Source organism: Toxorhynchites rutilus, chromosome 3 (assembly GCF_029784135.1).
Source record: "Toxorhynchites rutilus septentrionalis strain SRP chromosome 3, ASM2978413v1, whole genome shotgun sequence".
NCBI classification, from domain to species: domain Eukaryota; kingdom Metazoa; phylum Arthropoda; class Insecta; order Diptera; family Culicidae; genus Toxorhynchites; species Toxorhynchites rutilus.
Window position 1 is genome coordinate 76558011 of NC_073746.1, and position 122573 is coordinate 76680583.

The 122573-nt window shown below is 39.2% G+C and overlaps 7 protein-coding genes across 11 annotated transcripts; 2 read left to right on the top strand and 5 right to left on the bottom strand.

Moving 5' to 3' along the window:
* Positions 1-8598: 8598 nt before the first annotated feature.
* Positions 8599-16892, bottom strand: LOC129779284 (WD repeat and FYVE domain-containing protein 2). Its single transcript, XM_055786684.1, has 5 exons — positions 16469-16892; positions 15740-16087; positions 15411-15650; positions 15012-15350; positions 8599-9787 (listed from the first exon to the last, which is right to left on the bottom strand). The coding sequence occupies exons 1-5, from the start codon at positions 16627-16629 to the stop codon at positions 9649-9651; spliced, it is 1227 nt and encodes a 408-aa protein (XP_055642659.1). The 5' UTR covers positions 16630-16892; the 3' UTR covers positions 8599-9648.
* A 3285-nt stretch (positions 16893-20177) lies between these two features.
* LOC129773245 (uncharacterized) lies at positions 20178-27859 on the bottom strand. Its single transcript, XM_055776839.1, has 2 exons — positions 27250-27859; positions 20178-22456 (listed from the first exon to the last, which is right to left on the bottom strand). Exons 1-2 carry the CDS (start codon positions 27857-27859, stop codon positions 20178-20180), a joined length of 2889 nt encoding a protein of 962 aa, XP_055632814.1.
* A 1608-nt stretch (positions 27860-29467) lies between these two features.
* On the bottom strand, positions 29468-32626 carry LOC129773247 (uncharacterized). Its single transcript, XM_055776840.1, has one exon. The coding sequence runs from the start codon at positions 32624-32626 to the stop codon at positions 29468-29470; it is 3159 nt and encodes a 1052-aa protein (XP_055632815.1).
* An 18061-nt stretch (positions 32627-50687) lies between these two features.
* On the top strand, positions 50688-85286 carry LOC129780037 (putative inorganic phosphate cotransporter). 4 transcript variants are annotated; one of them, XM_055787901.1, is made up of 5 exons: positions 50688-51148; positions 83251-83576; positions 83643-84518; positions 84582-84714; positions 84778-85286. In XM_055787901.1, exons 1-5 carry the CDS (start codon positions 51040-51042, stop codon positions 84822-84824), a joined length of 1491 nt encoding a protein of 496 aa, XP_055643876.1. In that variant the 5' UTR covers positions 50688-51039; the 3' UTR covers positions 84825-85286. The 4 variants fall into 4 exon arrangements, with proteins under 4 accessions (XP_055643876.1, XP_055643878.1, XP_055643880.1 ...); XM_055787903.1 differs by lacking the exon at positions 50688-51148 and adding an exon at positions 71307-71457; XM_055787905.1 differs by lacking the exon at positions 50688-51148 and adding an exon at positions 73237-73380.
* LOC129780038 (phosphatidylinositol-glycan biosynthesis class X protein) lies at positions 53702-93021 on the bottom strand. Of its 2 annotated transcripts, XM_055787906.1 has the most exons (6): positions 92786-93021; positions 92594-92723; positions 92388-92536; positions 85538-85718; positions 85345-85474; positions 53702-53802 (listed from the first exon to the last, which is right to left on the bottom strand). In XM_055787906.1, exons 1-6 carry the CDS (start codon positions 92887-92889, stop codon positions 53717-53719), a joined length of 780 nt encoding a protein of 259 aa, XP_055643881.1. In that variant the 5' UTR covers positions 92890-93021; the 3' UTR covers positions 53702-53716. The 2 variants fall into 2 exon arrangements, with proteins under 2 accessions (XP_055643881.1, XP_055643882.1); XM_055787907.1 differs by lacking the exon at positions 53702-53802 and having other exon boundaries at positions 85282-85474; positions 92786-93020.
* Positions 93022-93172: 151 nt separating this feature from the next.
* Positions 93173-104475, top strand: LOC129780034 (engulfment and cell motility protein 1). Its single transcript, XM_055787899.1, has one exon. It carries the CDS (start codon positions 93329-93331, stop codon positions 95489-95491), a length of 2163 nt encoding a protein of 720 aa, XP_055643874.1. The 5' UTR covers positions 93173-93328; the 3' UTR covers positions 95492-104475.
* LOC129780036 (uncharacterized) lies at positions 103951-113377 on the bottom strand. Its single transcript, XM_055787900.1, has 4 exons — positions 112801-113377; positions 111959-112742; positions 104996-105487; positions 103951-104929 (listed from the first exon to the last, which is right to left on the bottom strand). Exons 1-4 carry the CDS (start codon positions 112950-112952, stop codon positions 104738-104740), a joined length of 1620 nt encoding a protein of 539 aa, XP_055643875.1. The 5' UTR covers positions 112953-113377; the 3' UTR covers positions 103951-104737.
* Between the last annotated feature and the right edge of the window lie 9196 nt (positions 113378-122573).

Here is a 122573-nt window from a genome sequence, read left to right on the forward strand (position 1 = left end):
CTCCTTGGGAACAACCCTTTGTTGCAATCACAGATATCGACGACTCGCCCAACTCCGAGGTGATTTGACTATTTGTGAGCATTCCTTGGATCCATTCGACTGTACAGTCATCGAAATGCATTCTTCTCATAGACTATGTTATTGATAAATATGAAGCATTGTCGAAAGCACCTTCGATATCAAGAAACGCCCTAAATGCGGTTTCTTTTGACTAGAGTGATTTTTCAATTTTTGCCACAAGCCTGTGTAGTGCTGTGACCAGGGTTGCCAACTATAATTTGAAAAGATCAGGAAGAAAAGTTCGTGCCGATTTTTGGGCAAACATAAAGTTTTATAGACAGAATCACTTTTTTTCCAATTTATTCATACTTGTTTGTTTTCCCATCGAAAACAGTTCAATATATTTTTTTATGCTGACCATAGAGTTGATGTTTTTGCCATTGAGAGAATTTTGCAGGGATCTTTTGATCGTTTTTTTTTCCAAAAACTTACAGCATCACTACAGTGAATTGTGAGGAAATCATTATTCAGAATTTCTTTGAATTCATTTTCCATTCATTCGAAAGAATCTTTACGCACCAAATAAGGAAAATACAGTAGAATCCGTTTATTATGAATCCGTTTATATTGACCTACCGACTATTATTACGTTTTCACACAACGAAGTTTAGTTTCATATAAAATTCTTTGAAAAAGAAGTCGGATGATGAGTTGACTTTTTTACATGTATAAGTGCATATTTACATAATAAATGGGTTTTTTTCACCAAAGGCTTTGTATGACGTCCGCTTATTATGACCTACCTTCGATGTCATTGTAAACAAATTCCTCTGTATATCATAAATGTAATCGAATATATCATAAGTAAATCATTTGTTGAATGTTTCAATTTTAATGTTGTTTTATTCGATTACATATTTGTTTACTATAATTTTACATTAAATGATTCTACTTTGAATCTGACGAGCAAATGTTATATAAAGTCCTCTTATATTGACTTGGAATTCAAAAAGTTTCTATTGAGTAATATTACCCTATGAAGCGTACGCTATTCGTAAATACCAGGGGTATGACTAAAACGTCAAATCCCTCATATTGCCAATGTACCCAATATTGCTGCGGTTTACTGACATTTTGGTTCTGACAATTACTGTTGTTTACAACTCGGTCCGAGTATATAGTCAAATAGTGGCTAACTTTAAACTCCATGTTGAATGTGAACACCTCCATGTGAAACCGAAATATGAAAATCGCTTATGCAGTTAGAAATAAAGCAGCGCAATTTCCGTGATTTCAACGATTTCAATCCTCGCAAATGGTATGTTGGTAAACAAATGACGCCATATTGATTTTGATTTTGGGTAGCCTATATTCAATTGATGTCTAACCCCTGGTAAATACACATCGTACAAGGTAATGTTGTTCCTCAAGCATTATTTCGTTATCATGGCTTGGATTCGTCAGGTTAATAAAATTATCTACGAGGGTCGTTCAAAAAATAAGTTTCAGTACCTCAGAAATCGCGGAAAAATAAAGTTAGGACAAGAAACAAGGTGATTTTCGTAATCTACGTTTATTTTTTTATTTTTCTACATAATCACCGTAACGTTCGAGGCCAACTTTTTGAAGTACGATATAACTGCGTCACGAATTTCTTCAGTCTTATCGAATCGTTGACCGCCCAACGCCTGTTTCATCACCGTACTATTGTGAAGTTTTGGACCGATTAAAAACCGCGATTAAGAACAAAAGATCAGGTTTATTGACTAGAGGAGTCTTCCTCATCCACGATAATGCACGGCCCCATTCTGCTCGCGTAACTCAAGAGCAATTGAAAAAATTCAAATGGACTGTGTTCGAGCATCCTCCTTACTCCCCAGAGCTCGCCCGTAGCGACTATCACTTATTCCCGGGGTTGAAACAGGCGTTGGGCGGTCAACGATTCGATAACACTGACAAAAATTCGTGATGGGTGCACCCGTGGCCGAGTGGTTAGCGTCTCGCGTAACTCAACAGGGAACGTCGTTTAAACACATTGAAGACATAGTCCTAACCCTAACTTAACTTTTTTGTCTATAAACTTCCTGCATTTCCGCCAAAACTACATAACATCAAATCATCGTCAGACACAACTTTCGTTCAAGATTTATCCCTTATTTACAGGGAATGAGTCGCATTTTCACATCGAACACATTTTTTATATGTAGAATTAGCTTTCATTAAAAAAAATGGTTTAAAAGCGTGTTCATTCATCCCGAACATCCGTTCTGCATTTTTGCTTCACAGAAATGGAACACGGAGCTCAATGTTGTCTATGTTGAATTGCGTCGGAAGGTTGGCACATTTGCACAACTCAATTGGACTTGAGTCGAACGTATTTCAGAAAGCAAAATTGCAATCCATTCGGATAAATTTGACTCTGACGGCGTTGCTCATGATAGCGTTTCCCAAGTGAATGTATTCTTCCTTAAGCCACTCATGTTGATTAGGTCGTAGAAATCGCAGACGTTCGCTCTCTAATTTCGCGTACCTGTCGACCATGAATTGTTGGTACAGCTCACGACGTCATATAATGACATCATACGATACATATAAAATCCATCAAACGCACTCCTTTATTTTATTCTTCTGATATAGCTATTCATAAATATTATTTCAAAATAAGTAATGATATTCATAATGAATGGGGTACCTGTGGCAGAAACACGTTGTCTAATGTTAGTGCAACATTTATCTTGTTCTTTCAGAACGGGCATTTTTCGTAAAAGTTCTTTCTTCTGACTTGCATTGTGGCACACACATTCTAGAGCTTGCACTCAGAATACATTCAAGGCGTGTGGTTTGGTATGAAAATCTCAACTAAGTACTACTAGAAATGACGTAAGTAATACTACGATGAGAAAGCGAACGTTGGGAACGTTAGTGCTATTGAAGAAGAACATGGAGAGAGTCGATGAACGATGTGCATTAACGATGAGTTCCAGATTATTGTTTTTTCTTCGAATCACAATTTTTCGCGTCATTATGCAAACACCTTCTAACGCCCTTCGTAACGCTTCGTAATGCTTGTCAGGATATCTGGTAACATGCCAAAAAGTCTAGGAAATCCTGAAGAACCAGGAAGGTTGGTATCTCTGGCTGTGATTGTGGGTTTGCCTGTTTGGTAGGAAAACTGGTATTGAGATAAAGTGTTTTGCGACAGCTCATTACAAAATAATTGTAATTTGCATATTGTAAACCCTACTCACAATTAAAATAACATTGTGATACTAGATTACACTGCGAGAGAAATATTCGAAAAGTGAAATTTTACAACATAAGTTACTCTCACTACACGTTTACTCTCCCGAGATAAATCGCCGATTAAATTAGGAAAATTTATAAACCTCAAGGGAGATAATTCTTTGTATCCAGTACCTATTCAGCATCTAGTTCAATAAAGTTCTTCTTCGGAGTGAGACGTGTTTAGCGGAGTCAACCTTCTTTTATTTCAAACCTTTGAAGTTTTGCGTTCATCCAGAAAGATCCACTTTGGAGCAGAATCATCGCGATTTTCTCAAGTCCAACCATCGAGGACACTTGCCAGTTTTCTGTCTGCTTCAGGGTAATTCCCGCAGCTAAGATCCGGAACAATGGGCCATTAGATTTATAATGACTTATAATATAATGCCGTTTTGTTTCAAATTCCGAACACTTCATTTTTAAGTGTAAATTTACTGAACTTTAATGTAATAAATAATTGAATAATAAAAACCCTAAAATTCTGTGTGGTATAGGCTTCGTTTTGACATCATTTACAGGTATCGATACTGCTTATAACTTATAATACTATGCGTTTGCCAGGAAGTGAAAGTCAAAACCAGCGATAAAATGTTTGCGTTAGCAAATTCGGAATTCGAAGACGAAGAATCATGTTTCGAAGCTCAAAATCCAATTTTTTGGAAGTATAGTATTTTTCCAAAGAAGAATAGCTAATTGGCTTTGATATTGGTATATTAATCATCTGAATTGGTCTAGTAGCTCAAAAGTCATGATTTCTTTTGAAAAATTGCATTTTTGCTGTTCGGAATTCGAGACAAATGTAATCAGACATATTTTTAGTTTTTCACAATGAATATGTATTTATAGATCAATTTTATGGTAGACAAATGAAATAAAAGGCTCTATTGTATCCAAAAACCATGTTGATTTCGCAAAAAAAGTAACATTTCGAGTAAAGAGATGCCGTTTAATGGCCAACAAAGCTTAAGTGTTCGGAATTTGAGACAAAGCGGTACTTTTTTCATAGTTTTCAACAGTATTGATGATAAACTAATTGATCTGAATAATTTTGGGAGTGATTTATCACGTTTCCCAGCTTTTGGAATAAAAACGGTAACGTGAAAATTGACGTGAAATGTGAAAATTAGACGTGGAATCAGCTTTGATTCTCCATATCAAATCAGGAGTGGAAAAATCCCATCAGATTTGTAAAGTAGGAAAGATCTCACCGCGTTAACTACTCTGGCTCTCGTGAAAACCAATCCAACAGCAATGTTTGCGATCTCCTTTGCACTTTCAGGTCCTGTGAGACACCTTCGAGAGCATTTTTTGAACCCTGTAGATCCCGTAAAGTGAGTCTTCATCAGTAGGACTAATACTTCTGAGGGAGTTTTTGTGAACGAGCCCAAGCCCAAGCCCATTCGAGTGGTCTTTGGATAGAGTCTAATTGTGTCTTGCAACGATTTGGGTATTTCCGATGCATCTTCGCATTCACCCAGGTTTAGATCGAATTAGTTCTCTGCATTACTCAGTTAGGGCTCTCTTATATTGAGACTTGTCCGAAGCAACTTTTGCTCTATTGAACAGTTTCTGCGACATTTTGCGAAGTCGTTCGATCCTTTTATTCCACCAAGGAACGTTTCTAGTCTTTAACAACTTTTCTGAGTGTGCAATCAGGGTAACACGGGGTGAGTTGGACATACGGGGTGATTTGGACCACCCCTTTATCTCAAAAAGTACGGCTCAACTTGGATTTTCCATAATGTTTCTTTCTATTGTTGAACCGCATGTACCTAACGTAAAAAAAACTTTGGTAAAATTCGACAGCTAGAAGGAAACGATAGCATGAACACAGCAAGCACTTTGATTGTCAAAAAATGTGAGTTTTCCGATCGTGGTTTTAAGGTTTTTCCCGCTGATTAAACAAACTTTTCGAGTACTGTGCAGTAAAGTTTTGTTCGTCTACAGAAGAGGAACAATTTAATGTAGTGAAACTGTAAGTTTGATAACAATAAATGAAATTAATTGCATTTTAATTTCTGCATGTTGTGTGGAGCTCCCTGTGCTCCCTTGGCCGAGTGGTTAGCGTCATAACTAACATGCCGGGTGTTCGGGTTCGATTCCCGTTCTGGTCGGGGGAATTTTTCGTCAAAGAAATTTCCTCCGACTTGCACTGTGATCACGCGTATTCTAGAGCTTGCCACTCAGAATGCATTCAAGGCGTGTTATTTGGCATAGAAATCTCAACTAAGTACTAATAAAAATGACGCAAGTAATACTACGTTGAGACGGCGAAGTTCCTCTAGGAACGTTAGTGCCATTGAAGAAGAAGAAGAAGATGTTGTGTGGAGTGATATGGACACGTTTCTGTGGGTTGAATCGGTCCTACAAGTGTGAGGCTTTTCTTTGGTCTAATCGATTCCGGATACCGCTGAATTACAAGAAAGAGGATGGGCAGACAACGTTGGAAGAAGGAGGAGCTTGAAAAAGTAACGCGGGCCTTCAAGAACGGATTTTCTTCAACCAAGTGTTGAAAGTGTTTGAAAATGCTCGAACAACAGTGGAAAGATCCATGCAGAATTCGAGATGGTCTCAGTCCAATTTTTGATGATGGTCTGAGTCCAATTTTTCTGGTCTGGAATCTGGCCAAGACACCTGGTATCGATTCCAAAACATTGTTACTGATTGTAACATTATCGTAAAATACTTTACATAAACATAAGTATGTTTTTTTTTTCGATGAAGCACACACTGGACCAAATCACCCCACATCAAATTTTAATGTCCAAAAATCATCTTTTATTGTATGATATATTTGGTAGCTCGAAGCTTTATATTATGATTCAACACTATTGATTGAGAGAAAACAAGTGTTGCTCAGTGTTCAATATTACATTTTTTATTTAGACCGTATTGGTTTGGAAATTTTATGCGATTTGCTTAGGAGGTCCAAATTCCCCCTTTTACCCTACTGTTGTAGGCAGAGACTATCGTTTCGTTTAATTCTTTTGGAGCTGATTCAAGCTGCTGAATCGGCCTTATTCTTGTGTCGAGAGTTCTTGACTCGAGATCAAGGGGATATAGATCCCAGTTGGTTTTTTTCTGATCTCGATATTCTCTCTGAACTGTTAAGCCTGTCAGTTATGAATTTTATTTGAAATAATCGGACTGCACAGTTTTAGATCCAAGACTTTTTGTTTGATAACATTTGTGAACGTTGGTTCATTTGGTTTGTTAGCAATATCTATGTTGTTCAACGGGAGATATTCTAAATTCTCACCTCGGTTGTTAATGTCGGTAATTGCTCACATAGTGTGATGAGCGTTGGCATCACAGCCGATGATGATTATTTTGTTGATTTCACAGCAGTAGCTTATAAACGCCGCTATCTCTCGTGGGTGAACCTCAGGAACGTCGCCAGGAAGGTAAACCGACGCAATTGCGATGTCGTAGTTATTTGGCGGTTGAAACTTCCACTCTTGTAGTATTATCCTTAATCTTATATCCTATCTCACGCATGTTTCATCTCATTTCACACTTAGTGAAATTCAATTATCCAATTTCCCAAACCCTCGTTAAACCACAAGTCATAAAGTATTAGTCACCCGCTATACGCTTTACGACCGACGGAATAACATTCAAATACCATAAATGAACACGACACTTGTAGCCACATGTGTACGCTTAGCCACACAGCGCAAGTGTCCGATGTTATGTTTACGACCCACTTAAGCCACGCTTGCTCAGGCAAAGCGGAAGGCTAAAACCCACAACATCTTTTACCATTTTTGTCCGTCCTCAGTCTATCTCTTTCCATTTTTCTCTTCTGGTGAGATGCTCCGCCCAGTATTAGCAATAAGGGATGTTTGTGTAGAGTTTAAGTGAATGAATGTAAACTAGTATTGAAGAGACATGTTTGTACTGTTACATAGTCGTTGAATATACGTGATGCGTGCTAGCTGCACGCCGAAACAGCTATCGTTTTCGTGACCTTTTCCGAACGCCCAACCAAACAGTACACTCTGACCGCGACGATGTCCCTTTGAATGAACTCTGTAACAGGAAAGTATTTAATATTTGCATTAACTAAGACAGCGGGACAGCGGGGAGTCATGCTTGAGCAACTTACATGAACCTGTTTGAATACCTAGTACTCTTTCTTTGTGGACCCAAAGTTCTTGCGGTAGCCGTTGAGTTTGTACCGCTTGAGTTAGGAACAATCAGATTGTCAACCTCCATGGTTTTCGGAGGAGTTCTCGCCATTTTCATTATCAAAGAAGAGATTTTTTGTTTTGGTTCTCTATGAGTCTCTTGAGTCTCTCGTCGCTAAATGTTACGCTTTGTAGGAAAAAAGAATGAAGAATTTCTGGATGCGGTATATTTTTTGCGTCTAGAGCAACCACTTTCGTGTTATCTCCCAGGTTTATACTGGGAACCACTTTCTTCAACCAGTCCGAAGTTTGCTGGTCTTTGCAAGAAAGTAGCCATTTAGGCGTAAGAGTATTCCTTCAGTTCTTCCATTGTTCAGTTAGACCGGACAGCGGAAACAGTTGATATGATCAATGTTGTGTTATTAATAGCTGCGGCTACGACATACAGGACTAATGTGCTCGACTGTGCTAAGTGGACAGAAGGCTTCCAAAATGTCTATTTGAGTGCGTCCTGGTGTCCCTTCATCGACTAAGTTGTGGCTGAGGTGAATGCCGCTGGCTTGGGAGTTTGATACAAAGCAGAAGGTCTCCGAAATTTTTGACCCGAGTGATCTTCGAATTCACGGAAAACAAGCCCTTCCGGTCATGATGACGGGTCTAAGGCCATTCGTCTTCAAAGCTGGATCAAGACTGATTTTGAAGGAGATGACACGCAGGTTGCTGGTGTCAGTATCTTTGGCATCCAATTTGACGACTTCAAGCTCGGATTAGATTTCCAGGTTTGCTTTGACCATTGCAGATGTTTCATCGTTTGTCACATCTGGTCGGATGTAGGATAAATCGAGCAAGAACTTTATCTCCGGTTGTACACAGATAAGAACCGAAACAAACATTCTGACCTAACATTTTGAACCAGTCTGACACTCAGATGTTCTAGGCACCGGAGAGTCGAATCCCCGGAATAGATTTGAAACTTTGAACATCCAAAATAGGTTCTTACGATGTGAGGTGAAGTAACCCTTCAGGGCACGTGACACTCCGGAGCACTGCATGTGAAATGATTTGCCACAATATCCACAATAAACACGTTATAAAGCAAACAAAAACAACGGCTAGTTTACACAATATGCACAATGGTGGATTTAGATGTGCAGAGGAAAAAACCATCATTATTCAATATTATTAGTTATGTTTAAATAAACAAAAAATAATGATATATTTATTATCTTCTTTTATGATAACAATATTTAATTATGCTATCGGTTGCTACATGTCTAGTACGGTATATTCGTAGTTTTCATTAAACCACATCTTTTCTGTTGAATTCGATTTCGGTTCGCTATTTTTTTTCACGCGACAATTTTGTTTGGTTCACAATTTTTGATAAACATCAATTTCACGACGCCGCCTTCTGTAACTTCGCCTTTCTAAAACATTAAAAGCACCGATAATTGCATATTGTACAGTTTGAGGGGGGGGGGGGGATATATAATCTGATGAAAATGTGGACATACATAAATTATGAATCGCTGAAACCATCCAATTCAAACCTACAACGTTCACAACAAGCATTCAATAAAATCAAGCAATGTACCTGTTTTAACAATTAACTCTTTTGTTTCTGTAAATAATTAACATTCATTACCATACAAGTTAGGAACCATCTCAGTCTATTGAGAAAGATCCGAACAATTAGCAAACAAAAAAATAATAATGATGATAGAGTCCTGCTACCTCTATCCTGCTATGCTATCATCGTAGATTATTGTTATAGTTTACTTTTGGTATAATTACAGAACCCACCTTCTAACCTAATATTTATTTATTTCAGAAGGTTTATCTCTAGTGGAATAGCCAGATGTTAAATCGTTTATAATGTCTCTTAAAACATTGTTCCAAATGTATCCAATAATTTTTTTTCACGATATAGCGGTATACCTCCTAATTTCATACAAAATAAATTTTCTGTTGATTCTCACTTCTACTCGCAAGAGCTATCCGCGTAGATCCTGCGCATTTCAGTAGAAAAAAAAACACTTCTAATTCCTCTATACAATTTTGGAGCGGCGTAAATGTGAGTGTTAATAGTACAGTGGTTTTATGACTCTTTATCCAATTACTAGTGAATTATTCCCTCGATATATGCATCGAGTTCCAGTTACATATTCCCAGATATGCTTCTTCCTCTCTGTTTGATACGCGCTGTGTTCATTAACGCGGATGAAGCATATACACCTTAGGCCCAGATCGAGGAAAGATCCCATACTTTGATGATACGATCCTGTCCAACGGTCAACAGTCTTTTCCTCGATTCGTCCAGATCCATCGCCACGATGCTGTGCTTGGCGTCGTGGAATGTTGCCAGTGATGGTCGCCTAAAGTAGATGATAGATGGAAGCGATAAGTGATGGTAATGTGGCGGCAGTATATAAAATTGATGGAGATTCCAAACAAAAAAAAAGAGCTGAATAAGTTATCTCTCGGTCAACTACTTATGAAGATCAGAGATGCAACGGTTATCCGGTAACTATACGTTATTCAGCCTATCCGGCCATTGACAGAAGATAAATCATAACAAATCAGCTGGTTCTTCTTCTTCTTCTTCTTCAATGGCACTAACGTTCCTAGAGGAACTTCGCCGTCTCAACGTAGTATTACTTGCGTCATTTTTATTAGTACTTAGTTGACATTTCTATGCCAAATAACACGCCTTGAATGCAATCTGAGTGGCAAGCTCTAGAATACGCGTGACCACAGTGCAAGTCGGAGGCAATTTCTTTGACGAAAAATTCCCCCGACCAGAACGGGAATCGAACCCGAACACCCGGCATGTTAGTTGTGACGCTAACCACTCGGCCACGGGAGCACCAACATCATTCATACATAATTAAAAATAAGTGTTGATTACTGAAATGCAAGAATTTTGGTTCAAAATTAAAACTATATTAACTCATAACAAAAATTTATAAACAGTATTACTTTTGTTATTAGCTTATTAACAGTACTCAAATTTCACCATTGGTAAGTTATGATGGATACACAATCAGTTTTCAACAGTTAATAGTTGGAATTAGCTATTTTGGGTATTTTGACTTCTTAATACAGACCCAAAACTTGTTATTTCTGTTACTTCTTTTTAATTTGTAGTGAAGTAAGTGTACTCTCCTTCAGATTTTCATCTCTGAAGACAGTTTCTAGTTTTTTTTCTAATATTGAATGCAAATAATTAAATGATGTTCTTTGCATATTGAAATTTGTAGTCCTTATTGTTACTCGTCCAGTATTAATATTATTAAAAAAAATTATTTAAGATTTTTTGTAAAAAACCTTTATTATCTATTGAAAGATGTTAATCTAAAATGGAAATTTAACCATCGTTCATTATATTTATGTAAAAAAGTATTCATTCCTCCTCAAAACGTATTCTATTATTTGATTCATGCACACATTCAGTTTCTACCAGTTTCGTATTCGCAAAAAAAGAAGAGTCGAATATCTGACTGCCGGATATCCGGTATCTGTCCGGATAGTTGGTTCATCACAAATAAAGATGCTATGATGAATGATACATCAAAACAAACAAGCGAGATGAAACAAAACCGCCATATAACACGACCAACATCTTAGGGCAGAAGGGGTTAAGACGGACATGTTAAGGAAAACTTCAATCTTTGGAAACTCATGTTTTCGAAAATTTAAAAGCAGTTTATTACAGTTCAATATACTGGTTTTCGAAATAACTGGCCAAATGTTTTATAAAAATGTGTTTTTCCATGATTTTTACTGAAATTAAAACAAGCCGAAAGGTAGAACATTTTTATCGGTGCGGACATGTACATGGGTGGAATATGGACAGGTTCATAATATACGAAGCGTAGAGGTTTATCTCTCGCGAGAAGAATAATTTTACTCTCTCTGTGTTTGTGCGTCCGTGGCCGAGTGGTTAGCGTCATAACTAACATGCCGGGTGTTCGGGTTCGATTCCCGTTCTGGTCGGGGGAATTTTTCGTCAAAGAAATTTCCTCCGACTTGCACTGTGATCACGCGTATTCTAGAGCTTGCCATTCAGAATGCATTCAAGGCGTGTTATTCGGCATAGAAATCTCAACTAAGTACTAATAAAAATGACGCAAGTAATACTACGTTGAAACGGCGAAGTTCCTCTAGGAACGTTAGTGCCATTGAAGAAGAAGAAGAAGAAGTGTTTGTGCGTCCAGTAACTGAAATAGAACAAAAAGAGAAAGCATATATTGCTTTCAATATTCTTCCCTTCTTTTTCCATCATTATTCCATGATTATGGATGTGACTGTCCATTTCCAACTGAATTGCTAAATGAGCCTAATAAAAATATGAGATGAAAAAATAGGTGTTATTTTGGATAGAGAAAATCCAGTAGTCCTGAATTTATTAAATTTTTCGAAGGCTTTTAATACAATATCTCACGTGCTTTGTTCAAAGTCCTATGTGACTGGAAGTTATCAGAAGGTTTTCAACAATAATTGTTTTTCAAAACTACTTCCGGTTACGTCTGGAGTTCCTCAAGGATCTAAATAGTATCACCGACGGAAAAGCTATGTTGAGATCCAGAACTGTCAATATTCGTAGGGGAATATTCCAAGGTGACACATTCAGTCCTTTGTGCTTCCGCCTTGCAATGAACCCCTTGAGCAGAGCATTCAACCGAAGCAGCCATGGCTACCACCAGGGTTGCAAACTATAATTTCAAAAAATCAGGAAGAATGAAAATGAAAATCAGGATAAATCAGGATAGCTCATATTGGGTTGTCCGAAAAGTTAATGTCGATTCTTGGGAACACAAAAACATCATTTTCAATCAAAGCATTTTAATTTAATTCTATATCCATAGTTCTGTTTCACAATCTTTCGTCATCTTTCACACAGCTTCAATATTCTATCCTCCCAGAACATGTTTGCTTCCTCGTCGAAAACTACTGCGAGTCATACATGTGAGAAACAGGTAGTAGCTCATAATACAGAACCCATTCCAAGTCCCACCAGAAACAGAATATATCTTTCTTCGAGCGGAGACCGGATATGAAAAAGAGTTAATAAGCATGGTATAAATTCTCCCATAAGCAGAAGTGCTAGTGTTTCACCTGACCTTTCGATCGTTTATATTTTTTTACGAAAACCTACAGCATCACTACAGTCAATTGCAGAGAAATCAATATTCAAATTTTCACTGAATTCATCGTCCATGCTTTGAAATGAATCTTTACTCAACAAATGGGGGAAGCATATCAGCAGTAGAAGATTTTTAGTACGGTTATAGATATATTTACCATAGTCCAATCGTTAAAGTTGATTCTACTTTGAATCAGACGAACAGATTAAATATAAAATCTTTTTATATTGGCTTTGGAATTTTCTCCTGAGTAATTTTACACTCTGAAACGTATTCCTACATTAACAACTCTGGGAATACATCTACATACACATAATTCTCAATAAAGTAATGGTGTTCCTCAAATTGAATCTCGTAATTTCATAAATTCGTCAGACAATCTGGTTTCATGAAATTTTCTAGCACTGTTTGAAAAGCCACGAAACAATTGAGGGTAGAGACAAAAAAAGTTAAGTACAGTTTTGCGTCTAGAGAATTTAACTTAATGTAAGATATGTACAAGTGCTAACCGGAGACCTAGCGTGATAGAAAACTTTGGCATGGAAACCAGTATATTTATCACGAATAATGTACAAAAAGTACAAAAATCAGGAAAAATCAGAATCATTTCACAAAAATCAGGATAAATTGAGTGTTCGTCAGGATATCAGGGAGCGTGCTAAGAAGTCTGGGAAATCCTGAAAAATCAGGAAGGTTGGCACCACATAAATAGACATAAACGACGAAAATAAACCATACCTTCTATATGGACGACTTGAAACTGTTTGTGAAATCAACAGAACCTAGTCTAGTAAAGTACATTAGCGACTTTAGTTCCGGAGACGAATGAATCACTAGATTTCAAATCTCCGTAAACAAAGAAAAAGAAGAAGAAGTAGACTTCAGTTCCGATGTGCGGATGGAACTTGGAATTGAAAAGTGTACGGCAGTACAACTCCACCGTGGACGATTGATGGATACTGAGGATTGCGCATTAACGAGAGTGAAGCTATTCAAGATTTGGTGAAAGACAAATCCTATTAGTACCTGGAATGCTTGCAACTGAAAGGGATTTGTCAGACAAAAATCAAGAAGGAACTCCAGGAACAATTATTGATCAGAATCAACCAGGTTTTGAAAGCAAACCTCTTCGGCGGAAAATAGATTAAAGCCGTCAATACGTTTGCCGTTCCTTTACTCACGTACAGTTTCGGGGTGCTGAAACTGGTTTAACGAAAACTGGTTTAAAAGCAATCGAGAGAGCAATGAGAGATACGTTTACTAAGCACCGCATGCACAATCCAATGTCGTCCATAGAGAGATTCACCTTACCACGTGTTGCGCTTTGCGTTTCCCAGATCCAGCAATTGCGGAAATAATTCGTAGAAAGCCAGACCCGTCACAATATCTATCGCGCTGTTTGTGAGGCAGACCACGGATTCAGTGCCCTGCCTCTGGCGCAGGAGCAGTACGAGCTAAGCTGATTGATGAGGAGAAAATAATGACGTGAAAATAAAAAGAACTTAATGGGACGCACACCTATCTTTTAGAGCAAGCGCATATTAACAAAGCACTATCCAACACATGACTGGTGCGAGGTGAACTCTTTTCTGAAACAGAAGGGTTTATGGTAGCCTTTCAGGACCGGATAATAGCAGCCAGAAACTACGAGAAATGCATCTTGCACGAAAACGTTGACGATTGTTGCAGAAAGTGCAATAAAGTAGAAAAGACGATTGAACACGTCATAACTGGCTGTGGAACGCTAGCCGAATGAGCTTATCTCAATCGTCATAACTCGATTGCCCAGACTGTTCATCAAGAGCTAGCATCAAAGCGCACCTTCAGTAAATCAGTTGGTACCCTACTACAAGTATATTCCGATATACTATTACTACGGTATTATACACTACAAGTAATAGGAGTACCGGTAAGTTTCTTGGTTTTTTTTCAAAAATTAATGCTTTATTCTGTAGAAATTGTTACAAATTTAATATTCAAAGTATTGCCCATCGCTAGTCACAACTTTTTCCCATCTTTCTGGCAATTCACGGATCCTTTGCGGAAATAATCGGCCGGTTTATGGGTTGCCGTCTAGGCACACCCTATTAATTTCCCAGAGAGAGAATCACTCTATGTCGAGGAACGAAGAGAAGGAGAGAAACGACAATAGTCAGTTTTTTACCACGCGCGGTGTCGTTAACAACGGAATATATTTTCACCGAATAAAAGTTAGTTTTATTGTTAGTCTAACCGTGACTTTTCATTTCCCTCTGAATCCGTCCGCCACAGGTTTGTCGGCTTACCACGAATCGATCCAATTTTTGATGGATTGAAAAATAATTTTGCTCTTGCAATTGAAAATGGATGATCAATTGCGAGGGCAAAATTACGCATTTTTCCTATTTTTGAGATGAAACGACTCGTATGTGGACAAAAAATGAAAAAAAAACATTTTCAAAGCATAACTTACTCTTCACTCTTCAGCCGCTGAAAGCATCCCTCGCAGACACGCACATCGAACTCAAAACCCATTATGGGAATATTGATTCGATTGGTCGAGCACTTGTCACAGACCGCTTTACCACAGTAACGGCAATGGTGCTGGCGAATCCCGATCTGTTTCTGATCGATCATCGCTCGTAAATTCCAGAAGAAGGCCCTCGTGCACAACTGACACGTATCCGACTCAACCCACTCGGGAGCCACCTTTCGCATAGCATTCATCTCCCAGAACACGATAACCGAATCCTCGCCGGCCGATATGAGTTGCTGTGTGTTGCTGGCGTACGTCAGCGAGGAAACTTTATTACTGAAATAAAGTAACGTTAATGTTATGAAACAATAAAAAAGTAAAACCATCGCTGATTACTTATGTCCATGCAGCTCATATGTAGTTCCACGTTTGCCTCCGACGTCCCACACAATGACAGTCTGATCGTACGATCCACTGAACAACAGTTGGGGCCCTTCGGCCCAGTACAGTGCCCGTACAGATCCCGCGTGTCCTTTCATAGTGGTGACCACCGCTGCGCCTGTTGCGCTCAACTTCAGCATCGTTATTTGACCACTGTAATCAGCTATAAAGGCGTATTTCGAAAGGGAATCGTATCTATATCGAAAGTTAAGGATGCATCACAGTTTAGAAAGAACTGCCAAAATCCGAAGTGGTACACAAAACAATTATTTAAAAAAGGATACTGCATCGCAGTGCATATCGCTTCGAATGTGAAACAACCCAAGCGTTCCCCGGTTTCGGTGCTGTGGTAAGCAAAGAACTTGTCGCGTCCAGCAGACAGTACCCAGCCGGAATGTTTAGCGAAAATAACACTGGTAATGCGTGCCTGATGTGCCAGATACTCTCGAATCGGTGTCAACCTGTTGCAATCGTCTGACAGGGCGAATTGTGATATAGTGCCGTTTTCTTGGCCGATGAACAAAGTCCTTGTCTCTGGCGTGTAAAAGAGCGAGGTGCACCCCGATGGCATATACTGACATATCGACGGCCAGTACTGTCCCGAATCGCGTCTCAACCATACTCGAATAGTTCTGAAATAGAGAATGAAATCAATTTATGTGTCGCTCCAAATATGTAAAAAACAACACCGATCAAAAATTGCAGTGGTATCCATTCTCGACAATTCATTTTGAATACTGGTTCAGATTCAATCATGTTATGACTCATCCATTTTATCAAATGATCAGTCAGTCAATGCTACGCATTGATTAATACTATCAGTGGGTTGCATATCGCCCACCCCCTTTTAGGCGTAACGATAAAAAAACAATGGTTTGTAAGGTTCGTCATTATGCTAATTCATCCAGCCCCACAAAACATAAACATTACGAAACGACACAGAAAACAGGCAAAATGTAGCAAATTGGTCGCGAAAAAAAACCGATGGATATGGCAAAATTCAATTAACATACTTGTCATCACAAACACTGATAACACCTTCCTCTCCGGGGATAAGTATCGCTGCATTAACGTCATCATTGCAGCCTTCCAGCTTGCTCAGCAGTTCCGGCTTCTTGGTGGTACTGAAACGATCGTTAGCACTTCGCGGTGCAGGTTTTATTTCCGCGGCCATTCTGGACTTCAGATTAGGCTCAATTGTTCCGAAAACCAACTAAACGTAAAAAAAGAAAACAAAACTCACTCCCTCGACACGGTGTATTCTTTTTTTTCCTCTATGTTTTCACTCTATTGAAACGTATCGAGTTGGTTAAATACACCCTCTACACGAATGACTAAATAAAATTTTTCGTTACTTGAATAGTTCCTTCGTAGGCAAAAATACAGAATTTCGGAAACCTTCCTGGAACAAATTGTCAAATGTTTTAACAGCAGTATAGATATAGAATCGGTGTCATCGAACAATGTATAGCAAGCAGGTAGCAGCTAATCTTTCATGTGCTATCAGGGATGCCAGGTGATTTTTTCAAATATCTTTACTATCATATCGAAGGAAACTAAAATTCATAAGGGGCTGTCCACATACCACGTGGACAGAAAAAGCACGATTTTAAACTACCCCCCCCCCCTTCCTCCGTGGACAAGCGTAGCCATTTTCCCTGCTATTGAATCTGTGAAAATCAACGTTAAAAGACATTTCTACAGATCCGCGCACTTTTACAGACATTTAAACATTTGTAACAGACTTTTTTTTAAAATCATCTGGCAACTCTTCGTTCCACTTTTTATCGAATATTTTCTCTCAGGAGTAAACATTTACGTGACTCTAACTTCGTTTGTTTTTATTTCGTTCGGATAAATATTATATCAGGGGAAGTGGACATTAAAAATGCGTTATTCAGTAAGAGCAGCCGCACAGGTTCGAACCAAGATGGTGGAGTTAACAGGTGGCTCGTAATTTACACTATATAGAAAAGACGTATGAGGAATGGCAAGACGAAAAGTTTGGATTTGTTTATGTTATTACTTACGTTGGTATGGTTACACTTGATTTTGTCGAAGGTATTTGAAGCAGTATAATGAATAAACAGTTGTCGTTGAAAATAGTAACCTAGTAACCTTTATGCATATGCTTCCTCCAGCTGGCTCGGCTAATGTGATTCAGGGAGTGCTTTGATCGTGGAACCGCCACTGGCGCATAATTTGCAGCTTTGTTTTTTGTGCTGGTTCATAACGACAATCAACCGTGCCGGCGAAACTGTAGTCAATGTTTAGTGTTGTTTGGATACCATCTATGTAAACAAGTTCAAACTTACGGGATACGTCCGAACGGCAATTCTGACATTACGTTTTACCTTCCACTTCACTTTCCTTGGTTCGAACTAAATTCAAATTAGAGGGAAACTTACTCCTTATTTCTTATTTCAATCGTCGAAATGAAAGGCCTACTTGTTTTAACTAAAACAAATGTATTTTTGAAAATAACGTTCTAAAGAGGAAGCTAACGTTCTGCTAAAGAGGAAGCAGAAAGTTGTTAGCAGCTTTTAACCCTTTGCGGTCGTATTAAATTAGGACATAGGTGTCGTACTGGTCGGAATTATTTTTACTTGAAAGAGCAATAAACAAAATTTATTAAATTTTTTGTAACCTTTAGGTATATATTTACTGACAAATGTGTTAGTGTGTGCTGTTTTTATATTATAATAATATTCCATGATTCTTCTCCGCATGATATCTTTCGAAACAGTCCCCAACATGCAGTCCTGGTGTTTGACTACATGTAAATAGGTTCGCGTCTTCCGTTTTTGATCTTTCTGTTTGAACCTACAGAGCAACCCTGCACAATGCAGAAACGCTGTGTCTGTACCGACCTGTTTCACCGTTGTACATGGCTACAGTTTGTCAATTCCAACTGTGTGCAGCGTCATAGACGGGTAGTGGTGGGTTAGCTTGAACAATTTTGACAATACTGAATCAAAACACTTGGTAAACATTCTTTTCATTGATTTTCTCTTGAGTTAATAACTCAAATTGGAAACTTGTTTATTATGTTTGATAGTTTAGACGCTAAATGAAAACCTTTTTATTGAAATACGGGGGGAAACATGGTCAAATTTATTATGTTTGACATGCAGTGCAATGTACAACCAAAGTATGTGTGTCATGTTACGATGGTACCCGTACAACACGGAAATGTCCACGTTTGTCCACGGTCAGAGGGGTGGGGGTTTATATGATGTCCACGTGGACACGTCATTTTTGACGTAGGATTACGTCTTTCGGGAACATATTGGGGTACAAATTGAAAATCGAAAATCGAGCACATCGTGAAAATTGTCCAATTTCAAACGCTTATTGCTCAGTCATTTCATGATGGTTTGATGAAATTTTTGCGTCAATCGATTCCAGCACTCCATAACAATTTTTTACATTGAATAAAATAATATATGTCATGAAACTAACATCGAACAATTGAAAAATCTCAACCCCTATCCTAACGGAAATATCCACTTCTGATTGGTCGAAATTGACGACACATGCGGCATTCCCATCAAAACCGGCGAGACATCAAAACCTAGCTGCCTGGGGAAAATCGGCATTGAAAATACATGAAAGTAGGGGGAACTTTTGTTCCGACCGAAATGTGTCCCCTAACAGAGGCATCAAAACCAAGGTGCCCTGGGGAAATCGGCATTCCAAATATATGCAAGTCGGGGGCATTTTTATATTGCATGTAAGGTGAGTGATACGATTAATTTTAGCAAATGAAATTCAAATTTGGAACTTTAATATTGGTTGCTTCGTGAAAGTTCATATCAATGACCGATAGTGTATTGTGAAAAATTTAGCACAAGTGTATGTGTAAAATTGTATATAGTAGCAGTTGTGTTAAAAATAACTTGAAATTAGAAACGAGTCATTGAAATGTTCATAAATTAAAATCAAGGTGTGTTCCCAGTCGAGAACGGGTGGTTCGGTTTCAGCTGTCTGTTTTTTGTGTTCATTTCCACCCAAGGAATGTTCATACGGTGAGAAAAATTGGAAAAGTGAAGAAATATACGTGTTGTGACCTCCGAAAAATAGTGGTCTTTCCAATTCCCGACGCGTATTAGATTTCCGGGGTGAATAAATCGCGCTCTCCCTTTATTTGTTGCGTGGACTTTGATATAAAGCATCGAAGAAAGCTTCTTTCTATTCGAGCTTAATTATTGCACGCGATTACACACAACATTGTACAATATGGTACAACATTTAAAAACTTTATTACACGTTACATTTACACAAGACGAAATCTTTATTTGACAATTAACACTACATTTATTTTACTTAGCTACTTTAATTCTAATATTTTCTATGATGGCCGGCCGTGCGCCTTTTGTTAATTGGACATTCAAAAACTGAGAGCCGGTATCATGGATGCCGCGCCTTTTTATATTGTAACAATGTTACGACAGTAGAGTAATTTCGTACTGCTCGAAATGATCGGCACCTATCGGAAAATAGTGCAGTCGTGTATTCGCTACAGTGGAGCTTTTCGACTACGACTACCGTGAAGCTTTTTAGACTACCTACTACACTACTGCTATGACTACTATAGTCTTTTTCGTATCATACATAGCTGGCCACCTAAATTTGACAGCTCAAATTTACAAAAACAAAAGGCATGACATGCACGGAGCAACAATTTCACCGAGGAATGCAATTTTTGATCAAAATTACTAACTAATCTTCTCCCTTTTTAGCTATTTGTGTTCCTAGAGTGTCGTTCGGTTCGTTGTCATAAGGAAGTGGAAAAACTCGCGAAATAGGACGCTTGTAGGTTCCACTGGCAGTTCTCAATGTCGCGACTCGTACCACTCCGTCTGCTCCGGGATGAATTTGTTCGATGCGTGCAAGTGGCCAAGAAACGGACGATTTTCCGTCTTCCTGGACTAGGACCGTTTGTCCGACTCGGATATCCATCGGAAGTGAGGATTTCTCCCGCTGGTGGTTCAATTCGGTCAGATATTCCCTCCTCCATCGGTCCCAGTGTTGTTGGATGAGTTCCTGCAGCTGCTGATAGTGATTGAGTCGGTTGGTTGGTACGTGGGTGTAGTCCGGATCCGGCAGGCTGATAAGCGGCGACCCGATGAGAAAGTGCCCGGGAGTGAGGACATCCAGCTCTGTTGGATCGCTTGATAGGGACGTCAGAGGTCGGCTGTTCATATTCGCTTCAATCTGGGCCAGCACAGTCACATATTCTTCAAAGGAAAGCTGGGTGTTGCCGAGTGTTTTCACCAGAGATGTCTTCGCAGATTTTACAGCAGCCTCCCATAGGCCACCAAAGGACGGTGCTCTCGGCGGTATAAAGTGCCACTGGATCCGATGTTTGCTGCATTCGCTGACAATTGCTTCCCGGGTGCGTTTATTTTCGAAGAGACGGTACAGTTCGGCGAGTGTGTTGTTTGCCCCTTGGAAATTCGTACCGTTGTCCGAGTGAATCTCAGTTGGCATTCCGTGATGAGCGATGAAGCGACGTAGAGCTGCGATGAAGGCTTCCGTGGACAGATCACAGACCAGTTCGAGATGTACAGCCTTGGATGCAAAGCAGACAAACACGGCGATGTATGCCTTTCGTGGTGCTGCTCGTCGGTGTGCTGGTTTCGTGTACACGGGTCCACAGTAGTCCACTCCGACCACAGTGAAGGCTCTGCAAGGTGCTGTACGAGGCTGCGGTAGTTGACCAACGGGTTGCGTGACAGGGACAGGGTTTTGGCGGAAGCATTGCGGACACTTGCGACACACAAGATTGACGATGGCTTTACCGTTCACCGGCCAGAATTCTTGCCTCATCGTGGCTAAAGTCATGCGAGGACCAGAGTGCATGCAAAGTTCGTGATAGTGTTTGGTGATAAGGCGTGTGAGTGGGTGTATTTTAGGTAGGATCATAGGGTGCTTGGTCTGATAGTTCTCTGAAGAGTGTTCAAGTCTGCCACCGAGTCGGATGATACCTTTTTCGTCGAGGAATGGACCAACTAACCTCAACGATGATTTGTTGGAAACGGATCGAGTTTTAACGAGCTCCTTAAACTCTTCAGTGAACATCTCCTGCTGTGCAATCTTCGTAAGCGTTTCTTTGGCGTGCTCTAGCTCCCCGACTGATGCGAGTTGGTGAGGATAGGGGTTAGGTTTGCGACGACAACGTTTCAGAAAACGAAGAACTAATGCGATGATCCGAACCAAACGCCAGAAGGATGAGTACCGGTAAAATAGGAAAGAATGCTCCTGTGGTTGATGTATCACAAGTACCGTTTTTCGCCGTTCTAGTAGATCTTCCGGTGGAGTACCAGTTATGTGTTTAGGCCAATATTCATCCGATTTCGCTAGCCAGGAAGGACCGTGTCGCCAGATGGTGTTTGATACGAATTCCTGGGGAAGCATTCCGCGAGAAACGTGGTCCGCCGGGTTTTCTGTTCCCTTCACGTGATTCCAGCTATGGCCGTGAGTTAGCTGTTGAATTTCAGACGTTCGGTTCCCAACAAACGTTTGCCAAGTATTGGGTGGTGCCTGTATCCAGTGGAGTGTGACCGTTGAGTCCGACCAGAACCAGCAAGGAATACCCTCCATCCGCAGCGCTGCTGAAACCTTGGCGTATAGTTTCGCCCCCAAAAGTGCAGCACAGAGCTCGAGCCGCGGCAGACTAAGCCGTTTGAGAGGGGCAACCCGTGATTTTGCCGCGACGAGCTCGGTTTTAATTTGACCTTCCTTGCCGGTTGAACGTGTGTAAAGGCAGGCACCATACCATACTTCGGACGCATCGGTGAAGATGTGAAATTGTGTGGAGATCGAATCGGCCAGAAAGACGAACCGAGGAACCTTGTAGCCTTTCAGAAGGGTCAATTGGGCCGCGAACTCCTCCCATTTCCGGGCGATATCGTCAGATATAGGATCATCCCAGTCAAAAGTTGACAGCTGTGGAGGTTCAACCCGATGTAGTATACAATTTCTATCACTTTGGGGCACTTGTGATATATTTCGGAATGAAAGAACTCAGGCACATTCCACTAATATAAATATCACTATATTCTTAGTTCCGTCCTCGCGTGCATTCGACACTTGTTAACTTGATTGGTTGGAAATGTCAAAGACCTGTTGCTTGCATTCGACATGTACTTTTTATAATGCTTAAACTAAAACTCTACACAAGGTAGCTTCTATTCTAGAGGAGGAGGAGCCAGCAAGGAAATATGTGAGCGCGTTCGATTGGTTCGAACGGGTCAATACGGAGAACAAAAGGGTAGTGGTTGTTTCTGTGTGTTGTCATTTCACACTTGGTTGAAGTGGGTTAGTTCTGCATAATGTTACGCTGCAAGGGTGAGTGGTTGTTATTTAATATTATCGTATGCAGCTGTGAGCTTGTGACATAAAAATGCATTTGGCCTACAAACATGTATGACGATAATTTATGGCGTGGGAATGAATTTGTGGGAATAGGATCGTTGGGATTTTATGACAAGTGGGAAAGGATAATGGTAATAGGTTATCCCGCTACACCATCCCTCTTTGGGAGAATGATGTAACCGGGTGGAATCATTTATTATTATTATATTCATTATTATTGGGTGTTATAGCTTCTCCTCTTAAATATGGTTATCTAACTATATTTACAGGTTGTGATAAATTCGTAAATTTAATTATATAGTGTATTTAATTTATAATAGTTTTAATTTGTTCTGTGATGCTTATTGTATAATATTTGTATTTAATGATTGTCGATAATTATGATGATAATAACAGTGATGATTTTAATAATAATTATAATTGGGAAATAATTGAGTAAAAATGAACTTAATCTCTGATACGTACCAAATTTCTAATACCCCCTTCCCCCTAACGGAGGAGGGAATTATAAGTAATTAATCTATTTTTATGTACAGTATGAGTGTTTTGGGTTTTCTCATCTAATAATGTCGCGTTTGGGTGATTTATTGATATGACCTTGTATGGTCCTTGATATACCTTGTCTAGTTTTCTTCTGTTTTCGTTAGTCATCATAACTAAATCATTCTCATGTATTTGTATTGGGTTTGTATCTTTCTGCTGATCTTCACGACGCTTTTGTTTGATTCTGTCAATTATTTCTTTTGCTGATTTTGTTGCCGTTTTGAGTTTGAATTGTAATTCTTTATGATATTGCTCGATATTGTATACGGGTTCAATGTGTGATTTTAGGTTGTATGGCAGTGTTGCGTTTCTGCCGAAAACTAATTCAAAAGGTGTGTATGAAAAATCTGTATGCGGAGTGGTGTTGTAACAGAATGCGTAGTAAGGCAACCAATCATCCCAGTCGCTCTGCGATGGGTTGATGAATTGTCTCACGTATTCATTAAGACAACGATGGTTTCTTTCTAAACTTCCGATTGATTGCGGGTGATAGGGGGTAGAAAATTTTTGTTGAATTTGGAGTAATTTTGAAATATTGTCAAATAATTCATTCTTGTATTCGGTTCCTTGATCAGTTTGAACAATTGACGGAGTACCGTATACGAGAATGCAATTTTCTATAAATGCTCTCGCTATTGTGGATGCTTGTTTGTCTGGGGTTGGTTTTATTATTACGTATTTGGAGAGGTTACATTGGATAGTTAATGCATATCTATTTCCTGAATTAGATTTGTTAAAAGGTCCGATAGTGTCAATAGATACACAATCAAAAGGTTTTTCTGGGGTGGGTATTTTTATAAAGTTTTCCTTGGTCGGGGTTTTGTGTTTATTTTGTTTGCATTGTATACAATTTCTAACATATTCATAAATTTCTGATTTCATTTTGCTCCAGGAATAGAGTCTACTGAGCTTTTTATATAATCGATTGGCACCTATATGTCCTCCAATTGGTGCATCATGATAATTTTTCAGGATTTTTAATTTTTCTTCTTGGCTTTCTATCACACGCTTGGGTGTGTAGAGCACTATTTGCAAGTCTTTTAGCGAGTCGTTACAAGTCTTCTTGAAGAATTGAACGCTGCATAATTGGAATATCACGCTTGATAACGCTAGAGCTATCGCGCTTATTCTTAATTTTTTGGCCATATTTTCAACTTTCTGTAATAGATTCCCTAAGGTCTCTTTCGAGTTGCTTGCAATTTTTGTATTTGTCGACATTAATTCTTTGAATCCTGTTTTATTTTTAATTGCGCATTTCATATTATTAAATTCATTCTCGCTAGCGTTTTCATTATCTTCGAGTGCGCGTCCGCATTGAAGTTTGGGTAGTTTTTCCCATTCGGTTGGTTCAACTGCCTCGTATACTTTGAGTTGATCAGGCTCATTGACATCGAGTACAGTGTTATTATTCAAATGTTCGTATTCCGTCTGATTCATATTTTGTTCTTTTCTTGTCATTGCTCTCGTTTGAACGGCTAGGACGTTTATTGTTTTCAAAGTTTCAGAATCAATTGCTATTCGTGATAATGCGTCGGCAGTTACGTTTAGTTTTCCTTGTACATATTGTACGTCAAAATTAAATTCCTCTAAATCTAGTCTCATTCGTGTTAATTTGGAAGATGGATTCTTCATTGAAAAAAGGTAAACAAGCGGTCTGTGGTCTGTTTTTACCGTGAATTTTCTTCCGTATAAGTATGGTCTAAAGAATGTTATTGCCCAATGAATGGCAGTAAGTTCCTGTTCAATTGTTGATTTATTTGCTTCACCTTTGGTGAAGGCTTTACTTGCGTAAGCGATCGGTAATTCGATTCCATCGCAATCTTGGGCCAATACTGCGCCACAGGCAGTCTTTGATGCATCGGTTATTAGTGTGAATTCTTTTTTAAAATCGGGAAATTGTAAAATTGTGGGAGAAATCAGTGCTGATTTTAAAGAATTGAATGCTTGCTGACATTCAGAGCTCCAATCGAAGACTGCATTTTTTCGAAGGAGTTTGTTTAAGGGATGCGCAATTTGGGCAAAATTTTTAATAAATCTTCTATAATAGTTGCAAAAAGCAACGAATCGACGGACTTCATCCGATGTGTTTGGTGTAGGGTAATTTAATATGACTGAAAATTTTGATTTATCTGGTTGGATGCCAGATGCGGATATATTATGACCTAGGTATGTGACATCTGGTCTAAAGAATGAGCATTTTGCGGGGTTAAGTTTCAAATTATATTTTTGGAGTTGTTTAAAAACTTTTTCCAAATTACTTAAATGATGATTTATGGAACATCCGACTACTATAATGTCGTCAATGTAAAGGAAAGCACACTCTGGTGGTAAGCCGCTGAGTGCAATTGTCATCATTCTTTGGAAGCTGTTTGGGGAAATATTTAATCCGAAAGGTAGTCTATTGAATTCGAAATGACCGTTTGAAGTAGAGAATGCTGTTAGTTTTTTGGAATTTTCGTCAAGTTCTATTTGGTGGAAACCTGACATTAGGTCTAGAGTAGTAAAGTATTTGGCTCTTCCTAAATGATCGAGTATTTCATCTATTCTTGGAAGGGGAAATTTATCTGGTGTAATTTTTTTGTTGAGCTGGCGAAAGTCTACCACTAATCGCCACTTTTTATCTTGTGTATTAGATTTTTTTGGCACTAAAAGTATAGGGGAATTATATGGAGAGGTTGATGGTTGGATGATTCTATTTTCTAACATATTTGATATTTGTTTATTTATTTCTGTTATTTGGGCCTCTGGAGTTCGATAATTTTTTATGTAGACGGGGTTTTTGTCGTTGAGTTGAATGTTTTGTTTATAAAAGTTGTTGGTAGTTAAGAAGTCATCTTTTAAAGCGAATATTTCGTTATAGTTTCTGCAGAGATTTATCAGTTTGTGTTGGGCTTCACGGGGAGTGTTAGTTAGATTTAATTCTTCAGTTAATTTTGGTATACGATTAGGGTTGTTAGTTGTGTTGTGGTTGATTGTAAAATGTGTTAACGGTTGGGTTAGTGGTTTGAAATTTTTGGGTAGAAGTATTTCAGACGTATTGGTATTAATGATTTTAACGAATTGTGTTTTAGAGTTAACTATGGAATTTGCGCAAAATACTCCAGGTTTGATTTCTTGAGAAATTATGACAGTGTCTTCTTTTATATGTGGAATTTTTATTTCTTTGATAATCTGGCATCTGGGGGGGATGACTAGATGATCGTCCCATGTGTCATGGATCGGTACTTCTAGATTAGTCTCATTGAAGAAAAAGGATAGTAACCATGTCTTCAAACACAGATTACATTCATATTTTGTTAAAAAGTCTTTTCCTAGAATGCCGTCAGCTGTAATTGGGAATTGTTTATTCACCAAATGGAATTGGTGTGGAATTTTATTATTTTCTATAAGTAGACTAGTGTTGGTACTACCTATTGTTTCAAGTTTGCCTTCGGTCACGCCGTTTATTATGCATGTATTATTTTTGTTAATTTTCTGGGTACGTTTGATCAAATTTTCCTTTAGGATTGATATATCTGCCCCTGTATCAAGAATAAGAACGCATGGTTGTTCGCACATGCTTAATTTAACTATAATAAACATTGAACAAGTAATATTTAGGTTGAAAATATTTGATGTTGATTTCGGTTTTCCTCCTGTTCTTCGTCCGACAACGCGCGGAGGTTCGCAGCCGGGTTTTCGGAGTTTTCCGCAATTCTAATGAAATGTTGCGGTCTGTTGTAATAGTTTTGGCTGCCATTGCCCCTAAAGTTTCTGTTTTGGTTAGGGAAATTCTGTTGATGATATTGGCGATTTTGGTTAAAATTTTGGTTTTGTTGAGGTTGATTATTGAATCTACCACCTCTTCCTCTATAGTTATTAAAATTTCTACCACGATTGTTCTGGTTGAAACGGTTAGGATGCGGGTAGGGCGGTTGTCGCTGCCCGCGATTGTAAATAAGCACATTTGCTGGTTTGGTTGTCAGCGATTTATATTTATTGACCTTCTCCACTGCGTCAGCTATGCTGGTGAAGGCTCCCGCACGTAATATAGTTTTTAATTCTGGGTTATCAATGCCTTCGATGAGGGCATCGATTCCTGCTTGGCAAGCGAGTTTTGCTGCTCGTTGCGGTGGTGTCTCTTCCTTGATGTGTAAGTCGATGAGTTGTTCGGTCAGCTCTTCAACTTCCTTACATAATTCGTCTGCTGACTGTTTTTTTATAGACTTCAACTTCGCTAATATGCTGTCGGCGCTAGTCTTTGATATACATGTAGTTTTTAAATTTGTTAGCAGTGAAGGTATATCCACGCTATTATTAATTGCTCTTCGGGCCTTTTTGTCGAGTCTGGTCAGTAGGAATTGATATACCAACGCTTTGTTTGCGCTGGGGGAGATCTCATTTAGTAGTGTGGCTGCACTGATGAACATATCGAGTCCATCAGGTGAGCCGTCGTAGATTGGCACCATTGCGGCTGCCTCTTTGTAATCGAATTTGGACATTTTCGGTTTTTGTATTCCAACAACGAACAATATCGCAAGAGCTACTTCTTTGAAAGATTTTTGTTTAATGATAATGTTTATTTTATTTCTAATATCTTGATATATTAGATTAGCATTTTCGGCAAGCAATAACAATTCTTCAGCCTCTTTATTGTGTACGAGAGGGTCTACTATTGTTTTAATATCTTCAGCTAATTTTTCAGCTTCTGCGAGCTTGGTTCTCAATGTAGCTTTTCTTAACTTTTTAGTTTGCTCGGATCGCAGTGATTTTGCAATTACTTGTAATTTCTGTATTTTGTTTTCTATTAAACTTGCCATTAAATTAAAGGCGAAATTTTTTTTATTTCTGTTTTTGTTGATGTCTACAACAAGTAGTCTTACAGCTTAGCACATATTTTACATGAACATTTTGTGTTTTTTTTTTTTTTTCATTAACAATTTTTACTTCAAAAATTTTTTTTTTTTTTCATATTTTACATCTTATAATTGACTTACCATCTCTGTCGGCGGTATCCTACTACAGTATCAGTAAGGCTGAGCTTTGTGAAAGGTGTCACATAGATGGTTGCTCCATGGATGTCTTCAATTTTGATATTGAAACCTCTTTTCGGCTGCTTCGGGTGTTGCTTCCTATATTGCCGCCATCCGATTTTTTCCACTAATGCGATGTGTTCCGCTTGGGCCTCCGCCTGGGCCAAGATGTCCTTGATGTTCTCGTTCCACATGGGTGGTTAGCACAGTTCCGTTTATTAGTTCACTTTGGTCTAGTTGGCACGTCTTCGTTGATTAGTTCACTTTGTTCAAGTTTTGAAAAAAAAATAGTTCACTTCTGCCCTTTATACCTGGTTGAGCTGTGCCGCTCTCACTGCTCGGGAGGCTACTCTCTCCGAGTGATTCTTATAAAACGTGTGCATTAACCGCACAACACCGTAACCTAACGCAGCACCAGCAAGGATGCATAAAGCAATCGTTTGCGGTGAACTCGACACTGGGGCGCTCGACACTATCTCGTCTGCCGAGAAAAAGCCCATTTTTGAACGTTCACTGTTTCGTCAAAACAAAAAAAATTGTTTGGTTTCACTCATAGCCGAAGATTCAGGCTAAAGTCTCGGTCGCCATGTGGAGGTTCAACCCGATGTAGTATACAATTTCTATCACTTTGGGGCACTTGTGATATATTTCGGAATGAAAGAACTCAGGCACATTCCACTAATATAAATATCACTATATTCTTAGTTCCGTCCTCGCGTGCATTCGACACTTGTTAACTTGATTGGTTGGAAATGTCAAAGACCTGTTGCTTGCATTCGACATGTACTTTTTATAATGCTTAAACTAAAACTCTACACAAGGTAGCTTCTATTCTAGAGGAGGAGGAGCCAGCAAGGAAATATGTGAGCGCGTTCGATTGGTTCGAACGGGTCAATACGGAGAACAAAAGGGTAGTGGTTGTTTCTGTGTGTTGTCATTTCACACTTGGTTGAAGTGGGTTAGTTCTGCATAATGTTACGCTGCAAGGGTGAGTGGTTGTTATTTAATATTATCGTATGCAGCTGTGAGCTTGTGACATAAAAATGCATTTGGCCTACAAACATGTATGACGATAATTTATGGCGTGGGAATGAATTTGTGGGAATAGGATCGTTGGGATTTTATGACAAGTGGGAAAGGATAATGGTAATAGGTTATCCCGCTACACAGCCAAAGTTGTTGCATCTTTATCTTGGCCCATGCCACAACCGGTGAGACCAATCCGAGTGGGTCGTAGAGTTTCGCAATTGCCGAGAAAATTTTGCGTTTTGTCCAAATGCCTTCGTTCGTAGATGGTTGTACTTCGATGCAAAGCTGGTCTGATCCGGTTTCCCACCCCACTCCTAGCGTTTTAATTTTCTGGTCCGCTTCGAAGTGCAGCATTGTTTCTCCTCCAAGCGCTCCGATGGGTAAGTTCTCCAGGACTTCTGGACTATTGGAGCTCCATTTACGCAGCTCGAGGCCCCCTTCGGCCAGTAGTGATTGGACTTCCGTCTGCAGTTTTATGGCTTCTTCTACTGTGTTTGCTCCCGAGAGAAAGTCATCCATGTAAAAATCTTCTTGCACGGTCCGTGCTGCAAGTTCGTACTTCTGAGCGGAATCCAAAGCCAGTTGCTTCAGCACACGTGTGGCGAGAAATGACGATAGGGACAAGCCGTACGTGACGGTTAGCAGCTCGTACACCTGAATTGGTTCTGATGGATCACATCGCCACAGGATTCGTTGAAGGGGAATGTCGTCGACGTGGATAAAGATTTGCCGGTACATTTTCGTGACATCAGCGACCAAAGCGATAAGATGTTTCCGGACGCGGAGCATCAGATCCAAGAGTTCATCCTGAATCGTAGGGCCGGTGAGTAGAGCTTCGTTCAGCGAATGATTTGTGGACGTTTTCGCCGATCCATCGAAGACTACCCGTACCTTTGTGGTGGAACTAGATTCCTTAAATACCGGGTGGTGGGGAAGGTAGCAGACCGTTTTATCTTTATCCAAGCGAGAATCGTCTGCTTCACCGATGTATTTCATGTGGCCCAGCTTCATGTATTCCTTCATGAAATCCACGTACTGCGATCGTAGGTTTGGGTCTCGTTCCAATCGTTTCTCTGTCTGAAGCAATCGTCGCAGAGCCGTCTGCTTCGATTCGCCAACCATGCTGCTGAAGTTCATGCGTTTGGGATATTGCACGATATATCTGCCGGTGTCATCGCGTGTGAATGTGTTCACGAAGTGCGTCTCGCAGTCCTCCTCTTCCTGTGACCGTGGCGTTTTGATCGTCAACTCTTCAACCGTCCAGAATTTTTCGATTGCCTTGTCCAGAGATTCTACCTTGGCAACGTGACAGCTGACCCGTGTTGATTCATCCATGCGTTTTGCTTCGCCGGCTGCCACCCATCCGAACACCGTATTGACAAATACTGGAAGCGTATCGTCGACCTTGCGAATTTGCAACCGGCCACCATCGCGTACATGGAAATCGTAAAAGTACTGTGCACCCAATACCAAATCGATCGGACCAGAGATGTTGAATTCAGGATCGGCTAGAACCATATCGGGTGGAATTTTCCGTTGCGTTTGTGGAAGCGAGACAGATGGCTGGTCGTCGGTGACCTGCCCCAGAACCAGAAAGTCCAATGACGTCGAGAAATTCTGCACCCGAGAAGAAACTGTGGTGGAAACTTCGAAAGCCGTGCGGCTTCGTGATCGTCCTATTCCAGTTATTTCTACCATCCTATCCCGCCGTGATAATTGAAGCAGCTTGCAGAGATTTTCCGACATCAGGTTGACTTGGGAACCAGAATCCAAAAGTGCCCTTGCGTGGTGGGCCTTTCCCCATACGTCCTTCACGTTTAGCAAAACCGTGAGTAGAAATGAGTGTGACCTTGGCTGCCCCATCGCCATGTTGGTTGAAACTGATGCTACCGAACTAGAAACCAATTGACCAGAATTCGAAGCGCCGCCGGAAATTGATGGAGCAGAAGTGTTACCGTTGTCATTCGCTGGAGTGGGGATAGGAGCAGAACTAGATCCAGAACCAGGGAAACCAGGATGCAGCAACGAATGGTGTTTTTTGGAGCACGTTTTGCATCGAAATTTAGATGGACAATCTCTCGCTAAATGATTCCGACCCAGGCAGTTGCTGCAGAGCCGCTTGGAGTTTGTAAGCTGCAGCCGTTTATCCACCGGAAGACTAGCGAAAGTTGGGCACCGAGTAATCCAATGCTTCTCACTGCAGGCGAAGCAGCTTGGGAGCGAGTTCTCAGTCGCCGAGTTAACTGAAACTTTAGTTGGACGGAATTTGCTACCACTGGATGAAGACGAAGGCGTGGAGAACATCTGCTGATCGACAGAGACAGCATCCAGCACCCGAGTTTGCCTTTTGAGGAATTCGACCAATGAAGTGTACGACGGTTCTCTATCCGGTGTGACGTTTTCCTCCCAACGCTTCTGAATGACCTCGTCCAGCTTCGAGACCATTAGATGCACCAGCATCGCTCCCCATACATTCGTCTTCTCCCCTAGTTGATCCAGGATCTTCGTGTTACGTTCGAAACAGTCGATGAGTTCATGCAGGCCAGTCGCTGATTCCCTCCTGATTCTAGGATATTCGAACAAGGCGTTCAAATGACGTTTCTTGAGGAGGTATTTGTTGGAGAACCGATCAACCAGACTATCCCAAGCCACCCTGTAATTAGCCTCACTCATCGCATAAAAATCGATCATCTTCAAAGCATCGCCCTTCAGAGAAGCACGCAAATAATGGAACTTTTGTATGTCGGTTAGTTCCACCGAGGAGTCGATTAAAGCCACGTAAGTGTCGTGAAACGGAAGCCAATTTTGGAAATTGCCATCAAACTCTGGTAGGTTTATTTGAGGAAGTCGCACGGAAGCATGTACATGAGGGACGTTGTTTGTGTGTGTAGTCGCAGTATTTGGTGTCGCATGTTCTGTAGTTAATTTTTTCGCCAACCCTGCCCTTACCTCGAAATATTTATCCTCGAAATCGGCCCTCGACTGCTGGTAATCCAGTAAGCTTTCTTCGTTGTCCTCCATGCCTTCGATATCGCTCTGGAGATCCTCGAACTCCTGATATTTTTGATCGAGCTTCTCCAAACGAATCTTGACCGCTTGCTCATCGAATTCTTGTGTTGTTTTCAGGAAGTGGTCCATCCGTTCCACGAAGTTGATGACGCAGTCCCTGCTGCGTATCAAGGCCTTGTACTTCCTCGACGTTGACATGCTGCTGGCACCGGATAGAATTCACGAATAACAAGCAAGAACTGTGAAGCAAAGAAACCAGCAGAGTACCTCCCAGAAGAGAATATTGTTCGTTGGACAGGAACTCACCTGGTGAGCCTGTCAAATAGGCCTTGTATTAAATTAAAAAAGTTGTCTCTGCTTTTCCCTTCGTCGTCTGGTGTCCAAATTTGAATTTTGCACTCCCCAGTCAGTCCAGAAGCTCTCAAACACTCGATATCGTCTAACGTCCACCAAGCTGTATTAGAAGTGTCCTTACGAGTCCTCCATTAGTCCAATTAACGCGTAAGAACCGTTTTAGTATCCGGCCACCAAGAACTCCGTCGAAGTAGATTGAAATGAAGGACCAAGAAAACGACCAGGTAGAGATGAAAGCGGAATGTAAATAGTTGGACAGGTCCTCACCTTGAAGGCCTGTCTAATGAGCCTTGTATTATATTTCAATCTCTCCTTAATCCTGATTCCAAAATCCGTGATCGCAGCGCCCAGTGAATTCACATTGATCGTGATGGCGCCTCGTGATTGTGTAACGAGTGAAAATGGCGCCAATTCAATTGTCCAAAGACCCAATGGCGTCTCTGCGTCGGTACGTTTCCAAAGAACCACTACCTGGTCACGGCACCAATGTTGTGACCTCCGAAAAATAGTGGTCTTTCCAATTCCCGACGCGTATTAGATTTCCGGGGTGAATAAATCGCGCTCTCCCTTTATTTGTTGCGTGGACTTTGATATAAAGCATCGAAGAAAGCTTCTTTCTATTCGAGCTTAATTATTGCACGCGATTACACACAACATTGTACAATATGGTACAACATTTAAAAACTTTATTACACGTTACATTTACACAAGACGAAATCTTTATTTGACAATTAACACTACATTTATTTTACTTAGCTACTTTAATTCTAATATTTTCTATGATGGCCGGCCGTGCGCCTTTTGTTAATTGGACATTCAAAAACTGAGAGCCGGTATCATGGATGCCGCGCCTTTTTATATTGTAACAATGTTACGACAGTAGAGTAATTTCGTACTACTCGAAATGATCGGCACCTATCGGAAAATAGTGCAGTCGTGTATTCGCTACAGTGGAGCTTTTCGACTACGACTACCGTGAAGCTTTTTAGACTACCTACTACACTACTGCTATGACTACTATAGTCTTTTTCGTATCATACAATACGAAAAAGTGATTTCCCATATGCTCTACATTTAATATAAGGTGTTGTTAGTCCAATTCAAATTCGCATTGGGTTGAATAAAAGGTTGAATAAACACCCAGAAAATAAATATTATAAAAGAAAATTACCTTTTCTATTTCGAATATGTTTTCTCTATGCAGTAGAACCCCGATTATCCGCGGAATAGTCGGGCTAGCTCACCGCGGATTACGAAAATCGCGGATAACGCAATAAAGGGCTTAAAATTAGGTGCATACACAAAAAAAGAGATCTTTAAGCATGAAAACTATGTTTCCTTAATACAGAAATCATTAAACTATCCATCTGTAAGGTCGTTTACACCAATGATAAGATAATGTGAAGGACATGAACAAAACAAAAGAACAAGACCCTACCGCTCACTGGCAAATTCCGATAAGTTCTATAGAATTAAAAGTGAACTCACTTTCGCGGATAATCGAGTAACATGTTTTTACTGATGACAAAAATTGATAATTGTGTTCGGTATTGATAATTATCTTATATTACATTGGCGAGTTTTTTTGTTCTTTATTTCATCCATATATAACACAGGAGACATCTCGTCTAGGGTTACAGAGGCGGTTATCATCATGTCTCATTCGGCATCTTTTTCAGGGTCACCAAATCATTATCAAAGAGTTTAACGATGTAATTCTTCAAGCATATCCAAAATCAACAGATAGCCTAACGGAATCCTACGTCAACTATGCGATCGTGTCTCATACACAACATTCCTGTGACTTTTTTTTAAATAAAACATACACGTATATAATAAAAAATTAATGAAATCTGCTTTGTATTTTCAATAGTTTTCAAAGATTCAACTCACTCTGAGCACGCTGTGTTTATGAATAAAAGGTTGAGCTGTCTAATACTTATGACAGACATACAGCTGTACTACCGTTGTACTTCGAAAATTGTATGTCTGTCACCATGTACAGCGCTAGAACCATGCAAGCAACTCGGTACAATCGCTGTACCTGTACCGACCTATTTTACCGCTGTACATGGCTACAGTTGTACTGTGCGCAGCGCCACAAATGGTTAGTGGTGGGTAGCATGAACAAACTGAATCAAAACACTTGGTAAATATTCTTTTCATTGACTTTCTCTTGAGTTAATAACTCAGATTGGAAACTTGTTTGTTGTGTTTGATAGTTTAGACACTAAATAAAAACCTTTTTCATTGAAATATGTGGTGAAAATTGGAAAAATTTCTGATTGTCAGTTTGACATACGGTACAATGTACAACCAAAGTATGTCTGTCATGGTACGATAGTACCTGTACAACGCTGTACTCTTACAGCGCAAGTACAGCTGTATGTCTGTCCCTGGTATAAGAGTATTGTCTGGTCAAACACATAGTTTTTCATATGAGCTTCCTCTCCGAAATGTGTTTTCTGAAAGTACCGCTCATGAGATGAAAGCGATCAATTTGTTCCCATTGGTAGTAGAGAAACATGCATTCAGCCAGGATTAAGATAAATTGAAAAAATGTTAGTATTTTGTAATATTACCAAGCGCGACATTGTTCTTAGATGCAGAAACTGATCCATTTCTATTTTTCGAGAACTCCCACAGTTATGCGAAAACGGAAGATGAACAAAAAATTATTTCATGGCTACACCGGCCGTATCTCTGGAGATGAGCTTTTGGAAGCGATACTCTTCCATATTGAAATGAGGTTATTTTTGCAATACGCTTCCATTGGGTCGTTTGGAAAGCTCGTGCCCCCACTGACAATTCTAATTCATAAATAACCAGAATCTAATTGAGATCAAGAATAATCCTCGGTATCCGATACACCAATTAGCAGATTCACTACAGTTACCTAAAGCCACCCTTCATAAGCACTTGGCCAAGCTTGGTTACGTAACATGCTACAATATATGGCTAAAATATTATTTGACTGAAAAACATTCAATTCGCGTTGACGGCGGAATGGTGTCGATATCTGGATACGACATTAGTTTGTATGACGCCAACTGTCGGATTAGTCGGCCCTAAGGCAGTTTCAAATTGCTAAAATTTGTATAAAATGTTTTTCTTGGCGTTATTTACCTACTAGAAGTACGTTGTTCTGACCCTAACTTAAACTAGTTTTCTTTACACCATTACAGGTCGGACTCGATTATATACAAACTCGATTATACGATTCGATTATATACAGTTTGGAATTTTTTTTTTATATTTCAAATATGACTTATTTCAAGAAGAAATGTAGCCTTTCAACGTTAGATGTAATTCAAGTGGCTATTACATGTACAGTGGGGTAAAAATCGTGATTTTTGAAGATTTTGATTGAATTTTCACCAAGAATTGCTTATATCGATATTGCAGCCAAATTAAGAACGATAGTAGTTCGGTGTCAAAGAACAAATTGTAGAACGGTTAAAAAGCTTCAATTTAATTGATAAAAACAATCTAGTTTAATATAATTTTTTAGGATGAAATTAACAATAACACATTAAAAATAATTAACTTTTATGTTTTTCACTTCCAAAATGTTATCAAAATTCACTTATTTAGATGTTCCACTGCTATATCCTGTACTAAATTTTCTCATCTTTCAAATGAACGCAACAAAATCGTCTTCTGTAGTGTACTTTGTAATGTAGAGCCAGTTTGAGGCAACAGAGTCCGAAACAAAAAAAAAGTTCTATAACTCTGTTATTGTTGAAATTCGAACATATGCGTAGAAGGTTTTTTTTCATCAAATATGATCGTCTATCACCTTCTGAAAGAATCCGGATAAATTTATTTTTTTCATGTGAGAAAGGTGTTTTGTGACTTTAAGGGGTTGAATCAAAACCCAAATTCCTCTTTAATATCAAAAAAAAATACATGCAAAAAAAACGAATAACACAAAATTTTATTTTGACTCGATTATATACACGATTCGATTATATACAGTGAAAAGAAATCAAAAACTGTATATAATCGAGTCCGCGCTGTATAATATGAAATTACTTTTAGACACAATTTTTGTATGATATTTTTTCACTACTTGTCAGCAAAAGTGATTTTCATTTACATTGAGTACTAATTTGATTTGAGAAAAATAATTTTCATCCACAATTTTTATTTTAAATTGTGATCATTTCTTTTGGAAACCCATATTGTCATACCTACTCCCCCATTTCGTAATACGAAGCTCAATGCCGTCAACGCGGATAGAACGCATATCCATCTGCGATGCGCTTAACACTTTGATCGCCCCGTCACCCAGATCTGTTGACCGATTAATCTGAAATTTGGAACACGCATTTATCTCTGCTGTCGTTATAAAACTGCGTATTCCATGATCTTGAAAATCCAAGATGGCGGACTACATATTTTATCAAAACCCCAACAAAATGTGTATCAAGTGAAAGGGCTTGACTAGTAGAACACAGTTATATATGAAAATGCAAATTCAAAATGGCCGCCGTCACAAAATGGCGACATTTTTTTCGATTCATCTATATGGGTATCGAACGCAAAGCGTTTGACTAGTAGAACATACCTAGGTAGTGCGGACTGAATCAAAACGGCTGTCAAAAATGGAAAGCAGAGGATTATTTACCTAACATATCTCGATATCAGAGATGCTATAATTATCATTTTTAAGTTATAATTTTGTAAATTTAACATGATTCAAGTCTTCGATCAATATTCCTATATGACTAAACTGGACCTATGCGACTAGAATTCAATCTTCCCGCAACTGTGATATTTTTTCAAATTTTGCTTATTGGCTTCAATTTAACTCTTTGTGGTCGTTTGTCTGCTCTCAGCCACCATACCTTTTTTACCGTTTTGGTCGTGTGTCTGCTCACAGCTACCACAGCAAGAAACCATGCTAATCTTATTTTTCACTCAACCAAGTAACAGTTTATGCTTTTCCTAAACGTAGCTTGATGTCTGGTAAACCTTTTCACGAATCAATGCGGTACTCCTTTGAGTAATAGATAACGGTACGCAGTATCACCCACACAAGACAACGCACAGTGCATTGAATGCATAGGAATGCATTCACAATTTAGCCATCGTAACACTGGTGTGATGGAAGAGATTGTTGATAAGTATTAGAACTACTGTTTGCATAAATGTTTCATATTATTTGAATAATCGTAAAAGTGTCCCAAGCGACAAAATATTTATTTATACAAAGTAAAAAATTCTGAACATTTCAGATACGCAGAAATCATTATTTGAGTGACTTTTGGTGCAGAAGTAATTGTTTTTGAAGAGTAGAATAATTGTTTGCATAAGTGTGTTACGTATTCTGTATAATCTCATGTAAAAAAAGCTTTGTTAAAAGTGAAAAGTGCTGATCGTTTCGGGTTCGCTGGCATTAATTACACATTTATTGCATCAATAGCAAAAGTGTCTCATATTTACGGGTAATAAAAATAAAATTATGTATTGATGATACTTCATATGATTTACTCTTGGACACTGTTTCGAAAGATTTCACACGAAGATCAATCATAAAATATAATTTGATATATCGATCATCTAAATCGGTTCAGTAGTTCAAATGTTATGATTATTTGCAGAAAGTCATTTTGGGACAAAGGGGGAAAATGAATTTTTCGAACCAACTTTGAAAAATCATATCTAAAAAACGAACAGTAACCCATATTTCGTCATAAACAGACCCGAAAGCAAATATAAGTTGTTGAAAATAGAATGAATAATTTTATTCGATGTTGTTTAAATACATAGACATAGGCGTGACCCTAACTTAACTGTGTTTCTATAAATCTCCTTGCATTTCAGCAAAACAATCGTATCCAGAACAGGAAATAATTATCAGAGACAATTTTCGTTCAAGATTTTTCCCTACCTGCAGAGAATGCAATTTTTCATTAATTGTGAATAATCGTATCCTCTCTTTCGTCTGCAATGATGTCAGGGCAAAAGTACTTATGTGTATGAGTTCCAAACTTCATACACACCAGATGAACCAACCAGAAAGTCTGCCGGGCCGCAGATTGAGTAACTAAATATAATAACTTTTCTGTATTAAAACTATGGACAAATGTCATACGGTGAGTCAAATATCTTTGATGTGATGAATAGAGCCTTTTATTTTTCAAAAACCTGTTAAATATTGTTATATCCAAAAAGTCTGCAACAAAAATAAAAAGTTTTACAGATATGTCTGTAAATGTACAAACATATTTGTAAATCTGGCATCTCTGGTGGTCTGAGAATTTATTGCAAGAAATCGCTTGAAAACATGCATGAATTTGCTTGAAAATGAAGTGGATTGAGTCCGCACCACTGCAAATCCAAAATGGCGATATACGTCTTTATTCCAAAGCCCCATCAATATGGATATCAAATGAAAAGACCTGACTAGTGACATTAGATTATAAAAAATCCAAGTTCAAAATGGCCAATTACTTTTATTCATACAACTTCCGTATAGAGAGATTCCACCCCAAATCAGTCGGCTGCTGACCCGACCCTCTACAATTTTTTTTTTTGAAACTTGGTACAAATGATGAAAATTATCTAAAATTACAATTTTCATTATTATATGACAAATTTGAATTACGACTGATTTTTTGAAAGGGCATAATTAAAATCATTGATCTTTCTTTCAAAAATTGTAACTCAAAAACCAGATGTCTGATTAAAATATAATGTTTGACAAAGTTATTGGAAAACCAATAAACCTTTTTAAATGTACTGTTAGAAAATAGCTCTCAAAAATTAAACTTGATATTAAAATCTGTTATATCTTTATGTCATCTATAGTAAGTTCTTCTAACATACCGTCCAGGTCTTCACTTGCGTATCGTTCCTCAATATCCGATTCGGAGCTCGATGAGATAATTCTCGAAACTTTTCTTTTAGCGTTTCGCACAATTTTGTCATCACTACTTCCCGCGCTTTCAGATTTACTATTACGCCGTCCGGTGAACATTTTGTGGATGAAAAAAAACACATGGCGTCTAAGAAAAAACTTTTTGGAATAAACAGGGGCTTTTCCGAGTTGCGCAATTATTATTCTCATTTTCAGAAAAAAAAACTCTCGCCTCTTCTTTTAGCTTTTTAGCTACCAAGCACAAAGAACAATGAAAACGAATCACGTGGAAAGTCGGAGTTGCGATATAGTTTATGACGATTATTTTCCCAGAAAAGTGACATATGTTCTTGGTATGATATATTCACAGAATCTTCCCAATCGATTGAATAGAATACTCCAAATTCTCCAATAAGATTGTAGTTATTTATCGTCATCGAATATAGTATATAGAACAAGTACGGTTGAATTTCATTTTTTATTATCATTGGCAACACTGTACAACTTGCTGAAAAAAATATTTTTATAAGTTTTCTAATCAGTAGTCGGTTGATTTCATTCCGATTCAACGGAAAGGTAGTCCTGAATCGAACCCAAATTCATTATTATCGTTGCTCTCGTATAGGGTTGGGGAAAAAGAAATGTCGTATTTCTGATCGAAATTTGACGCTTTATTTAACATACTTAAAATTATCCAATTTAAGTCAAATATGCGCCGTTTTGTTCGCAAACTTGTTGCCATTTAGAAGGCAACTTCATTATCCCCCCCCTTTATAAAACCCCCTCTCCTTATTTGCAAAAAAAAACTCAGACAGTCAGTTTTCGCAAGCCTCTTTTGAGGCCAACTTAGTATCACCAAGAGCGTTTTGCATGGACCGGAAGAGATGATAATCACTTGGAGCCAGGTCCGGACTATACGGTGGGTGTAATAGGACATCCCATCCGAGCTCCTGTAGCTTCTGGCGGGTCATCAAAGATGTGTGAGGCCGAACGTTGTCCTGGTGGAAAATAACACCATTCCTATTGATCATTTCTGGCCGCTTCTGATCAATCGCCTGCTTCAAACGGTCAAGCTGCTCACAGTAGAAAACCGAGTTGAGGGTCTGGCCATAGTTGAGCAGCTCATAGTGGATGATTCCCTTCCAATCCCACCAAACACACAGCAAAACCTTCATGGTCATCAATCCGGGCTTGGTGATGGTTTGTGCCGCGCCTCTACCACGTCTTTTTTCGCTTTAGATTGTCGTACGTTATCCACTTTTCATCACCAGTCACCATCTTCTTCAAAAATGGGTCGAGTTCGTTCCGTTTCAGCAGTGCATCGCATGCGTTGATTCGGTCTAAAATATTTTTTTGCGTCAACTCGTGTAGCACCCATACATCCAGCTTTTTTTGGAATCCAATCTTCTGCAAATGGTTCCAAACGGTTTTATGGTCTATACCCAGTTCCTGGCCAATCGAGCGAGTGCTCACATGCCGGTCTACTTGGATGATTTCAACGATTTTATCGGTTTCCACGACGATTGGCCTACCGGTACGGGGTGTATCTTCGACAGCCACTACACCAGAACGAAATCGATCAAACCAACGCTGTGCTGTGCGAATCGTTACAGTATCGGATCCATAAACTACACGAATTTTTTCGGCCGCCTTCGTTGCAGTTTTACCTCGCAGGTAATAAAAACGTAAAATATGGCGAATTTCTTGTTTGGTGGACTCCATCTTTGACGCGCTATAACTTGAGACTGAGGACAATCACAACATGGTCAAAACGACACTTGTAGCACAGATTGTCGTCTTTAAAAAGCCGTATAGTATGACCCGATGCGATAAGTACAACACAAGATATGTTTAAGTGTTGCCATATATTGACAATATAGGATATTCTATAATATTTCTTTTTCCCCAACCCAATATTTTGCAAAAGTGAAGTATACTGATCTGAATGAGATGATGAATCTGCGGATCAGCTAAGTAAATGGCATCAGAAACTTAGCACTGCGTTGGTGTTTGAGTTGAACGTATCAACACTACAAAATACAACACAACATTTTTGTAGCTTCAATAGCGTAATGCTATCCATATAGATTTTTATTTATAGTACGGCTGTTCGGTTTGTTTCGAAATTCGCTTTTCCACGATAAATTCCAATAAATGTTCCTAAACGAAGACTTACATCATTATTTATACTTGTATTTTAATATTAATTTTAGGAAGAAACCATCAAAACAACGTAAATGGGATTTGCCACAAAATAAATCAATAAAGCTAACGTTTCCTTTGACGAAAGCATAGAAGGAAAATTATTCTCTTGATTTTCTTAAAAAAAAATCAGGAATGTCCACGTGGACAACAGGGGAAGGGGTATAAGGGTATAATGTCCACGCATATCCACGGAAGGGAAGGAGGGTGTTCAAAATCGTGCTTTCTCTGTCCACGTGGTATGTGGACAGACCCTAATTGGATTTTTTTTCTGTATTGTGACAATTGCAGAATTCCTCTGATTACCACCTCATGTATTTCGCCCCTCAATGATGACCAGTTTTCCTCATAGTTCTGCGGCCACCCAGCAGCAAGTGAGGCAAATGACGACAAGTTGTCTGAGGAACTGTGTTTCTGGTTTCATAGTTGATTATTAGACGACGTCCTGCCTTGCGGGTGTCACGTAGTGATGATTGCAATAAAACAATCCAGGTTGAATTGAAACACTGTTGAAGGGAATGTACATATTATGCAAATGGTGAATTAGTTGTAAGTGAACTAGTTTTAGATCAAATCGACTTTTGATAGTTACACCATAGGATACGCGTTCCTTGATCACCTCATACTGCAATTATTGTGGCATTTTTAGGTTTTCTCTTTTTCTCTTCATTTGCCCAAGTCTGCAATTATGTATATATCACGGAAACAGGGCGTCAGATGGAGTTGAATTCGAACGATGGAAGCATCCTGATTTGTCCTCAGTTCATAAAGAAAACAGTAAGAAGTTTTCACAGTATAGCACCTTTTAACATCTGAATGTTTATAAACAAACACATTATCAACATTGTTAAACTGGCTCAAAAATTTTCGTTGAGTCATGAATTAAACTCCTGTTTGTGAAACCATCTATTTCTTATCAAGATAAAACAAATGCCGAAAACAAGGCTTTATAATAATATTTTCAAACATGCAGCCACAATATGATAAGAACTTCTCTAGTGACAAAAACGCAATAGACAATTGTCAATATGTAATATCTAATTACTGACCGTGGTTTCAAATGTGAAATCAGATTCAAGCCGGAAGACAATGGAATGAATGCGGATCATATGTTATGTACCTACAGCGATAGAGTGAAATCAGCTGGGTCCCTCGTGAACTCGTATCGTGGACAGAATCTGCATAGTAATTGACACAATCAAATCGATTGATTTGTTACATGTGTTGGCAGATCTATCTATGCAAGTTGTTGCTTTCCCCGTGCTGTAATCTCTCCGTCGAAACTCGCGCGTGGCATTTGTATATCTCGGGTTGCCGTAACAGAGTTATAATACTAATTATAGGTAGCAATTTGGGTCATTCATGGAATGGAAGCCTAGCTATGGGGAAAAAGCACAACATACGCGATACAAAAATAGATAACTCGATTGTTAGGCTTTCGATTAGGCGAGAGACATAAGGTTAATACACGTTAGCCTATTTTGGGAACTGGCAAAACTGGACAAATTTGCTAAACATAGAATATAAAACATGGTAGCACTCTATATTATTTCTCTATCAAAATTATCTCGATTGATTCAATTGTGTCTATGAAGCCTGGACTCAAAATAATCTACAGATAAATTCATCAAAATTGAAGCCAACCTCATCTTACATTATCTTTGATGAACATTACTAACATTTAAATGATTTGTTTTCTGAATGCTCTGACAAGTAGATAATGATAACGAGATAACTGTTGGACAATTCAACACATTCCAGCGTAGCAATTTCAATTTTTTTATAAAGCTGGAACTAATTGAATGATCTGTGTAGAAATTTCCATGTAATGGTTGCAATCGCTTTTGAGGTAGATCGACACACCTGGATGGACGTCGTCATCCACATTATTCCCGCTTTAGTCCATGATTCAATTTAGGGCTTTCAAGAGTTTAGATTTCATTCATTTTTTTGAGATTTCTGAAACGTGCGGTCTAGCGTTGTTAAAAATAAAAATCGAATTATTGGAGCATTTCATCGAATAATGGAAAAATTCGAATTCTTTTTTACAATTTATTACTTATTCTATATAAGTGTTTGACATTTCTATTCAAACATTAAAGGCATTTTATTTTAATTCTCAGTATTAATAATTTAATAAAATAAATTAAATAAACAATATTATTAAAAACTCAACAACTAATATTCATCCAGAACTCCGCTGACAATAATCCCATAAAATCCAACCGTGCCATTAGTCCGGGATTCAGTCGAAATCTTGGTAGTAGTCCCAGTTCTAGAAAGGAGTGCTTCCGCTGGACGTTATGTCACCATAAATAAAACTTGTGGTGACCACTGTTTCTCCTAAATTTACGATCATTAAATCGACAACATTAGGTCATGTTTATGGAATTTATCAGGTGTTTTTGGTGAGACTAAAATCAATGTTCGCTAAAAACGAAAAAATTTTCTACGATAAAAAAGATAGGAAAGATCTATTTTAGCGATTTTTCGAAGACAAAGTGAGTTAAAATTTTGTCCAGAATTCCACCCAAACCTTTCTAATATTAACGTGAGGACTTTTATAGCATACCTGTCTAAGTTCGTTGGTTGGAGTTTACGGTGGGTGAACAATAAACCGGCCTTTAATGAAATAGCTACTTCTTAGCATCAGAAATCAAGTTTTAGCTTCTCTTTAAATGGACGTAAAAATAGGATTGTGTACGCGGGTAACGAGATTCGTGTCAGGGGGATTAGAAGTGTGGTTTGAAGTCAGGTTGTATGAAGAGGCAGATTTGTACTCATTAGCCATGTCAATTAGATTAACCATTTTCTAGATAGTTCATCAGTCATCCTCGCTCTCAACGCTCGTGAATTCGTTTTCTAGTCAATTCAAATCATGTTGACGGCGAATGCCGAAGTAGTCCTAATCGAAGCGAAGCTACTGAGAGGAGAGTCGATTTTCATTTTTCACCCTCGAAGATTTCGGGCCTTGATAGGAAGTACAACTAGGCTGCGGTTGATAAAATTCTTCTTAGACTAAAAACGTTCTGATAAGTGGTGGATCGCTCTGACAGAGGCATTAATCGCAAAACGATTACGATAGCGGAAACCAAGATCATGCGCGGAGTGAAGAAGAACCCGACGAAAATTATCCGCGAGTTCCAGGAAACCCTCCAGTTATCGGTTTCCGGTGGAACTGTTCGTCCCACACTCATAGCGCAGAGAGCATGCTGATGAACCTCAAGAGTTCTGGAGAAGGGTTCTCTGGACGGACGAATAAAAATTCGAGCTGTTTAACCAAAAGCGATGGGTTCGTGCGTGGCGCAGATCGGGTGAGGAACTTCAGGAGCGCTACATCCACAATACAGTGATGCATGGAAGAGGAAACGTTGAATTCGTGAATCCTCCAGGTTTTACCGCGAATGTTGATATAGGAATCTGCCATCATTACCCTGTCGATTTCCATGAGATTTCCCTCTATACCCACGGAAAACACCCCCAGACCATGATGTCATCAACATTCTCGGGAAAATCTGGAAAAATCGCTGATCCAGACGGGACTTGAAGAGAGGTTCGCATTTCAGCAAAACAACGACTCGAACATACTACCAAAAAGATCACATATTTCTTCCGGATTTCCGGAATTTTCTTGTCGGATCAAACCGCCGGAATGGTCGCTACAAAACCCGGACCTTAATCCCATCGAGAATTTGTGAGCGATTCCCGATAGCCAGGGCTGATAGATCTAGTGTTCTTCTGAACCACTGAAAAATTGCCGAAGCGCATACAGCATGTCCCGAAAGCTCCGCAACTATGCAAAATCTCACATGTTATTCCAATCCATAAAAAGGGCTCTCGTTCAGATGCTGAAAACTACTGGGGCGTCGCAATTCAATCTGCGATATCGAAACTGTTTGAGCAACTTGTTTAGTTCCACATTTACGAGCGCATTAATGACCGAGTTTCAAAAACATAGCATGGTTTCATAAAAGGAAAGTCTGTTGTGACGAACCTTTGTGAATTTTCCTCTACCGTCACTGATTATATATCAAAAGGGTGTCAAGTGGACTGTATTTATACAGACATGAGTAAAGCTTTCGACGTGATAGGAATAAACAGTATAATGCGTGCGGTTGCTGATTTTGGCATTCATGGAAAAATGTTCGAATGGATCAAAATGTACCTAGAGAGTAGAACACAATACGTAAAAGTGCATAACAACGCATCTAGGTCCTTTGGTGTCCATTCCGGAGTTCCGCAAGGTAGTCATTTGGGGCCTATTATATTCGTCATGGTTATGGATTAATTACCATCTTTCTTGACTAACGCAAAAGTCCTCATATACGCTGATGACGTGAAAATATTTCTTCTCGTGAAAGACATCTATGACTGCCATCTGCTTCAGCAGGATTTGCACAATTTTGGGAGGTTCGTCGAGAGCAACGGATTGAGTGTGAACCCCAACAAATGCTCCGTCATGATCTACACAAGAAGAGTTCAGCCGATAACATTCAACTATAGGCTAGGATGTTCGAACCTACAACATGTAGAGAATGTTCGCGATTTAGGTGTGACGATGGATCGATCCCTTTCTTTTAACTGTCACATAGAACGAATAGTAAAAGAAGCACTGAAATTATTTGCACTCACTCGTCGCTTCGGGCAAGAATTCTCCGATCCGTATGTTACTCTAAAAATTTACACCACTCTTGTACGGTATCTGATTACGCAATATGATTTTCACATCCAAAGACTTGAGAATGTCCAGGAAAGGTACCTGAAGTTTGCGCTGAGAAATCTAGGATGGAGAGGAGAACACCTGCCAGCATATGAAGATCGCGGATATAACATTCTTTTGCAATGTACTGAGCGGACGAATCAGAAGTCCGTGTCTTTACTACTGGATCTGCTTTAATAGCAGCCCCATTTCACTTCGTCGCCGGAGGGTGTTTAATCCACCCCTAAGACACAGGAACTACACACAGCACGAACCGACAACTAGATTCATACGTGAGTTTAACATGCTAGAAGATGTGATTTCTGTGAGTATGACAACGGAAGAGATTCGAAGGAAATTAAGATTATTTTTAAGAAGCCAACTCAATGTAAATGTGTTTTAAATGTGTATTTTATGTTTTCATGTTAATTTTAAGAAGGGTAACGGGTTTACAGCGTATAATCCAATAATAAACAAACAAACCAAAGCCGAAGGTAACATTAATTATTAAAATGAGTTTCTTTTACTTTGATTTTTTTCTGGGTCCAAAATGAAGTGGGTTCTTTTTATATAATTTGTTTGACATAGGACTATATCTAACCGGAAGATATTGGAGTAATCCCAAATGAAATTGTCCCAAAAATGCAGATTTTAAAAACATGTATTTTTGATTCGAATGAAAGCTTGTATTCCGTTTGGGTTGGAGGAATATGAGTTTTCCAAAATATTGAGCTTGTTACTTGTTACAAAAATGGATTTTATTTTCGTAATTATCGATTGTAGTCGTTTTTTATTGTTTTCATGGCTTGAAAGATGAGGATTTTGTAGATGCAATTTTTTCGTTTTTGAGATATGATTTTTCAAAATTAACCGGTAGTCCGAAAAATCTTTTTTTCCTTTTATCAAAAAATGGCTTTTTGCAAAAATTCATAATATATTGAATTATAATATCACACTTGCGGGAAGATTGGACTCTAGCCGCATAGGTCTAGTCTAGTCACATAGGAATATTGAGCGAAGGCTTAAAACATGTTAAATTTGCAAAATAAGAACTCAAAAACGAAAAATAACACATCTCTGATTTTCGGATATATTATGTTAAAAAAAAACTTCAGCTTTCCAGAAGAAATATAAAAAATATAGCGCCCTCTAGTCCAAAACCATGAAAACAATAAAAAACGACTACAATCAATAATTACGAAAATAGGACCCATTTTCTATGAAAGTTCGATATTTTTTAATTAAAGGCTCGTTAAAGGCTAGGCTCATTTGAAATCCCACAAATTCATAAAATTTCATGAATATGACGGTATAACACCACAAACAAATTAAAACGGCTTATTTACTATGAAAAGACAATAAATTAGAAATATTTTTTTGAAATATCTCGTGAATGGCTGCATTTAGAAGAAGATTGACAATGAGCTTGTTTTGTTTTAAATCACATCAGGATTCATAATTTGTGCCTAAAAATGATTGTCAACATACAAAAATTCAAAGTTTCAAGAATTCAGAAAAATTCAATGTTCCACAAATTGTGTCAAAAATAGTATTATCATCTTAAACTGATTTTTTGAAATTTTCGGCATGACTTAAGGACTCGGCATGGAATATATGAAAAAATAAAAAAAAAATAAAAAAATACATATTTTTGATACAGCTCGGACTCGATTATATACAGATTCGATTATATGTGATTCGATTATATACAATTTTGGACTCGATTATATACAGTTTGAAAATTTTTTTTTTCAAATACGACTTATTTCAAGAAAAAATATTATTTTTCAACGTTAAGGTGAAATTTAAGTGGCTTTTATATGTACAGTGTGGTAAAAACAATGATCAAATGAACAAATTGTAGAGCGATTTGAAAGCTTTAATTCAATTGATAGAAACAATCAAGTTCAATCTGAATTTTTAGGATAAAATTAATAATAAATAACACATTGAAAATTACTAACTTTGAAGTTTTTCACATTTAAATCCACTAATTTACATGTTTCACGACTATAGCATGTACTAAATTTTCTCATCTTTCAAATAAAAGCAACAATATCGTCTTCTGTAGCGTACTTTTTAAAGTAGAACAAGTCTGAGGCAACAGAGTCCAAAACAAACAAAAAGTTCTATAACACTGTTATTGTTGAAATTCGAACATACGCGTAAAAGATTTTTTTTCATCAAATAATATCCTCTGTCACCTCCTGAATGAATCCGGATTTTTATATGAGAAAGGTATTTTATGACTTTAAGGGGATGAATAAAAAATTTAAATCTTCTTTTATATTCAAAAAACGAAAAATATATGCACAAAAAACAATTAAAAAAATATTTTTTGACTCGATTATATACTTTTTGAAAGTTACACTTGAGTCAAAAAATTCCCAAATGCTGTGGGAAACTCATATTCCCTCCAAGTGGAAATACTTGTGAAAATCGACGGGGTAATAGCGACAGATTCCTATATCAATATTCTTCGGGAAAATCTGGAGGTTTCGCTGATCCAGGAGGGATTTGAAGAGAAGCTCGCATTTCACCAAGAAAACGATCTCCAGAAAATATTTTTTCTTTTATTTCATTTATTTTGAATAGCCTTCGAATTCAGGCTCCGAATTCAGGATTCTTGATCTGCGAGACCGTATGCTCGAGTAGAGGAGGGTTAGTTGGAAGAATAACGTAGGTCATACTTATAAATATTCAATGATAAATTACAATAAAAAATATTATCGTTACTGAATAATTGATAAGTAATGTTTTGTTTTCTGTAAAGTCTCATCAACTAATATCGATGTTTTTTTTCAAGGAAATTGCTATTAATGAACGTACAAAGGATTTATATTCCATAAAAAATCACCCAACACGATTATTATAATCCTCAATTACCTATATTGGTATAAGAACTATCTAACGGAAATATTGGCCCCTATTATGTAAATTGAATCGAACGGTCGATTCGATATAGTTACAAGGATCAACAACAAATTTTCGTATTTTTTCAATCGATGGAATCTTATCGAATCGAGTTCTCTCTCGAACGTCGGCGAATTGCATATTTAAAAACGGCGAATTGCATATTTAACTATTTTGAAGTCCTGGAGCACACTTGGGAAGAGCCTGGTGGAGAACATAGCAATGTACATGCAGCAGGTCCTGAAGGACAAAGAGCACAATAATGGTTTTCTTCCACATTAAAGTTTTTTGGGGAAACAAAAAAGCACTCCTACTTTTTTATTATTGTTTTTTCAAATGTTTGATTTTTTTAATATATTTTTTTAATATTCCATAAGTGAAACTCAAATAAAATTTAAAAATGAGATATAAAAAAACTGCAATGTGTTTACATTAATTTGAACCAAATAACTGGAATAAATTGGAAATGCTGAGCTTGGCACTTTATTTTGTCTATCAGTGTAGAAATCATGTCGAATTATGTCTAAAATCTCGTTGCCTATAACCCTAATAACACGATAGCTCCCAGAGCCCAAACTGTGGTATGAAAGTATTGAAGAGCTTCAACGAGCAGTTTTATCTGTTTTATCTTCTTACAATAGATTCCTAAAAAAGGTCAAGATCAAGATTTTAAACGAAATAAAATTTTCTATATTAAGGCGACCCTTTATGCGCATGAAAAATGCAGTATGTATCTTCCACTCTACTAAGACGGAAACGCTGAAACAGCGCGTGAGCATAAGTTTCTCAACCTTACACCGATCTCCTCGAGTTTACGAGGTAATGACTACCCAGTAGCTCTTGGTCTTGCTTTTCCATCATCAACATCATCAACGCATGTTTCCGTAATCAATAATTTATCTCTCATTATCAGATATCACTCAATTCCCTTTCATCGGGCTGCCGGACCTCTCGCGTGATACCAGCTGATGCCAGTCTGACCAAAACAGCGATCGGCCGCGAGGAACACTATAACGGTGACTGCTTTTTTGTTGCTTTCGTTCCTCCGAGACTGCACACAGGTCTCATTATCACACTGTATCGAACTTTGATGGCGATGCAGTCACACAGAGTAACGGCTGGAAGTGGAAAGCATTTGTGCTAGTAGTGGTTTCACTGAAACCACCAACAATGGTGGGACTCCATCGAGAGTTCGAGCTTCGCGCCAACGCTGGAGTTGAGCCGAGCGCGCATTCTAATTATTGCTTCCACTCAGGAACGAACAAAATCGCATCAGCTAAGCGCGCGCGAAACTTGCTGTTGTGGAGAACGTGAACCGCCGCGGTTACGATAAGATCGGCAATTGATTCCCACAATGCGTAGGTATCGCATTGCCAGCAGTTGGTGATTTTGATGTGTCCAACTCAGTGGAAGCTACCTGCTGTGACAACCATTGGCTCGAGCTGATCCAAAAGTGTCCATTCAGTTAAGTGAAAGTTGACGAACGCGATTTGCAAACTAAATTGATGAATGAGAAAAGCGGAGTAAGTGCGTGGTGTGAAAAATTGATTTACCTCTGCATTATTACGGTGTTACAACATGAGCGATAGTGAGAAGAAAGTCAATTCGAAGGGAATCGAAATGAGCAGCTACGGCAAAGACCCTGCGATGGAGAAGGCGAAGATCACCGAGCAGACACTGAAAGCACGTTAGTATCAGACAGATTTCAGGGCGAAACTGTTCGATTCAAGAACATACATTTGAACCCTTATTTGAACCCACGAAAGAATAAAAATTCCGGAAGCATTCAGGAATGTTGCCCCAAAATATATCGACACAGCAAACCTTCAAGCACTGATCGAGCGGAACTTAAGGATAACAGGTTTAACAAAAGTTGTTTCGTATTTCCTACACCCAATTGAAGCGCATTCACCGCAATGTTTTGCACGGTTCTCGTGTACAGGTGAAGGCCTGTCGTCGTTTTGCAGGTGAATTCGAGCAAAAGATTTATTGTTGGAATCCTTGCGCGGTACAGACTTTGGTCAATGCCAGGGTATTAAAATTCATAGCCTGTCGGTGGTTGATATGGGGATTTGCGAGGAAAACCAAAACACTCGTATCGCTAAACGTGTTTACAAGCAAATTAGGTTAGACGGATTATTTGAATTGATCTGCTATAAACAAAAAACAAGTACTATACGTCCATATTATTTAAAATCAATTCACTCATTCCTTACTCATTCCAATACTCACTCATGTAATGAACCTACGTTTTTTAAAGAAATGGAGCTTCGCCACATTATTTATTGACGTAGAACTACGGCTTTGATTTCTATATGGGGAGTCATTCTACGAATAATTAGGGATTTCAAATGCATATTACTCAAAATCTTTATTTCGATGTATGTTATAATATCTATTATTTGATGGGAAATTTATTTAGCATTTCGATTGAAACACACACAGTGAAGGTAGTGAAACAAGTAAACAATCAAACTAACAAAGAAAATAGGTATATTTTTGTCGGTTTCATTATATAAAATTGAATATAGGTTGAAATATTATACATAGTCATTCATGTAGAATCACATACGGATGCATTTTTTTCTATTGCTTTTCTTAGATGATCACTATTTCACAAAGTATTGAAATTTTGGCATTTACCAAAAATTAATAAATTCTATTTTGGTGAATCCGACACGGCACCACTATATAGAGGGTGTACCGTTTGAAATTCGCACAAACAAAATTCATCCTAGAAATTCGAGTTTTTATCCAATTATCATCAAATTAAAAAGAGGTAAAAAGAAACAATTAAAGTTAGTTTTGGCAGACTTCATTTAATTTATTTCGCCTTCATATCCATATGCGCATATCTTGGCCTTGACCCCAGCCATGAGTTGCTGCACGACCTCAGAATCGACAACTTTTTTGCATATTAACCCACTTTAGGTTGTTTTTCATAATAGTCCAGTATTTTTCTATTGGGCGCAGTTCTGGAGTGTTTGGAGGCTTCATGTAGTGGCATGATGCCAATTCCAGCCAAAAGATCGTCGGACCAACGTGAGCCTTCAGGAGAGAAAGAAGCTGCTATCGAGACACCCTTCCAAATACACCTGTCCATTAATGGTGCTTACGGTAACGAAGGTGTACTCCGCTTTCCGCAAGTACAAATCGCTTGCCAAATTAAAATCTTCTGACGAACTTCGACAGAAGAATGTGTCCGAAGGTTTTCGGGAACATCCAATTTATCCTTGGCAGTCACAGGTTATCCTGAAATCTAGTTGCCTTCACATACGTCTCGTCATCCATTACTCAGCAGTCTGGTTTCGTTTACTTTTGTTCGTACAACTTCCGGGCACGGCTTTCTGCGTCCGTTTCTCGTTTGGGGACCCAACCACGCATTTGTGGTCGTTCTCGTTGACCTGACGGCTTTTCTCCAAATCTTCCCTCCCGTTCAACAGTCAAACGTTCTTCGAACCGTTTTATGATACCAGACACCGTGGGACTCACGATTCTTTTTCCGACTTTTCCGATGACACGATGCGACAGATTTTCGCGCACGCACTGTTCTTTCATCGCCATTTCGAAAACTTTTGCGCACCTGATGAAATCAACTCACAAAGTGTAAACAGTACACATTAAACTATGTCTACGCAAAATTTCAATAAATTTTACCCAACGGATCAAAAGTTAGAGCAATTTGAGTGTGTGCGAATTTTAAACGGTACACCCGTTATCAATGTTCGTCATATTGAAAGGATTTACTAATATTTTTCATAGATATCGAAGGGAGGGTGTTTTAAGCTTCTGAGCTTCTGATAATAAATTCATTTTTGAGTAATGGTTTTTAACTGTGCATTCAAAAAATATTTTTCCTTTAAAGTTTATTGATTTCCCTACAGTTTTGCAATACATCCTATTTCAATCATACGTCTAGATTTCGCTTAAATTATTGTAAAAAGGTCAATAATTTTGAATATTCTATTATAAAAATTCAATCATAATCAAAATTGTATTGTAATTGTATTCTAGAGCTTGCCACTCAGAATGTACTCTAGGCGTATTATTTGCCACTGAAATATCAACTAAATACTAATAAAAATGACGCAAGTAATACTACGTTGAGACGGCGAAGTTTCTATAGGAATGTTAGTGCCATTCAAGAAAAAAAAGAAGAAGAAGAAGAAAAAAGGTGAACTTGCTCCATAAGGAGAGAACTAAAAAACATGGCGATATTTGATATGAGGCTTCCATTGTTGTGTTATTAATCGTGTCAATTACCGACGCAGTAAACCGTAATGGGAGTGTTAAAGGGCCTTGGATTACCGTCACATGTTGATTGTTGCGTGGACGTAGTCGCTAGAATAACACACAAAAATGGTCAGTTGAGGGCCTTGAGTTATGAGCTCATAATCGTTCGCTTAGTAGGGGACACGCAACCAATTAGGCTACGAAGACCCCGAAGATGTTGTTCTCGATACCGTTATTGATACCGCCGAACGGAAGAGCGAATGAACGGTTCAAAAGAATTGGTTTACTCAGGTAAACGGTTGACGAATGAGCCGTTCGTCAAATGCATCTGCTTTATCCATCTCTACTTCATAGTTTTCTTATTCGTTCTTACATGTTTTTCGTAACGGAAAAGGTGAGTCGATGCATGTTAAGGATTATTCTACATTTATCGATGGCAAGCACTTATCAGAATCGAAGGAGAGGAGATGACTTGAAAGATGGCGATAGGTGAAAGAGATTTCATTGGAAGTGTTGTTGCTTAATCATATCATACTAAATGTATGTCTATACCGTGTACGATATGATATTGACAATTGAGAAGTTGGAAAAGATACACTCACGCATATCAGTTTTTGATGTTTCATCAAGAAGTACAAATAGTTTTATTTAGCAAGCTACACTTTCCCAAATTCACTTGTTCATTCCCCTTTCCCATCCCTATAAACAAGCAGCATCCGTTGGGATCAGTTTACTACAAAATCACCATAAACTTCATCAGGGGCACTCACGGTCAGATACATAAAAACCAGAGAATGTCGAGTTACTCGCATTAATGTTGGAATATCTATCTATTTTTTCTTTACTTCTACAATTTACTATTAAAAATAGAGATTTGTAGTATTAAAAATTAATTTTCCTATCACCCGTTTGAAGTTTAGATCAGTTCAGATAACAGACGATTTTTGTAGGGTCTCCATTTAAAGTATTAAATGGGTTAAATTTACGGATTTCTGAACAGTTACAATAACTCAATTCAAACGTAACGTTCTACGTCATGTTCCCGTTCGTGCCTCTAGGCACAGACCCTTCTAGCTTTTTTCGCATATGAGCAATCGAATATGTTGAAATTTAATCAAATTGAAGTATCAGTGTTATCCAACCTTGATTTATTTTTTTGGTGACCCTTAATTTTCATTTCACTCCAGCCTCTGACAAAGCCATACAAATTGAATTCGTTGTAGCTTTTAATTCGATTGATTGAGGTTCGAACTTTTTCTTGAGATAAAAAGTACAACCCTTCATTCAATTGAAATAGAGCGGAGCTTTCATAAATAGTGATCTGCTATACAGAAAATGAAGAAAGAAACGTAGAAACTTGAATGATCACCTAGCTTTTAGAAGAACTTGTAATTAGGTAAATATGCCAATACAGTAGAACCCCGATTATCCGCGGAATAGTCTGGCAAAGCAACCGCGGACTAAAAATGAGGTACAAACACGGAATAAAAATATTTCAGCATGAAAACTATGTTTTATCTATACAGAAATCATTAAACTATCCATCTATAAGGTCGTGTACACTAGTGGTCAGATAATGTGAAAGCCATGACCAAAACAAAACAAAAAGTGCCTACCTTTAACTGAAAAATTCGCGGATAGTCGAGGTTCCACTGTATGTGCAGTAAAACAATATTATTTGGCTTCTCGTCTTGATCTGAAAACTTCAACGACAAAATTGCAGAAAAAATATACAGCACTTGAAATAATTTTGCCGCTGATGTAATCATCATTAGGTTCGGTTATATTTTTTTATTTCGAAAGAGTTACTCAAATTGACGTTTTTAATTCTATCGGTCGACATCCATTGAGAGTCGACATTTCGACCCAAAGTCGACCCTCTTTTACTTGTACCTATTACACATCTATTTCACTCTAGTCTTACGAGTAATGTCCTCCCGGATATCTGAGTAAAGTAAAAAGTTATAACAATTATCCTTACGACATGCACTGGCATACGTGTAATCTAGACCTTATTACTCAGAATGCATTCTAGGCGTATTATTTGACACAGAAATCTCAACTAAGTAGTAATAAAAATAAAAATGTAGCAAGTAAAACTGCGTTGAGACGGCGAAGTTCCTCTGGGAACGTTAGTGCCATTTAACAAGAAGAAGAGATATTAAATAAATTTAAATTTGGTTATCGCACAAAAAAACACAAAACACAGTACTAAAACAACAATGTTTAAAATTGTTGACGATATTGACTTTGCACCAAAAATGGCTGGTTGATCTTGTTTGTATACAAGAATTGCCTTCAGTTCACGCAGCGAATTCGTTTTTATATCTTCAATGTTTTCCAATTCGAAAAAAGGAAAATGTAACATGGGACCGTATCTGAAAAATAGGGTGCTTGTTCAATCATATTTGTGCCATTTTTAGTCAAAGATTCGTTCACAATGATCAATCGATGATCTGGTTTTACATTATCGTGTTAAGTGATTTTTTCTGCACTTTTGGCTGGTTCGTCCCTTTACTTCCATCTCGGAAGAAGAATGTCGGGAGTGAGAATTGAACTCGTGATCTTTAGCGTGAGAGGTACGGATGTTGTCACCACGCCAAATCGCCTCCTCAAAATTCAAGTGTTATCCTTCCACAAATCTGGCCGTTCGCTACGAATTTTCGCTCTCAAACGTCTCATAACGCCACGGTTTGACCGTTGAAAACCGTTGATATGAAAAATCTCAGAGCAAAAAAAAATACTTTGTTCTTAACGACACTGTAAACAAACTAAATGAAAGATCGCGCTCGAAATTGATACCACAGTACCACAGTAGCATCAACTGAAAAAATATATAAAACATGAACAATGTCCAGCGGGAAGATTTAAAATTTAAAATACCCGTTATATATTTGACAGAAGGTATAGCTGTTCGGATTTCTTCTACTAACTCTATGAAAATCAGCTATTTCTTTACACTGGTCAAACCAGTATTTTTTTCCATTTGTCAGTTCAAATTTAAATTATTTTCTTGTAAACTTACAAATTTAGTTTCTTAAGCCGTTCTGACACCTCATGCAGACATCATTTGCTTCTGCCGATAAAATTGTAACGTTTTCGCAATTGGAATTATACTTAATTCAGTTTACAGTTCTCTATAATTCTCCTAAATAAATCTCCTAATTTCCGTCAGTTTTACACTTCTAATCCTGACAATCTTCGCTTCGTTATGTTTTTATTTACCCGTTTTTCTCTATTCTCTCACCGTCTGTCATGATGGTATAAATGTCTGCTTCGCTTTACGATAGAGACATCATTATTAGCCTTGCGGTTTCGACCACAAAAATAGTAAAGCCTCTGTTGTTGATATATATAGATAAATTAATGATGATTTGAAGAGGATCATAAACTTGTGCTTACTTAAAATTTCACGCAGCTTTTGCATCAAATAAAACTTTGTATAATAAATTGAACTATTATTAGTCTCAGACTGTAACACAGTTGAATTCATCGATAACACGACCAGTTTGGATTTGCGCATTCAATCTCATTTTTCATGCGATAAAAAATATTTAAGTTCGTTATTGGTCGAATTGCACTACGAACTGCTGCCCCATCCACCGTATTCTCCAGATTTGGCCCATGTGACTTTTTTGTTTGTTCCCAAACTTGAAAAAGTCACTCGCCGGGCAGTCGAATGAAGAGGCCATCGCCGCCACGGAGGTCTTCTTTGCAGACCTCCAACAAACGTATTTTGGATGGATTAAAGAAGTTGGAGCATCGGTCAAGTGAATCGAGCTAAAAGGAAACTATGTTGAGAATAAATCGCCACTTTTCCAAAATTTTTGTTTTTTTTTTGTATTCTAAGTACTTATGGGACTGTCCTCGTACAAACATTTTAAAACTTTTGAAAAATTGTCTTTTAAAGGGTGTGTCACATCAAATTGCATCACGGAAAAAACGCTGTAGAAATTTAATTTTTAGGAATTATATCTTCAGCTTTCGCTTATAATCAGTTAAGAGTGTATAGATCACGTTGGCCATGCTTCACTGTAAATTTTTCGTAAATTTGTAAAAATGTCGTCGAACGAAAAAGAGCGTCGTGAATTAATCCTGTGCACTCATTTCGAGAATCCGGAGTTGTCTCATCGGGACATCGGTAAGATGCTGGGAATCGTCTAATTCACTGTCAGCAGAGTACTAAAACGATACTTCGAGAACCTAACCATCGACCGGAAGGTGAAGAACGGCAAAAATGGATGCTCCGTCAGTGAAAAAGATCACAAGCGCGTAGTTAAGCAGTTTAGACGTGATCCGAGAAGTTCCGGGATGTCGCCAATAAGCTGAATTTGTCAAGTTCATTCGTCCAGCGGACCAAGCAGCGGGAGGGCCTGCGTACATACAAGGTTCAGAAGGCTCCTAACCGCGACGAAAGGCAAAACATGGTAGGGAAGACGCGAGCCCGGAAGCTGTACACCGAAATGCTGAAGAAGCCGCATTGCCTGGTAATGGACGACGAAACCTACGTCAAAGCGGACTTTCGTCAGCTGCCGGGCCTGTTGTTCTTCTCCGGAGAGGACAAATTCAGCGTTCCGGAGGAGATTCGCAAGCAGAAACTATCCAAGTTTGCCAAAAAGTAAATGGTGTGGCAAGCGATCTGCTCTTGCGGAAAGCGGAGCGCCCCCTTCGTGATGACCGGCACGGTAAACGGGCAGGTTTACCTTAAGGAGTGCCTACAGAAGCGCTTACTACCACTATTGAAGCAGCACGAGGGCCCGACCATCTTCTGGCCGGATCTCGCTGCGTGCCACTATTCAAAGGACGTGTTGGAGTGGTACGAAGCCAACGGGATCACCTTCGTGCCAAAGGAAATGAACCCGCCCAACGCGCCGGAGCTTCGCCCAATAGAGAAATATTGGGCGATTATGAAGCAGCCCCTCCGGAAGAACCCAAAAGTTGTCAAATCGGAGGCGGACTTCAAGAGAAAATGGATTTCTGTTAAAAAAAAACTACAACCTGACGTTGTACAGAACCTTATGGACGGGGTGAAGAGGAAGGTGCGAGCATAAGGGCTTGGGCTCGAAGTATGAATAAAAAGAAAATACCAAAAGTTGTTTAATAGTTTTTATTTTACTGTCTAAAATTTTCAAAAGGATCGGTCTACTGGGTGAATTTCTACAGCGTTTTTTCCGTGATGCAATTTGATGTGACACACCCTTTATTTTTTCATTTCACCCTTCAGCACACGAAGAAGCATGATATGTTTTCTGGCAACGCTAGTTTCGTTGTATATTTATTCATTTTTTATCTGCACCGTATTATTCCATTATTCCGCCTTCATCGTAGTTTCTTCCAATATGTTTTACTAAAATTAAAGATTTGCACTGTCCGTCTCACACTGGCACTGTCCATTTCACCCCACTAGTATTGATAATAATTTGATTTTCCTACTGACAAATGAATTTACTTTTTGGTGCGTTTGATGTTAACCGCTGTATATCGAAACACTTTGTACAGCTGTATTCAGGAATTGCCTTCAGTTCAGCGAATTCATTTTTATGTCTTCGATGCTGTCCGAACGGGTCCCACGAAGAGGTAGTTTGAGGTTAGAAAAAAAAATTACAATAAATAGGAAAAAGTCACACCCATGTCTAGTCGCCAGTAATTATGCGTTAGATGAACGTGGGATCAGAATTTAATCGTTCACTTGATTGCGATGAAATATTTGATGAAAGTTGAGCTCTTTTGGCACTAGTCATGCTGCGACTTTTCTCATGCCCAAAACAATAACCAAAATATGACGAACGACCTAATCGGAGGTATTTGATTTACGGGATAGCTCCGGCCATCATTCCTTCTATTTTTTCGATGTCTCCATCAATCAAAGAGGTGGACGGTCGTCCTTGATGTGGCAAATCGTTCATCTTTTCTCGGCCGTCTTTGAATGCCTTATACCGTTCATACATCCGTGTATTAAGTATTCTTCAACATTTCCGCACAACAAATTTTGTTTGCTACACAGTATTTCACACAATATCTTTGATATCTTTGATGAACTTGTTAACTTGTTCTTAATTACGCTACCAAACTAAATGACAGATCGCGCTCAAATTTGACACTGACAGTAGTACCAACTTAAAAGAGAAATTGAAAAATGTTCAGCAGTTCACATTTAAAATTACAAATTCCCGATATATATTTGACAGAATGTATCATCGGAAATCAGAACATCATTCATAGTGCAATCCAAAATCAAAAACTATACTCCTGATTTTAATATTTTTTAATATAAATTTAATATATTAGGCTGTCAAAAAAGTCCTGCGGTATTTCCGCGAGGTGTCGTTGTAAGCGCGTAGTTCTAGTTGTATTCATTGTATCGAGTCATACTATAGCTTGTTGGAAAGTCATTTTTGCGCGCTATAATATAGTCCTTGACAGTGTTTTGTTTGGTTAAGTCGTTGAGTTATAGTGTCGCAAATATGGAGCAAAATAAAGAGAAAATCCGACATATTTTATAGCACTAATATGACAAAGGCAAAAATGCATCTCAAGCTTCCAATAAAATTTGTGCAGTTTATGGACCCGATACAGTTTCCATTTCCACCGCACAACGATGGTTTCAACGTTTTCGTTCTGGTGTAGAGATCGTCGAAGATGCGCCACGCTCCGGAAGGCCTGTCGTCGAAAATTGCGACAAAATCGCTGAATTAGCCGAGAAAGACCGGCATAGTAGCAGCCGTAGCATCGGCCAAGAGCTGGGGATAAGTCATCAAACCGTTATTAACCATTTGAAGAAGCTTGGATTCACAAAGAAGCTCGATGTATGGGTGCCACACACGTTGACGCAAAAAAACATCTTTGACCGTATCGACGCATGTAAATCGCTGCTGAATCGCAACAAAATCGACCCGTTTCTGAAGCGAATGGTGACTGGCGATGAAAAGTGGGTCACTTACGACAACGTGAAGCGCAAACGGTCGTGTCGAAGCCCGCTGAAGCGGCTCAGACGGTGGACAAGCCCTCATTAACGGTCAGGAAGGTTCTGCTGTGTGTTTGGTGGGATTGTCAAGGAATAATCTATTATGAGCTGCTTCCCTATGGCCAATACCTCAATTCGGACCTGTACTGCCAGCAACTGGACCGCTTGAAGGTAGCACTCATGAAGAAGAAGCCATCTTTGATAAACTGAGACCGCATTGTCTTCCATCAGGACAACGCCAGGCCACACACTTCTTTGGTGACGCGCCAGAAGCTCCGGGAGCTCGGATGGGAGGTTCTTTTGCATCCGCCGTATAGTCCGGACCTTGCACCAAGTGACTACCACCTGTTTTTGTCCATGGCGAACGAGCTAGGTAGTCAGAAGTTAGCCACAAAAGAGGCCTGTGAAAATTTGCTATCCGAGTTTTTTGCCAATAAGGAAGCGAGCTTCTATAACAGGGGTATTATGAAGTTGGCATCTCGTTGGGAACAAGTCATCGAACAAAACGGCGCATATTTGACTTAAAACAGATGAGTGTAACTAATTTTATGAACAAATGAAAATTCAAAAAAAATACCGCAGGACTTTTTTGACAGCCTAATATTTTAATATAACTAGTATATCTATTTTAATATTATTTAGTATTTTAATATTTTAATATTCCTTTCGCGTTCTGTTAAGAGTTGGGTTAAGCGTTGTCTCCAGCACTCCGCTTTGCTATAAAAATTTCAACTCATGTACTGCCAACAACCGAACGAATTACTGCTTCCGATCTCGTGTTAATGCTCGCCACAAATCAGTGAGTGGCAAGATAACGATTCCGGTTGTCAGGTAAACTCATGACAGTCGCGTTCACTACTAAAATAATGATCGCTCGTCATCGTCAGCAGTTACTATCGAACAGCTACTCTAACAGCGCAACACACAACAGGCGGAACTCGCTACTAGTATATTATTATGCTATTATTCTCTATTATTGTGCCACAGGGCTCCTGAAACTCCAGCGCCCAGCAGCGGCACATAGGCACACGTGCCCCCATTTGCATCGCGTTAAGGGTTTGTGCACGTTTATGTGACATTTGACATTTGAATGCAATGAAATATAGGGTAGATTTGAACAAGATAAATTGAGTTCTTACTATTAAGTATTACTATTAAGTAATTAAATGCCAAATCGGCTTAGCATTTGCAGCTTTTGATTAATGTTTCGTCAATTTTTTTGTTCGGGTACAACCAGATATATACTGATTTCATCTGCAACAAAACTAAAAACATTGCCTAGCTTAAATTAGGTTTAAATAGCAATCGAACAAAGCACAATACACAAATCCTATTTCCCAACATTATTCGCAACTCACCTACTCAAGTCCATCTGTTCCGACCAAGCTGAACTCGCCTAAAAATAATGCTTGAGGTGAAACAATTGGAAGATAGAATTAGCACAGATTCTTTTTTTCCCATGTGTGCCAAATCACGATTGCAGCTAAATATTTATTTATCAACCGGTTTCTGTACACTAAAATTCCCGGGGAATTTAAGCGTTCAACGGAAAAAAATGCGGTGGGTATTATCGCTCTCTGTCAACAATTGTTCAACTGACACGATTTAATGATTGAGATCGGAAGAAAAACAAGCCGTTCTGAAAGTCTACCTTTAAAACCCACGATATACAGGTTAGTAGTACAAAGTAGATGCAATCTAATCCAAAGCTAGATTAGACATGCAAGACTAATCACCTTAGTGTGCTGCATTTCGTTAAAATACATTCCCCTTTCACGCAACTCAGAAAAAGGTATTAATTCCTTTCTACCAGCAGATCTCTGTCAATCCCCATTGGTATCAGTGTTTGATTTAACGATCCCATCAGACTGATAAGCCATAACTTTTTCATTGTTGATAGTGGCTGTGGAATTTTTATTGAGCACTAGAAAATCACGTGGACCAGAGAACCTCTGTTTGAATAACCTCAAAACAAATCATTGACCACCGGTCGATCGATTGTTTGCATGATTACGGTTTACGGTCACAGTCGCTGACTTTAAAGTATCCTTGACCGCCTTTGACAGACCCGACAGGGCAGTGATACCCGAATTGAAGAGATTTTATCAATCCAACTCACGTCTCGCGCGTTAGCCCTTATTGAGGACCACCAGAACAACAAACGACTATCCAATAAATATGCCAAATTGAACCAACCCGCCCATTAAATAATGTGTGCTAACAGCTCTGCAAGCAACCGCCGTATAATATGGTGCTAATCAAAAGAATGAAATCAATCGCCGTACCGTCTATGCAGGTTCAATATCAAGGTTCGTCGCCCATAAGCGCGCATTGCTTATATTTGCCTACAAACCTGACGCGGTTGGAACATTTATACGCTGCGTTGAACGCGCTAAATATGTGCGTACTTTGGGAATACTTCGCTGAACTGTAACTAGTTAAAACCGATTCATCATACCCATCATATAAAGGGTGTGTCACATCAAATTGCATCACGGAAAAAACGCTGTAGAAATTCGCCCAGTAGACCGATCCTTTTGAAAATTTTAGACAGTAAAATAAAAACTATTAAACAACTTTTGGCATTTTCTTTTTATTCATACTTCGAGCCCAAGCCCGTATGCTCGCACCTTCCTCTTTACCCCGTCCATAAGGTTCTGTACAACGTCAGGTTGTAGTTTTTTTTGAACAGAAATTCATTTTCTCTTGAAGTCCGCCTCCGATTTGACAACTTTTGGGTTCTTCCGGAGGGCCTGCTTCATAATCGCCCAATATTTCTCTATTGGGCGAAGCTCCGGCGCGTTGGGCGGGTTCATTTCCTTTGGCACGAAGGTGACCCCGTTGGCTTCGTACCACTCCAACACGTCCTTTGAATAGTGGCACGAAGCAAGATCCGGCCAGAAGATGGTCGGGCCCTCGTGCTGCTTCAATAGTGGTAGTAAGCGCTTCTGTAGGCACTCGTTAAGGTAAACCTGCCCGTTTACCGTGCCGGTCATCACGAAGGGGGCGCTCCGCTTTCCGCAAGAGCAGATCGCTTGCCACACCATGTACTTTTTGGCAAACTTGGATAGTTCCTGCTTGCGAATCTCCTCCGGAACGCTGAATTTATCCTCTGCGGAGAAGAACAACAGGCCCGGCAGCTGACGAAATTCCGCTTTGACGTAGGTTTCGTCGTCCATTACCAAGCAATGCGGCTTCGTCAGCATTTCGGTGTACAGCTTCCGGGCTCGCGTCTTCCCCACCATGTTTTGCCTTTCGTCGCGGTTAGGAGCCTTCTGAACCTTGTATGTACGCAGGCCCTCCCGCTGCTTGGTCCGCTGGACGAATGAACTTGACAAATTCAGCTTATTGGCGACATCCCGGACCGAACTTCTCGGATCACGTCTAAACTGCTTAACTACGCGCTTGTGATCTTTTTCACTGACGGAGCGTCCATTTTTGCCGTTCTTCACCTTCCGGTCGATGGTTAGGTTCTCGAAGTATCGTTTTAGTACTCTGCTGACCGTGGATTGGACGATTCCCAGCATCTTACCGATGTCCCGATGTGACAACTCCGGATTCTCGAAATGAGTGTACAGGATTAATTCACGACACTCTTTTTCGTTCAACGACATTTTTCCAAATTTACGAAAAATTGACAGTGGAGCATGGCCAACGTGAGCTATACACTCTTATCTGATTATAAGCGAAAGCTGAAGATATAATTCCTAAAAATTAAATTTCTACAGCGTTTTTTCCGTGATGCAATTTGATGTGACACACCCTTTAGTCAACCTCCAATCGGTTGTTTTTGAACAAAAACGAACCGACCCAATGACAAGTAGCTTATAAACAGTAAAACAATGCATTTTTTCATTACCTTGATTCTATCGGTAGCGTTCAACACTGATAAGCATCAATAACATTAATTGAACAGTACTCATACTTAATCCGCACTTGAAACGCTTTTTTCAATAAATACTTCACTTCCAGTTGTGAACCCCAATCTTTCAGAACCGATGCGGTCAACAAATTGTAGCGTTGAGAAATGTCATAGCTCAATTTTTGAACAACGAACGAGACGCCCCTTTGTAGCTTTCTTCCAAGATGTCGGTCAAGAAGAACCGAGTGATGGCAGGTAGGTGAAGTGGGGGCATAGTGGTTACCCTAAGGAATATGTCCATTTCCAGCGTCCACATACCGCTACAATTCCCGTTTTTCTAAGATTATTATAGTTCAACTAATTAATGTTCAAGATAGCATACGGCTTTTACTATAAAAATTCAAAATAGTAGATTTTCCATCATTAGAAAAATAAAGGTGAAAAATCGAACGTTTTTTTTGCTTGAAGGTAAAGTGGTCACCTAGTGGGTGCAAAGTGGTCACTCATACATACTAAGCTAAATGGGATAGATTTATGCTTTCTTTTCGTCCAAATTTGTTCAAATCATATTCGATTTAGTAGGTAATGGTATGAAATAAGCTTGGTCTATTCACCTAGAGTCTCAATTCAAATTTTCTCATGCATACAAAAACGTTGTAAGAAACACATAACGTTCCGCATAATGAGGCATGGTTTAATTAGAGTGGCATATTTTGCCAGGGTCAAAGCCACAAAACGAACCTCTTCAAGAGAAGAATGTGATGAGGTATGTTAGCTTTAGTAAACAGAACATTGTAAGTCGTTATGCACCTATGACTACTTTGCCCCCAAACATCAAAGTAATTCCTATGCTAATTAATCACTGAGATTAAACACAATATCTGTTCACCTCTCCTAGAATATGTGAACAGTCGTCCAAACTGATGATTTGTCCAATATATCAGATTGAAAAAACTAAATTTCACGAGGAATTCCTTAGATACCACGCGCACAGACTTACGGCCAAATGGCTATCGAGAGAGCAATTTCTGTTTTTTATTTATATTTCGACAAGCGACAGCTCTACTGAAGTACAGAGTGACTGAAAATTAATTAAATTCTTCAAACATAAGGTGCCTATCAGTAGTCGGTGTCAGTAGTCAATAGTTATACTATTAAATAAGCAGGTGACCACCAGGGTTGCCATAAAAAAATCTGTGCTTTTGACCTCAAAAAATCTTTTTATCTGTGTTTTTTCTCAGAAAATCTGTATCGAAATCTGTATTAACTCTTTGTGGTCGTTTATCTGCTCTCAGTCACCACAGCTGAGAAGTATACTAATTTATGCAACAATGTATCAGTTCACACTTTTCTAAACGAATTTTAAATTTTAATCACGAACCAAAACGGTGCTACTATGAATGACAAATAACGGTACTCAGTATAAACAAAAGTTTTCATCTATGCTTGAGGAAAGAATTAATGGAAAACTCCATGTATTGCAACACTGTGTAATGAGCATTGTTTTATATGTTCGAACAGAAAAATAAAAGGCGAAAAAAGCCAAACTAATTATTTTTGTGTTACCTGCGAAAGATATCATACGCATTATAACGAATATTTTATAAACATAAAAATAAAATTATTATTTAGTAAATAATTATCAGAAGTTTTTAAAAAAATAGAAGGAATTTTGTTCATTCATCATAATCTCCCAAAATTATGCTTTTTCAAGAAAAAATGATTGCGATCAGTACGATACACATATCGAATTTTATTTTATATACCGCAGCGGGTTAAGGGTTTTGAAGCATAATCTGAGTTATAGTATCATTGATTGGCATAGTCATTATGAATTTGACAATGTTGGTTGTATCTACGTAAAAATTCGCATTCACTGTGCTTTAGTAGGAAAAAGATAAACAGTGTTATTTATTAATTGTAAAGCTAGCCGATGACGCAAACTTTTGATCTTTTCGCCTTAGACTGAACATGAGAAAGCAGTACTACACGCTGAACATGTATGCCAAAATTATTTTCATTCAAACTGATTCGAATGCTATATGAATAAAACTGGCGAGTTGGGAAAAAAATATTGAGATTAATTGAGATTATTTTGAAAAAAAAACATAACTTAATTCATTGTATAATTATTGACTAACGGATAGCACTTTGGTTATCTTATATCGATGTTCACTAATGTACATAAAAACACTATTAATGAAACCGTTTATAGAGAAAATCTAATCAATCAGTTGCCTTTTATATGTTTAATTTGGTCGACAAGGACAATAAGTCATCGTTTTTTAATGCACTTTTAAAATTAAGTTTACATAAATATAAACTGATTAGCGTGTAACTACAGAAATATGTCATAGATCAAGCAACAGTTTTTTCACCGTTATATAACCTCATTGCCAGTGAAGAGAAATATAAACTATACCGCGCAGAGACGAACCAGCCTACAGCTGAACGTCTCTTGAATAAAGACAAAAAAGCTATACCGCTAGGTGATGTAGATTAGGTATCTTATGGGCATGAGTACTAAAGGGTGTGTCACATCAAATTGCATCACGGAAAAAACGCTGTAGAAATTTAATTTTCAGGAATTATATCTTCAGCTTTCGCTTATAATCAGATAAGAGTGTATAGATCACGTTGGCCATGCTTCACTGTCAATTTTTCGTAAATTTGGAAAAATGTCGTCGAACGAAAAAGAGCGTCGTGAATTAATCCTGTACACTCATTTCGAGAATCCGGAGTTGTCACATCGGGACATCGGTAAGATGCTGGGAATCGTCCAATCCACGGTCAGCAGAGTACTAAAACGATACTTAGAGAACCTTACCATCGACCGGAAGGTGAAGAACGGCAAAAATGGATGCTCCGTCAGTGAAAAAGATCACAAGGGCGTAGTTAAGCAGTTTAGACGTGATCCGAGAAGTTCGGTCCGGGATGTCGCCAATAAGCTGAATTTGTCAAGTTCATTCGTCCAGCGGATCAAGCAGCGGGAGGGCCTGCGTACATACAAGGTTCAGAAGGCTCCTAACCGCGACGAAAGGCAAAACATGGTGGGGAAGACGCGAGCCCGGAAGCTGTACACCGAAATGCTGACGAAGCCGCATTGCCTGGTAATGGACGACGAAACCTACGTCAAAGCGGACTTTCGTCAGCTGCCGGGCCTGTTGTTCTTCTCCGCAGAGGACAAATTCAGCGTTCCGGAGGAGATTCGCAAGCAGAAACTATCCAAGTTTGCCAAAAAGTACATGGTGTGGCAAGCGATCTGCTCTTGCGGAAAGCGGAGCGCCCCCTTCGTGATGACCGTCACGGTAAACGGGCAGGTTTACCTTAAGGAGTGCCTACAGAAGCGCTTACTATTCAAAGGACGTGTTGGAGTGGTACGAAGCCAACGGGGTCACCTTCGTGCCAAAGGAAATGAACCCGCCCAACGCGCCGGAGCTTCGCCCAATAGAGAAATATTTCGAAAAAGAAATATTTATTATTTTATTCGGACATCCCTGACCGAAGCATTGTTCTTCTTCTTCTTCTTCTTCTTCTTCTTCTTCTTCTTCTTCTTCTTCTTCTTCTTCTTCTTCTTCTTTTTCTTCTTCTTCTTCTTCTTCTACTTCAAGGATCGTGATTGATAAAAGATAATAAACCTTGAAAATGTGAAAAAAAATAATAAGAAAACAATGTGCTTACGTATTAACGACACCGCAGCGCAACTATCATTATGAGTTTATTTTGTCGTAGTAAAATTTAGTCTGAGGTCAATGTAATCTAATGGGGTCCCCATCTAACGAGGATAAGGAAGCGAGGCAGCCCCAAGTCGCCAAGGTGACACAATCCGAGTCGGCCGTCGGAAGCCGCGACCATTCGCAGGCAAACCTGTGTCCCACCGATTGTTCGGTTAGTTTGAAACATAGGTGTTCAATCCCACGACTGAAGAAAAGAGGAACATACAAAGAAAAAGGAATAGGGAACAAACGCCCTCTTCCAGCAGCGCACGTGAAATGCAAAGCGCAATAACGACAACAATACAAGAAAACCATAGAATCGCAAACTATGCGTTTTAGTCAGCGTGAGTCTCTTATATCTAAAGTAGCTCGAGTTCTCATTAATTCTACATGTAATTCTTCTCACGGTTAATCCAAGTGTTTCATAATATAAATTAATCCGATCTATATTTCTAATGTAATCCAAAAGTGTAAATAAATTATATTATAAGCGACAATATTCCGTGTGCTGGTTTACACAGTGTTCAAGAGAGTTCATCTAGCAGCTGATTCAACAAGAGTAATCGCCAGCAGGGATCAGCAAGTGGATGGTTCCGCAGTTCGCCACTTTCTAGCCAGCTTTCCGACGATTGTGATGGCCGCACCATCGAACCATACAACAAGACTATCCTTTAGTTAGGTCCGATCGAGCGTTAGCAAGCATTGTAATATACGAGGCATGTCTATTAAAAAACGAAACTGGTTACGAAAAAGGGTTATATTTTAAAAATTACGGTACAACGATATCGAACCAGTGCTGAAACTCTTGTTTTGTGATGGCATTCAAAAGCGTTCAAATGGCGTTCAAAAGCCGCGTCGTATCGTTATTTAATAGCCATACCTCGTATGTTGCATTCGGGTAAATGTTCTATTCGGGTACCTGTCGCATTCGGGTATTTGTTATATTCGGGTGATTGGAATTCAGGTAACTGTCTCTTGGGTAAATATGACACAATCTTCCTGTACAACTTAGACTACAACAGCGTAAACACTTTAGAAAAAAGTAGAATAACTTATGAGATTTTCCGAAAACCCTGTAGATACAAACGAAGCTCAATTCCTTTGGGTATTCCTTAAGAACCTAATGAAAGCAACCTCTTCTACTCCTCATTCTATACGCTAGGGTATCGGCTTAAGGTCAAGAGAAAACAGCTAGGGGGTCTTCGAACGATCCACAATGGTTGATCGTTCGCTTACCAAACGATCGATAGTGAGATCAAAACTCAACGCCCCAAATTTGACCATCTTTGTGTGTTATTTTATAACAACCACGTCTACGAAACAATCATCGGTGATGGAGATCGATTTACTGTCGGAGTTCTGGCCTCTCTCCATCTATACAAGCACTGCTGCTTGCAACGAAAAACTTCTGGCTGTTGTGCTACACTGCGTTTCACAATGACGTTAATTTTGTCAAGGAGTGAGAAGGAAGGAAGGAAGGTATTGAATTAGAGAGACTTCAAACTCTGAGAGTTCATTCGTCTCTAGGAGTGAGAGTTTTTCCATCTGGTTCTATAGTTATGAAACACTGGAATTTTAGTTTTTTGAATGTTTCGCTCCTGAACACAACAATAGCGTTCAAATGGCCAGTCTTTTAAATGAGATAGTTATTATATCCTACATTATATACTTCAATTCAACTGACTTCTTACATATCTCTGGGAACTCAGAAAAAATGAGTGGTTCTATAGTTGTGAAACAGCCCTCGCTGTTCGGTCTTACTGAGCAAAGGCATACTCTTACGCCTAATTGGCTACTGTGTAATTTAAAATTTATAGATTCGATAAACATGTAACATGTACACGATTCTATCCGGCCCTGTGGCATCTAAAATACTAATGAGCTTTAATAAATAAACAAATAGGATAAAAAAAGAGATAAAACAGTTGTTGAGTCGATACAAATGTAACATACATACAGCCGATTCATTGGCAGGTCAGCAAGCAAATTGTTTTCAGCTATCAGGCACAATCACATTTGTGTCGACCCCATTATTTCATCCCCATAAATTGTAGTTTATTCACAAAAAAAATATTAGGCTGAAGTTATAGATGTATGGTACTCGTCAATGCGTATCGTGGTCTGTAATACTTAATGCAGCACTACAAAATTCACTTTGTCCTAAAGCTGGACCATTACTGTTTTTAAAATAAGCATATTAGTTTAACACTATTCCTACCAACTTCTGGGAACAAAATTTGAAATAATTTCGTATAAAATTTTTGCGTTGTTTGATAATTATTTCAACAGTATTTTTCACTAAAAAAATGTCAAAGGACAATTTTGTGGTATAAATAGCATTAAAATGTACCTTCCGACAGCTTTGCTAGAAATATTGTTAGTGGATCATCCACACAAACTGCCGAATGTCGAACATTACCTCCAAAACCGGATCGAAAAAATCCATACCACGCCAAGAGGTTACCACTGAAAAGAATCTACTTCACTGGGCAAAAACATCTGCATCTTGATACACATTTTGCATATACCCTGAATTCGTTTAGCCACCATTATGTTTTCTACACTGTATTCGAATAATCTCCTCTGAATTAACTTAAAATTTGCTTATCACCGAATCGTAAACTCCGAATTTTGAATCCCCTCATACTATGTGCTCGTCTTTTCGAACGCACCCGAAGTATAATCATTTGAATACCTTGCGAAGGGCTCCTCTATGAAATACCCTTTAAATCTTCAGTTTTCGAAATATCATCCATTCAGAGCAAAAGTCGAGAGAAAACTGCCATGGTACGAATTGCTAGGACCGAGTGGCGCTGATCGAATCGCAAATTTGTAGTATTGACAGGAGATAGGATCCGAAGGGCTTTTCTTGGAGTGCAGTGATAATAGTACTGGGTTAAACCACATTTATTCATCCAATGACATATCAACAGACGTCACAACTGCGATATCAGTGTCCTCTTCAAAATGTTGTTATCGCGGAAGCAAACAAAAATGCAACCGGTTTTCCTTTTCTCCGTCGTTGTCCTTAAGACCCACTTTGTATTTCAACTTTGATAAACCTTTTCAGTACTAAGCGAACATTCTAACGCGGATGGTGAAATGTGGTATTGCTGAAAATCCTTGTCTAAACATCCAACTAAGCATAGTGCGGCCGCACAAAAATATCCGTTCAAGCTGATACAAAATGAGTAAAACGTTTAAGAAAAAGCGAGATGTAGGTGAGATGATGGTGCCCCGTATCACAATTTTTGAAAAAAACAATTAAGTCTAATGTTATCATAGCATGACTAATCGAGCATTACCTTTCTGTTTGAGCTATTAAAAATATTTAGCATTGGGTGTGATGGGGACGGGGGACTTACTTCGACAAATAAACTGGGTTTATCTGGTAACTTCGCAGTTACCCGAAATCCTATTCTTCGAACCGGATGCAGGGAAAATGGTGATTTTCTTCACGAAAAATCCACCAGACGGGAATTGCAATAAACTGTTTCTTTTCCACTAAGACTAAACCATACTGAACGCGAGATTTATGCGCAACAAAAATTGATGGGAAAATTGTTAAGGAAAATTCGAGAATTTTCCACTTTCGGAGAACAATTAAAAAAAACCGTGCGTACTATTCCTTACGTTGTGTTTTAATGACCTATTTGAACAGATGGTATTACATTTCATAATTAAAGAAAATCAATTAGAACTAGATCGTGAGAGAAAAGGTTAATTGCACACAATTTCGTAACGGTTTTTCTAATTCATAATCAGCTCTAACAGGGTGTTCAATGGTGTTCTGAGAGATTCACAAAAATAGCATGTCGTGTCGAACTATATTCATGTGAAAGAGTCAATATTTTCCATTTTCAGAAGAAAAATGCAACTAATAGAATTCGATTTGTGAAACTTTTGTGAACATGCTCAATCGACAAAAATGTGAGTAGCCGTCTGAACACTTTGTGAGAAACGAAATAAAACGCCTTTGATTTTTGAATAGAATTGTGAAATGGTTATTCCATGCTTAACACTCTTATACTCGCGCACAAAATCGTAACTCATATACTCACAGACTTTGCGAGTCTCTGTAATATGGTATGGTATTCATTGAAAGGAAAATATATAATTGAATGAAAAAACTTCAGGAAATATTTTTTTCTTCAATTTCATTCAGTTTTAACAGTCAAAATCGATCTTTTTCTAAAAATCGTCCAATCCTAGTTCCAACCTAAATCATTTTCGCTTGATGTTGCCGAAAGTGATCCAATTTCCATCAGTTTCGCAGATGGAGATGATTCGATCCATGAAGATGTTCTACGTTAACTCGTATGGCAGTCATACATCGAGCTTCTTTTTGTACCCAACCTGCTTCATGTCATTCCAAACTCAGGCTAAGTGGTTATTTGCAATGTTTAGCTTCTGGACGATCACACTAGACGGTTTCCGTTATGTTATCGACATTTTCTACTGTTTTTGACAGATCACGCGTGATTCATATCATGTGTCAATTTTAAAGTTGTGTAGCTTTCATTACCATTTCATTGTGGACGAACAAACACAACGAACAACGCTTTACGTTCCCTGTCACAGTTTATGATTGCTAATTATGATTGCAACACACTAAATTTACATGAATATTGAAATATTTGGATAACTTATGAATAAGGTTTGATTTAATATTGATTGCATTCTCAATTCTAATGATTTCAGAACTTTCACCGCCATTTCATCGTGTCATTCCTCGAAATGCTTCGTCATGTTGGTCAACACCGAAGCGCCCCTTTGTTGTTTGGATCGGTGATAACGATCCTGTCTTGGCGTGGGGTAACAATGCTGATTGTTGAAACTGCAAATGTCCGTTCAATAATTTATCAATCTGTCCAAACACGACTGCAGGTATCCTCTTCAAAATGTGTATGTCTCGTATAAGCAAATAGAAATGAAACAGGTTTTCGTTTTCTACGATACCATCCTTCCGAGCCAGTTTGTGTGTGAACTTTGATAAGCTTTCTCAGTACCGACCAGCCGACATTGGCAATCGGTTGGTGAAATGTGGCACTACTGATAGTTTAAACCCAAACTTCAATCTAAGCATAGTGCGGTGACCAAGAAGTGTAAAATTAGTGAAATGGCGCAAAATCGACGGCACGAGGGTGAGATAATGAAGCCTCGCTTCGCAAGCTCAAGATTTACCCACCGAGAAAGCACGTGTGATCACTATAAAAGATATATAAATAACACCAATATTTAATTATTAGTTATACGAAACCTATGCCTTTGTGAGATAGACACAGGCTTCCCTGATATTGAGTTGATAGTTTTTGATGAAATTTTACAATATCAGATTGATGGATACGAAGCCAAAAAACGAGAGAAAAATGTTGACCTAGACCTAATCCGGCAACACGAGTTTGGTAAAACTTTGCATTGATATTCGTTAGTGACAAATTAGCTTGAATTTGCATAATCTTTGTGAAGCCTTTTCTTCACGTTTGTGTATATATTGGGATACAACCATACCATAAGAATCCATATATGTGTTATTTACTCCGGGTTAGTGATTTATGACATAGCGCTAGTGACTAGAAATAACATTAAACCAGTCTTCGGTCACTTCGAGCAATAATTGAGGTCATATATGTCAACGTCTGCGGATTGTTGACGTAGTTCAGATACTACACAAAAACGTCCAACCGTGTTAAATCGCATAATCCTGAAGGGCAATTTACGGATCCATTATGCGAAATTATTCGTTCTTTAAATGGTTCTTCGGATAATTCAATTGTGCAGGTGGTCCTGCTGCATGTTGCAACGTCTTGTTGAATCCAAAGCTCCGCAACATGATGAGACTCGATAATGGAAAAAATGGAAAAATTTCATAAGAAGTGATTCCTATAACTCTATACCTAGCAGTTGACCTAAAAGGATAGCTAAATTGAACATCACAGGGAAAACATAAGCGAAAAACAAATGAAAATAACAAAGGAAAATAACAATGCCTGCGTTATCAGTTAGGGAATCCACTAGAGGCACGAAGAAGTTTTCTAGTGTAGAGACACGAACTAGAACACTAGGGACAAGTTCAAATAGAACAAAAAATATTTTCACTATTCATTATTTTTCTTCTAAAAACTAAAAAAATATTCTAAATTGGAATAGTAATAAGGGATAAATTTTTCCATGGCGTACACGTCACCAGCTACCACCTTCACCACCTTCTGGTTATCCGAAACAAAAAAAAACAGAAAAAAAATCTTTTTTTTCAAATTTCTAGACGAGAATACCTCCTTAAACACCTTAAACAGGTGTTTAGTTATGCAGTTCGTTCAAGAACGAACTTTGCCTTTTCACTTAATTCCTCAAATAATCCGAGATCTACTGTATTTCGAAAACATTTTTCATGTGTTGTGTATGGAATTCAAAATTCAATTTGATTTAGATTCAATTCAGCGATATTTTGCTCCCACAGAATCATTGCCAAAACCCAGTGTTAGCTTCACGCCTAATCAAAAAGTTCTGAATCACGATTTAACAGCAACTATACAAAGGTATCGAACATCAAATTGCTACTCAGTCCGAGCATGAGTTGGGAGAAAAAAACGTGCTGAAGCGTCTAGCAGGAACTGGGTATTTAGAATAGCCATGTGGTCAACGTGTAAATCATTGCGGATATAATCATTTTCCACGCAACAATAGCATCTTAACCGCGACGCGTTACGTAATTAGAAGCTGCAACGCATCCAATGGAGTAAACAAATCATTTGATACCGGACGCATTCCAGCCCGTTCAGTTGTCCGCGGTAACTTGCACGCATTGGATTCATTTGATACTTTGGAATTGTGGCGGAGTTGTCTTGGTCTATCCTTTTTCAAAGTGATGTTGTTTCTGGTTTATTTGGAACCAAAGTTAGTATTGAACTATTATATATTGGACAAATTTAGTCTGTGCGTCATTATCTGTGGTGATAGGTACATATGGTCACGCACACACAGCATGCACAACATTATTTCATGTATCGGAAATAATAAACAGAGAATAAGTTGAGTGTAAGCTCGATCGCTTTACTCAGAAAGCAACAGGTGGAGAGGCGCATTGAGCATTGAACGTATCTACTGTTTGCGACTGAAATACAGAAAATATGATTATGTTGCAACCACGCGTTATCATATTCTCTGCTAGAAATGCGAACATGAAGCTTCTAAATATTGAACAAATTCGACCGTTTCCTAATCTGAAATCGCTGTTTAATTTACTAGTCTCAAACTTTTATGAAAAAGCTGAAGCAGTTCTCTCAGCTCCGCGATTCTGAAGGAAGAGCTTTCGCACACCAATACGAGCACACCTTACGCCCTACAATGTTGCCTTCTCGTGCAATGATATATTGTAAACAAGCTTCGCACACAGCCGAATCGAAGCCTGGCTAGTTGGCAAACCAACAAACCAGCGAGAGGTGCCATTCAGTTTGTAGTGAGAATTGCAATGCCTTTGTTTTGATAAGCCTCCGTCGGCCATTCGTGGAATGAAATTACCATTGCATTTTGTTCTGTGATCAATGTTTCGAATAAGTGACATCGCTCTGTGAATGAGCTAGTTCTGCATAAAATCATTAAATTATTACAGCAAGAGTGCAAACGAGTTCAATGCAAATACGTGGATCCCTGTAGCATATTGTAGTGACGAACCATCAGCTGATAGTCCGAACCATGACCTCTCACATTTTCTAAAGGTTTCAAACAATCTCATTGAGGAATAGTGTTCCCGGATCTAAGCTCGAATTGAACAAATGATAAGGATAGAGGGCGTCGTTCATTGTTGAGCCATATGGCAAAGTTTAGCGGCATCACAGTTAAACAGAGATAGTGTCGTACCCAAGTGCAATATGCTGCAACTGCCGCCATCGAGCGAACTTATCACCAGGTGCAACGTTATAGAAATCTAGATTGACGGAGAGCGATACCTGTGCGGTGAAAAGACGACGAGAGGGGAGAATAACGAAACACGGAGAGAAAAAAAATATGTTCAACTGTTTCGGTAGACGCTATGACTATCGGCCTATCGAACTTGCATTTCAGCGTAATTATCATAATTTAGTTTTATTCGTATATATGTTGGGGGTAAAAATAGCTATGGAGGATCGAAATCGACCCCCTTAGAAGCACTATATATGTATACCCAAGCACATTGATTCTACAATTTTAGAACTGTAGGGGGTTTTCAAAGCAAGAACGGTAGGCGACTTTGTGGTGCTGTAACTTCATACAACATTATCTGATTCGAATTATTCCTGCATCCATCCATTCAACACAGTCTAATAAAGTTTCAAGTCATTGAAGCTGAGCATATCTAACATTACATTTGTACCGTGCGATGGATTTTGATTATGAATGCCGATTAAAATTTTTCATATTTCAAAACTAACCAGATTTTAAAAAAATATATAGGGGGTTGTGTCCAATGTCCTGAAAAAAGGGTAATGAAGATGGTCGAGTTTCGAGCTACATAGCATGCGCTGCCATAACTATTTCGCAAATAGTGACGTCAGTCGTTGTGTTTATCTTTGATTGCCCACCGCATCCATGTTAAAATTCTGTTTTCAGGAAGTAATTTATCAATTAAAAACGTACATTTTTGTAGAGCTCCCGCTGAATATGAGGCTAATGTGATAGCGTGAAGTGAATGTTTGTGAAATCACGTCGAAAAAGACTGCTAAAAGTGATATTTCCATGTGCCATTTTCACTCCACCACGTTTATAGAAACAAACGAAGTTTCATATATTTTACCGTTACGAAGTTGATGTTTCAAAGGCTCTCAGTGTCGGTGTGAGATAATAATCGCCAATTAATCAAAATTTCACCGAAAAAGTTACTGCTTTCGAGAACTAAGCATACGACTGCTCTCTGGACCTTTTTACCACATGAATAATCGAAATAAGCCACGATGTAATTGTCATCTGTTAAAAAACAACCAGTTGAATGATTTCATGAGAATTTTGGCTCAAATTATCATGCAACCGTAAGTACTTTCAACAATTCAACTTTTTTTTTGGGTTGTGTCCAAGATACGACCGCATTGTTGACGTAGAACTACGCTGTTATTTTATATAAGTCGCTTGTTAATAACTTCTGATATTATTTTATTATGCTGTGATTTAGAAATAACTGCTACGGCTTGGAGCTACTAGGAATATAAACACTTCTCATCATTTTGCGCTTTTCTCAATAGAAACGCATCTGTTAATATTACTGGCCTCGAAAAAAGTTGCATTACTTTTCCATGCTCAAGATAAGCGCAGCTGTCATCTTTAGTGGATAAAGTTTTGCTACTGGCAAGCGAAACCAGATCACATACAAATTTCCAGAACGACATTTACTTTCTTGGTGGCTAAATAAATGAAATAAACTATTTCGATTAATCTCAACAACCTCGAAAAGAGTGGCATTGCTTCATTATGATCAAGATTAGCGCAAATGCAATCATAGTTGAAAGTAGTTATACGACTGCCACGCGAACCCAAATAAAATATAACATTCCAGCACGACATTCGAGATACTTGGTATTCCCCGAATAATTTTTTTGAGCACAACCTTAATGCCTGCTTCGCCATACCGTCAGTTCAATTCATTGAATGCAATGTCAAAGGCGCCAACTAAGCCTTTATGATGACGGAAAACAAACAACGTTAATTTCACGGAAAAAAAGATGAAATATTTGCCTCAGCAAAGATTCATTTCTAACACCTTAACGCAAATATTTCCCTCCCGCACTATTTTTACGTACGGGTTATGAAACACGCACGTACGCACATGAATATCCATATTTCGATGGCCTTGGAGCAACTAAATATACACACACATATTCCCGTTTTGCGCTCTTTTCAACAGAAGCCCTTTCTGTTAATATTGCCGGTCTAGATTAGCTTTGCTGTTATCCTTGGTGGAGAGTTTTGCTACCGCCATGCGAAACAAAATCACAGACCAAATTCCAGAACATTTATTTTCTTGGTGAGCCGACGATAGCCTAGCTTGATGATTCCCCACACAATTATGTAGCTTAGAACCTTGATGTAATGGCGTCAGTTTGATGCAATAATTGCAATGCCAGAGACATCAGCTTATACTATAGGCAAATATTCTCCTTCGTTCTTCTTCCTTTCCTTTGTTTACGAAGACTTTAAATCTTACGGTTTCCCTTTCGTTGCTCGTCGATAAGTTACTCGTTATTAACAGCTCTGTTCGGGAAATCACACAAATTAGCAGAACAAATGTATGGGAAAATGGAAACGCTTATAGTTTTCATGAATTTTAGCCATTTACACACCAGGAGTTTGTGATGTATAGAATATCAAACAAATCTTAGGGAATTTCTGATTCGTTTGGTATGTAAATTCGCGACAAAAATAGTTATTAATTCTTTATTTCATAAAAACGTGACCTGTTTCCTGATTTGGCACCCTTAATGAAAGACGCAGTTCTACGTCAAAATAAAGAGGATAGTGTCCAAGACACGATCGCATTGTTAACGTTACACTGTTCGCTCAATTCGCAATTATCACTTTCGATATTACCACATTAATGACCGCACGTTTTGGGGCAAACTTGAACGCTTCATTTGTTCGGATTCCACGAATGAGATCGTTTTCTTCGGTGTGGATGAAACGAAGGCGAGCCATCGGTAGGTCTTGTTAGATTTTTGGCAAACCAAGGACTTAACCATCAAGTGTAGAAAACATGGGTTATTTCGTGATCCATCCGTAACAGACGGAACGCGAAACACGAGAAAACTCGTAAGCGGTCCACAATGTGTTAACTAAGGAACAAAATTTTATTACCTTAACCAGTGCCGAAAATATTCACGTTCATGACATTCAAATACGGCGAATTTCAGCCTATCTTGTATTGATAATTTACTGCTCAAGCGATCGTCGATACATATGGAACAACACTATCAATGAACACCAGTGAAATGAACATCAAAATTAGCTTGCCATGAAGTTCATTTTTCATTCGCATTTTCATTTTCGTCATGATTCCGATCACTGCATAAAATTCAACGTCAACAAATTGAGAATTAAATCGATGGTAAAGGATGGCCATTCATCACACAAAATTCTTGTTTTTGGCGACGTCGGCAATGGAATGTATTGTATAACTCTTGTACTATGTTTTATGAATCTATTCCCGATTGGCCGGAAATGGCATACACCCCCAATTATATGGACAATGGTTGACAATAACAAACGAGCGGAAAACGAACATAATCTTGTTTTAGTTTCCGGTTGAAAGATACTGACTCTGAATGACCAACAATGATATAAAACCCCTACGATATGGGTATTGGACAGCTTCAACAGCAGATGTTGAATATCGTATTCCGGCTTCCGGTTCATTGAAAACGGCTCTGGAAGATCGAAAATGGAGTTAGTGAAGTGGAGTCAGACAAAGAAAGCATTAGAAACTAAGATCGTGTTTGAGCAAAATGGCGGTAGTAAAAGAGCATATGAAGCGAAAACGGAAACGGACCGTACCTCTCACGCTGAAGGTCACGAGTTCAATTCTCACTCCCGACATTCTTACAAAAATGGAAATGATGAACCAGCCAAAAAGAGTTGAAAGTATAAAAGTATAAAAAAAAAGAAAAAGAGACGGAACGCTCAACGCCGTTCAACGCTAAACGTCGCTCAACCGCTCAACACTGCACAACGGTCAACACTCAACGAAAACTAATGCTGCCTTTTCCGTATTCCTGGTCCTTTCTTTTTTTCTAAATATTGAAATCAAACACGTTTTCAATAAAAATTCGCTGCAAGCGATGAAGATCAACTTAACGTTCGTGATAATCACCATAAACAGTATGAAAGTGCCTGAATGCAGGCTTTTCGAAATTCGTTTATGCTGTTTTCGTTCAATATACCAGACAAAGTTCACACGTCTCGACTCTTGTGTCGTGATACTCATTATGACAGATATGGTTGAGGTTGAGTTTCAACAGCAGAGAATTCATCCGACACTGGGAAAAAGTTAATTCCGCCATTCGTGAATAAATTTTGATAATTTGTGGCACTGAATATGTTAATTAAGAACCGCTCACAAGTTTTCACGTATTTCGCGTTCCGTCTGTTACGGATGGATCACGAAATAACCCGTGTTTTCTACACTCAATGGTTATATCCATGGTCTGACAAGAGTATAAGGTCAAGAACATAATAAACGCGGTGCGGTGCGATGCGATGCGAAGCGATTAATTGGAGCTCATCGCGTGCTATGACCAGGGTTGCCAATAATATTTTTCAAAAACTAGAAGTGGGTTATATCTTTGATATAACCGCAAGGTGGACGTAGGACTAACGTTGACTTAGCAATAAATAAGTAACAAGCATATAAATCTTAGACATTTCATCTTTCGAATAAAGTGATTATCATACCACTTCGTTTAGCTGAAAAAAAAATATATTAACGCTCAAAGGGGAAATCGATTCCTCCTCGGAAATACCCAGCGCAAAGAGTACCCACTCCTCAAGCCCCGACAATTGGAATCATCGTTGACCCGGGGCAGGGTTATTAACACTGGAATGGATTTCTCCTCGGAATTACACAGTAAAAATAAGACCCCCTTCCCAACAATTCCAACTTCTCAATAACGACGATCGATTGCAGCATTCGTATACAAATATTGATATGTAATATAAAATCCACTTCGATAATATCCACTACACCATATATCGTGAACATACACACACTCTTTACAGATGCACGGGCCGAAGGTTGTGCAGTCCACTGATCATTCAACAAGAGTCAAAGGTTGTACCGCTCATGACAACTCTACACGAGCTGATGATTACGCCGGCTAGTGACCATTCTATCCTGGATTCCTCGAGTCGAGAAAGACGCACCACGTTAGATATGGGGTACAGACTAGGGGGGCGTTGCTGATTAATTGCCAGCTGCATCCTATTAGGAAGTATCCCGTGTCGGGCACACGTACAGAGCATCGAAGACTGCAACATACCAATTATGAGAACACTTGTAATACTAACCTCGAGCCAACCGCGAGTAATCGGTTACATATATTACATAACATAGTTGTAAGACAAAAATTGTCAAAATATTGGACTCCCGGCCCCGTCAGGCTAACGCCACATGTACCTTAATAAAAAATATATTTTGGGAAAAAAAAATATATCGTGCTCTTCACTATCAAATCCATAGTCAATGGCACCCATCGGTATCGAATTATCCTCGATACCTCGGAGAAGGAGAAGAGAAATGGAATTGAAAAACGACAAACGGAAGAAAGAGATGTTGGAGGTTGAAGGGAGATTGAATGAAATGATTATCATACCACTGCGTTCAGCCGCAAAAGAGGTATTAAAGTTCAAAACCTTGCAGTCCAGCGTCACTCTCTCTCGTTTTCTAAACATTAAAATTACACCCCGGCACAGAAATGAAAGACGTAGTCCTACATCAAAATCTGGAAGATTGATAATTTAGATAATATATTAGAATTAAATATGAGAAATAGAATTAACTTAAAAGTTTCGTGCAGTATTTAGGGTAAGTTGGGGGATTTGGACATATGGGGTGATTCGGACCACCAATTAATCTCAAAAAGTACGGCTCAATTTGGATGTTTTATGTCATATACTTCTATAGTTGAACCGTACTAACGTAAAAAACGATAAATATGAATCCAGCAAACACTTTGCAAACACTGAATCACTGTCTCCGATGTCCGGTCTTCTGAACAATGGAGGAACAGAAAGAATACTCTTACGCCTAAACGACGTAATTTACCATAATGTAATGGAACAGAAAAAAAATACTCTTACGCCTAAATGGCTATTACTAGGGGAAATGTGGAGAATTTGGACCCCTAAGCAAATCGCCTAATTTTTTTTCAAACCAATACGGTGTAAATAAAAAATATCACATTGTTTACTGAGCTACACTTGTTTTCTCTCAATCAATAATGTTTAATCATTATGTCAAGCTTCAAATTGTCAAATATGTCATAAAATAAAAGAGATGATTTTTGGACATTAAAATTTGATGCGGGGTGATTTGGTCCAGTGAGTGTTTCAAACGAAAAAAACATGCTTATGTTTTTGTAAAGTATTTTGGGATAATGTTACAATCGGTAACAATGTACTGTGATCGATACCAGGTGTCTTGACCAGATTCCAGGCCAGAAAAATTGCATTGAGACCATCTCGAATTCTGCATGGATCTTTTCGCTGTTGTTCGAGCATTTCCAAACACTTTCGATGCTTGGTCAAAGAAAACCCGCTCTTGATAGCCTGCGTTGCTCTTTCAAGCACCTCTTTCTTCCAACGTTGTCTGCCGATCCTCTTTTTGTAATTCAGCGGCATCTGGAATCAATTAGACCAAAAAAATCATCCCTGCCTCACACCTGTAGGACCAATTCACCCCACAGAAACGTGTCCATGTCACCCCACACAACATGCAAAAATTGAAATACAATTAATTTCATTTATTGTTGTCAAACTTACAGTTCAAAATTGTTCCTCTTCTGTAGGCGAACAGAACTTTATTGCACAATACACCAAAAATTTGTTTAAACAGCGGGAAAAACCTTAAAACCACGATCGGAAAACTCACATTTTTCGACAATCAAGGTGCTTGCTGTGTTCCTGCTACCGTTTCCTTCTACCTATCGAGTTTTACCAAAGTTTTTTTACGTTAGGTACATACGGTTCAAAAATTAAGAGGAGATGACATTATGAAAAATCCAAGTTGAGCCGTACTTTTTGAGATGAAGGGGTGATCCAAATCATCCCTAATTACCCTACTGTGTAATTAACAAAATTTATAGAACCACAAATATGTACATGTACACGATTAAAACCCGGCTCTGTTAAAGCTAAAATGCTAATGAGCCTAAATAAATAAACAAATGGGATAACAAAAACACGCGCTATCTTGTGAAACACTATCCAATACTATCATTGTTATTTTATTAGTTATTCAATTAGTAATTAATGCATCCCCTTTTTCTCATCCCCAGCGAGTGGTTTCGGCATCCGTCATGTGCAGACTATGCTGCTTTTCTTCGGCCTTACGGTGGCGTACGCCCTACGGGTGAACCTTTCGGTGGCCATTGTGGCAATGGTGGACAACAGTGCTAACGAGGACTTTGAGCAGTTCGACTGGGACGAGAAAACGAAATCGATTATCCTGAGCAGCTTTTTCTGGGGTTACGTGGTGACACAGATTCCCGCGGGACAACTTGCCCAACGGGTGGGCGCAAAAATTCTGTTGCTGTTCTCGCTCGGCATATGTTCCGCACTGGCCGTACTGACACCGGTAATCGCAAACAGCGGTGGAAGCAAGGTGGATAATTTCCCGTGTGCTATTTTTTCCTCTCTTAATAATATCTCTTTTTATGTGATTTTCCAGCTTCTAATAGTCCTTCGGATAGTGCAGGGTCTGGCACAAGGATTCATCTTCCCTTCGACTCATACGCTGTTATCGAAATGGGCACCGGTACAAGAAAGAGGTCGACTGGGAACATACTGTTATGCTGGGGCCCAATTTGGAACAGTCGTTATGTTGGCCGCTAGTGGAGTATTGGCATCTTCCAGCCTTGGGTGGCCAGGTATATTCTACGTATCGGGCGCTGCTGGACTCATTTGGACTGTTATGTGGTTCATCTTCGGTGGCAACTCTCCGGTTGAACACCGAACGATATCCGCAGAGGAACGAGATTTCATCGAAACCTCGCTCGGAAATCAAGATCACAGTAAAAAGATTGTGACCCCCTGGAAGGCAATATTCACTTCGGCTCCGATGATTGCGTTGATCATTGCCCATTGCAGTCATAACTGGGGCTTCTGGACGCTACTTACAGAAATGCCAACATACATGAAAAACGTCCTTGACCTGGATATTAAAAGTAACGCCCTCCTGTCCAGTTTGCCGTATCTTGTTATGTGGATATTGAGCTTCATTCTGAGCCCAATTTCGGACTTCCTTATCAATCAACAATACCTTTCCCGCGTTACCAGCAGGAAGCTGTTCAACACAATCGGCCTCTGGATTCCTATGGGCGCCCTTTTGGGGTTAGCTTTCGTTCCAAAGGGAAACACCGACATGGCAGTGGCGCTGTTGGTTGTTGCCGTCGGTATCAACTCAGCTACTTACATGGGCTTCCAGGTGAACCATATCGATTTGGCACCCAATCACGCCGGCACCATGATGGGTATAACGAACTGTGCCGCTAACATTATGTCAATTATCGCCCCACTGATTGTGGGACAGGTATTGGAGGATGCGGTAATGTCTGAAGAATACAATTTATCGTTCCGAATAAGCTGACCCTAAATCTTACACTTCCAGACTGATCCCGTACAATGGAGAACGGTGTTCTACATATCCGCTGCAATTTACTTTTGTGGCAATCTTATATTCATCATTTTCGGAAAGGCAGACGTCCAAACTTGGAATGAGCCTAGGTCAGACAAGAAACATGGTGAGAGTTTTCCAGTGTTAACAACTAATCTACTTTTACTAACGCAATTTTCTCATTCATTAGATGATACCGAAGCTGCTTCGCCCAGTAATCACAATACCACCGATTGAGAAGCTAATGGGAGGTTCGATGTTTGCTTGTACGAATAGAAATATTCGAGTCACTAGAAACGTTACTTTGAAGAATGAAAGTACTTAGTCTAGTCCAAAACTTTATGTATAAAATATGAAGCCGCAGGAAATTATGATCATATACAAGTGTTTAATTATGATAAAATCGAGTGCTCTTATCGACGTTGAAACAAAAATTCAAGGAATGCCTGTAGCTTCCGAATGACGCGTGACAGAATTGTAACTCAATCCTATAAATTGACAAAACGAAATGGTCAATTAAACACTAGTACTGAACTTGAAGATTGTAGTTTAAACAGTAGTACTACAGTATACTACAACTGAAAGTAACCAACGATTGAAGGTTGTCGTTATTTTTGTAATTGCTATTCGAATAAGAGATTAGAAAATATATATTTTTAGAAGTAGGTACACAAACAATAAACACACAGCCTAATTCGATAGTTCGTTTCATTTTATTCGGAATCATATTATAAAAGTTTCTTATTGATACGTTTACCTGACTTGACGATGATGTAGATGAGATACATACTACCAATCCAGCTGACCAGGATGGTGGCTGGCAGGACGAACTTGTACGAAGCGCTGTTGCCCACAGGGATTAGGACGCTGATCACAGTTGGAACGTTCTGCAAAAACATATCACCATTGTAGATAGATATAAACGGAAAACATTCGATATACAAGCATACACTGAATTCTAGCTCACTCCATTCGCAGTATTGGGCTTGATTCAACTTATCGTAGTCGTAAATTTGAGCACTGCTTGTGCAGGGATGTTGATGAGTAACCGTTGTCTTCAGCGGATTCTTGCTACTTGTGCCACGGCACTGGATGTATAGCAGGGGACTTTCTATTTGAATGCGTTCAAATCTGAATAAAAGAAAACATAGCTCATAAATAACGTTATATTTCGCCAAACATCACTTTTCGTTGAACGGTATCAATCCAACGAGTATCGCCCAAATTTCTGGTTCTAGTCTAGTCTAAGCTAGTTATCTAACAACGTTAGAACTAGTTTTAATTACATAAAGGAACTATTTTTGTTTATGTTCTTTTTAGGCTTCTCGTCGCCTATGTGAACGTGGAAAGCTTTGTCGTTATCTACTTTAACGAATCTCTAAATTTTGTTCAAGGCACTTTGCAGAGCCAGAGTGAAACGTAACATTTTGATAGGACGCTCAAATGATGTACTAATGTGTGGAGTTTTCTGTGTTTTGGTGAGTTCCCAGCTGGCGAAGTTTAGTGTTTAGTTTAGTTTATTCGTCGGTTTTTTTTTGTACACCATCAGCCTTCCAAATGCGCGCGCTTGATTCAGGTCCATTGCTTCAATCTTCTTCATCAAGGAGGCTCATGCCTTTCACGTAGATGTTGAAACAGTCTGTTATTTGGCTTTACACGATATCCTAAACTTGTATCGGTCACCACTACAACACAGTAAACTGTTAGCTGGATCTCTTCCATATTCTGAGCATCAACCAGGTGCTGTCGAAGAACATGATTTTTACTGGATCTGTTAGACTGCGAGAATACAACAGCATCGGGATTCTGGGACGCAATAAAAAATCTATGTCGCGAAACTGTGTGATTGATAACCAGATCGCACATTAGTTATTGATCTAGCTTTAGGTCTCTTGACTCTGGGTGTTCTTATGATGTGTCTTCCGCTGGTGCTAACAAATTCTTTCTACTGTTGATCTCAGCTCTCTCAACTGAGTCCTAAACATGAATAAGGAAGAACCACTAATATGGAGTTCCTTCCTGCTACAATTATAGCATAATCTTATTGAGATTTCAGGAACATTTTCAATCAATTATGTTTTAAAGGAGCAAGTATAAAAAAATCTTTGAGTTTTCAGATGGCGGTAGATGGTGGATAGAAAAGGGAGATTTCTTAAGCTTATTTGTTTCATGGAACGTATGTCTGCAGCAGAGAATTGAAATAAGTTCTACACCTATCTCAAAAATCTGGAATCAACTGTAAGATCCAATTATCCAAACTATTGGTTCTAATAGTTTAGTATTCCATCTTCTTCCGGGAGTTGTTTGTTCTTTAAATGCTTGATAACATTAAGAATTTCCTTGGAGCGAGTTAACATGGTAGGAAAGAACGAGGTTTACAAGAGAATCATGGAAGATACTGACCGACATGGCAACCGCCACAGCGACGATAGAGTCTTCTGGAAATGATAGAGTGGAAGCATGTGTTTCGGCAAAACTAGCTGATATTCAGTTAATGCAGCAGATCCTGATCCATAAGAATCAAAGAGTGCAAACTATGTAAATATTTAGCTAGATAGAGACTCAGGGAAGGATAGCCAGAATATATTTTTCATTTTTAACGCTGTTATCCCTTGCAACATATATATAGGCCGCAAATTTTTATTAGCAACACCACTCCAGTGAGAAACAAAAACTCTCTCGTTTCAGATCTTCTTCCGTTCGCCGCTCTCCGTAAACGATGACCGAATAATGACGTAATCCTCCATGTATCATTTATTGCTTTGCACTTGTCTGTGCAGCGGTCATCGCTATAGCTAGAACGGGACGATATAAATGCGATTCACATACAACATCCACGTTACGTTCACGTCCCGTCACGTTCCGTTACGTCAGTTATTCTACCATGCAGTTCTTATGAAAACATTCACATACACCGGCAACGTAACGATCCGTCAGTATACGTTCAACGAAAACGACCGGCAGGATTTGTAGAAAAGAATAATTGACGGAGACGGACGGTTCGTTGGGTTTTAGTCTGGGCTTTGTGTCTCGACTTTTGTTTTGTTTTGGTTATATTTTTTATGCCAACATATCTCTTATAGCGAATTCGTTTTTAAAACTGAGTCAGTGCCAAACTGACTCTGTAATAAAAAAACGTTTTCAGTTTCACGAATGCGGTGGTTTGTTGGTGTGCGTTATATAGTCTGATTTGTTTATATTTGCGACGACAAATGTACAGTGTCGACGTCTGGTGGCGATATTAGTGCTTCTGAGGTAAATTATTCTCTATCAGATAAGAAGGGCCAAGTGCAGTGTAAAAATATAAAAGTTTGAATGACATTTTTTACTTCATATTGTTTGATTACCTAACACATGTAGTCCTTACACTCACTTAACCATTTGTCGATGCATTACCTGTTTGTTCCACAAATAATTACTATCATAATATAAAATCATCGTTAGACACAGTTTTCGTTCAATGTTTCTGCGATATCGGAAAAAACCCTCTTATTTCATCACATAAAATAAATATTCGATACGTTAAAGTAAATTTTCATTCATAATTTTTATTTTGAGAGCATGTTTATTCCTCCTGAATATCCATAATAATTTTCGCCTCCCAATGAAAGCACACGGAGCTTAATGCCGTCTACACGACTATAGTCTTCAAAATCAGAATCCGAATTGGATTACGATTCCAATAATACAAAAGCAAGAGCAGTAGCTTTTCCATTTTCATAGCCTTCATTTCTAGATTTTCCAAAACAATACTCGGAACTGACAGTTCAGTATAGTTGTATTGGTGAACACGAGTGCCAACCCGTGAAGCATCTCAGTGCGAAACTAGCAGCTTTCGGGGCGAACTAGTGCGACACTGAGTGCGCAACTGAGTGAATAAAAAAACGTTTTGACAGCAGTTAGTGCGGCACTGGGGTTGAAACTGAACAAAAACGAATTCGCTATTAGTTTCAAATTTCGGAGTCAAAATCATTCGTGACTAGTTGAGAAAAATAGTCTATATATTATTATTGTTGGATAAAGGTCAGGACTACGGGGTTTAAGCATTTACATAATATAATTCAATGATTTCCGTTGAATTTATCTTAAATTTAGAACTGATTCAGGCATGGTGATTCGAAAGAGGACATTGCAACTGAGGACTGTTGTAGGTAGCGACACCATGAATAACATTAAATGAATCATTCGTTTGACATTTGACGTTACGGTGCTGCTGCAAGCATAGACTGCATGTGTGAATTGGTGGAGACGGTGACGGAACGTAGACGTTCTTTTCCGTAACGTTCTATGTAAATCGCACAATATGCGGCTAAAACTTGTATGCAGGCATCGAAAGTGGTGTGTGATGTTTGGTACAGCTCTGATATGCAATCAACAGGCTTTGTTTCTCGCTTCGTATACCCATTTGGTGCAACAAAAGTGAGTACTGTCATTCGGTCAAGCATTTGAATCATCCATTCATGTTAGGTTATATATTCGTAAACGGGCACCTGCATGCCACATTGTGTATCATTCAATCCGCGTTGACGGCATTGAGTTTCGTATTACGGAATGGGGGAGTAGGCATGACAATATGGGTTACCAGAAGAAATGAACACACTTTTAAAATAGAAATTGTGAAACAAAATTATTTTTCCCAAATCAAATTAGTACTCTATGTAAATAAAAATCACTTTTGCTTGCAAGTAGTGAAAAAATATCATACAAAAATTGTGTTTAAAGATAATGTTATATTATAATGACAAGTTTTTGTGAGAATATCTGAAAATTCATAGAAAAAAGTTTAAATTAGGGTCAGAACAACGTACTTCTAGTAGGTAAATAACGTCAAGAAAAAATTTTCATACAAATTTTAGCAATTTAAAACTGCCTAAGGGCCGACTAATCTGATAGAGAATAGTTGGCCTCATACAAACTAATGTCGTATCCAGATGTCGACACCACTCCGCCGTCGACAGACAGATTGACAGATATTCAAACACTTTAGTTTAGCATCAGCGATGAGCAGAAAAATGGATGAAGAAATGATTTTGTTGACTTGAGCCACGTCTCCGTCGCTACTGCTATATCGATCAAGTGCTACTCGAGAAAGCTAAAAAATTCAAGCATTTTTCCGCAAATATATCTCTCATTCACTAAGACGCGACGCGAGACAAGACAAACACTTATTGTTTTGACGTAGGACTACGTCTAACCGGAAGATATAGGGGGTGAAATGAAAATCTAGGCACTGAACAAGTAGGAAAAAATGCAAGATTTGGAACGCTTTTAACTCGAGCATATCTCAATAGATCGCAAAGGTTTTTGCATCAATTGATAGGAAATATATCTACGCATCTATCATAACGAATAACATTTCATTTTTCTTGAGATAAATAATTGAATAATTGTGAAATATCAAACATTGTCAAAATGCACTATGTGCCCATTTTTGATTGGTCCATTTTGTGCTCCTCAAATCGTACCGACCAAAACGGGCAACCAGAGCAGCAGCGAAATAGAATGAAGAACGATTGGAAAGGAAAAAGAAAAAAATGAACGAAACATTGGTCGCAGTCTCACACATGCGTAATTCTCGAGCCAGCCAGTCAGCTTAAAAATCCCCGCTCCGCTGCCGTAACGATCATTCTCATCCAAACCGTACACCACATCGGTTCGCATCACAACACATCAAAAAACCAACCCAAGCAGCCATGTCTGGACATGGTAAAGGAGGAAAAGTGAAGGGAAAGGAAAAATCCCGCTCGAACCGTGTTGATCTGGAGTTCCCCGCAAGGGTAGCTAGACCGAGCGCGTTAGTACCATTGCACCAGTCCACCTAGCCGGCGTTATATAGTTTCGGCCGCCGAAGTGATCGAGTTAGCTGGCAAAGCTGCTCGCGACGATAAGAAAACCCGCATTCGGAACAGAACACATTCGGTTCGGTGGACATCAAGACAACAACAGGCAGTTGCAGCGAGTGGCGACTGGCAAACGCAATCGCAAAACGGCATCAGGTAGCAGAAGAAAAAAGTTTGTTCTTTATACAAACTGCTTTGGTGGCAAATCCAGAACAAGGCGGCATCGAGGGCGTTCGAAATGGTTTTTTTCAAAACCACGAGTACTAAGTTTTCTAAATTGGAACCATTCCATAAAACAAGGTGCTTTTCAGGGCCATTAAACCTTCCAAAAAAGAGTTTAGGAAATACAGTTCAATGCTTTCTAAAACATTATTCAAAATAATAATAAAACACAAATTGATTTCTTCATAATTTGTTAGCCAGGATCTGATGAGTATGTGAATTTGGCAGTTGTTCTGAGCTTATTGATAGTTGGGGACTTCCCTGATTATTCAATTTTCACCAATTCTTAAATTGTTTCCAGATTGAAAGTACAGAAATTTACAATTAGTTCGAGATTTAGCTAAATGGACGGACATGTAATGCGACTTATTTAGTTGGACATTTTTGTAAACATAGAGATCCAAATTATGACCCCACATTGAAAGTCGACACTGTACCACTGTCATCGCAAATGTTCAATTACAGGTTAAAATCGCCTCCAATGCGACACTGAGTGGCGCTTCGGCACGTCGCATTGAATGTAATTTACTGTACAACATGTCACAAAGCTGGATGGGAAGAAATTTTCCAACTGTGAAAGCTGTGGCGAGTGGCAACAAATCGCTAAGCAGGAAGGTTTAGCCGAACAAGATGGGGATATCGAGTGATAACAAAACAATAAACTCTTTAGATTGAAGATAATTTTGCGATCCTGAAAAGGACCCTTTTTAGCCTGCATGTGACTTCAACGAGCGAACAAATCGTAATGAATGTATTTTTTTGCCATCGCTCCCTTTTAACGCTCATTCGTTCGTCTCGTTGGACTCGCCCCTCTGGCTGAGTCTGTCGATTTGTCTCTATCCTGTGAGTGTGTACCGCTAGAGTATGAAACACGCGGACCCCAAAAAAATATCTTATTTTCTTTCAAACCGTAAACCCGTGTGGTTGTACGGCATCGGCATCGTGGACGTAACAAAGGAGGATAAGTTAAGGGAAAGGCAAAGTCTCACTCGAACCGTGCAGATCTCCAGTTCCCTGTTGGTCGCATTCACTGATTGCTCCGCAAGGGTAACTAGGCCGAACGGATTGGTGCCGGAACACCAGTATACCTAACAGCGATTATAGAGTTTCGGCCGTCGGAGTGCTCGAGTTGGCTTGCAAAGCTGCTCACGACAATCAGAAAACCCGCATCAAGAACAGAGCAGCTTCGGTTCGACGCTCATCAAGGCAACAATTAGTTTCAGTGAGTGGCAAAGTGTTTCTCCGGCACGTCGCATTAAATGTAATTTACTGAACAACATGTCACAAGCTGGATGGGAAGAAATTTTCCAACTGTGAAAGCTGTCCCCTTTGTATAGTCCTACGTCACTCCGGTTATGTCCCCGACATTACTCACCCGTCTTTTTTCTATTTAAACGGTTTAAAAATTACCTTAAATGTCGACTGGACAGTCGGACATTGTCCCGTAGATGGGCAGCTTCGCGCCCGAAACCGGTCGACATTTAAGGTAATTTTTAAATGGAGCGGAATGTTTCTATGATGTAATTCCCATATGTCCCACATTTAAATCGTGACAAGCGTTGTTAGTTCATTTGATGTTTGCTAAAACAAACTTGATCTTTGTTCGAAAATGTAAAAGGATTTTCAGGTGAAAAAACGCACTTAAAAATATTTTCTTCAACGACATAACGTAAAAGAATGAATACATAACCGTCGTTTCCAACCCAAATTTCCTCAATTCCTAGCAACAGATACTCACTTCTTTTGCGACGGATCATGGTACCGGAAATGGATCGGTAGTGTTATGTTAACCTCCCGCCGAATATTTCCGAACAGATAGACCGTGAATGGGCTGGATTTACTCGCAGGTTTTTCCACATCAACATAGAGTGGAACATAACTGTTGATCTTAAAGTGTAATATCATTAAATTGTACTCCATGTTAATAATATTTCTTAATCAAACCTTTTTGAATTTCTTCATGTTATTGAGCTGATCAACATCCACGTACATCGCGGCCGGAAGCTGCTGCAGAAGTAGCAACTCACAGGATCGTTTCGCAATTCCGCCAAACTTCAGAGAATAGTGAATGTCTCTGAAAGGAAACACAAAAATAATACAACTTTTGGATCAAATTTTTGACGATGTTCGGCAAACCTGTGAAAGCCACTGTTGTGGACATTCATGTAAAGGAATGAACTTAAGCATAGAACGTGATCAACTGTGCCAAAAATTAATGCTATGAATAAAAAACATAACATGTTGATGAATTCTAGGGATAACTAACAGAAAATATGCACTAAAACTCATGAAAAGCATAAACGATTCCAAATTTTACGTCGATATCAAGGGCTTGCCGGTTTGTTTTTGGTCTGCTGACAAAAATAGCTATCGAATCGTGAATTATTGATACTATTTTTGCTGCAAGGGTACGTTCGGTGCGTTTGTTTTCAAACTTTTACGCCTCTCCCCCACACAAACACAAACAAAAACCAGTGTAGCATGAACTGGTGTGCAGGTTCGTGCATTGATTACTCACATCCTCCACTGTTGGCAGAGCTGTCATTTTCTTTTTTCCTCCGGGGAGAAAAGAATATTTACTAATCGGTGAAAAAAAATCTGTATTTTAGCGGAATTTCGTGAGTTTCAGTGACCAATGTAAGCCAGCCAAAAACAGTTCAGTTCCGTGCGTGTGTGTAAATGTTACCGAAAACTGCCAAGATGCCAGCGATTCGTGACAGTCATGTGGTAAAGATTGCGGTCGAATTTGAGTCGGGAATTCCGCAGCTTATCGAGTTTGACCAAAGGCAGCCGCTGACTACGATCATACAAAATCTGTGCTCGTTCTGGGTGATTCAGGATCCCGAGAGCTACGCGCTGAGGTTCACCGATGTGAACAACAACTACGTGACGGAGAAGAACAGACACGACGTGAAGAATGGATCGGTGCTGAAAATGGTTCATTCACCCTCGAAGACGGCCAATGATATACTGGAGAAGTTGCAGGGTGGGAAAACGGATGAAATGGTGAAGGTGCTGGAGAAGCTTCCAGGGTTGAGCGCTGACATTACGTTTGCACTGGAGTTTATAAAGGAACAAGGCCTAAGCCTGATCATTAGCATAATTGAAGATGCGAGCTACGGAGGAAGCATCCTGAACTATGCGCTGTCGGCATTCGTCGAATTGATGGATCATGCGACGGTATCTTGGGACATTCTGCAGCCTTCGTTCATAACACGGAATATTTCCTTCATCAATGGGAACAGCAACAAGGAAATCATCCAATCCGCACTGGCAATTTTGGAGAACATCGTACAGAACAGCAGCAAGTTTTCTCTGGTTGAGAAAGATGTAACACTGGAGGTTCTTTTGAGATTGCTACAGGATTCTCCATCTACGGTTATACAGCAGAACACAATCGCACTGATAAATGCATTATTCATCAAGGCGGACGATACGAAAAGGAAACTCATTGCTGCTACATTCAGCTCGAAACAGTATCGTAGCGTAATTAACAGCGTCATAACGACTAATATGGGCGCGGAAATCTCACATCAGCTCTATGTGCTACAAACACTCACACTTGGCCTGTTGGAGCAACGCATGAAGGTTCCTATAGACGTGCAAGACCAGGATGCTCAAGAGAAAATCAAAGAACTTCGCCGAATCGCTTTCGAGGCGGATGGAATCGAACCTATTCCTGAGGTGACGGCACGCCGCCAGCACGGAGGGTCTTATTCTACTCACTACAAAAAGCTCGGTTTCAAGTGTGATATTAATCCGGCTCAGGATTTCTTGGAAACACCACCGGGTGTGCTCGCACTCGATTGCATGGTTTATTTCGCACGGAATTATACCCAGAATTACACGAAAGTTGTTCACGAGAACAGCTGTCGAGCAGACGAACATGAGTGCCCCTTCGGTCGCACGAGCATTGAGCTGGTGAAGGTACTCTGCGACATTCTGCGTATTGGTGAAACGCCATCGGAACATGGTCAGGATTTTCATCCCATGTTTTTCACCCACGATCATCCTTTCGAGGAGTTTTTCTGCATTTGTATTGTGGTTCTGAACAAGACTTGGAAGGATATGCGTGCGACGACAGAAGATTTTGTAAAGGTATTCAGTGTGGTCCGTGAACAAATCACTCGCAGTATCACCGGGCGTCCAGCATCGCTGGAAGACTTCAAAGCCAAGATCCATACCTTCACGTATAACACCATCACAACTCTGCGTCAGCAAGAGCGGACATCTCGCGAAGAGTGTGAATCAACAGCATCTGCCATTGTCTCGCTAAAGGAGAAAATCACCCCGGAAATTATGTCCCTAATCAAGGAGCAGCGTCTTGGCTTTTTGGTGGTCGGAACACGTTTCTCAAAATACAGCGGTGGCAAACGGGAGCGTGACAAGTACTGGTACGCTCGTCTATCACCAAACCATAAAGTTGTCCACTACGGAGATTGTGACGAAAAAACCGTTCCCACGCTGGAGGAACTCAACAATAAGCTCCCGGTGATCGACATTCGCCAGATGCTCGTCGGCAAGGAGTGCCCCCATATGAAGGAGATGCGCGCCAAGAAATCTACATTCCCGTTGGGATTTTCTCTCGTGACAGAATCCAGCGATCAGCAAACGCTGGATTTCGTTGCCCCGGACGAGGCCACATTCAACTACTGGACCGACGGGATCAATGCCCTGCTCGGTCAGCCGATGGTCAGCAAGCAGAAGGATGACGACTTCGAGACGCTGCTTTCGATGGAAATTAAGCTGCGGCTGTTGGACACGGAAGGCGTTGACATCTCCAAAGACCCACCGCCGATTCCACCCGAGCCGGAGAACTACGACTTTTGCTTCGATAGTTAAGCTAATCGTTGTGCCAACGCCAGAACTAAAAAGTTTAGGAAACAAGCGTAAGCGATTTTATTTTGTACGATTACGTTGGAGCCAAAGTAATTATTTTAAATTAACGTATATTTTTTTCCAAATTTTTGCATTCCGTGGTTTACATTTCCATGCCAAATAGAATTGGAGATAGAGACTATTGTGCAATCAGTTTAATTTTTTTAAACGATCTTCAAAATTATTAAATTAATCATGTGAAAGCAATGTTCAATGGTGTAGTTTGGTGTACAGATGGGACACCAAATAAGTATAATTTCCACCACCTTTAACGCGGACCTAAACAATTAAACAAAAAATCCGTTTCACTCCTTGGTATACCACCGGATTCAATGTCACCTCTAAACAAAAATTGTACTCTATTCATAGTTCAACGATCCTTCCTTCATTGTTTGTATTAGAGAGGCTTTAAAATTTGCAGTTCATTCACCTCTAACAACAATCCAAATTTCAATGCCTTTCTAACACGACGCCTTTCCTTTGTAGAACTACTTATTGTTGGACACAAAATGCGCTTTCATTAAAATCGTTCGACTACTTCTCGAGCAACATCTCGCTGCTAGACAATGTAGAACCGTTGACGTATGTTGCTATTTACAGTTTTACTGTAAAAATCTGGTGGTTTCTTGAATATAATGAATATATTGATGAACAATTTTCGGATGACGATAAAAAAAACTACATTAAGTAATTTAATGGAACAATTTGCTCATAAAACATTATTTCATTGACCATGTTACATAAATATTTCGCAAATGACACCACATTCTCGTCCGGATAATGATATTTTTGGATAATGGAGGCAACTTCCGGCCTGCACTTTGTGCTGTAAATCTTCTGGTTCATCGCAAGTCCCGAACAGAAGAACAGGCTTTGGCATCTGCTTTTCGCTGATGGTTAGCCACAGAAGCACCTTCTTTAGGAACTTGACGTAGGCGATGTACTTCACGTCGTAGCTTACCTCCTTGGTGGGCGACCTAAAGTAGCTGGTTCCTTCCAGTTGTTATCATCCAGCGTTGAATATCTCTCGTCATCCATGACGACCAGCAGAAGCTTTACTTGCAGTTGCTTCGCACAAATCATTAAGCAACTCGCACACATTGGATCAACGTGAGCTCCAAGCTTCTTTTTTTTTCTTTTTTCTTTTTTTTCACTCGAAAACAACCTCAGACTTTTGCTGCCGACAGTTTGGTCGGCCGACTTAATGAGTATGGGGCGATATGCACATGCGCACACTACACCGATTCAGTACCGACCGATAATAAAGTTTGATAGGCTTCCCGATTGCATTCAATCTATTCTGTCGGTCAACTATCGGCCGTCCATTTAATCAGTACTGGCTAGCATCGATCTACGCACACACGACGATTGTTCATCGACCGATAGTTCAATTCGCTCTCAATTTTGGCATTCGACATACATGCGTGGAAATATATAGGAGCGTGCGAATCACTGAGAATGGGATGCACCCAAATGCTCTCTGAACCTTTTTGATTTTCCTTCACTGGTCTCTTCTCCGTTGTCAAACTACTCTAGATTTGTTCCAGAAGCGCTATTTCTAGAACTAATAAAACATGCTCATTTTATTACTTCTTTGTTTTAATCCACAAATATTTGTGAACAATTGTTTCAGTTATGAAATAAGTGAAATCAAACTCAAGGAACAAAATCACTGACAGTCATTTGGAAAACACGCTTCGCAGCGCTATCTCTCACATCCAAGCTGATTTAGATAAAATTACTCAAGAAAAGTAGTTCGAGTCAAATCCAAACGGTGTCGGAGTATGTTTCTATTTAAGGATTTTCTACAAACAAACAAAAAATATTGTAGAAGCTTTTTGATGATTTAAAGAACGTTTAATTTAATCGTGATACCGTATCCACATTATCTAGCATAACCATAAGTTCTGTCATTTAATTCGCGACTGTTCTAAGTAAAGAAATTTAGAGCGAAGAAAAGTGGTAACACTGCAGTCATGTAGTTCGATGCCCCCCTCCCCCCTCACTCTCACCAAGTTTCGTGGTCCCATCAGTTCTTGTTCGGTTTCCTAGCATCGATAAAGTTCGGTCTTTACGAGAAGCGTGTAGCAATTGTCACGTTATTCAAGTGCGGGAAAACGGTACAACAGATCTACGAGCTGCTCAAACCGTTTTCTATCAATGAACGATTCGTGTTCCGTACACTACAACAGTACAAAGAAACAGCTGAAGGGACGTCCGAGGTCGGTACGGCTGCACAGTGTTATCTATGGTGTTCATGAACCCATTCAACGCAATCCTCTTCGGAAACAAAGGCGTTCATCAGTCGATGTGAATTCGATAAATTAATCGGTGAGTACATTGATGTGTGAGTCATTTATTTGACGCCCAGGTTGAAGCAAATATGTTTGGAACGATGCAAAAAAACTCCTAGTTCGGTGAAAAAACGAGACTAACAACAAACCTACCAGACTTCAACTCCGCAAATGATTGGCCATTTGTCAGTCTATCGGATTATTCACTTTGGGCCAAGTTGGAGAAGCGAGCCTGTGGACGTTCTCATTGAAATTACCAATCGTTAAAGAATTCTATCGAGAAGCTGCAGCGATTGACGATTAGCCTTAGCGTTCTCGATTCTGTTCTGAAAAATATAAGCTTAATTGACGCTCAGAGTTCTTCACAATTAATATCATTATTTAGTTGAATTTAGTTGAAGTTGAACGGAATATATATATATTTTGAAATTGAATAGAGCGTGGCGGAGATGTTTAGTTACCCACATCAAGTTATCAAGAACAGGTGTGAACTTTCCTGAAACTGCATCTAAAACTTATTTTTAGGTATTTATTTATTTGGCCAGTATTTGTATAACGTCGCCCCGCTAGGCACTCAGTTCCCCAGACTTCAATTGGCAACATAAACGGAGAAAAAAAAATCACAGAAAGCTTCTTTCTATTCAGAGAATGTTTTCTTTTCACGAGAAATAGCTATGGGTTGTTTAATGAGACTTGCAAAATGTGCATGAATTCATAGCCTCTGAGTTCATGTAATTTTTGCAATACGAACCAAATTTCTAGTTAGTTTCTGTGAAAAATACTCTACAAAGAAATTTTTTAGGAGGAATTATTTTTTCCCGTGCATGAAAAGAAACGAAACGAAAGCAATGAACACTGATTAGAGACGAATGAACTCTCAGAGTTTAAAGTCTCTTTAATTTAAAACAAAACAAAACCAATGAACACTGCGACAACGGGTGGCATGTTTGTACATGATGTTCTTGAATTATAAACATCATGTTTATTTACACATGTTTATGTTTGTGTATCATTGTTCGTGTTTGAGAAAGACATTCAATTAGGATTGGGCAATTTCGAATCGATTCTTAGAAGATCGATCGATCTTTTGTACTCGAGTAAATCGAAAAAATACATTTTTTAGCTTTCGATATTAGAAAAACTTTTTGTGGATTTGTTTTTTAGTAAACATCGATTTTTTATCTCACGAAAGGCCACCCTTAAATTTTTTTAAACATAATGTCAACATTTGGATCGCTCTTACTTATGTGCAAATGCTGACAGAGCCAGAACTAGCGGCAGCTACTGAGAGGATGTACTGTACCTGATGTTGATATCAATCACAGGCGAAAGGTTGTTTTTTAGAACTGGCGCCAAAATCCAGAATCGGCTTCGACTAAATGACAGATGTATGGTACGATTGGCTTTTATGGGACCATTGCCAGCTGAGTTCTGGGCGATTGTTGAATTTGTAATATAGCTTTTTTAGTTAATTTATTCAATAAAACGACTGCACAATATGAATGCCCTGTGACTGTGGTCTTCATGCTGAGGAACAAAACAAAATGCTTTTGATATTTGCATAGAAAAAGGAAATTTGTATTCCCCGTTTAAAGAACAGACGAAATTCATATAGAATAAGCAGATACATCGAAAAAGAAACTATTGTTTTTCGAAGATCGATTTTTTGGTCCCGATTTAATCAGTGGATCGATCCCTACTCCGTTTGGAAAATCGATCTTTTTATAAAGAGCGCCCAATGCTACATTCAATACTAGCGAAAATCATGTTTGTGTTCAAACAAAAACATGGAATTTTCAAATCGCGTGGACATATGTAAGTGTTTTTCGGAAGACTGCTTGTAATATGTAATGTGTAACACTAATAATATTAGTGTAAACAACCTGTAATATTTGACTTGTAGATTTGTACTTCTAGATACATTATGCAACAGGAAACTGCAAGTTACAAGATTGGTGTTATTAGTGAAATTTCGATTATGCAACAGGGCCCAAGTATTGTGGACAACACAAAAAATTGATAAAATTTGTCTATTTTTAAGGCAATCCTTATAACGGAAATCTTTAAATCTTCATGATTTTTTTTTTGCTTTGGTTATTCAACCATCGACTCGCTCATCCATCATGGGTGTTAATCTCCACACTCCAGGTTCAATCGTTTGACCTCTGGCAACAGTTTGTTCTTTGCTAAAATTACCACTTCATTACGATGCGCCTTCGCGAGTTCCCAAAGTATAAATTTCGCTGCGTGTATCTTTTCTTCAAATGGTCTACAAAACGGATCAGATATCCTTTTTATGATTAGGGCATCTCTTCAGACATCCATAGAAAATGTTAGCCACTGAACCAACGACCTGGCTCTTCGAGAGCCTAAACCCCACTTTGTGGCATCATCTGCCACATTCATTATTCTCGGTACGTACCGCCAGTCCTTGATTGAATCTCTCCAGAACGACAGGCTACTAATGGTCGGTATCTGCGATGATCAGATCGGATCCATGCTAAGGTAACTTCGGAGTCTGCCCAGTAGAAGCAACGGTGCAGTTGGATTGTGTGGCTTTCATGCACGAATCTCTTCAGAATAAGTGAGATCGGCGATTTTTCTGCAACTCCATCGTAGTCCTAGCCCGCGGGTTAATTAAGCATCTGACCAATTTCACTCGTTACGGGATCTTTCCGTTCCGTTATTGTCTTCTTTGAAAACTGTTGTAACGAACTATCACATGACATTATACCTATGTTAGTAGATTCATTGAGAAACCGTGATCGTATGCTTCATTCTTCTTTTCCGTTATGCGATGCTGGATGACACTTTGTAGCACAAGAAAGTTATACGACAGATCTCTGCTTCATGGTGGTGTGCTTATCACGCTAGTCTTGGACCAGCTTTATGCGACCTCGAGATTTTATCTCGTTGACGAAATAAACTGTATTGTGAGGAACGGTGTGAGTCTGTTTGTTTCAGTAACATGGCGTAAGAGTATTTACTCGCTCCAGCTCGGGAGTTGTTCCTGACTCAGACCACCGGCAATCTCCAGTCGTTAGTCCCAAACCAAAGCTATTTAGCTATCGGTGGGAGATGGGAGAGTTTCACCTGCTGCAAAATCTCGATCGTTAAGACAATGCTGGTTTTAGCGTCGAAGATTGCAGATCTGGAGACTATCACCGCGTCCATGAAGATGTCAAACGGAGGATCCCCAACTCCAGCGAATACCGAGACTGCTGGTGTTGATGGTAGTAGGCCGGAGATAATCCGCATTATCTCAGACTAGGTACGTCAATTCGAGACCGCACATGAGGCAGCTGTTGATGATGTAAACGGAAGTTCGGTTAATACTTCGGTGATGTTTTGAGATGATTTTCAAAAGGTTTAACCGGGTGACACAAGCCTGCCTGTGTCTTCAGAACTAGTGATTCTTTCTGGCTTCAGCTACCCCTTTCCAAAGGATGCGAAATACGTATTTGCGCCCATCCCTGGTCGGAAGGCAAATTGTAGGTAGTCCAACTTGCAGAAGGTCAACGATAGTCGCTAAAACCCCGTCACGAAGCAGCTATTTTAGGCGACTTTTGAGATGAGGATAACAATATTATGTCTCCATTCCACTGGAAAGGGGTGCTTCAACCAGAGATCATTAAAGATATCGAGGAGAGTGTTTTGACCTCACATGGACAGTTGTTTGACCATCTTATAACCGATGCAGTCGGGACCAACGGGTTCTTCTTCGGTGGGGCGCAGCGCGACGGCAAGTTCATCGATGAAGAAGTGTTTGTTGAACAGTTTTCAAACTCAGTCGTTCGGTACCAGAAATTGGCCATGATCACGATCGATTGATTGAGTTTGTGTCCACTTTTTGATGTCGAAAAAAAACCGTATAAAATTGCCCCGGTTGTGGTGCTGAGCATTGAAGTCCCACTGAACGATTTTAGGATCGACCAGGCTTTCAAACACCTCTAGCAGCAGGTGTTTTGAATTCGGAATCTTGGCAGGAGCCGATGTTCCCCAGAATTGAAGCTTCCATTCTGACCTCAATTATCGGTAGGATGGTGGTGAATTGTTTGTGCTTAAAGGGTATGCTCCTCTTGATACTTAAAGCCATAAAATGTTGTAGTACGGAGCCCAGATTTGTGTACCAGTTGACTTTTTTCAGGTTCCTATTGCAGGATCAGAAGGATGGTGTTTCACGTTTCAGGTTCGATTCAATACGAGTGGTGTGGGTTCCAAGAGCATCAATTCCGCACTTCATGTATTGCGTTCCGAGAAACTTGAGTTTTTTCGACTTTCGCGGAATTTCTTGCGAAAAACTCGTTTTCGAGCTTTACGGACAAAGTTTCGCATATGTTCAGTTCTGGTGTCCTCCATTCACGTGAATAATTTGACCGAAATTGATACACGTTCGAGATAAGAACAGCCTATCAACACAATACCCTTGCACGGAAGAGTTCATTTTAGAGCGATCAGTACATCGCAACCTCGTTGGAACGAACTGTGTTGTCATTCCGATCGTAGCGTGAAAAATGCAGAAGTTTGACGTCAACTCTGCGTTTACAAAATCTAGACGCATCGTTGACCGTTGTCGTTCGTTATCCGGTCATCGGTTTGTACATATATTTCCTTCCGATCTGAGCGATCATTGGGATTGTGCGATTTTGGATCGATTCTTAGAAGATCGATCTTTTCCTACCGATTTCCGATTTTTTGGATCGATTCTTCGTACCCGAGAAAATGGATTTTTGGCCTTCATCTTTTCTATCTTAGAAAAACTTTGTGAAGATTTGTTTTTCAGTCTACATCGATTTTTTTATCTCACCAAAGACCACCTAAAATTTTTTTAAACATAATGTCAACATTTTCATCGCTTCTTCTACGATTTACTTCCGTACAAATGCTGACAGTGTAACCAGCGGCGCATAGGATCACTGAACTAGATGTTGACATCAATTACAGGCGAAAAGTTTTGTTTTTAGAACTGGCGCCAAAATCGAGAATCTGCTTCGACTGAATGACAGATGTATGGCACGATTGGCTTTTATGGAATCATTGTCAGCTAAGTTCTGCGCGTTTGTTGAATAATGCTTTTTCAATTAATTTATTTGATAAAATGACTGCCTGATGGCACAAGATAAATGCCCTGTGGCTGTGGCCTTCATGTTCAAGAACAAAACATGCTTTTGATGCTTGAACAGAAATATGAAATTTGTATTCCCTTTTTAAAGAAAAGACGACACTCATATACAGTAAGCAAATAAATCGAAAAAAAAGCTTTTAATTTTTCAAAGATCGATTCTTTGGTACCGATTTAATCAGTGGATCGAACTCTACGCCGCTTGGAAAGTCGATTGGACTAGTTCGATCCTTTAATAAAGATCGCCCAATCCTAGCGTTCGTGTCCCCGATGACGATTTTGATGTCCTTACTAGACTACCTGTCGTGAACATCATCCAGCTTCGCGTAAAACGTTCTTCTCGATATCGGACGGGCGTGCATGTTGATGATGACGAATAGTGGCATCGGCCTTCATTATCAACAAATACACTTCATGTTACTAATCATCTGCCAATTGATCACATGACTCTGAATCTTGCCCAACAAGATAAAGTTGGTACCCAGCTTGTTTGTTGTATCGTAGCTCTGGTAGACTGGGTTTGGCGGCCGCACATCTTTCGTTCCTTTTCTTCTTTTCCGCAAAGCTTTTGCAGGGCAAAGAAATCGAAGTGACGAGGTTCGAGGTGAACTGGCAGGATCCTTTCGTCATCTACGAAATTCCTTATCTACAATTTCAAGTGTCGAATTCCTAGTAGTCGTCCGGAATGTCTAACCGCGCAAAGGGACTATCGTCTTGAGTGTAACTGGTGAAATATCGCTTTCATTCTTCAGTCGTTACTCTGCGAATAGCCGCTGTGTGGGTCGCTCCTTCTGGATAATAGACGGTCCGCGGTTGAACAATGTGAGAATCACTGTAACACTCGGGATCACCTTAATTCCCTCCTTGCCTGTATATTGTCATGTGAGGAGACGTTTATTTTATGCGATCTAGGCCTATTGCATCAGCTTAAAAAAATCTATTGAAAGAATTACAGAAACGTGCATCTGTGATATTCTATGGATTCTTTTCAACGCTGGTTTGATTTTGGTTAGAAAATTTATTGAAGCTTTCAAGCTGTAATTCTTGTTGCTCAAGCGTCGGTTGCTCTCTTCTCCATTCAGGTTTGATAGAAATGGAATGTATGCATAGCATTGTATAGTACCAAACTTTGTGCAATTTACAATAAAACGTTTACGTTCATACATGATATTGATTTTTTTATCGTTTTTATCTCACAAAGATTAATGTGTATTTATATATATTTTCTATATGTTTTCTCTGGAAAATTCTATGACATTAAGCCAAACAAAACATAACAATCGCTGAAGGATATATAGGCGTTCGTTCATTTACTTTGTAAACGCATCACATCATACCCAATTTTCTAATGAACAACTCAACGACAGGAATATTTGTTTAACATTTTCTTCTATAATGAACGGGAAACATAATCTTAAGTTCCATAAAACGTATGTATCACAAATTTGCATGACGAATAAATACTGGATAAATGAATTATACATGTATGCACGCATTTAAGGAATTAATAAATTGGTTTTCTAATCAATGAACATTATTGTTGTTCATGTTTTTCGATGGAATGAGAAAGAATTTATTTTAGCATCGATCACCACGTGCTATGTAAGCGAATTGAGAATTAACCGTTGCTGCTCTCGCAAACTGTCACGCTATTACCGATGGCAGCTAGTGCTTTTCATTGTGTAATATCAAGCAGGACGGCAAGCGGCAAGAATAGCTCCGTAGCAATGTATGTATTCTAGCTGCCTAGCTGCTGGTAATTCGTTTACGTTTCACGTTCTGATGCGGTCATTTTCAGAGGTTCTCATCCAGCATCAAGTCTTGCTCATCCAAGCGGTCCGGCAAGCAGACGAAAAATTCGAACAAATTCAGCACCGGTCCCCTCGAGAAAGGATTCTGATAGCGACCGCGTTTATCCCGCAGGTAGGGGTATCGCTTGTAGTTGAACATTTCGTTGGTGGTCAAATTCATACACGCGTGGAGAATCTGCAAAAATAAAACACGTGCAACAATGTAATTACTCTAACTCAAAATTATCACAAACTGTCTTACCGAAGTGCAGGTCAGTATCCATCCAAGTCCACAGAACACAAATGCTTCAACTAAACCGAGTACATACAGCAGACTGAACCCTTCGATCATTACACAGTAGCAGGCAAAGTAGATCGTAAACGAGCAATTGACCGCCACGCTCAGTACGAACAACAGGAACCACATCCGGTTTCTCAATCCGACGCAATTGTATATGAACGGACAATGATGATCGAAGTAAGAGACGCACCTGTTGCAAATTCGGCAGTGTTTGGCCCGCAGCGGCCTCAAACACCGGCAGCTATGACAAAGTCTCGACAAGATTACGTTACGCTTCTTCCACTTGTCGAAGTATGGAATCTGCTTGATTGCTTGGTGGTACGTATCTGAGTTCAACGAGACATATCCAGGATCACGGCGATTAGCAATAACCCAACTGATCCACATTACAGCATTCCAGTAGATGAAACAGTAATGGGATCGTCGCAAAACATTCCATGTTATAGGGATGCACTATAGGAGCATGATTACTGTTTTATTCAAAAATCATTTTATACAGCCATTACATGCCAACCCGATGTAATAGTTCTCAGATTTTTGTAAAAATAGTAGTTTTGTTACTTATCGCCAAATATGAAACCTGTTTTTTTCATTAGGATGTCTGTTTCCATTTTAGGGTGGTTATTCTTTTAGGGTCAATTTTTCCCCTTTTTTCCCAATGACTTTTTTCAAAAATTCATAACATTTGAACTACTGGCTAACAAGTATTGTTATTACCATTTTTATTATTATTGTTATTATTGTTTTATTACGTTATAAAAGATTTATTGTAAAATATTATATAGTTTATAAGCCACATAAATATGGCAGAGGAAGGGAGGGGGGAGATTTCAAGGTATTGAGAATTCCTACATTTGTTCACTTTTCATAAATGAACTCCTTTCCGTCCTCGATTTTCGCTGTATACATCTATTCCTGATAATGTTAAGATTTATATAGATACAGATAACAATACTGAATTGTCTACTATTGGAAATAAATTGAATCATGATCCCTACAAAACCAAAGCTATGTTAACTCTTTCGATACGAGCGTCGTCTATAGACGACATCCGCGCGACGACCTGTGTGTACGAGTGTCGTCTGTAGACGAATCCGCGCGATGAGCTGTGTGTACGAGCGTCGTCTTTAGACGACATGAAAGTCATACTGCACATTGATCACACCAGCGCGATGTGTATACTTTTCGGCGCATTGCTCTGTACAGCGGTAGCACTTTGACGGAGCACACTGCCGCATTGAAAGGGTTAATAACAAAACAAAAAGTACCTCCGACTCCTCCGCACTCCGCGTTGATGTAACTTTTGTGAATCATGTAAACAAAGGGAATGATCATTTAAATGTTCTAAAATTTATGGTTTTCTAAAACTTCTCAATTTGATAACGAGACATTATAATACCCAAACCAAAATGAAGCTTTTTAAAGGGTTACTTCTACCTCATTTCATCTATGGTGTTCTCATTTACACAAACGCATTGTATAGGTCACTTCATAAGTTACGTTCGGCTCTAAATGCTTGTGTTCGTTATGCTCGAAATATTCACATGTTTATTAAATTACATATCTTGTATGACTCTGTTTCGAATTATTGAAAACCAAGTCCCAAATTACCTTTTTGAAAAGCTTGTACCATTACGAGGCACTCGGTCAAAAAGCTATAAAATTCGTCAGCACAGTTCCTTCTATTATAGCCAATAATTTTTCGTCAGAGGCATTGTGAATAGGAATACTCCGCCAACTTCTTTAAAACTATTTAATTCAAAAGCGCTTCAAGAGAGATCTCCTACCTTCAGTAGACAACTGATGATATGTAAAGAGAACAGTTAATTTTAGTAGTACATAAAATCGAATAACCACATTGTAACATCAAAAAAGATCAATGTCTTACGTTAAATGATTGAAATACATGAATAAATAAATAAATGAGGCTATGAATTTTCTTTCGGTTCCTCGAAAAGAGGGCAGGAAGTCGTTCAAGCGCGTTGCCGTTTCAGAAGATATATCTTCCGAAGATGAGTCAATCCACCTTAAAAAACCACCGTTAAGAAATCCGTAAATATCTCCCCTATCCTTTCCATTTCCACTCAACCGTTGACCTCACATTCCTCATCTATTGATCCGAACCCACCCAACCTTCTACCAGCGTGTTGTCGTGGCTGATCGAAAGCAAGCTAATGCCTTTCCATAGCGTAAAAATGGAGGTGGTAACCGAAACGGGTCCGACGTATGAATTGATTAATGAATGAAATGGCAAGTTCAAGAAGTTCCCCTCGATGGAGGTCAAGATTTTGGACTTTCGCCAACTTGGAAAATCCAAATTTACGCCGTCCGACTCGTTCCGAGTGACTTTTGCTGGTGCCGCCACCCCTGTCTACGTTCTTCTTCTTCTTAAATGGCACTAACGTTTCTAGTGGAACTTCGCCGTCTCAACGTAGTATAACTTGCGTCATTTTTACTAGTACTTAGTTGAGATTTCTATGCCAAATGACACGCCTGAGTGGCAAGCTCTAGAATACGCGTGACCAGAGTGCAAGTCGGAGGAAATTTATTTGACGAAAAATTCCCCCGACCAGAACGGGAATCGAACCCGAATCCCCGGCATGTTAGGTGTGACACTAACCACTCGGCCACGGGAGCACCTCTTGACTACGTTATGGTAGACAAATTGAGGCTACCGATGCGACTCTTCAATCCAAAGCCCATGACTTGCAACAAATGCAAGTTGGTCACACAGTAGCTTATTGCACCAACAAGAAGCGCTGTGCCGTTTACGGAGAGTAATATGTGGGCGACCTCTGCAGTGTGACTGTGCGACTGAACAGCCCCAAACGTGCCCTCAGTTTGTGAAATTTACAAGAGTCGCTGGGATAAACCGAATCGCCCTTTGAAGGAATGCTCGAAACACACTTTCGCGGATATTTCGAAGGGCACTTCTCCACTGGCTCAACATCAACAACCATTGCCAACAAACAATATCTTCGATTCGCTGCCGGTTGCCGAAAGTGGTTGCGGACATAGCTAACGAGGGCTCATCGTTAATTTTTATGAGAATCCCCAGCGCAAAAATGTAACCACTATCAATGATTAAGCACAATTCCCTCCGGCGAAACCCCCTGTTAGCTTGCCTGAAAAAACAAGTGCAGCGGAAAGCAAAATCAGGTTTCTCCTGACTGCTATGGGAATAGTTCACTTTCGAACGACACAGCACTCGAGGGGACATCAAAAACCCCAACTGTCTCTGTTTTTCCGTCAAGTACAACTTTATAAAGTTGTATGACATTGTGGATCAAATCTTAACGTGTTTTAATGTTTCCAACAGCATCAGATTCATTGTCACTGCAACGCTTCCAATAGTAAAGACATTTTTGCAGCAAACGTGGCTCCTCCTTGCAGTGATTATCTCTCTCAAAGTCTTATTTAAATAGAGAGGTTGGAGATATCACTGTTTTACAGTGGAATTGCTGTAGTTCTATCCCTAAATTGAAACATTCAAAAATTTTATTCTAACTTATAACTTCGATTGCGATGTTTTTGTCCTGTCCGAATCATGGCTTTCCTCTCAAAATAATCTCTCTTTTCACAATTTCAATACTATACGTTTACACCGTGATGACAGATACGGAGGGATGCTATTGGGGATCCATAAGTGCCATTCGTTTTATAGAATTGACCTTTCATCTATTGGAGGGAACGAAGCTGTTGTTTGTCATGCAAACATCAGAGGCAAAGAACTCTGTGTTGTCCTCCGAGAATTACAGTTAGCCGGAAGCAACTTGCAAACATGTGCTCACTTCTTCTTGAGATTTCAATTCTCATGGAACCGCCAGGTGGTAACAGTACGACGACAATCGTTCATTGTTGATATCTGACCTTTGTAACAACTTCAATATGATAGTTTTGAACACTGGGGAAACAACATGTGTACCGAAACCTCCTGCTAACCCAAGTGATATCGACCTCTTGTTTTGCTCGAATTCACTATGGTTAAATTGCAACTGAAATGTAATCCAGGACCCCAACGGTAGAGATCACTTACCAATCAAGTTTTCTATCACTAATAAGTTGAGTTATTTTGAATCAATAAACATGGCATATGACTTCATAAGACACATTGACTGGACACTATCGCTCTTGCCATCAATTCCAGATATGGTTTACCTCCATTGGAGGAGTATAAGTTCCTTTCTCGTTTGATCTAAGACAGCGCAGTACTCGCTCAAACGAAACCCAACCCTGGTTCGCCGAAGGCCTGCCAATCGCTGATGGGGTAACCAGTGTATCAAGCTTATGTGAAATTCGAATGCATTTGAAGCTTTTCGGAAACGTGGAACCATCGATAATTTTCAAACGTATTTAGTCCTTGAGAATCAGTTCATAAATTTGATCAAAGAGAAAAGAATGTGCTTATCCGCGTTGACGGCATTGAGCTTCGTATTACGAAATGGGGGAGTAGGCATGACAATATGGGTTTGCAGAAGAAATGAACACACTTTTAAAATGAAAATTATGAATGAAAATTATTTTTCCCAAATCAAATTAGTACTCTATGTAAATGAAAATCACTTTTGCTTTCAAGTAATGAAGAAATATCATACAAAAATTGTGTCTAAATATAATTTTATATTATAATGGTAAGTTTTGGTGAGAATATCTGGAAATTCATAGAAAATAGTTTAATTTAGGGTCAGAACAACGTACTTCTAGTAGGTAAATAACGCCAAGAAAAAAATTTCATACAAGTTTTAGCAATTTAAAACTGCCTTAGGGCCGACTAATCTGATAGAGAATAGTTGGCCTCATACAAACTAATATCGTATCCAGATGTCGACACCATTCCGCCATCAACGCGAATTGGCGCTATTTCGTGGGAGGTTTTACACGAGAAACGTCAATGAAAAAAAAATGGAAAGTGACTCGTAACATGAGGAATCGCTCTTCGCTTGATTCCTAGTTTTCGATGTTAGAATTCTCTCTTGCTCTCCTTTCATGCAACTGTTCTGCCCCAGGATCGAATCGAACTAAGATCAACTTGTTGTAAAACATTGCTTTTTTTTTTTTTTTTTTTTCCAAAATATATATTTTTATAAAGGCTCATATGGCGTTAGCCTCACGGGGCCGGGAGTTCAAAAACATTCAAAAACGGGGCCGGGAGTAAAACATTGCTTGTTCAATTTATTTAATTAGTTTTTGAAGCATAATATTGTTTCAGATGATTTGAGAAAAGTACGAGTCATCGCTAAACAGAAGCCCGGAAAATCTGCGTCCGACTTCAATTCGTTCTGCCCAATAGCAATGCTGTCCTTTATACGGAAATTGTTGAAGAAAATTATCTTTTTCTTTTTTTGGGAATGAAGGGGGCCTTTGATTCAGTTTCAATAGGGGTGTTGTCAGACCAATTACACTCTCGGGGTCTGCCGCCTCTATTGAATAATACGTTATATAACTTGCTCTGTGAAAAACAGTTGAATTTTTATCACGGAGATTCGCCAGTGAATCGGGTCTCCTATATGGACCTCCCCCATGGCTCATATTTAGCCCACTTTTGTGCGACATTGACAATTGCCTTACACACAATTGCAGCTAAGACAACTTGCAGATGATGAAGTGGTGTCTGTCGTAGAATCAAACGAATCCGATCTGAAGGACTCTTACAAGATACTTTGAATATTTTTTCAACCTCGGCCATTAGTCTAGAGATTGAGTTCTCCACGGAGAAAACAGAGATGGTCATCTTTTGTAGGGAGCATGAACCAGCATAACCAAAGTTTCAATTTTTGGGCAAGCCGATCACTCATGCCAAAACATTCAAGTACCTTTGGGTCTGGTTCGACTTCAAATGGAAGGTCCATATCGAGTATGAATGAAAATGAAAAATTCCAACAAATAATATAATTTCTCCGTACAGATACCGGCAACAGGTGGGGAGCCCATCCAAAATTAATCTCTCAGTGTTCGAGTATGGCAGTTTCCGTTTTCAGTCAGCTGCCAAAACACTCCTTATTAAACTCGAGCGAATTCAGCATCTTTGTCTTCGTATTGCGTTGAGATGTATTCCCTCAACACACATCATGAGTCTCGTTTGTCAGGGTCACTTCACATTGCTCAACTCCAGGTAACGAGAGAGCTGACTCATTAGCGAAGGTGGATGTGGTTGAAGGCGATATTTGTCAGAGTTAAATCGCATTCAATAAATTCTATTCTCCTGCCCGTAAAAATACCATCGCAAACAGGCAGCTCAAAAGGAACGAAGATGAACGAATTCACTCGATTATCCTCCCTCATATAACCGCATACCGTGGTTCAAAAGTCTGGGCTTGAGTCGGGACTTTATTCGCACCTTCTTCCGACTCATGTGCAATTACTGTTTGTTAAACGCGCTACTCTTCCGTTTCAATCTGGCCGGCAGCAATCTCTGCGTTTGTGGCCGAGTTACCACGACATCGAACACGTTGTTTGGTCGTGTGAGATGTATCTTGTCACCAGATCGAATTTATAAAACTCCATCAGGGGCTAGAAGAAGGCAGCCCAATGTGCCGGTGAGATGTGTTGGCCTCGGCGAGACCTTGAATTCATGTCCCAAATATATGTTTTCCTTAAAGCTATGGGTCCTCATGTGGGATTGTCGTTATATCGTTATACCCTCCTTTTCATCCTTCGCGAGCAATTGATTCCCTTCTCATTAACAATAGAATAAGTTGAAATGTAAATACATAATATGTATAAGAATAGGTTTAAGGAAAAAGGGGCAAAATTTGATTTTTCGGACCAGCCTAAAATGGAAATGGGCCACCTAATGGAAAAATATAAAAAATACGGGTCTAATATTTTGCGATGAGGAACAAACCCACCAGTTTTCACGAAAATCTGAGAACGACTATATCGGTTTTGCATGGAATGGCTCTATTGTTCTATACTTAACCTTACCCTTATCATATACATCGGATAGCCCCAAAGCAATACCGAAAACAAGAAAAGAATCAACGGTCCTTTGGAAGCTCCCGCGCCTCCGAACAGCAAGCTCCAAATTTCCGAAATGGGCGGCATCCATCTAGACTTCTTCTTAATTTCATTGTGTAGCATCTTCACCACGTCATTGTTCCTGTGACCTTGGGCCAACATCAATGGAGTTTTCCCATTCTTATCCCTCGGTTCCAGCTCCAGGTTGCGTTTCTCGCAAAGAATCTTCACGCATTGCAAATTCCCAGAAAGACAAGCCAAGTGAAGCGGTGTCGATCCAAAGTTATCGGTTTTTTGAAGATCAACTCCCGAATACATTAGCAGTCTAATTAGATCGGCGTGGCCCTTATAGGCGGCCCAGTGCAGCGCCGTATCCCCATTGATGTCTGTCAAATGGTTCTGGGCTCCCATGCCTAGCAAATACGCGGCGGTGGCCGTTCTACCATACATACAAGCCGTCATCAACGGAGTTAGACCCTTAAAGTCGGCAGCATTCACCGCAACACCAGCTTGCAGCAGTACTTGTACGACGGCAGCATGGCCTTTTCGGCAAGCCCAATGAATAGGTCGCGGACCTTGGGTTCCCAAACAGGGCAAATCAACGGGTGCGTTACGTTCCACCAGATAGCGCATCATCTCCACGTTTCCATCGAGAGCTGCCCAATGAGCTGGAGTGTAACCATGTCTATCCCTTGCGCTCAGTGCCTCAGGGCCCAATTTTTCCACCAAGTTTTCCACCTCAGAAAGCTCTCTGTAATATGCGTTCCATTGAGTGAAGGATTGTGAGAGCCGAGCTGACCACAACTTACCCCGCCTTGATTACATCGAAAATATCGTCCATGCTGCTTTGAATCAAAATCTCAGTACTGTCGGAGCGCGAAAGCAGATTACTGTCCTTCTCCTGGGTCGGTGTCTTTTCCTCCTCCGTGTGCGGATGTTCGTCGTTTTCCTCCGTGACCATGTTGCATGACGCTGTAAGCGGTAGTGCCCACACGAGGGTGCGAGCACTACCGGGACTCGGATGCACTCTGGACTGCGTTTTGATTCCGTTATCGAGCGCCACCTTAACGCACGAATTCGGCCACTGATTTCACTACTCGGGATTCGATTTTCTTTTTACAAGACTAGTCGAAAAGTCAATCAGGAACCTTTCGGTTGAGGAAATCTAAATCTACTTTTTTGGCGACCAACGCGACCGTATGCTGAGAATTCAATAAAAGTACTTCAACGTTGTCTTGCAAGTGACTATTTAAGTTTATTCCTATCCTTTATAAAGAACAATTGGTCAGATTTTCAACTTAAGTGCACCACCCTTTTGTTCACAATGCCTTTTTAGAAAATTTTCCTCACATATCGATTTTCCAGCATTGCGGAGACGCTAGCAGTCCCCAGACATGCGCATTCAGGATTGGAGAAATGGAAGGAGAACCAAAATATCAATTGGATCATCAATTTGGATTGTTTAGAATACTATGGTCAAAACAAAAACGGTACTACGTTGGAGCAGGATAGCTTTCATTCATACCGAGGGTAGAATGTTCATTCATAAAAGTGTACCGATAAAACGAATGGAGGTCGGTTCTCGTTGAGGTGTTAAAGAAGAGTGGTACGGTGAAGATTAATGTTTTGTATAACACTTTTTTGATTGTAATTTTGATAATTGAAGACAGATATCGTAAAAAATTATGCCTCAATGAAGATAAATAAATTTGTAAAATTTATAAATTTCGTCAATATACGATAGTGCCATTTAAGAACAAACAAACTTGTGAAAAAACCAATTGATACCTTATCTCAATTTTTCACTTCTTCCATTTTTTTATGTGGGGACTATTTTTCTAATATATACAAGATGCTAGGCTAGGTAGCTGACTCAGATTTTGCCGAGAGATGATCATATTTTTGAAAAAAAACTGGTAGTGGATTATATATGAGGGGCTTAGAATGGAAGGGGTGTAAGTGATTTGATCGATTTTTATACATCGACTCTCTCTTTTGGTCATAACTTAGCTGCAAATACATTCCCAGCTGTATTTGACAATGTGGAAGATAGCTCAGAACCTCATCTATCGGTTTCTATACCAAACTTAAATTAGAACGTTTTTGCAGTTGAGTTATTAACTAAATAAAAAGTTGATGAAAAGAAATCGATCAAGTCACTTACACCCCTTGCATTCTGAGCCCCTCATATGTGATATGACCGCAATGTAGATGTAGGACTATCACTGGCTCAGAAATCATTTGCTTGAAATTGCATCTTAGGGTGAAGCCAGCGTGAACGCGACACGCGATGCGATACGATTCAACGCGAAATGAACGCGTTTTTCAAAGCGACATAATGGCCAGAGTAGACGCGAATCTTTGAATTGGTCTCTGATAATGAATGTTCAATCTCCGAGAGCGTACGTATTTTTTTTCGGAAACACAAAGGACTTCAGAATCCATCTGATTGGAAGAGAGGAGAATACGGAAAATGCCACCTTCTATATCAAGATCTGGTTAATGATCTGGACGAATTTTGCAACTATATCCGTATGAGCATCGAAACTTTCGAATATATTTTAGTATAAAATGAAGTTATTCTCATGAAAAAGTCGACCAACTTTATTAAAACTCCAATTGAGCCTGGCGAAAAACTTATGATCACACTGATGTAAGAAAATATTCAGAAAAAAATCTTTATGCTCGATTTTTGAATCTGTTTCTCCTTCACGTAGTTTTTCGACATTATTTCACAATCCCTTGTGCTGTGCTTTCTAGTTTTCTGGCAGCGGGATTATCGTTGAACGCACTATCATCGACGTTTCGCGTCGGAAGATCAACGGTCGCTGAAATTGTTTAAAAGACCTGTATTGCACTATGGAACAAACTACATATTAGATGCCACAACCTACCGAACTACTTTGTCTTGAAATTACGCAAGATTACTGGAAATTGTGGAACTTTCGCATTTGTTGTGACAGCATTGATAGTAAGCATATTCGAGTCTGTGTCTCATGCTTTCCGGAAAAATTTCAATAACTTTTTTTTTCCTGTGGTTCTTCAGAGTGTAGCCAAATATAAGATCGATGCCATAGAAGAAGTTGGTTATGGCAAACAAAGTGACGGTGGAATTTTTAATGCTACCAAGCAATTCAAGTTTATAAAAACAGGACAATTGAGTATTCCAACAGAATGCAATCTTCCTGGAACAACCGTATCCATGCCATATGTGTTTTGGCTAATGGCTAATGAAGCCAACCCGCTATTACTTACCAGTGATTCCTGATTCATTCGAAACTTCTTTCCAACACTTATTGATCATAACTCGGAACTTGCTGTAGTTTCGAGTTTGCTGATTCTAAAGTCTTTTGAGGACAACTTATCACCAAGAGCGTTTTGCATGGACCGGAAGACACGATAATCACTTGGAGCCAGGTCCGGACTATACGGTGGGTGCAACGGAACATCCCATCCGAGCTCCCGTAGCTTCTGGCGGGTCATCAAAGATGTGTGAGGCCGAGCGTTGTCCTGGTGGAAAACAACACCATTCCTATTGATCATTACTGACCGCTTCTGGTCAATCGCCTGCTTCAAACGGTCAAGCTGCTCACAGTAGAGAACCGAGTTGAGGGTCTGACCATAGTTCAGCAGCTCATAGTGGATGATTCCCTTCCAATCCCACCAAACACACAGCAAAACCTTCCTGGCCGTCAATCCGGGCTTGGCGAAGGTTTGGGCAGGCTCATCGCACTTCGACCACGACTTTTTTCGCTTTAGGTTGTCGTACGTGATCCACTTTTCATCATCAGTCGCCATCTTCTTCAAAAATGGGTCGAGTCCGTTCCGTTTCATCAGTGCATCACAGGTGTTGATTCGGTCTAAAAGATTTTTTTACGTCAACTCGTGTGGCATCCATACATCCAGCTTTTTTGACGTAGGACTACGTCTAACCGTTTAATATAGGGGCCCATTCCAATAATTCGATGTGAGAAAGTGTTCAGTTTTTGAACGTTAATACCTCTTCAATTAATGAATGGATTTTGATTCCAAATACACACATTAATAGGAAATATCCTAAGCAATTGTTTATATGCTATATGTTATGGTTTTTCACCTCATATAAAGTTCAAATTGATGAAAAATTGAAAGAAAGAAATCCCTACTTTCCCATATATTTTGTCTGCGCTCCCGCAGCGAACGTATGGAAAAGAGGAAGGTGGAGGACGAGAAAGAGATTACAAATAAATATAGGTGGTCGCTACAACGTCAACTATATGGCTATATAAAGAGAGCGATGGTGGTGCTTGGTCACATTTAGTGATCCCCGATTTTTGAAATTAATTGTTCATCAGCTAATCGAATAGTTTTCAGCAGTTCGTTATTCGATACGATTAATCGACCCAAATAATCGATTAATCGATTAATCGCAATACTGAGAGAAATAATCCGTCAGACTAATATTTCTCATTTGCTAGAAAGCCATATGGAATCAAAAATATGTTAATTCCACCTGAAAATCAATTATTATCCTTTACGCTCCCCTAAAGTCGTAAAGAATGCTCAATTCGCGTTGACGGCATTGAGCTTCGTTTATGAACTTAAGGGAACGTCAAAGATAATGATTAATTTTCAGGATAATGTGCGATTCACATAGCACGTTACGGAGAAGAACGTCTACGTTCCGTCAACGTCTCCACCAATTCACACATGCAGTCAATACTTCCACCAGCACCGTCACGTCAAATGCTAAACGAATGATTTATTTAATTTTATTCATGGTGTCGCCACCTACAACAATTTTAAATTGCAATGCCCTCTTTCAAATCAGCATGCCTAGAATCAGTTCTAAATTTTGAAAAATTCAATGAATGATTCTCATTGAATTTTTCAAAATTCAATTATTCAATTCAATTATTTAAATGCTTATACCCCGTAGTCCGACCCTTATGCAATAATAATAATAAATAGAATAATTCTTTCAACTTGTCGCGAATGATTTTCACTCCGAAATTTGGAACTAAGAGATATGTTGGCATAAAAAGTACAGTAAGTTACTTGTAAAGCGATATGCTGAGCCACCATTCAGTGTCGCATTGGAGTCGGTTTTGACCAGTAATTGGACCTTTGCGACTGGTGGCGACTTTCAATGTGGGGCCATAATTTGGGCCCCGAACTCAATGTTTACAAAAATGTCCAACTAGAGGTAAAAATGTCTAATTAAACGTGTTGCATCACAGATCTGTTCAATTAGCTTAATGTCGATGTAGATGTAAATTACTTTACAATCAAATCAAAACAAAAGCCGAGACACAAAGCCCAGACAAAAACCAAACGAGCCGTCCGTCTCCGTCAATTATTCTTTTCTATAAACCCTGCCGGTTGTTTTCGTTGAACGTATGCTGACGGGTCGTTACGTTGCTGGTGTATGTGAATGTTTTCATGAGAATTGCATGGTAGAATCATTGACGTATCGTGACGTGACGGGACGTGAACGTGACGTGTATGTTGTATGTGAATCGCACTTAAAACTGCAACGGCCGTACGTTTTTTTCTCTCAGCGTTTGGATCGATTAATCGACGTAAATTATTCGTTCGCTTCGATTATTGGTTGTGCAGTATTCGTTCGATTAATAATCGATTTCTGTAGGAAGTATTCGATTAATCGATTAATCGAACGATTATCGGGGATCACTAGTCACATTCTATCATCAGACGCCAAGCAGAAAAGATACCGAGGAGCGATTGTGAACGCGAAAACGTTTGTGCGATGTATGCGGTGCGATACCGCAAGGCGATGTATGCGGGGCGATGTATGCGGGGCGATGTATGCGGGGCGATGTATGCGGGGCGATACCGCAAGAGGAAGAGACAGGAGTTTCTATGGGATGTGGAACAGGAGAGTCTAATCGCTTATCAAAGTGTGTTCAAAGCGGTGGAAGCGTCGCGCCGGGTGAAGGAGAGGCTAATCGCCCTCGATTTGGTGGAATTCTGGAGTTTTTAAACGGTTTTATTTAGCCATCAAAATGGATATCAAATGAAAAGGGATTTACTAGTAGAATACAGGTATTTATGAAGAACACAAATTCAAAATGGTCGTCACCACAAAATGACGGATTACATATTTTCTCAAAACCGCACCAATATGGGTATCAAATGAAGGACTTGACTATTAGACAGTTATTTATGGAAAATGCAAATCCAAAATGGCCGCCATCAGAGAATGGCGTCCACAGTACCAAAATAACCAACTACTTTTTTAAACGGTTTCATTCAACATGACCTGTTTATATGTCTGTAGTATTGTCCCACATTAATAGAAAATTTTCACCGTTCCTTCTGACTAATTGATCTGAAATTTGGAACACGCCTTTATCTCTGCTGTTAATATAATACTGCGTATTCCATTATCTTGAAAAATCCAATTTCACCGCCGCTATAAAATGGCCTTGGTTTAGTCCTACGTCTCTCCAGTTATGTCCCCGACATTACCCACCCGTCTTTTTGGAATTCAATCTTCTGCAAATGGTTCCAAACGGTTTTATGGTCTATACCCGGTTCCTGGCCAATCGAGCGAGTGCTCACATGCCGGTCTACTTGGATGATTTCAACGATTTTATCGGTTTCCACGACGATTGGCCTACCAGTACGGGGTGTATCTTCGACAGCCTCTACACCAGAACGAAATAGATCAAACCAACGCTGTGCTGTGCGAATCGTTACAGTATCGGGTCCATAAACTACACGATTTTTTTCAGTCCCCCCCCCCCTCTTTGTAACAATAAATAACGCAAAACAAGCTCCCCTCCCCTTCATTTTACGTAACGCTGACATAATCTGTACACAAAATCAAAGCTTTTGTTAAGTAATGAAAATATCAACGTAAAAAATCAAACATCTGCTCAGGTCGGAATCAAATGTTCTTACAGAAGTTCCTTATACGCAAGTAGTGACTTCAGAAGAACTTTCGACAAGGGGTCCTGTTTTTTTGTATCCTGCGATAACAGACGAAATGAGCGAAATTATGATCCGGTAGATTAACGTGATATTCGAGATGCATGAATTTTGTTACGTAACGATCACGGCTTAGCCTCTCCCCTCCCCCAATGTTGAATTAAGTAATGCAACTTCGACCCTACTCCCCCCTCCTCGTGATACGTGAACGAGCCTCATACGCAACCGATACACATTTCGTTAAAAACATTTTCAGATACAGTGCTAATGTCAGCAATGTTTCTAAAAAATCTTACTCCACGATAAAAGCCAGTACTTAACGCAAATTCCAATTGAGAATGTCCTTTGCTGTTATTCCTGCAGGGATCACATGTCTTTGAAATGTTGGTATTTCTATCAGAAAATCTCACTCCTACAGTCGTCGTAGAATGAAAAAAGCTTTCGATCGAATTGTTCCAGTTGTTCTTCATCCGCTAAAATAAGATTCTTCGGTTGGTTAGCTGAAAATAGTCTCATGATCACTTCGATGAAAAAAAGAGAAAAAATGTAGCCTTTGGTCAATGTTTGTGTTTTACGATTTTCCGATTTTTTGTCATTTTCCGGAAAACGGAGGAACGGAAAAAAATTCTTGAAGATTGGGGTTTCTGTAACGCCAATAATCAAAATTACACCAATGGCTTTCGTTTTAAAAATAATTTTAACAGCTTGGTCGTTAATGGGTTAAGCAAAAGGGAATTAAATATTTGCTATTTGCGTCAAATATATCTGATCAGCACCATCAGTACACGTTGATCTAATTTTATCTGTTTAAAAGTGTCAAATATATGGCTTCGGTCAAACAGTACATGAGCACCTTTAAATTTATCCACCAGTTTCACTGGTTTTAGTGGTATTATTTCTTAATTTACAAAACAATGTAAGAATCCTAAATCCTTGTATCTGGTAGACGAGAAAGTGAAAAACTAGAAACTAACTTTGAACAAATCTTGACTTCATTCATCTTTCTCGAAGGTCGTATAACCATTAATGATCCTTCAAGAATTAGTTTTCCCCCCATTTTTGAAGATTAAAGGTGTTTCAGAATACCTAATCCATATAATTCCTATATAACTCATTTTAACATGAACAGCTCTCAATAATTCTAAGCGTGCTCATCAGGGCTGGACAATTTCTTTTGACTTTTTTACTTCATCCTTTCTCTTCAGTCAATTTCAATTTCGATTGCGTGTATCCACTACGCATACTAAAACATCGATTCTTCAATTTTTTTCGTTCTGCTGTTGTTTTCTTTGAATTTGAAGGCAAACGCAACGATTGAAAGTGCCCTATTCATTATCATTTGAACGGCTTTATGTCGCTTTCAGTTTCACATGTTAAAGGCCGATTTCTGCTGTGTATTGAAAGTTTCATTCGATTTTTTCCTTCAAACTGGATTTTCACGGACCGTCTTTCCAAAAAGCTGGAATTAAAAGAGGCATATGAGGGCGTAATAGTCTTGCAACCAGCGTCGACAACTAATCACACCTGCTAGTATGCTGCACATTCTTTCATTAGTTTTAGTGTTTACGATTCGAGTTCCAACGAAATTTTCATTCGAAATAAGACACTTTCATTCGATATAAAAAGTTTCATTTTCATTTGACGATTTGATGATTCCGCTTCGGTGTGAAGAATGAAAGAAATGGACGTGAAGCGAAACGAGACTGTATGAAGGTGAAGTGATATTCTCTTTATTGAGCGTGAACAGAGAACAGCGCTATTTCCAGTGTCCGCGAGTTTGCAGCATATTGAAACGCAAAAGGTTCTTTATTGAGTGACGATGTGTAAATTGAAGTGAAATTGTATGGTCCTGGTGCTCTTACACTGTTTGGCCGAAGCCAAATATTTAGCTCGTTTTGACAGATAAAATTTTATCAACAAGCAAATATTCATTTATTGGGTGCCTAAAATATGTTTTCGGTCCGTTCGTCAAACCTGTCGGTACATGATTAGCTTTCCTTGAATATTTCAGTCAATTTTTTCCACGTTCGATGTTTCACATTGTTTGCCACTGTCGATAATTGAAGAGTGTTGAACAGAATAGTGTTTGTACAAATATAAAACCAAACTTTATCTGTCAAAAAAAGTCAAATATTTGACCTCTGGACAAACAGTGTACGGCCACTCTAACAATTAAAATTTAATTTCATTGCTGAACGTTTTATACAGTCAATCGTAAAATCGAGTATACAACTCGTGCTGGTTTGTTATTGTTGAGTTTTTCGGGGTTAAAAAATAAATAATTAAATGCGACTTATATTTATCGTGAAAACGATCCATTTTACTCTCATGTAGTGATAAGAAAAAAATTAAAATGGTCACTAATGTGTTCCGGATCACCGAGGGAAATCCGAGGGGAACTACTAAATAATACTTAATCAACTCTTTCGGAGTATAATAAAAAAGCGTGTGACTTGTTTGGGAGTCGAAGTCGGAAAAAAACTTTATTTCAACAACTACTTTGACAGCAGTATGTTTATCCCGCCGAATGCTGAATACACGAATAATTGAAGTTATCTAAAGTGTCTATACAATATACTCATTCGATAGATGTTCGAATACACTCTAAAATTCAACTAATCTAAATTGTAATTCAATATACAATAGTCACATTTCGACTTGATGTTTGAAACACAAACAAAATATCTCCAATTAAGACGTTGCAAAATTGAGTGTACAGTTCAAGTTTTTCTTAAAACGAAAATTGAAATCAGTTCAGAAATGTTGATAGGAATCAATCCCCTAGTATTTTGTACGGCCCCCCTTTGGCGTCCAGCACTCCCTGCAAGCACCAAGGCGAGATTTCTGGTCACTGTAGACGGGAGTACCTTCCAGATCTCCGTAATATTCGTTTTGAGTTCCGCTTCGTTCCCTGGATTTTGATGAATGGATGGTTCTTGATTTCCCACAATATATACTCAATAGTGTTCAAGTTCATTGATTTCGGAGGCATTCCATCACCACGAAGTCAGTTTACTTCGGGTCATTATTCTGTTGAAAGTAGTAATCACGAAGGAGACCGAATCTTCGAACGGGAGACTGCAGGTTACGTTTCAGAAAGATCAATCAAGCCATCTTGTCCATCACCGAATTAATAAACACGATGGTTCCAGTTCCAGAAGCCGCCAATTTACCATGCATCATCTGACTACCGCCGCCGTGTTTTACTGTGATAACCAAATGCTGAATCTGAAGCACTGATCCTGGTCTCCTGCACGCCATCTGTCTTCCATTCGATTCAAAGATATTGGAAAGAACTCCTTAGGTCTTTTTACAGATGATATTCACCTTTGAGATGTAATACTTTTCACGACCAACACGACCGCTCAGATTGCTCCTGCTCTGCTTAAGTTGGAAGCAAGGCGCTTATATCAATGTATAACAGGTGAAGCAACATCATCACTTCAATAAGAAGAGGATTACGGTTTGTGGAGCGGGAGTTGTTTGTTTTGTTATTGCTAGGATGCGCCATTTTTGCATTTCCACATGCGAGAGTAGTGGAAATGAGAATGAAATTCTACAAAATCATCCCTTCTTTTTCACATAAATTCGCGAAAGCCGAACATAGTAGGCATCGTTCGAATAAGTGTCATAGCAGTTTGTAGAGAGC

Excerpts from the sequence above, each read along its gene's own strand:
- LOC129779284 (XM_055786684.1), bottom strand. The coding sequence starts at position 16,629 with ATGGCCGCGGAAATAAAACCTGCACCGCGAAGTGCTAACGATCGTTTC. Across the intron at positions 15,651-15,739 it reads GCGATATGCACTGCGATGCA|ATACGATTCCCTTTCGAAAT; the intron begins GTATCCTTTTTT and ends CTTTCGATATAG. Across the intron at positions 15,351-15,410 it reads TATGAGCTGCATGGACATAA|TAATAAAGTTTCCTCGCTGA; the intron begins GTAATCAGCGAT and ends ACTTTATTTCAG.
- LOC129773245 (XM_055776839.1), bottom strand. The coding sequence starts at position 27,859 with ATGTCCAAATTCGATTACAAAGAGGCAGCCGCAATGGTGCCAATCTAC. Across the intron at positions 22,457-27,249 it reads TTTCAACCAGAACAATCGTG|TGCCCCAAAGTGATAGAAAT; the intron begins GTAGAAATTTTA and ends ATATATCACAAG.
- LOC129780034 (XM_055787899.1), top strand. The coding sequence starts at position 93,329 with ATGTTACCGAAAACTGCCAAGATGCCAGCGATTCGTGACAGTCATGTG.
- LOC129780038 (XM_055787906.1), bottom strand. The coding sequence starts at position 92,889 with ATGTTATGTTTTTTATTCATAGCATTAATTTTTGGCACAGTTGATCAC. Across the intron at positions 92,537-92,593 it reads ACATGAAGAAATTCAAAAAG|ATCAACAGTTATGTTCCACT; the intron begins GTTTGATTAAGA and ends TTACACTTTAAG. Across the intron at positions 85,719-92,387 it reads CATGATCCGTCGCAAAAGAA|ATTTGAACGCATTCAAATAG; the intron begins GTGAGTATCTGT and ends TCTTTTATTCAG.
- LOC129780036 (XM_055787900.1), bottom strand. The coding sequence starts at position 112,952 with ATGGTCACGGAGGAAAACGACGAACATCCGCACACGGAGGAGGAAAAG. Across the intron at positions 105,488-111,958 it reads ATCCGATGTATATGATAAGG|TGCATCCCTATAACATGGAA; the intron begins GTAAGGTTAAGT and ends ATGCTCCTATAG. Across the intron at positions 104,930-104,995 it reads GGATACTGACCTGCACTTCG|ATTCTCCACGCGTGTATGAA; the intron begins GTAAGACAGTTT and ends TTATTTTTGCAG.
- LOC129773247 (XM_055776840.1), bottom strand. The coding sequence starts at position 32,626 with ATGTCAACGTCGAGGAAGTACAAGGCCTTGATACGCAGCAGGGACTGC.
- LOC129780037 (XM_055787901.1), top strand. The coding sequence starts at position 51,040 with ATGAGCGATAGTGAGAAGAAAGTCAATTCGAAGGGAATCGAAATGAGC. Across the intron at positions 51,149-83,250 it reads CGAGCAGACACTGAAAGCAC|CGAGTGGTTTCGGCATCCGT; the intron begins GTTAGTATCAGA and ends TCTCATCCCCAG. Across the intron at positions 84,519-84,581 it reads GACAGGTATTGGAGGATGCG|ACTGATCCCGTACAATGGAG; the intron begins GTAATGTCTGAA and ends TTACACTTCCAG.